This window comes from Passer montanus, unplaced genomic scaffold, assembly GCF_014805655.1.
Source record: "Passer montanus isolate IOZ18808 unplaced genomic scaffold, ASM1480565v1 scaffold6, whole genome shotgun sequence".
NCBI classification, from domain to species: Eukaryota; Metazoa; Chordata; class Aves; order Passeriformes; family Passeridae; genus Passer; species Passer montanus.
In genome coordinates this window covers 16,803,535-16,947,713 of record NW_024371037.1, presented here as the reverse complement: position 1 = coordinate 16,947,713, position 144,179 = coordinate 16,803,535, and the positions used below count along the sequence as shown (strand labels likewise).

Below are 144,179 nucleotides of genomic sequence, written 5' to 3'. Positions count from 1 at the left end.
AGCTCTGTCACTGCAAGGTCATGGAAAGGGCACGTCAGTCTCCAAACCCAATTAGGGCCTTATTCGGCACCTTTTCAATCACAGGGGAAAATACCACTGAGCAGGGTGCCTCCCAGGCCAGGCTTTTGTACCCAGTCTCCTCAGTGATACAGCCAACAAATGTGTCCCTTTTTGTCACTTGAGCCGTCAGAAATACACTTTGCTGTTGTGAAACAGCTAAGCAGTTAGTGCAGAAAGGTAAAGAGCCCAGTATGGGCTTATAAGCTCACCATAGTTGAATTTGGACCAGTGCCTTGTACGTGTATGTCTGTGTCCCTCCCTTTACTCATATCTAGAGCTGTCTCATTCTTCAAATCAAATCATTTGACTCATATGAACAGCTGTAACTTGCAAGTTGAATAAAGTCCAACTGCTGAAAACATTAATGAAAAACATAAAACTCTCTTTTACCGCATATCAACAGTATTGCTTTAATTCCTCCCCCTCTGATGATTTTTTTGTGTGTGTGTGCTAGGTTGTGCTTTTCATCCCAGGTGGCTGCCAATTCTGGTGAAAATAAGTTGAGCTATGAAAGGTTGACCCACTCGCCTCTGAATTGCTTTTTATATGATGTGAATCCCTCAGGGCCCAATTCTACCCACAGAAGTGAGAATGACAGCTTTCAAAATATATATGAAGTATGTAGTGTGCACAAAGAAAAGGTGAACCCCAGACTGGTCTGAGTGGTCTTTAAAATATGGATTTCCTGTGAAATGGTGATTAAAGAGGAAGCAAAGAATAATTAGAAAATTACCCTGATGTACTAGCAGTTATGCCAATGTGTGGTTTTATATTAGCTCTTTCAGACAAGCAAAAGATCAGAAAATCCCTTATGACTCACTTAAACTAGTGTGTAAAATTTGGTTTAGAGTCTAATCAGGTCCTTTCATCAGTCTAGACTAGATTGTCAGAGTACATACTCTGTACTAAACCCACAGACCCCTTAAGCAGAGGCCTACTCAAGTGAATCAAATAACATATTAAAAAGTTATATAAAATGTTCACTGTCTGAGTAAATTAATCTCATTCAAAGCTGAATACCTTAGGAATTGCAAAAATAAAAGCAGAATTGTTGCAGAAGAGAGGTGTTAGCGTTCTTAATTCATATTTAAACGACTGTTTCAGAAATGCAAAAGAAAAAAATTCAGCAAACTTTTATTATTTTTGATTGGATTGGCATTTTTGTAAGTCTGTAGTCAGATTTCCTAAAGGAGGAAAAATAATCTGTCAAAAATTATGCACAAATGTTTTTGGAAATTAAAGAGTTGCAACTTCTATGTCTGTCCCAAGTACACAATATCGGTTTTAATTAAGGACGAGTGGGAACATTCAGTATGTAGGCTGCACTCTTGCCACCTCTAATTTCTACACAGAATTATTTTTAAGGAAGTGCTATGAAGTCCAAGAGCAGTAGATTTGTTACTTTTCAAAGCAAAGCCATTTTGCCTTCATTGCCAGAGCTTCTTCACACATCTGCCAATGTCGTACCATCCTGAACCTGTCTGCTCTTTCCCACATGAATCTCAGGAATGTGAGATTTTACTCATAGGTAATGCTCCTGCTTTCTGCATACTAGCAGTAGTAGATGACAATTTGGAGGCAATTTTAGTCAAATGACCAATCCACAAGACTTGGAAATCTGTCTAGCACCACTAATCTTGGAAATTCAGGTTTGTACCTGAGTTGATTTTCTCAAGATGCCTGGGTTTTGAATTTAGAAATTTAAGTTTTCAGTCTTTTTGTGTCTGCTGTATTTGTTGGTTGCATTCCAGTGGCATCAGAACACCTGGCATAGAGGCAATGACAGTAAATCAATCAAAAGGTCAAGGGAGGTAAGATAGCTCATACATAGGACATCAGTGGGGTGAAAATATTGCAGAAGTGGGACCATTTAAAACATAGAGAAACTGGAATCCAAATGGCAAATACTTCTTCTAGCTACACCAAATTCTGTCTAAATTCAACATGAGTGCTGTTATCCAAACACTGAATTAATCTACTGATGGCTGAGAAACAGTTCCACAGCAGGCATTAAAGTCTTTGGGATGATACATAGTTTATCGAAAGTGCCAGGCATTGCTCTACTTACAGAGCTGCCTAAATAATGGAAAGATAAAGGAACATAGTTCTGTGAGTGAATACATGAATGCAGAATGTAGTAGAAACATTGGGTAAATCCTTCCCTCCTGTGACTTGTCTTCCAGCCAGTGGCATTACACCAGGGAAAGATTGGACCATATTTTGTGTGCAGCATATCAGATTGTTAAGAGGCAACAGGCAGGTGTTTGAGAAAATTTTCTCTCTGTGGTTTGCAGAACTGTATATCAAATCTCCTGACTAATCTACAGTCATACCATTACCTACCATCTTTCAGCACGTAACTAGGTAAATTTGTGTTAAATAGGATTAGAAATGTTCTGACATGACATATGACCAATTAATGATTGGAAAGTGCTTGGATGAGTCATTTGAAGCCAGTAGTTTAGACAGTGTCAGCCACAACTGGTATTAAAACCTGCAAAGAATTGTTCAACAATCAGTGATTCTGCAGCATCTCCTCTGGGTGTCTGCATTTCACTTAATAAAGATACCCTGTAGACATCAATTGAAATAACTCTTGCCTTTGTTGCTTGGATGTTTTTGTGAGCTCTAAAATGAACTCAGCTTATACAAGTATACTTTGTTACCCAGCCTAAAGGATGCAGGGCAGGAATTATCCTGTTCTGCTGACAACCTGAGTAGAAAAGAAATGGCTTTATTTGACTGTAATTCTGAATAGAATAAGTGTGTGGCTGTACCCTGTGGTTTTTCTGGGGGTTTTTTACTTTCTTTTTTTTTCTGTGCTGATGATGTTTTATTACTTTTACAGAGCCATAATAATCCGAAATGGCGAAGTCATTCCAATGTCTTCAGAATTCACTCCAGAAACTGAACGCCAGCGACTTCAGTATCTGGTAAGAGACCGGAGGACCAAATCAGGTGCTGCTGATGCCAAGCATTGCCCAATAATATCAAAGGCACAAAGAAATGTTCCTGAGTTACTGTGGCTCAGTGAACGATGATGTGTCCACTGAGCACCAGTGACTGATCACGTATGTCTTTAAGCCATCAGCAAATGTGGAGAAAATCCTAGTGGTGCAAATCTCAGTGAAAGGGGTATTACCTCTTTGGCAAAGGCCATCGATTAGCATGGCTGTGCTTGTGTACATTGTTCAGCTGCAGACCCTTCAGCAGCACACTGGCATTGCATTTTGAGAGCTCAGAGACAGAGTTAATGAGCCACAGATGTATTTCAATCCATCCCAGTGCCTGCTGTGTGACAGTATAAAATACCGCAGACTGCTCTTTGTATGTGAGTGATATTGCAGAGTTCGATTAATTTACTCTAACAGTATGGCAGTAGTGTCTCCATCAGGAGAAAGATAGCCAACTTAGAGGTGATCTCAGTGAACATCAGTAGCTGGAGGATAGGATGGGTGATCCAAGATTAGTTTTATTTACTGTAGCAGCACCCATAAAGCTGGGATAGGGTGACTAGCTGGGGATACATGGGATGCTTTATAGACCAAGCTGTGTTGGCTGATAAGCTGCTTGAGAAATATAAGTCAAAATGTATGGTGTTATTTTTCATACAAACCATCATGTTACTTTTTAAGGTTTTCTTCAATGGACAGATCAGTTTGTTGAAGTCAATTAGTTGTTTGTCAGAATGTCATTCCTAACATGGCTGAGAGATTTCCTTTGTGCTTCTTCTGTTTCTTTTAGAAATTTAAGCTTCAGCCAAGGCAGGGTCATTCTCAGTCTTGCCTGACTCAGGGTGGACAGGCCAAGGTTAGTGATGTTCCCAGGTCTTAAGGTGTTTTCTATTTTCAGCCTAGTTTTTCACTGTGGTTTAAAACTAGACAAAATGATAGTGTTTGAAAGGTGATGGTGGAAGGTTTTAAAGAAAAACTTGTGTTTCCTCAATTGTCACATTTAATTTTTTTCCGACAGATTCATTGGCTTGAAGCTGAAAATTTCAGAGGAAATACTGCTTTGGGACTATTCATATTCATAGAACCAAATGGAAAAGAGGCCTAATAAATATTTACAGTTCTGTTACATTTAAAATCATTTGTTTGCCTCTAAAATAAAAGGTATCTTTAGCATCTAGGGAGTCTGCTACTTCTGTAGGAAATATGAGATAAAAAACATTGCCTACAAGGGTTTTTGTTTTCCCTTTTGATGTCCTTTCTGGCTTAAATTTGAAACCTGTAGCTGATCTGAAAAGCATTTCTGCTGTTTCCTGTGGAAAATTCCTTTACCTTTGTTTGTATATTTTAATTCTGTATGTAACAAATATGCCAGGTCTATGGGTATCATGTTCAAAGAGAATACATGCAAGACAGCAAGAGCGTGAAACAAAATTACAGATCATTTCAAACACAACATTTCTTAAGTAAGATTTTTACTCTTGTGTTTAAAAAAAAAGAAAAATAAAAAGATTACTCCAAACTTCTTTCAAGGTTGGCGTAAGCATTACACTCCAAAGTTTGCATCTGTCTTGCTAATTATGTCCCAAATAATTCCTCTTATTCACTTGTCTGTCCCCGGCTTCTGCTATTAGTCTGTTATTCTGTTATTCTGCCATGAACATCTCTCATTTCTTGTTCTGTCTGAAAGTTATTTACTTTGAGTCTATTTTCTTATTTGCAGTTAAAGCTGAGTTTCTTTGTTTCAAGTATGTTGTGCTGCTCTTCCTGCACAATAGGAAGAAAATCCCTTAATCACTTTAGCATTAATATTTTACTTGGTAAATGCAGAGATACTGTTCACTATGAGGAAGTTACTGTAAGGAAAAGGAGGATATGGATTTACAGCCTGCAGGCTGTTCCCTGTGCAGCAGACATGGTTGGTGCAGTCAGGATGAAGAAGCTTCTCTCTGCCTAAATTTAGTTCCTTCAGTAACACAGGATGTTTTTTTACACCCTCTTTTCTGAGCCTTAACTTCTGTGTGGAAAGAAATCCATGGGATAATGAGTTGTGCAGGTCATGTGAGTATCTTGTATGAAGTCCTCCAATCTAGTCTTAGACAAAACTGTGCTTCAGCTAATACTGATTGAGTAACTGAGAGGGGAGGGAAGCAAATGTTTTCCCTGTCCTGGCAAGTTTATTACCATGCATCCAAGAATGGCCTTGGCAGTAGGCCTCTGGCATGGACACCTGAAAAGAACAAGTTCACTATCCATTTGTTCTGACTTTGAAGCAGCTCTGAGCCTGGTCATCACTCCATAGGAGGGCAGTGGTGGGGCAGCATCCAGCTGCAGACTTAAGACAGAAATGGCAGAGATAGACTTCTCTGTCAGGCAGCTTTGTGAGAGTACTGCAGAAGGTAATCAATCGTTCAGTCAGAGAGCACTTCTTAAGATGTAAAGTGTGAAAGCTTTGCACCAGTATTCCCTTGATCCCTCAGTTTCTGTAGAGGTTCAGTGCACCATGTTGCTTCCCCTCCACTGGTGGGCATTCAAAAACCTCCTTTTCTTCTGAATTTGTGTCTTTTTTGTTTTTAGAACTGTAGCAGGAGAGCTCCACACATCGCTTGGGAAAAGTCCTGACTTCCCGTATCAGTGTATCTTCAAGGGAAAAAAATCCAGTATTTACTGGGAGCTGCTCTGGTACATTCAGCAGTTGTGCAGGCAGTGATAGCCAGAAGAATTTTTTCTTTGATCTTCTGAGGAGACTATTAATTTCAGTCATTATAGTCTAAATTGCAACAGTAAATAGGTTAGATTTTGTTACTTATTCCCTTGGAAAATGTGTTTAAAATGAATGGTGAATTGAGTGTACTGCAGATGTTTGTATTTCTGTTAGTTACTGAAGTTGCATATTCAAGATGTCATGTGAGGTCAATGTGGTGTTTGTAGCATCTTCATGTGTGCAGCCAAACAGCCCTTCTAAAGTTCACCAGAAATGGTGCACCACTGCTACCAGTGCAGGTGTCACTGCTCATAGAGACTGGGCGGCCACCAGTGACAGTGACCATGGTGCTCTTTGTGTTTGCCACCATTCAAGCAAAGGTTCATGAGCCCAGACAGTCATGGGCTCAAAGGGCATCTATTCTTATTGTGTTGCTCAGGTGAGGATAAGAGTGACACTAATACTCAGCTGCTGAACGATGCCTGCAGAACCTGAGCCTGAAGAGGAAATGAACCTAGATCTCCTAAATGTCCAGTCAGCACTTCAATTACAAGTCAGTCAAGATATAATTCTCTTACAGTTTTTGGCTTCCTGTATCACCCAGCATAGGATTACTTCAGCCATCTGACACTGATGGTCCCGTGGAAGGGGTCCTGGCCTTTCACAAGATGAGAGACCAATCAAGAGATGGATTTGTCTTCTAGTCTTCTCCTTCCTTTTACCACCACATCCTCTCATTTTTATTTCTCTTTGCTTTAAATGTGTCCCTATGATAATGGCTGAGTCATTTGCAAAACTCCTGAGTGCGTTGGGCTGTGCATGCTGTTGTGAGCAATACTCCCATATAGTAAAATATTCTTTTGGAGGAAAGGGCACAATATAATAAAAGTATAAAGTTGTAAGATAATAGCTAGTGTAGGGGAAAGCAGCAAATCTGAAAATAGCACAGAATGCAGTGAAACCACTAGTGCCAGAGACTTTTCAGTGCAGTACCTACTGAAGGAACTGAGAAACGCAGTGTCAGGTCTTACTGAGTTGCAGATAAGATACATGCAGTGTTTCCTGCCGCCTAATTAACTGGCATGCTAGTGTGTAAGTCTAGGTTTGTCTTAATTTCATGTTTGCTTTTCTAATCACCAGGAAACACAGCAGGAAGTAAATGCTCTTTTGAAACAACCATGACTAATATTTCTTTGACTGAACTTCATTTTAAACAACTTAATTTTGAATGCAATACATCCAGCCACAAAATACCATAAAATGGCAGAGTACCAAAAACACAGAATGCAGACTGTGCAATTTATGCCAAAAAGCTCTAACAGCTTCTGAAAGAGAAAATATGACAAATGCTCCAGTTCCATAAAACAGAATAACAATGTTGTCTGAAAATACCTCATAAGGTTATAGGAAGTGTTTGATAGCCACACTATTTGTTAAATTTCAGGTTTCCTGAGTGGTGTTTCTGATCTGAGGTTCTTGCAAATTGATACTAAACAAATTTAAATATGGAAAATACATTGCATCAGAGCAGGTGAAATTCTGGTAGTTAGTTCACATATATTTTTTTGTTGTTTGATCACTTGAGGGGATTTCATGGTTCTGGTTGTATATCTGTTTTAAAGATCTGTAGATTTTTAAAGTGTTGCTTTTTGTTTATTTTCTTGTTCTGCTGTCCAGCATGGTTTTATTGAGGTGGGGAGAAGAGTCCTGCCTTGTACATGGAGAACAGTTCTCAACAACCCCAACTGGAAATTGCAGCTGAGTTTTGTAGCAGAACATTCTTCTCTCCTAACAGTTTAAAAATGGTAAAAAATATGTAAAATTAAAAAAGAATAAAGCAAAGCACAACAAAAATCCCCATTTCTTCATATAAGAATTCAGATCGCAGACATCAGAAGCTTCCAAATTGCTCTTTTCCCTCTGTTTCGCTGATGCCAAAAATATTAGAATCAAGTTAAGATCCCTGGATTGTAAATCAAGCATTGAGGCTTGGCTGCAGAAGAGAAGTCTTATTTGAACATTAGCAGTCCACTGGTAACTGTGCCAGCTTTATTAATCTTATTTCAGTTATAAACTCAGACTTTCCATCTGAGTACATCGTTATGCAATGCAGTCTCTCCTGGTTGCTTTACCTTTTCATTAAAGAAAATTCTTGTTTTTAAGTGAAAAAAGCTAAAAGTCTGTAATGTTTTTCTTCTGGACCTCTTATTCAGGCTAGTAATCTCACAATCTGAAGGTTAGATAACTTCATTTTGATATCAGGTGTGATTTTTTTTTAAGTATGACCTTGTTTTGTAGGCAGGTGACAGTATTTAGCTGGTAGTGGTTTGTAATGTTTTAATCAAGATAGGCTGTACATTTTTAAAAGTAAACTGAATTTCACTTTCAATGCAGATTGAATTTATTGTTTACAATATCACAGACCAGAAGAAATTTTAAAAATACCAAAAACAATCCAGCTCTTTTTTAACATACAAAGAGCAAATATCGTTCATATTATGTGATACATCAAACTATTAGGAATTTTCCACCTTTTTTGCAACTGGAATGAAAATAAATAAAATTTAAAGCTTACATATACTTTTAAATGAAGAAGTTCATTTTTCATACTTCCAGAGAACTGGAAGTATGAAAAGCCTCATGTGGACTAATACTGCTGAACCTCTCAAACGTCACAAGTGCTTCTCAACCATTTCTGTAATGAGAGGGATCCAATTAGAGGGCCCTTGACAACAATGTTTGGGTGGAGAAGGGGACCTTGGCTGACTGTAGACTGAAGGAAAAAAACTGTAATTCCCTTAACTGTACACAGAGAGAATTTGATGGAGTTCCTCTTCCAGGAAGGGATCATGATGTCAAGATCACTTGTGTGCTTGAAAGCTACCTCTTGAAAACAGAATCCAATCTTGTTGGCTATACACAGCACCCTTCCTCAGCCCTGTTCCAACCAAGCTTGAGGTATTTTCTGGAAGGATGGTGGGAGCAGGGACAAGCTGATAGAAAGTTAGCGTTGTGATGTGCTGAGGCTGATAGAGCTCCTATTAAATTGAGTGGGAGCAGGCTCAACTCTTAAATGCAGGAAATATTTTATTGTGAACTATCTGCATGACAGATGCCAGGTAGATCAATAAGGGCTTCCAGTGCTTCCTGCTGCTTACCTTTGATGAGCACTAGATTTATGACATATACACAAACTAAACCCCAGCTCATTTCATCTCTCTTGATGGCAGCTGCTGCTGAAGATAAGACAGGCTTTATTGCCTTAACTGGCTGGATAACGAAAAAGAGTTATCTGCAAAAAGGTTAAGAAAGGCAACTTTTTTTCAGTTCTCTAGCCAATTTGACTGTGTCTTTCATAAGACACTGCACTTTCATAAGACACGCAAAGCTGCACTCACAATGCAGCTTTGCGGAGGAAGAGAGAAAGGCTTGTCTGAGTACTAAAGAAAAAGGAGTGAGATTTATTTCAAAAAGAAGAAATAGAGTATGATTAGGATTAACCTATCGTGTCAAGTGATCTGTGTATAAATTCAATCCAAAAATTTATGCGGTGGACAAAGAGCCTCATGATGCTCCAACTCTGGTCAGCTTTGGAGAGCATGAGTCAAAGGCACAACTCTGGCAAAGAGGCCTCCCAGCATCTGCACAGCAGCGCAACACAAAGGACATGAGCAGCATTTGAGCATTAAAACCATCAAAGGCCTTGGTTGCAGTTGTGACACAAAACTGCTGCTGCTTTTCTTAAAGTCTGTTTTGGATAAAGGATGTAGTTTTTCAAAAACAAGAAAATAAATTGCTTTGTAGCTTGTGTTTATTTGCAATGTCATGTGATGGGGTGCATTTTTCTCGAGGTGGTGACAATTAAAATGTGGTAGCAATGTTAGGTTTTCTGTGTTGTTGGCATAGCTGAACTAGGAGTAAGAAAGAGCTTCACTGCACAATCACCCCTTCAAGTCTCTCCATGGCTTTGTATTTGATCATTCCTTTCTCTCTTGCTGACTTACAAAAGGGCATGTGTTCTGTTTTACAAAGCTCTGCAGACTCCTTCAGGGTCAATGGATGAAGTGTAGTTTTGAGATCCCAAATCTTGAGGAGCAGGGAGCAAAAATAAAGGATTTTGAGGGCAAGAGGACTTCTAAGGCTGCATAAGGCTGCTGCTGGATATCAGGCAGGGGCAGAAATGTTGTATCTGCATTGTTTGCTGAAATGGAGCACATCATTGTCCTTATTTAAAAAGAAAGGTGGGTGGAATTTGTGTGGGAAGGGACCAGGAAGGGATGGTAATACTAGCTCATTAAAAATAGATGATGTCTTGTTTTATGTGGTATCTGTGGTTTGATTTCTGCCCACAGGCTTACATGCAGCCTCACTTGCTGGGAAATGAATTCACACATCTAGAGTTTCCACGGAGGGTGCAGCGCAAGGAAGTTGGAAAGAGGATGCTGTACCGTGACTTCAACATGACTGGCTGGTAAGAATGTGTCCTTCTCAGCGTGGGGTCAGCCTTCTGCCCCAGCCAGTGCCTGCTTCGTACCTCTCTTTGATTAGTGTAAACTGCATCAAGCATGGAGGTCCACTCCTGCATACTAAAATAAAAAGCATTTCCTTCTTTCAGGTGTATCTTTCTTCTAGAAGATAATGTTTTAAATAAGTGGACCTCCCTCCAGAGAGTTCATTGTAGTGTGGGAGCACTCAAAGGGGAGAAAGCATATAAAGGCAAAGATGTACCAGGGGATCTTTCTGAAAGCAAAACAATTTTCATATCTTGGACGTAGTTTTTTATAAATTTTGGATCAGTGAGTCAGACATTTGTCTTTTAAACCAAGGCATTGGACCATCACGCCTTCACATGCTGAGGAAAGCTTGCAGAAGAGAGGAGCTGCCTCCCCTACTCCACTGCAGCTGGCCCTTGGTTTGGATATCCCTTGAGGAATTGTTTCAGACATGGGCCTATCTGAACACAACCAACCTAAAATGAAAAGGTTTGAATGAACAGCATGGACTTAAAGAAGTGCAGACAGAAAGAATGATGTGGGGTTTTTTTGTTTCTGGCTAAATGTCTTCATTGTTTTTTGTTGGTTCGAGAGGCTCCTTAGAGAAGCCCTCACAAGTTTGCTGTTGTGAGTTCTGTGCATGACCTATAAAGGTAAAAGCCCAATATAGGCAAATGGTCTTCATTTCCATGACATTTGTGTTGTAATGTCTGTAGTAAATGTCCTTTCAGGAAGAAAAAGGACAGAGGGGTTAAAAAGAAAGCCTGTTTTAGGTTTGGAAGCCTGGATGCTCACATACAAGTACAGCTCTGCATAACTTTTGCTTTGTTCCATGCTTTATGGACCATAAATATAATTATGTTTTAATGGCAGAATAATGATCTAAGTTTAATATAATCTGAAGTGTTTGTGCAGAACATGTAAATCTGAGAATAACCATCATTGTCTGTCATCTTGAACAGCTGCTAGTAGAATATGCAGTTTCACCCTGAGAATGATGACTTCATATTTTAAAAAGGCTACAGGCATGAGCAAAAGAATAGGAACAGAATGAGAACACTGGATCAACTGAGGACTTAGACAGCAAAACATTTGGAAGCTCATGAGACACTCTCCCAATTTCTGCAGAAGGAGGGGTTTTTTTGTTAAGCTCCCAGATGTCTCTGGAGGCACCAATAAAGAATGGTTTAATGTGGACTTCCAAAAGCTCTTTTTCAAGATGTGACATGCCAGTTGGGAGGAAAAACATGAGGGAGAACTATGATTCAGAAATATCATAAGCCAGGAACTTCCTGAGAAGAGGGCAAGAACAGATTTCTGTCATCATGGCTGGAAAGCAAAGAGGTTTCTTCAGTTTCGTGGGAGTTGTTTTGCATTTCCCTGGTTGGTTAGTGGTCTGGAAAGGAAATGAGGTTGGAGTGGTTGAAGTTGCAGCATTGGCAGGTGACACCACAGCTCTTTTCCTATTAAACAAGAATGACCATGAGGTACTGCAAAGAATTAAGTGATTAACGCAAATGACCATCACAGTCATCAAATTTGGTATTGATAAATACAAAGTAAAGCATGACGAGGAAAAAAATAACTATTTATGCACACTAGAGGTTCCAAATCGAAAAGTCAGAAAACTCAGTGGAAGATTTTGCTTACTACAGTATTTTTTCCAGTCCAAATCACCAGCAGAATGTTGAGATTCGTACAGCAATAGACAGTTGAAAGGTTAAGTGAAGAGATAATTCTGTATATTTCTACCTCACTTGTGAATGTATGCATAGCACTTTACCTTATCCAAAATGGTTATTATATGGTTAATACTGTTTGGCATTAAAAAAAGGATCAGAAATTCTAAATGTAGAATAATGAGTAAGGTAGAAGAGCTTTGGTAAATCAAACTGGCAGATTTGATCCAATGTGTTGCTTTTCAGTACTGGTTTGTGAACTCTCTTCACTCTAGCATATAGCAGGGAGGAGAAGAAAGTTTATAGCAGGGAGGAGAAGACTCCTCCCTGCTATATGCTAGAGTGAAGAGAGTTCACAAACTAAGAGCTAAGAAAAATCTTCCATTTGATTTTTCTGAATTTCCTGAAATCTAGGACACATGTTGATCCAGTTAGAAATTCTAATATGGTCAATGCAAAAATTGTCACCAGTTCAGTACAAATATGCTTAGCTGTAGGCAGTTATTCTGGAATAAATGCTTGAACTGCAACTTGAATATTCAAGTCTGAATTCACTACAGTATTGTCCCAGAAAAAGGTGGCTTGTGCCAAGCAGAAGCATGTGGAGACTGTGGTGAGGCTACCTCTGCCTGCTGTTCCTTTTGACTACTGTATGGAAGTGAAAAATGGGGCCTACATTTTTGTCCTAATAAAAGAATTGGAATCTTTCAGCTGCTCCATATTGCACAACTAGTGCATCAATTACCTCTTTGTTTGGTTGCCTCAGGACAATAAAACGATGAGGAAATTGCTCTATTGCCATACATTTGTGTAAAACAGAGCCTTTCTAAATAAGGATCCATTTCTTTTTACAAGGTTTTGCCCAAGGTGTTTGTTATCTGTTGGATTGTGTGCAGTGATCCCCTAGGCAGAGGAGAAGCAATCAGTTTCTGTTTGTCTGAAAGTATGGGTCAATTTTAATGGTTGTGATTATGGACAAAACATTAGATTTCCAGTTTGGTGGGCCCTCAGAGGTGACAGTTTGAGGTGGCAGAGGTTTCTTAGTGTCTGTTTTCCACGACAACAATTTTGCTTCTATTTTCTTCCCTTTCTTATTCCTGAATTCAACTGATGCATCAGGACACAGTGGCCGAGGACGTTTTGTTTTGTCTGTTTTGCATTTGTTTCTAAGGACACTATCTATCATGGAGAATAAATTAGCATATATATTCATTTTCTAGAAAATGTCAGATGGTGTTTTGGCCAGCCAGAGCTTGATACACTAAAATGCTTCTGAACTTTTATCACATACAATGCAGATGATCAATTGTCTGAATAGTTTTTTGGTCACTAACCTCACTGTGTGTTGACATTTGCACATACATGTAGAGAGGTGCAAGTGATTATAGGAAGAAACAGCACCTCTCTTACACTTAATCCTTTGATGAGATAATGTAGAACACTCTCTGCTTTGATGTTTCCTCAGGAAACTAAACTGTTTTGTTTTACAATTCAGTATATTTTTTGTGTTTTCTATTAGAAGCTGTATGACTTTTTTTTCTTCATTTTTAAACTCCTCCTTTGCTCCAGAGCTTTTCAGATTCTCAACAATGGCTTGGCTTGCCCAGCTTGTTTGGATTACAAAAGATTATTGTCTTTGGGTCTGTTATAATGTATTTGGCCCTTTATTTTTTCTTTTTCTTTTTTTTTTTTTTTTTTCATGTGAAGTTTCCACACTGGCTTTGTCTCCACAGCCCACTGTGGTAGCACAGCTGCCAAGTTTCCCCACAGCATTAGGACAACCACTGATCCAGCAATGTGTACTGCATCACTAGCCCAGGCTGCCTGTAACTGCTTTGAGACCAGCCTTTCCCTTCTTGCTCCAGCTCACCTACCCTTTCTCCTTTCTTTGCAGTGGCAATTGCAATGAGAAATTATGCTGTACTAAATATACATAAAATAAATCCCACACTGCTGGGAGCTGACCATGTGCTGCCCTTCCTGCACCCTTGCCCCATGTGCGTTGTGGTTGAACAACAATTGCAAAATGTGTAGTGTAGCTGGCAAGGCATCTTAAGAGCAGTGTGTCCTGCTGAACAAGCTTTCGAGCTGTCTCGAGCCATAATTTGCTGGCAGATATCTGTGTTACTGACAGTCTTTCACATCTGGGTCTCTGGGCTGGGGTTTTCAGGCCCATGCCTTGCAGAGGTTAGACTTGTATTGGAGAGAGGTGTCCTGGTGGCTTTCACAAGTCTTGGCAACAGAAGCATCAAGAAAGACTCAGAGGCCATGTAAGCAGAGACTGGTCAGTGCTAAAAAGTGGGGTGAGTATCCTGAACTGGAAATAGTGGGGGGAAAACAGCAGGCCTGTTTAAAGGACTGCACAGAATTAGTACTCTTTGTCTCTGGCTTTTATTTAAAGCTAAGACACAGTTGGTCAGATTTCCTTCACATGCACATCCAGTGTGAGCAATTTTGAGGTATTTTGCTTTGACTATATCCTAGAACCTTCCGAAACTTGGATTTCTGACTGACTGTGTCCTTCACTGTGGCTCCTTCCAGAGTTCCCCTCCCAGCCTTCTGTGGGGCTGGAAGACCCATACAGCACTGTGCTTAACTAAAGGCATCCAGAAGGCACTACCAGTTGGCATCAGTTTTGGCAGTTTCAAAATTGATTTCTTGCTCCTCCTTGGAACAAAAACAGTGGCTTTACTGCTGCCCACATTGGAGTTCTTTAAAGACTTGTATCCAGACACGACTTCAGCTTTTTGACTTGATTTTAGCACGGCAAAAGAGACCTAGATAACAAGTACCGGTTTTGACCTATTTGTTGGTTGCTTCCTTTGCCCTCCAGGAGAGGCAGAGCTGAGCAGCAAAGCTGAGCTGCACCCCATCAGAAATGGTGAGGCAGTGTAGTGCCCACCACAACCATGGGCTGAAGCCCAAGGCAGCAGGGAGCAGGGGAATTGGGCACAGTCTCTGAGCGTGCTGTCTTTGCTGCAGCAGTGGAGCTCTTGCCAGCTCCGTGTCCATGTGTCTGGTGAGGGGGTGCTGTGGCACATGGGGTCAGCGCCCGAGGCTCAGACCGTGCTGGGGAATCGCCTGCCCGCATGATTTATTCCAAAGCAGGGAGGCTGGTGCCCTGAGGCAAGCACTAAGCAAAACCCATTTTATTCTAGAGTCAATATTGTCCACTGCCTGGAAAGCTGCCAGCCTGCTCTGCGCTCGCCCTTTTCTTTCCAACAGGGAATGTCTTTCAGCCTCTAAGCATCTGATTTAAAAAGCAACTTCACTTTTCAAGCCGTTTTATTTTGTTTGGGATGGATGCCTTTCACTTTCATTGTGCAGCCCGCCTTGCTGTCTGCGGTTCAGACTCCAGCTCACAAAAACCAGGCTCTCATTAATCACTTATTGGGGATCCAGAATACCCCGGTGAGAGCCAATGTACATGTTTTGCTTGGTAATGTGTGAGCTGATTTGAACAAATATTGCCAATGTGGCCGATATCTTACTCTTTATTGCTGCGCTCAATGTCCTTTGACAGCACATTCAGGTAGCCTGCCCAAGGAGTGCCTGAGCAGATTGAGAAATGCCACAAAAATGCTTTATAGAGCTGGCACCTGTGCTGCACTCTCCTTTAATATAAATTGATTTATTGAATCAAGCACAGAAGCCCTGCTACAGAAACCTCAGGCTATAGTCTCTAGAGAACCACCTAATAAAACAGCCCCAACTGACACTCCTCATTAGCTTTTCCACTGATCCCAAGGCAGTATTTAAAGTGACAGTGTCCCTCTTTTTGGCCTGAATTTATCTGCTGGCTAATGCCTGTGGGTCTAATTAGCTTAACATTATTAGTCTTATTCAGATAAGCTGCATTTCCTAACAGCTTGATTCCAACTTGTAAGAAGTAATTGGAAGTCTGCAGACCCTGTGCTCTAACCTGCTTGATTGCGCCTTTTAGCCAAAATCATGTAATTTACAAAAAGTCATCCTTTCCCCCATTTTTTTTAATTGAGCTTTTTTGTCTAGTGTAACATTCTACGTTTCTTCTGCTGAAAACCTGGCTGTATTGTTGTGTTTGAGACCTCAGCCATATCCTTTGTACAATCACCAGGGAGAGATCAAATTTTAATTTCATAATTACTTCACGAGAAAGCAACCTTTTTCCCAGTCATGCCTGGTATTAATTTCCTTCCAGCAACTTACATTTTCATAATTTAATGATTATGGGGCACCTTTGCAGCACTGGGCCATTCTGGAGGGAAGAGAGAGGATATAATTTTTGCAGCAGAAACCATCATCCACACTCACCTGCCTAGCTTTCTGTGTCTGTGCTTTTGTTTCTCGCTGCAAGGTGGTGGGGGGCGGGAAGGGACGTGTCTCGTTGGTGCACACAGCTAGAGCAGCTTGCTGGGCTGTGCCGGGGTGTCTGGGGCACAGCTCTGCCATGATGAATGGCTGTTTGCAATGTGCATGTTATGCATCTTTTCAGGATTTGCAGCCCTGACTGCAGAAGCAGCAGGAGGTGAGAGCTGACCTGCTGTGTACAGTACTGTCTCTTGACGGTGATGAATGGCTCTTTCCCCCAAGTGTGCACATACCACAGGAGCTGAGCCAGAGTCCTTGGGGCAGGAGAAAGCATAAACAGGAAAGTAATACTGCTGCAACAAAAGAGAAAGCTTAAGTCTGGAGTAAAGCTCTGTGTAAATGGCCTCTCTGGGGCCAAATGAGAGTGATAAGAATGAGGCTGCAAGAGCATCTCCTTCTGAAGCTGTGCATCTAGGACCTGTCCCTGCATGGCTGTGCATCTCCACTTGGGCTTTGCCTTGGTGTGGAATCAGGTGCTGCATATGCAAGGACAAACAAAAGTATCCCAGTCTGTTTTGTCAGAAGGAAACTAAAGTGGAATGACATAATCTTCAATCTGAAAATCCAAGCAAAAACACCCCTTCTTCTTGATAAGGTGAAGTCTCTTTCCACACTCATGCTTTCTCTGGCTTCCCCATCTGCACAAATTTGACATAACCTCAGCTGGGTCCATAGAAGTTCTCTTTCCCTTGTTACCAAAGATTGATTTATGGCTCTGCTTTTGGCTCAGAGGAAGCCCCTTGCTCCTTGGAGGAGTTTCCAGCACTGCTGTGGAACGGCAAGATCTCTGCTTGCTGTGTCTCACTGCCTCCTCCATCCTGCACTGCAGAGATCTTTCCCAGAAGAATTTACTTTGTGATTCTTCCTCAGCCTCACCCTCCTTTGCTTCCAGAGGATCCCAGCTAGCAAGTGTGGAGCAGGCGCTGTGAGTTCAACATGCAGCCTTTCTCCCATCTGCATCACAGCAACATTTTAACAAGAAAATACGGCAAAATACCAACTTACAAATAGTTTTTCTGTCCATCACAGTGCACTCAGTCCATAGAGTGTTAGCAGACCACTTCCCTTACCCCTCTGTCTCCACAATAAATTGCTGACAAACCTTCCCATTTGTCTTTTAAGAGTAGAAAAAATGAAATAAATTTTAGTAAGTGCTCAAGGCAGCAAATTCACTGGGGGCAAAAAATAAAGGCTTGGCCTGCTGGGGCTGTTGCAGAAGGTGAGCCTGCTTGATGTGCAGCTGCAGTATCTGCACACAGGTTTTGTTGGTCAGTAGCAAAAGCTCAACAGTTCACAAGTAGTGAATGAAAGTAATTGCAATACTCTTGTTCTGTCCCTCCCAGCCTCTCCTTTTAAATACCTTAATTACATTTTTCCCCTGATTTATCTTTTTTTGGGCAAGGATCTCTCTAAACGCTTGAGATGCTTGACAATCCTGTCCCTGACTTTTTTCCTACCATTTTCTTGTAATGCTCCAATGGAGGTGAATGGACTAAAAAGTCAGCCGCATTCCAGGAAGTGCAAACTTTCTGGTGCTTGAGTCTTTAAACTGGGCTGCCCAAATTGGATAGTTTTGCTTAGGAATTACTTCCACAGGAATATGTGGTGCTGGTGCTCTCCAAAGTGCGGACTCCGTCTTAGGACTGTACACAGCAGTGAACGCTCCCTTGAGGTCCAAGGCTCATGTATTAGTCTGATTTGACCAAGCCAGAGATCACAGATGTGTAAAAGTCATGCTGAGAGACATTATTTTTTTTTTCATTTGTAGATTGGTAGACAGACCTGGGATTTGCAAAATGAAGCATTATACACTTTCAGGTTCATAAGAAGGTGTTTCTGAATTTTCTGTGAATGAGTGTTTTAAAACTTGTAGGTTTTCCTCTTTACTTGAAAGAAGGCCTGTGAGGGTATCTTGGTTAAGGTAGATCTTCCCCTACAAACTGTTTTGTGGCCCATGTGCATGTGCATCAGTCTTTGATTTGGCTTTGCCATCATCTTTTCTCTTACCAGACATTGCTATAGTTTGTGTGTCTTAATCATCTTTGTTTATTGTAATTTTGTTTCATTAAACTATGTGTCAGATGAGCAATAGGGGAAAAATACTGAGACACTGAACATTAGAGCTAACCTATCTAGAAGGTACTTAGTATCAGACAGTGCTGTCTGGACTTAGAGATCCTGACTCTGCAGAAGCACAAGTGTAAGGACATTTTTTAAGATTATGGCTGAGTTGAGACATAAATGGTACAATTTTCAGTGCCTCTGTGCCTAACCTGCCCTGCACATCTTTTCTTCTTGATAGTAAGCATGCACTTACACTGGTTTGATGCCTGTAGTTTAACAGACAGTTCAGATTAACAGTTCCTTTTGGACTGGTGGTTTAAGCTCTGTTGCCCAAAGGGTGAGCTTCATTCCCCTGATTACTTATGTGGGAGGGGAAAAGAAAGAAAGAGTTTCTATCAAGTTTTGTGATGCTTAAAGATTAAAACATGTTTTTCTGTTTGTATGACTAAAGAAAGTTGAGCTTGAGAAGTAGGTTGTTTGGATAGCTGGGGTAGTTCTGTTGTGAGTTGGGTTATTTTGGGTGAGCAGGAGAGTTGGGGCAGCTGAAGGGGGGTATGGATGGCCCTAGGTTTGGTGGTTTTTAGAGTAGTAGCAAATCAGTGCTAGAAATACACAAAATCTGCAAACCTGTCTTGGAGATGCCTTTAGCCTTGTACTCAGTGTGAGCTAGGACTTTCATAAAGCAGTAGTACGTTCTCTTGGTTGCTTGCCACAAGGAGGTATATTCTATGCTTCAAGCTAAAGCCCTTTGGTGACGATTTTCTTTGCTCTTCCTTAGGTTTAAGTATCAGTTTACTATTAGGTGTCACAAGCAGAGATGTGAAACACAAACAAACTTTCTAAAGCCAAGTGCCATGAAAAAGCAGAGCACAGAGTCTGGATTCCCCTGTCATGCACAGAACTGAACTTTCCAGGTCAGGGTGGGTTGTGATTTCAACACCATCTGTTGTGCCTGGGGATGCCAATGCAATAGTTTTTGTGACCAGTAACCTTACACAGTTTGCCATGAAAGAAAATGGGATGTGGATTTTGGTTTTAGTCAACAACTTCTACTCTTACATGAATTTGTATGTGCTTTCAGAAGGCCAATTTTAAGAACAACTTATATGGCAGGAGAACTCATAATGCATGTAAGACGTTATCTAGGATCTTGGCTCTGAAATTTGTGTATGGGAGCTTACTGATTTTTCAAGTTCTGACACAGAAATATGCAGGTAACTTTGATGATCTTTTATTTCAAGAGTGTAAAAGCACTAATGACCCCAGCACTCTAAGGAGTGTCTGTAGATTGTGTTGTGCATTTAGTAGCTCCTGGTTATTTTTTCACCGTGCATTTAGAGCAGATTCCAGTTAGCATATGAGTAACATCATGTCAGTCCTAGTTCTTTTGTTCTGACATCTCTTTTGGCTCCTGGTGCGATTTGGCCCGGTTTTCCAAAATGTTGATCCTGAGTCCAAATGTAACTTTGTGGGTGGTACATATGTCAAGGCCTAGTTCAGTATTTTTGGACAGCAGTAGCATTTCATAATTCTTTTGAAATGAAAAGAAGAAACAAAGTTAACTGAAAAAAATGCAGCTAGATCTAGCTGGGCACGAGCTTGCCTTTCCTACTCCCCACTGCTCCCCCTGTTTTTCCATTTGGAAAAATAGAGGCTTACGTGGCAGAAGCACTTAACAAGCTCTAGGCTCATTCAGAGCTGGAAGCAGTAGCATTGCCTTGTCTTTATAACCTTTCTTGTCATGCCCTGGTAGCCACCAAAACCTCCTGGGATGTGGATAAGGAAGACAGAGAGTGGGAGAGGGGAGGGTTGCAACACTGTGTTGTTAAACAAGTGAGCCGGGCTGAATTACACAGAGGGCTGAATAAGGCCATGCTGGCACTAAAAGAGCCAAACCACCCCCTCAGGTTCTCTGTATGTCTGTGTTTGATATACCTACTGCCATATGATATCTTTATATACATTATGCAACAGTATAAATGCAACTGTATTACATAAAATCAAGATAAATAGTCCAGAAGGTTGTAGCCTATGTGAAATAAACCCACATGCAAAATACAGGAGGTTTCAGGGGGCATAAATGAAAATGAGCTTCATATCTTCTTTCTGCCTCCCCAGCGCAGTTGCTGTGTTTTTAGCTGAAAAGCTGTGCTTCATGCTTCTTGCAGCTTACCACACACTAGTGTATTATTTTCCCTGTTTCTCTGGTAATGCAGGATATAGGTACTTTTCTAGAGTGTCCTGGGTTGCTTTTTAGTGTGCCTGTGCTACCTCCACTGCTGTGGTTGCAGTTCTGAGCATTGTTTTTCAAGTGATGGTAATTTTTCAGGCAATAGCAACATCAACAGAAAAAGCACATTTGAGATGAGTTTGACACCCAGGTTCTAAGCCCGAGAGGTGACAGGCTATTAGTAACCACAAAATAAATCACAGTAGCTCCCTGAGCCTCCCTCACTTAGTTGCACAGTTTCAGGAGGTCACAGGCTAGCCAGCTGCTCTGCCTAATCTGCTGATGGAACATGTTAGCTGCAATGTCCTTACACCGAGGTGTCACAGTTGAAGGCCTGAGGGACAGTGGTTTTTTAATGGTTCCCTAAAGAAGCTGCACTCAGCAGTGGGGAGCATTCTTTTGAAGGACACTGGCCTAAATGGTACTTCTTTCCCTTTTTCCTAAAGCACATTAGTGTGAGGTGTTTTGTAGGAGAATATAAGGAGAAAGAGGAGAGAGGGGGAAAAAGCCTTGGTCCCTGTTTTAAGTTTTTGTTAACTTACAGGACAGTGTAAAGTGAGGGATTTGGTCTTAAATAATATAGATAATATAGTCTGTGTGTGAAGAATGGGCTTGTTTTTTCTTTTAAAAGGGGGCTGCAAGTAGTTAAGCCACATCATCCTTGTCTTGTTTGCTGTTTTAACAAATATGTACAACAATGTGAACATCCAGTAGGAATGGTTGTCTTCTCAGGCTTGTGGCTTGATTAGTCATTTGACAAATGCCCACAATGGACTCAGCTGATACCCATTGTCTTGGTGGCAGAGGACAACTGGCTCTATGCAAGGCATAGTTCAAACTCCTCAAGGATGTTTTCCCAGGGCTTCCAGTACTGTAGGTCCAGTTGGAAACTTCTAAACATGTTCATGAGTAGTCAGAAATAATAAATTGTTTGCTCTACATTCAAACCAGGATATTCAAGTTAGTGAGTGAGGCAGAGATATTTGGTGGGAATAAAGGAAAGAACAAGAGCAAAATCCATGACTGACTCCTCCTTCCCAACTAAATGCTATTCCAGGTTTTAAACATCAGGGAAGTATTATCATGTTGGCTACATGTAGTAATTTGTGCCTCTTTGTTTTGTTTAAGAGCTAATTTATTTGCCCTCCCAGTGCAAAATGCCATTTGAATGCCTTCACTGTATTGTGTCTTAGAGAGATGGCCAAATATTATGGTTATATATTCTAAGATATTCTTGACTACATGAAAGCACCCACTGCATTTTGCAAGCCTCACCTAGTTTCATTGTGGGATTTTATATATAGTAATATTTTTAATATATGAGGGGAGCCCTCCACTACTGTATCTTCTATGCATTTTGGTTGCTTTTTTCTTTTTTCTTGGTCCTTCCTCACCTCCAGAGCCCTAATATGTGATTGCTGGGAAATGTAAAGGTGGGGCTTAAATGTCAATGCAATTCTCAGTAAGTCTGAGTCTTGCCTGGGTGATGCAGCATATACAGCACCATTTATTGATCCCAGGCCTGTGCCGTATTTTGGTGAAGCAGGGGGCAGTTTGATTACAATATAGGATTTCACCCTTAATTTTTAATTTCCTGCTGGTTTACATGACAGCTTTAACATTGCATAAACCCGATCCCATGGAGCTCAGGCAGTTGTCCTGGAGAGCTGCACAGCAGGGGCTGGCAGGGATCTGCCCAGCACCTTCCCTCCCACTCTGGTTTGTGCTCTTGGGGTGCTTTTGGTGTCACCCTGAGGGCTTTGGCCATGGATAGGCCAGGAGGGAAGCACAACATGCAGGGAAAGGCTGAGGAGGGATGACTTTGTGGTATGAAGGGAAGCATGCCCCCCTGGGGCAATGCACCTTAGCCAAAAAGGTACCAGCACCTGAGCTCAAGCATGTATCATGCAAACCACAGGACTCTACAGCTTATGAGAATGTTATCTTCTGTTGCTTTTTTTTTATTTCTCACTGGAAAAATTGCTAACCTTCTCACCTCATCAGTGTCAACAGCTGGATGTGTAAAAGGTAGAGTACACAGGCATGCAGTAAACAGAATCAGAGCATGAGCATTTACTTCTCTTGTCTCTTGTCCATGGGAAAGCTGCTGTGAAATGTGAAACCTCTGACAACCTTGACTGTTGCAGTCAAGGTCAAATGAGCACTAAATATCCTAAGACTTCAGCATGTGAAGCTTGTCTCAGTTTCTGTGGTCCTGGAGGGTGAGAACAGGATCAGACAGCTGTTTCACACCATGTGTACATGTTCTGTCATTGCTCACGTTTCACATTAACAGTGTCAATCTAGGCATTGTTTAGTTTCTTGAGTTTGGAGTTGTTTTGTTTGGGTTTTTGATTTGGTTGGATTTGGGGTTTTTTATGACGCTGTATTATGGTATAGCTGGTACCATATCCGACAGTATCTTACCTGATTAGGATGTTTTGTTCCAGTTCACCTCTTTCTTTGCTGTCAATAGGAGAAGCCTGGCATGTTGGATATTTTCCCATCTTCACTTTTTCTTTTGGTGAAATGGATAACTATTTAAAGAAAACCTTCCTGCAGAAAAAGAAATTTACATCTTGGTTCAAAGGCAGAGTCGCTAGGAAAAATAATGATTTTTTTTTCTCCCCCCATTTTTGAAATCACAGGTGCTTGTTTCAGGGCACTGGGTCACTAATTGAGTACAAGCTTCATAAATGTTGTTTGTCCTCCCCCCACAGGGCATACAAAACCATTGAGGAAGATGACTTGAAGTTTCCCCTTATATATGGAGAAGGCAAGAAGGTGGGCACATTTGCTTTCCTCAGACCAAAGGAAGAAGGAATTCTGTGCTGTTTACCATTCAGTTTAGCCCATGGCAGTCCAGTGTTTTCCACTCAGTATCTCTTTATTTTATCGTTTTGACAACTTGAAAGAATATCTTAGTTCTGTCATAAATCAGTCTCATGTCTGGGGGGTGGTGGGGAGAGCGCAACATAGTAATAAGCATTTTACATCAGTCATTTGTTGTTTAGTTTGCTTTTGTTTTTCTTTCATCATAAATAGGCTACAATGAGACTCGTAAGTAATTGACTTTAAATGTTTCTGTTTCATTGTAAAATATAACTAGAACAAAGCAGGAGGATATTTAATAGTGCTCTGAGATGCAAAACTCCAATTTAGGAAGAGGAGGGATCAGGGCATGATTTGTAAAGTATAACACTTTGACACTAGCTGAAGAAGATAAGGTTATGGGAACTCACTGTAGAATTTTTCTGATGTGTGAAGGCTGATAGTTGAAAGGGAGAAACACATTCTGTTTGTTATGCTTTGTTTTCAGCTCTGTGATTAAGAACAGTGAAATCGTTAGTGTTGGTCCCAGCAAGCTTAGCTGAATGCAGCAATAGGATCAATATAAGGATGCAGTGGTGTCAGTTTGCTGATATTGGTATGCTTTCTGTGTTTCTAAACAGTGCTCTGCTGCTGCATTAGGTTATTATCTCAATGCAAAAACAGACACTCTTCAAAATTAGTCCATGTTTTGAAGATCCAGACCTGCATCTTATCTCTGAATTTCATCAGGTTTATAATTATTTGCAAAATGTTTAATGCACATCTTTTTCATTTACTTTCTTATGGCCCTGTGGAGCCAGGAGTCACTGATGCAAAATGATTCTGAGTCAGTTGCTCACCATTAGTGATGCTGAGCTCCCTTGTTCAGAAGCTGGTATGGCTAAGCTTGAGTTTGGGGGAAGTGATCAGCAGAGCACAGAGAGCAAGGTTTCCTGGGAGGCTGAATGCCTGGTCAGGTTTTGGAGCAGCTTTAATGAAGGAGAGCCCAGAACCTCTTGGGACACCACTCATGTTGCAGAGGGGAAGGAAGTGGTAGATGTGAAGGAACTGCAGACCTGCTGTAGACTGACTCTCCCTAGAAGAGAGCACTGTGGTCAGTGCTTCTGTCACGTGTGTGTGTGTTCAGCAATTTAGGGTAGCCTTTGGTACTTTTCCCTGGTAAAGGGAATATACAACATTATGTCAATAGGAAGATACCATGGATTTGTTATGTGAGTAGTTGAGCTCCTTGTCCTCTTTGTAAAACCTATACTAACAGAATAATTCCCTGAAGGAATGCTGTCATAGACTGGTGTGGACAGTGAGGTGACTGGGTTGGGTTTCTATAGCCCCAGTACCTTAGAGATAGTGAGTGGGATGTGGATGAAAACAAAGTTTGGAATAAGGAGACATGGAGATGGCATGAGTGTGAAAAGCTTTGACATTGATTGGCTATGTTAAATCTGGTGTTTCTGGGAGAGAAAAGGGAATTCATCCCTAACTGTAACAGTTACAGAGTAAGAATATTGTCTCATTCCTTATTCACACAGTCCATGTAACAAGATTTTATCCCACTGCTTTTCTTTATTTCCAGGCTCGGGTTATGGCAACAATTGGAGTGACCCGAGGACTGGGAGACCATGACCTGAAAGTGCACGACTCCAATATATACATCAAACCTTTCCTGTCCTCATCTCCTGAGGTAAAACAGCCAAGGTTCAACTATCTGATTTGTGAGAGGGAAATAAATTTACTTAGTCTGTTTATTTGTTCTTCTCAAATCATCCATTTTGATTGTGACCCAGTCCAAGTAACATGCTGTCCTTTCCGAAGGTGCAGCATGATAGTAACATCCACATAGTAGGAACTAAGTTCATAGTAGATTCTATGTTCCCAGCTGTGTGCTGATTGCTTCACATCCCTGCAGAGCACTGATGATTCCTTCTCACTCCCTGTGCTATGGTTATCCCATAGCCTTGCCATTCAGTGTGACAGATGCACATCTCTCCTTCTACCTTCATGTGCTCCAGCTCCCGTAAAGGCTTAGATCATGCTGCCTTCACAGAAGATGTAAATCTGTGTACTGCAGAAGGGGTGTCTTCCACAGCAGTGTAGTATCCTGCTTTACAAAGAGAATGCCAGATCAACTCTTAAGCAGGAAAATTCCAAGAGTCATAGGAAGGGTACTTTATGCTTCCATCTGTCTGTCCCTTAACCTTCAGTTCTTTTGATAGTTTTTTGTAAGCACCAAGTAATGACAGTGTGCATTCCCAAATGATATTGTTATGAGGAGACTATATGGTATTTGGGTTAGGGGTAGTTTTAAATGCCTCCTTCATTTTGAATGGCCTCATCACAAGCAGTTCCACCCAGTTTTTGACCACTGGGAACCTTGCAGTGAAGGATATCAAGCCTTCCAAAGCTATTTAAATGTATTTATTAACGAGGAACATGCAAGCCTTGCTATTTTTTCTCCCATTGTAACTGCATTCCTCCTGTTCCTACATCAAGGAACAGATGTCACACATTTTTCATAAAATATTAAGCAAGGGCAAACCATCTGATGACAGCACAAAAAAAGGCAGCTTTGCTTCCATGGCCCAAATGCTGAAAACTGTCCATTGTCAACTGGATTGCCAAAGTTTTAACCATACCCAGTATTTGACCTTGAATTTTTTGCTTGCTATAGCAGTATGAGAGAATGAAATCATACAAATAACATCATACTGTTAGGAAGGAACCAAATTAAGTAAACCTTGCTTATAACATCTCTAAGGCAAATTTGTCATGAATGTTTCAGGCTGCTCAAAGTATCAAAAAAATCAGGTATCAACAAAAGTATCAACAAAAGCAGGTTCAATATTAAAATGAAAGGATGACAAAGTTTGTTGGCAGGGTTCACTCTACTACTTACTGGATTGTTGGAGTGCACAGAGAAAAGATTGGTCTGAAATCTAAAATCAATCAATCTAAAACTAAAGTTAGCCAAAAATTATCTATGTGGAAACTGAGGACAAAAAAGCTTAAGGGTAAGGAAGAAGGGTAAGGGAAAGGTTAAGGATAAAAAGGAATAAGGGAGACCCTCCTGTTGAGTCACAAGGTTCAGAGTAGACCCCCTTGTCAAACTTTTCTCCGGACTTGATCACCAGTTTAGGCATAAAGGTTTTAACAACACTTAATCAATAGCTGAATTTAAACAATTTAACAGAAGATTCTATAGAATTTACTGTAAGCACAACAGTAACTGACTTACAGGCTTAACTTACAAATGTAACATATTTAAAAATCTAACAGAGCAACATTCCTAGTACCTTTGCTATAGCATATTCACACTCAGATACACAGACCTAAAAGAGTATGTACATAGCCTGTGGTCCAGGAGAGCTCAAAGGGCCTCACTTGGACCCACTGTTGATATGGTTGCAAGAAAGTTGGCTTTAGCCATAGTAATTTTCCATTCTTGCTGCAATTTGGGTGGTAACTTTCTCTGAAAGTTTGATAACTTTGTTATAATGTTGTTCCATTTGGGTTGTTATTCAGGTAAGAATAATTTGGGTTGTTATTCAGGAAGAATAAGTTTCCAAGGCTGTTTGAAAAAAAACAGGAGCTCTTTAGACAGCCCAAGCTCCTGGGAGCAGACAGTGTTTCTGATAAGCTTGAGAGAAGCTCAGCCCAGGTGCTGTTCATCAAGGCCAAGGCCTGACAGCATTTCTGAGATCATAGACTGGCCTGAGGAGGAGCAGGGAGGAAGGATGCACCACCCCACAACTAAAGATGATCTGGCTTGCTCCACAGAGTGGCGGTGTAGTCCCCTCTCACCTCTGTGCCTATAAACAGAGATATAAAATTCATATGCACTTATTATATATAAATTATATAGTAAAATTCTAATTATAAAATTAAAAAAAAATTAAAGTGCTGAGAGAACCCAGCCCTGAAGAAAAGAGAGAGATCTACAGACAGCCCCTTCTTCGTGTTTCCTTGCTATCAATCGTGCACTTTCCCCCTTTGAATGTGTAGTGTCCCTCACTTGAGACCTGCTCCTGTTCTCCTCAGCCAGGCAGGCAGGAGCTCTGCCCTCATCACTGTAGTGGATTTAATGCCATAAAAATGATGCAATTCTACCTATTTATTTTTCTTTCTGGCTTGCTGAGATCCAGTGTTTCTGGGGTACATAATGGCTGCAGCAAGCATCCCAGCAATATCATCTCTGCCAATTGCTGCCGCAGTGTTTGTGTGTGTTTATAAACCAAAGCTTCTCATGGGCTTTTCTGATTTGTGGGGAATGTGTCTGTACATGTTCAAAGTCTGGAATGTGGCATCCAGTTCGTATGCTAGCCACGTTTCAGGATCTCTTAACTGCTTTGCAAAAGGGAAGCAAAATTGGCTTTGTTTCCACATCCTCTTCACAGCTAAATTCAGCAGAAATGTATGAGGGCAGAAGGAGGAAAGACAGAGCACCAGCCACCTTAATTTAGAGATATTGGCAAAAAAACCCCTGAGTATTATTAGGAAGTAGCATATGCTCCAACTTGCTTTCTATTGCACCTCCTCCTCTTAATCATCTCTTGCCTCTCTTCCCAGAGAGAGCCCCAGTGCTTCAACTCCTCATGTTTTCCCCTACATTGTTATGTCCCTACATGGGCAGCGCACCTTGCTCAGAAACCAGCATTAAGAAACAAAGTCTTTATTCTGCCATCTGGGAGGCTTGGCACTTGGAAGCAAACGCAGTGGTGTCAGGCAGCAGTCATATTTGGTCCCTGTGCAGCACTGGATTTTGAATTGTTTATATAGAGGTAGGGAAGCGCAGTGTGTGGTTTCCAGACCTGGAAAAGGGAGGCACAGGAAATTAAGGCACAGAGTGAGTCGTGACAGAGGGAAGATCCAAGTCCTCTGGCTTCTGTCTCTGTGCCGTAATTGCAGTGTTCTTTCTCGAGTAAGGGGCAGTCTGGTGAGTTTTCTGAACATTTTATTTCCAGTGTGACAAAGTGCTGGTATGCCTATCCACCAAAATTTAGCTCAAGGAAAGGTAAACATCCCTGAGACTACATCCAGAAATAGGCATATAATAGTAATTTAAGGGTGGTGTGAAATGATACTTTGACAGAGTGCCAGGCTATGGGAGGAAAAGTCATGCAGCCAAGACTGACAAATGTAATCAGTATTCACTGGCTCAGCTGTTATGAGACCAGATTTGGAGGACTTCTGCAGGTTGGTGAGCTCTAGAGATTTGAACCTTTTATAATGAACTGGAGTAGCACAAAGCAGGCAATCCATGGCTGAGGCTCTCTGGCATGGAATTAAATATTTATTTTTCATAATGGAACAGTTAATTTAAAAGCTTTCAGCAGGAAATTCTGCTTTTCAAAACTTAGAGCGACCTTGTTGCAGATGAAAAGCAGAATTTAATCCTGAAATTTTTTTAATTTTCAGCAGCTCAGCTATTTGGTGGGGAAAGATGTGGCTCTGATGGCAGCATTTGGTCCTTGCCAGCAAGGAACCCAAAGCCAGCCACCAGAGCAAACTATAAGAAGGTAATGAAGAAGAATTTTTGTTATTCCATTGTTTGTAAAATCTTTCTGATGACTCCACAAATATGTCCAAGGAGACCATTTTAGATTCATATCTGCCTTCTGGAGAAATCCTCAGGAATTACACCATCCAAAGGAACAAGTAAGGCAAATACATAGAGAAGCACAGTATGATCAAAGGAAGTCAAAGTGGCTTCAGGAAGCAATGTCACAGTTAAGTGGCTTCAGGTCCTTGAGGTTATGTCGACAAGAGAATTAAAAATAATAATAATAATAATAATAATAAATACAGTTGATGCTCTTGGCATGAGCACTTTAATTCCTCAGAACATTTGGGAAACTGTTGTGCATCACAGCTTATTAATATAAAAGATATGAAGCTACAGACAAAGTGGAAAGTTGGCACAGTCAACTGGAAATTGGCTAAGGGGCAGGAAACAAAGGGTGGCAGTAAAAAGCTAAAAGGAGATTAATTGGTGAATGCTGCAGGGAGCATTGTTCGGACCCACTTTTTATTATTTACATATAAATTACATGGAGAGTGGTATTGAAAGATCTCATCATTTGCCAGGAAAGCTGCGCTGGATAGCACAGTGCATAAAAGGGACGATACAATTAAGAAAGGGCTTAATTTATTGAAGTAGCTGGGTTGATCAATAGTGCAGGCGAGTGAATGCAGGCTGTTGTTTAGCTGGAATTCCCCGGAGGCTGGCTGCTGAGGAGCACCTCAGGTGGCTGCAGGCTCGCATGTCACTCTGTTGTGAGCGGTTTTCCAGCCGCAGGGACGCGCATTGGCTGCCTCTTAAAAACAGACCTGGCCAACGAGGCAAGCGCCTTCGCTGGGCTGCCGTGGTCCTTTGCAGCAGCCAAAGGCAAGGCTTTGTCTGGTGGGTAGATCTGTTTGAAGTGTAAATAAAAACCAGCCCAACTGTTTGTTCATTGCTTGCCCAGAGCAGTTTTGTCAGTGCTCTTGACTGCATGTAGATAATACATAATATGAGAAACAAATACCTGGATTGAAGAAGGACATTATTTGACAAACTACATATTGCATGTTCAGAAAGATGTGTGTGACTATGGGCTCTAGTGGTGTGTATCCACTGTTACCTGTCAGCAGATCTGTAAGTACTAGTCAGGTTAAGTAATATTATCCTCTCTGTAGGATATAAGGGTAACCCAGTGCTTATTGCTGTAGCTTCATGGCTGGCTGTGCTGCTGAGGTTCTTTTCCTTGTTCCTGATAGTTTTTTACATTTTCTGATTGCTAATGTCAAGTTCAGCTTGTTAACAGGTCAGCTACTTTACGTCAATAAAACATCAGCAGATGATGTATGGTGACCAAACTTGGCTCCTTCCAGGGCTGCCCTGATACTCCAGAGAGATTAATTTAAAGAGTGAGAAACTCACTCTTCACACAGAAGGGGTGGTAGGCTGGAGGGAGTTGCTGAGAGGTCTCTCAGGACATCATGGGATGCCAAAGACACAAATTCTGTGGGGCACTTTCAGGAGTGATGTCTGGCTGCAGAAGCAGCAATTCACAAGGAAAAGACTGAAGATTCAAGATGGCATTGTCAGAAAATTTGTCAAGGGTGCTGCACCAGTTAAGGAAACATCTGTGCTGCCAGTCATTGTCCAGCCAGCTCACCTGAAGGAGCAGGGTTCTGCAATGCTGCTTTATAGCGTGAGCAGCTTTGCACAAACTTGTGTCACAGACAGAACTTTCCTTAAACCTCACTCTCTACTTCCCTGAAATACAGCTACAGGAAGGAGGCAGTCATTGGGAATGTTTACTCTGGAATCTAAAAAAACAAAATAGTCAATTTCATTGCAATCATTGAACCGCTTTTGTTCACTTAAGATTTAAAGGGCTGTGGGTTCCTTGCTGTTGCAGGCACTTAGGTAATTCCCTCAATATCTCCTCATACTTCAGAACTGTGGCATATCATACTCTCACCTTTTTTTGTACAGTGTGGAGTGTGCTGTGGGTGCTGCACACTGTGGGATGTGTGTGGAGTGGGTGTTCAGTGAGCCCTGCTGGGCTGAGCTTCCCTTCCCCATGCCATGGTTCTGCCCAGCCTGGGTGCCTCCAGGAGCTCTGCTGTCACACTGCTCCCAGCCAGCTGAAGGCACAGGGGCTACTGCAAGAGAGCCTCATTGACCCAAGAAAGAACTGGAACAAAGGTGCTGGCAGAAGAATGAAGGGTTAGGAGCTGGTTGCTTTCTGCACCTGGACTAGGCAGTCTGTGAACATAACCTGACTCTGCAATAGACTGGACAGCTCTAACTCTTTTTTGTCAGCAATATATTAGGGGCACCTACAGCTGTATTTAAGATATCCAAGGCAAGACACAAAGAAAAGACTTAAGGTAACTGGAAGGCAGACAAAACTGCATTTCATTGAACATTTACTTGCATGCCAAACTGGTCCTTACATGCAACAATTTTACGTCAGTTGCCCCAAGCTTTTCTCCTGTAACCTCGACACACTCTTTTCCTTAGCCTGGGGACTAGCCTGACACCTCCCTGTCCTCTGTGTCTCTTCTGACATCTAGTTTCCTCTCAACATATGCCTTTTTGCTGGAGGTGTCCAGTTCACAAAGCTTGTCCTTTTAGGAACTACCATACCTTCTTCCTAGATTACACAGTAAATCAGTGAATGCATCTTTTTCCTGTTCCCCTAAAACAAAACATATTCTTGGTAAAATTATCTCTTCTTGATATTGCTCATGGACTGGCTCCAGGTAGCTTTGAAAAGTTGCTCATCCATCCCAGTGCCACTCCTCAGTCAGACAAAATGGTTGATTTCAGGAGGATTCCAATCAGTGATGTATGGTTTTGCTTTCCTGACTTCTTCCCCACCTAAGCTGCAAAAATGGCTTCTGTGATGTAATGTGTCTTTTGCCTCGGTTGGGATGTCCTTTTCCCAGCACAGATGTTGGAAGCTTGGTTAGCCCTACCAGGGGCTTGGTGCTGGGTGCATCCCTGAGCATTAACTGTGATGCTTTCTCAAGTATTTGCTGGTCCCCAAGAGATCTGACCAGAACATGTGCTGTATATTGATGGTTGTGTTGGCCAACTCAGCCTCCACACCCCAATGATTTCTGAGTTGCAACTGTGGGCTGTTAAGGCTGAAATAAATTCTGGGAGACAGGAACTATGACAGCTACTGATTTCTGTACAATAAGCTTGAGAGGAGAGCTGTGCTGCGTATAGGGGTCTTTTCTGTATTCCCACTCAAGTCTGAATAAGCAGATATGCTCTAATGAAGAGAGTATCTTGCCTTGAATTTAATCCTCTCCAAAGTCCTTATTCAGCTGCTACCTTAGATAATGAAGTGAAGGTTACACTTTACAAATGACCTTCTTGTGCTTTTGAGTGAAAGGCGAACTGGTAAGGATTAGCAGACAGATCTAGGTGATTTTTAATTTTTTTTTTCCTCTGGTACTGGTTGAAGTCCCATAAAAGTGTAATTACATTAAAAGGTCCAGGCATTTTGTATGCATTGCCTGCTTCATGGCTCCTAAGGGGAGAGTGCACCATGAGGGAGAATAAAACAGCTCATATTTTCTTGTTATGCCCAGTGCTTATCCTGACTAACTGCTGTTACTGGAGTCCAGGACTGGAGCAGGGTGCGTGATGAGGTGCACTCTTTCTGAATTTCAGTATAGGTGATCCCTCCCTCCTGTCTGCCCTGTCGTGGTTGTTACAGTTCTTTCAAACTGTGGTTGTTGCTGTGGTAATTAAAGTGCTCTGTGGGTGCTTCCTAATGGCTCCCCATCACAACCTGGGAATTGCATGCATTTCTCAGCTGGAGTACAGCATGAGCTGGAAGGGGAGTTACACCAAGCTAAAGGCTTGTTTTGAAACACTTTCTATGGCCTTTGCTTTCGTTCTGGCTCAGCTGATGGCCCCGCAGTAACCCCCACTGTGACTGCCTCCACCACTGTCAGCCTCTCTGGGAAGAGGTGGTGGAAGTTGTTTTAAAAGGCAGGCTGTGAAGAGGTGCCAGCAGTGATCAGCCTGACTAGGGCTGCAGACAGACAAATTGAAGTCAGCGGGTATTTTAATAGTGCAAATGAGCTTCACTTTTGTGCAGATCCTGAATTGGTCTGTAGCTACTGAAATCCTTACAGATACATGTGACTGAGCAGTTTTTCTGCATTTCATGGAACCACTCACTTGCTCAGGCAAAGCTCGAGTGCAGCAGCTGCCTCAGGTTTAGAAAAGTGAATGCAATGCTGGCTGTCAGACAGGCATTTCCAAACATGCAATCTGGCAGACTTAAATGGATCAGGACAAATAGTGAAAACAATTATTTGTGAATATTTTATTAGAAAATATCAAAAATTCATCAAATAAATTATTCAGCTTCCATATGACTAGTCCTGCCAATGATAGGGAGGAGCCTCGTGCACTGAAGCCAGGCTGCCGGGTGGGGGAGGCTTCAAGTGCTTCTGGCATCAGGCAGCGCAGCGCCTTAGAGCCTGGTTTTGGAACACTTGCATCCATCCAGCCTGGGGTCAGCACCTGAGCCACGCTGAGCTGCAGCAGGAAGGGCTGCTGTGTGGAGGGCTGAATTGGAGACAGGCTCCACCAGTGCCATGGGAGGTTATGTCCCTGGCTGACCCCGATAAACTCACAGCCAAACTCATCAGTGTTTCACAAACAGGTCTGACAATCCTCCTTCATGAATGTGCCTTGGGTTTTTTTCTTTTAGGTGCGAGTCTATGACCTCCTGCAGTACGAGCATGGGCCAGATGATGTCCTGATCCTAGCTACTGATGGACTCTGGGATGTGCTATTAAATGAAGAAGTGGCAGAAGCTGTCACTAACTTTCTACCGAACTGTGACCCTGATGATCCCCACAGGTTTGTGCTTATCCCAAATTTTCTAGCTTCTCCATAGAGGAGCACTTTCTGGTAATGTATTTTTGTAGAAAGTATGACATGAATAACATTTGGGAGATATGCAACACTTACAAGAAGACATTTTTATTGGTTAGATGGAGCTTCTGCAGCAAATGTTAGCAGTTAGAGCAGGGGCTCTATTATAACTCAGAAATGCCTGCCTTCAAAGGAGTAGGTGTGGGATTGCAGTATCATGGCATGGGATCCATTTTGTTTGCTTTGTGAAGAAGTCCTGTGGAAACTGTAGGAGGCTGGGGTCTTGGAAGAGCATGGCAACAAGTCTCTCGTCCGGACAATCCCTTAACACTAAAGATTGTTTCTCATCCTCAACATCTCCCTCTCTCCCTCACTGTGTTTGTATATAAATACTGCACACTGTGGTTCCCACTCATTCCTAGTCATGGTCTGACCTTTAAACCTACCTTCCATAGAGGATGCTCAGTGCTACCAGCTGCAGGACAGGTGTGGTGACAGAACAGGTGGAAAGTCTGACTTGTATTTCAATTAATTAGATCCTGCTTCATTTCATCATTTTAGTCTACCTCATTTTAATCTACCTCATTTTTCTATCTTTATCACATCTTAAATTATCAGTTTCTGTCCTTAAAACATACCGTCGTGCAAACAAACAAGTTCCCAAGCAACCATCTAGAGGCTTTCTGCCTTGAGTGAGTCCATAGGTTTGTCTGCTAACTGAGTTCAGTATCACTATGAATTAAAACATTATGCCAGAGATCAGAAGTCTCTTGCTTGTAAATGGGACTGTGAAAGTGGAAAGAGCTTTATTTCTTCTTAGAGACTGTTCAGGAAGGGAAGTGTGTGTTGCTAGTGAATTTAGGGCCATCTACCACTTTGTTCTGCCCTCACCCTTGGCTGAGAGCAGGGAAGAGAGATTTTATACATCCCCCGTTGGCCTGTGGAAAGTGGAGTTTCAGAAATAGCTGAGACCCATCTCAAAATGCTTGCTGTTTCTCATATTTCTAAGTGGTCATCTTCCCAGGGTCAGCCCTGTTCATCAACAAACAAGAAGACTGGGTATGGACACCTTGGCAGAGACTTGGGTTTTAAAGGGAGAACACCTTCAAAATAACAGCAGTATTTTTTGCCGTGACACTTAAAAATATGGAATGCAAAAAGAGGTTTTGCTGCAGGAGAATGGATGATTGATGATTATCATGAAGCTGCAACTACAATATTTAGACTTTCCCCATCTCCTTATGTCAAAGGTGAGGTGTGGTATGAATGACAGCCCCCGGGCCATCTCTGCTTCAGCAAGACATGCAGCTATGTCTGCCTTCTCTCTGGGAAGAGATCAGACAGGATCAGCTAAGGGCATTTCCAGGGCATCTGGCAGTGTGCTATGCAGGCGTGCCATTAATTTAAGGTAGGAGGAGATGACCTATCCAGTCAACTTTCAGTTATTCCCTGACACCCTTCAGAAATGCTGCGGTGCTTTTGTTCTCATTCCTGCTCCCTTGAGATTCTTGCAAAGGCACCTGGTAACATGCAGTACCTCTGTCCTGCTCTGTCTCCATTCTCATCTGGTATCTGGAAAAGGTTGGCCCTGCCTTCCATCCTCACCAGTCCCATCTGTTGAGAATATAGTCAGGGTGTGTTGTGTCTCTCTTGTTCCTTTTGGTCCTTACTTTTTAATTTAAGCTGATGGTGATGGCCATCATGATTGCTGCAGTGGGAAGCAGGATTCTTCAACCTTTTTGACTTGTTAAGTGAGTTATTTCATCCATTATAGAACACTCAGAGGCAATGAGAGACACTAAGGGAAAATTTTATTTTCTTTGTTTTGATTTAGATTTTCTTCTACTGGTTCAGTAATTGTGGGGGATTAGTCACTGTTTGTGCCAGTGTGAGTACCACACATTCCAGAGCTAAGCCTGCTGTTTATAACTTAGAACAAACACATTTATTGGTGTTTGGCCTACTGGTCTTTGAATGGACATCTGAATTGTAAATAAATTTGTTATTTTAAGCAACTTTGTGCCAGGTCGTTTAGAAGCTTACAGATAGTGATGGCAAGACATTTCTCATGGCAACATGCAAAAGGTAATTAGAGCAGTCCCTCATATAGTTTACAATGATATTTATGAAAATTACCTTTGTAGAATTGCTCTTGCTGCTTGGTTGTAAAGAATATTTAAAGGTTTTAAAGTACCATGTGAGAGGTTCTATGTAATTATTTCACAGTGGTCTAAATGAGGTATAACTAATGAATTTACTGTAGCATTCCAGCTCAAGCTGTGGACCTGCATTCATTCCTCTCACTAGTCAGTGACAGAAAAATCTTCTTTTGCTGTATTACAAACATTGTGTTTAAAGGAAATGTTATCCCAGAAAATGTCAGGTTCTGTGATGGGTGCGTTGACATAATCTGTAGTGAGGTGATCAGCCAAAAATGTAATATTTCTAGGGATGCAGAAAACTTGTCAGAATGTAAGAGACTTGCACCCTGGGTTTGGCAATGCTATGGTCTTCAGGAGAACCAACCTGTGGAGCAGCCTCTGGATCCACCTGACCCAATAGCCTACTTATTTCCTGACAGCAGCATATTAGAAAAGAGGAGAGAAAAAAAAGCCTAGAGAGGATTTTAGAGCTGCAGAGTACTTAGCTGTTACATAATTAGCTCCTTGCGGGACCAATATCCCTCCCATTTGAATTAGAAGTCACTTTATAGCCTGATGGGTAAGAGCTTACAGCCCTCAGCAATGCTTTTGGGACTCTCTCCTCGTGGTACTTACTGTGAGTATTTGTTGCCCACATAAAAAACATTTCTGAATTCTGTCAGACATAGCATGTGCCTGGACGTCTCCAAGTGCAGGGAGAGCAAAGTCCTCAGGTCTCTCTTCATTCAGCCATGCAGACGCAGCCTTGGGGGATTTGGGCACACATTTGTTTAGAGAACAGTTCCTGCGTGAGGGCTGGGATGGAGTGAAGAGGCTGGGAAGGAGCAGGATTTCTTAGCCAGCTCATTTCTTTTGGGTCTTGTGGCAGATGAGCATTACGGGGCTCCTGGTGAAGGACAGGTGGCAGTGCCGCTGCTGCTGTCCGTACGTCAGCTTTCTGAAGAGGTATGAAGATGGAGAACTGTGACTCTTTGCCAGCTTCCTTCAGCTGCATGTATGCACATTTACCCCTGACCTTGGGAATCTTTTATTTCTCATCCTTCCTTTTGTCATTTCTTGTCTCCTCATTTTCTCTCTCACACTCACTAGAGATTTATGAGGATGCTGAGGAGCTCCTCCACCTCTGCTGGGTGTGAGGAGATAAGAAGCTGCTCAGACAGCAGCACGATTCCCCCACTGTCACCATTTCTCCTTCAGTACTTTCACTGATCAATACTGAAAGCTTTGGCATAAGAAAAAAAAGCCCTCCATATATTTATTCTTAAAACACAAAAGTTGCATTACAGCAAGACTATTCATTAGGAGGAAGTGGATACTTTAAAACTACTTCAGCAGTTCTCTAATGCTGTCTCGACAGCTGAATCCCAATTTCATAGCACTGGAGAATAAAACATTCGGTAATGGACTGCTGCTGCTATTCATCTCCAGGTACAAGAGGCTCACCCTATCTCTTCTAGTGCCAAGTTGAACAGCTTTGCTTCAATTCAGCTCTACACAGGAGAGGAATACTTTACTTCACTACTGCCTTCACCTGTTCCTTTTTCTTTGCTTCATTGTGCTGGTTTTTCTTGAGTATTTCACAGTTTGTCTACAAGAGAATTTCTTGTTTATTAAAATTCCTTTTTTTTTAATCTTCCCCTCTCCAAACATTCAGCAGCAAACGCCAAATACAATAAAAAGCAATACTCATTCCTTTGTACTCCTTAGATGTGGAGAGTCCTTGTTAATTAGAAAAAGCAGGAAGGCAAAGTTTTCTTACAGAATGATGGGTGTTTCTTTCTTAAATTCTGACAATAGCTGAGAAATCTTTGGGAAGTATGTTCTTGCCAAAATTCACTCAACATTAGACACGCTGTGAATAAATATTTCAGTTTCTTGCTTGCCACGTGGAGTCCTTTTGTTCCTTAGCCCTGCATCTGATTTGAAAACTGAGGAGTGCAAGTATGTATGTTTGGGTTTTTTTCCCTTAGGAAACACAATTTCATGTTGCATTAGGACAGTAAGGGCAGTGCTTCTTGTTACATCCTGATGTTCTAGCTCAAGGCTGTGGCACAGACTGATCTCAGAACACGCATGTGTGTATGCAAGCATGTGTCTTAGATTTCATGTCTTTGGGCCCTTCTTTCACTGCTAAAGTAAATCATTTGTCAAAACTAGTGAGGCCTGGAAATGTTATCCCTCAGTACCATTAGGACCAGTGGGTGCATTGCAGCTGTACAACATTACTTGAATTTGGCATCAAACCTTTTGAGTAGTCAAGCGTTGGTTCATTTGCATTGAAGAAATCTTTCTAGTTGAGCAAATATATCTACTCTTGATTCAAAGGAGTCCTCTGAGTTCAAGGCATCAAAACTCTAGGCACAAAACAAAACTGGGTTTTTTTTCTTCTTTTATCCCCAGAGACTGAGTAAGGGCTCTTTGATAGAAATTACAACTTAATAAGGAATTCTGCGGTGAAAAGTTCTAAGGTTAGAAGAGCCCTGGGTAACTGATAAACCTAAATACACACACAGTGCTTCTGATCAACAGAGATATTGTTCTTTCCCTTTCTACAGATGAGATCTGGGCAGATAATTTCTGGTCAAGGATCCTCCCTAGAAAAGAGGGTATTGAAATGCAAGCCCTTCTTGTCCTTTCTGGTTTTGGAAACACAGAGGTGTGCTTTAGTTCTGGAAGCCTGTGTGTGTGGCTTCATAGAGCCCTGCATCATCCTGAGGGTCGATACTTACACTTTTAATAAAAACCATGCAGACTGGTGGTTTGTTTTTTTTCTTGTCACGCTTTAAACTATTCAGTTAATTTTAATTGCCAAATCCCAGAAAAGCTTGCCTCCACTCAATCAAATTCAAAACCCCTTGGCCAGGTGTTGGGCTGATGAAGTAAAACACATGACAGTAGATGTTCACCCATAATGAGATTTCTTTCTTAGAGGAAACTTCTAAGTGAGTACACAGATGTGTTGATGTAGTAATACCAGGTAAAGCAGTAAGGGAGAACATGACAGAGCACTGTCTATGCACCTTTTGGACTCTGACACCCTTCTGCCCCCAAAGAGCATGTGGTAGTTTTTGAGGACAAAAAAAATAACTCCCATAAATCCAATGCCACTCAGCCCAGCACAGGCTGGAAGTTTTGAAGCAATGTGAAACTTGGTATTTCACTAAATTAAGCACTTGACCACTAACATTCATGCAGTTTTCATTGAACTCATAAATGTGAAAGAACTGTGGGACTCTGTTAATCTGATCATATTAACTGTAAGTTTCCTTTTCCAGTTTCAGAATAAAAGAGATTTAAAAGTCATTCCTATGGTCAACAAAACAGACAAGTTTGGATTTTATTTTTATTCTCTATTACTTGATGTCAAATTGCTTTCTTTGTTATAGCTCATTTCTGAAATAGTTGAGCCATGTTTACTTTCAGGTGTGTCAGTGAACAAGTGTGTAGTTTTCAACAAGTAGTGTTATTTGGGGTTGTCAGTTTGGCAGACTACAATTAGAAAGCCAATTTGTTAAGGCAAGTGTGTTTAATATTTTTCTGATTGGTGAAGCCAGGCACTTAGAACAGCCAGTGACTTTTGATCAAGTGGTGCCTGTCAAATAGCTTTACATTCTTATTCAGGAACTGTCACTGAACTGGAAGGAGTTGCTGTTTGCATATGCCATGGTTTTTGTTCCTCCTGCCTGCTTCTAAAACACTGGGAAGCATGTCTTGGTAGGTCACAACATTAAATCTGGCAGGCAGCAGGCTGTGCAAACCGGCTTTGCTCCTGGAGATGACCCTCCCTGGCTGTACTGTCCTTTCCCACAGGTACACGCTGGCGGCGCAGGACCTGGTGATGCGAGCCAGGGGAGTGCTGAAGGACCGGGGCTGGCGGATATCCAACGACAGGCTGGGCTCCGGAGACGACATCTCTGTCTACGTCATCCCTTTGATCCACGGGAACAAACAGTCCTGAAAGGAGCACCAAGACTGGTTATAGGACGGGGATCTTTTTGGGAAGGGCCTGTAAGAGACAATAGGTTTTTGGTGGTCTGACCAGGACATTTCCAGTTGATGTAATCTAGTCATAACTAATGCTGGAGGGGTATTTTTCTGCCCAAAAGGTAGGTTTCTGCACATATACTGTATATGATAAAAGTAACCCTTAAGATTCCAATTTCCCTACAGAAAGGTTTTGGTGCTTAACAGGAATGGGATTTAAATGCTGCTAGCATATTATGAATTCTGTCATCCCTCTAGGTGGGGTGGGGAATTAATTTTTTTTTCTCAGTTTACCATGTAGCTTGGAAGAGCCATTTCAGTTGTGAAAGTAGAAGTGGGTATCAGAAGCCAAGGAGGCTCCTGAAATCTACCCCCAAATATTCAGAAGTGGGCTTGGGTCACATCTCATTTAAGAATGTAGATATACATATATGAGACTCAAGAGTTTTCTTTCAGAAAGTTGTATTCATGACTTATCTATGAACAACTTCAAACTTGTGTAATCCTTTGAGCCCCCATTTTCCTCTCCTGTCTCTTCTTCAGTAGACTATGCCTCCTGTATTTTAGTAGGAAAACTGAAATTGGTTTCAGTGTAACTATGCCTGTTTACTGCAGCTAAAAACAGTCACCTGCAAAGTTTTCCAGGAGAAATAGGTCACAGTTCTGTATGGCAGAATTTATTCTGGAGTGAGGAGTTACTCGTCAAGATTTCTTGTTGTGTGTATACCATGATTATTCAGAGCATGCAAACTCAGCTTTATGTGATGTTTACCTGGAGGCTGTGGTTTCTTTGGGATCAGAGATTTACATTCATTGAATGGTTCTGCCTGCTTTATCCTGTTGAAAGGATCCCTGACCATAAAATTTTTCATCAGTTGAGATTTAGTGAATTTGTTTGGGCTCCTGAGTGTGTTTTCAGTTGGACTTCTACTTGAAGTAGTGGTATTGGTCTCATTCGCAATTTGGATACACAGATAGTGATCTATTTCAAAGGTGTTTCAGTTCTTCCTGCCTCATTTATTATTCAGCCTGTTTGACTGCAGTGATCAGAAGGGGACAGCTTAAAACTTTCTGTCCTCTTGGCATTGAAAATTGTACTCAAGGATCATGAGATGACTGTGATAGATACAAGCCCTTGGCTTGCTTCAGCTCTTTTCTTAGCAGTGATAATTTAAATAAAGAAAATCTGTGTAAAACATTTTTGACGTGAAAGCAGTAGTCCAGGAGAGAAACAAGTGAGCAGGTCTGCATGTAACCTGGCTGCCTAGTCCACACAGGCAGCTCTCTTACTTCATTGGCAGGAATTTAAGGGAAATCACAATCAGAAAGTTCTAGCATACAGGCAGGTATATTGGCTAGGGAGCCAGCTTCCACCTGATTTGTGCCCAGACCACATTGGTGTGGAGTTGTTCATCTGGTTTGTACTTCTTTGATAAGAAAAACAACAGGGAGCTGACATCACTGCAGGGCACTGACTAGGGAGCTCACAAACGTTGTGTCCTTTCCAAAAGAGAAAGAGATGCTGTGCCCTTTGCAGGTTTTCTCCTGAACAGGCGTGGCCCAGAGCTTGCCAGCTCTATAATTTATCACGTGCTGTGTAAACACAGCACAGCCCAAGTGCAGCCTAGTCCACACAGGCAGCTCTCTTACTTCATTGGCAGGAATTTAAGGGAAATCACAATCAGAAAGTTCTAGCATACAGGCAGGTATATTGGCTAGGGAGCCAGCTTCCACCTGATTTGTGCCCAGACCACATTGGTGTGGAGTTGTTCATCTGGTTTGTACTTCTTCGATAAGAAAAACAACAGGGAGCTGACATCACTGCAGGGCACTGACTAGGGAGCTCACAAACGTTGTGTCCTTTCCAAAAGAGAAAGAGATGCTGTGCCCTTTGCAGGTTTTCTCCTGAACAGGCGTGGTCCAGAGCTTGCAGCTCTGTAATTTATGACGTGCTGTGTAAACACAGCACAGCCTGAGTGTGGGGCAGCTGCCCAGGTGCTGCATTTGACTGCATCTGGACTGAATCCACAGTTTGGTGGATTTAAACTACTCTTGCTCCAAATCTCTAGACCCAGAAGAGTTTCAGGGTGAAAGCAGGCAATGTGGAGAGTGGAACAGCTCAAACATTGCAGCAAGCTGCGTGATTCTAGCCTGAAAACTGTTCTATGAGTTCCCCAGCACCTCATGTGATAAAGCTGTACAGAACATGGATGTTTTGCATTCTAGAGCTTCAGTATAAATCAATGGCATATCTGATTATGTGTTTTCGTGCTTTTTTTCCTGATTTTTTTCTCTTTACCTCCTTTTCTGTGTGCATCTAGGTGAAAAGAGAGGTTTGGAGTCTAGAATATTTTTCACATGACCCCTCATATGTTTTAAAGTTTAAGCAAGAGATCTTCTCTTGCACTTTTTTTTCGGCCTAATAAAGTTATAAACATGCTTTTTATGTTCTGTGTAACTCCTGTTGTCTCCTCACAAATGCAGTTGTGTAGTCCTCTAGCAATTCAGATCCTCTTTGACAAAGAAATTAGTGCTGACAAAGCAAACAGCAAATACGCTGGTGCTTGCTGGTACCAACTACAAGGCCAGGTCAAATATTTCAGTGCTCATGCACTGTTGGTCTTCATTTGGTAACATGGTGTCAACACACATACCAGTTGCTATAAAACCACTGAGATCCACCAATGTGGTGGAAATACATTTCCAGTGTGGCATTTGGCAAAATTTGAGAGTGAAATTTCAGTGGCAATGGAAAAGGCACCTTCTCATTCCAGGGTGTTTTTAAATGTACCTCTGAAGAGATGGGTTAGCAGACTGCATGTCTTGGTGAGAGCAAACTGGCAGATGACTTCTCAGAGCATGATCTGGTGGGCTGGTGAATCAACCTGCACAGTGTTTGTTGTTCATATGAGGATTGCCATCAGTCAGGAGCTTCTCTGCAGCAACTGGGCCCAGGCTGAGTTATGTTCATTGTCACCCCCTCTCCCAGAAAGGGCAGAAATAGAGTATCAACAATTAGTATCAATCAGTGATTCTGAGAACTTTAGTAAAAGGATTTTTACTCAGATGTATATGACTGATACTATCCTGTGATGCTTTTTGTTTTGCTTTTTTTGCAAAGTATCTGTTACACATTTAGGTGCTTGCCTCCCTGAAATGACTGGCACATCTCTGATCCATGCATTAGTACTGGGGCTTTCACTCCTACCTGCTTTCAGTTGGAGGTTCTTGCATACCTGAGCTGGGGTCTGGTGCTCTGCTTCAAGGCATGGTATTAATACATATGTACACCTAAGGCTCACAGAAATAGCAGGCAGAAGTAATTTATAGGGGAGGTATTATGTCAGAAGCAAGAATAATTAAAAGCACTTCCAATTCCCTTTAAAGGCTGAATTACTTTGCATTGCACAGCATTAGAAAACACTGATGGCAGGGAGGATTCCTGGTGCACAATGCCATTTTTCAGATGCAGGATGGGTACTGCCATGTTCAGACTTACAGCTGCTCTAGGGCTCAGTGAAGCTTCTAAGTTAGGAGCAGACAGCTTGTGTCCTCAAACTGGAGCAAGTTAGGCACCAAGTCCAAATTTTAGATCCTGACATGTCATCTTAGTTACTGCCTGATACCGGCAGTGCTCTGGCTTTTTGACAGTCAAGTTCCCTCAGTATCCAAAACTACTACAGCCTCAGCAGCAAGGAATCTCAGTCTGAGTTACATCTGCATTCATTTTGCTATTGCACACAGTGCTCCGCCTTGCCTGTGCATAGGCACTGCTTAGAAAGTTGGGCAAATTCTTGTCCTTCCTTGGATAATGGCAAGGAAAAGTGCCAGTAAAGGAGTTCCAGTTAGCTGCAGTGCAGCACTGTCTTGTGCTGCAGAGTCCAGTCCCATTTCTAGAAATTCAAAACCAAGAAGCTTTTACCATTCTCCCAGAAATACTGTTGTAAAAAGTAGAACAACCATTTAAGATGTTTTTCTCTTGCACTACAGCCTAAAATTTTCTTTAATTATATGAAGAAGGTGGTTAGAAATTTAATTTACACCAGATTATGTAAAACACAACCATCTTTTGGTGCATTAAGACAATAATGCTTCCTTCATGAACACAAAAGTGTATTGTCTGAGAGGGCTTCTGTGCAGTGGCCTCACACTGGAGAACTTTTTTTAATAAATTCTAAGAAATGACAGGGCTAACAGACTAAATGAAAAGTGGCCAGAATCTGCTGTTAATAATGGATTTCCAATTGCAGTTACTTCTGTGTAGAAATATGACAAGAGGTTTTGTGAGGTGCTGTCAGCTCTGTCCCTCCAGGATGTTTCTGAAGAGCTGCTCTTGATGTTTGGGCAGATTTTGGCTCTGAAATTCTGCTAAGTTTTTAAAGAACACTACATGCTTCGAGCAAATCTGCTGTGTTTCTTCCAGCCTTGGTGGTTTCCTTTTATTTTACATTTTATGTACTAATACTTTCAGCATTTTTCTATCAAACTTGAATGGCAAACTGTGTGAAACTGTTGTTCCTCTCAGACATTTTAGGTATGTAAGTAGTTTTCCTCCATGTGTCCTAGATGAAGCCCCAGTGATGTGGCTGTCATAGGGAGAGTGACTAAATGATGCTGTGACTGTGCTGCTGTATTTCTACCTGTGATGTACTTGAAGGAGGATGCCCTTCTCCACCTCCATGGTCATTTTCTTTTATTCTTTTTTTTTAATCCATTGGTGTTGATGTTCTTTCATAGGTGTCTAATTTTGATTTTTTTTTTTTATACTTGCCACATTTATCTTTCCTTCAATGGGCACTTCATCTTAATATCTTGAGATCTGTACAACTGTCTAGGGTTTATGTCCTGAAGAAAGGAGGACCTGCTGGAGGAAGATGTTTTGGACCAATGTACTTCTGCTTTGTGACTGTGAAATGTTAATCTTTTTGTAACCTAAGAACAAAAAATGTTTAGTAAAGGGATATATTTTGTGTTTTTTGAAACTTTTCAGTGCAATGAACAAAAGAGGAGGATACTGAAGAAGTGTATGTGCAAAGTTTTAAAATAAAATTTTAAATTATATATTATATAATCCATCTAGATGTATAGTCATTTTTATTCTGCCTTGGTCATGAACATTCCCTGTGTCTCTTTATGTGTATTATTAATTGTGCAATGCAGACAAGTAACACACTGCTTTACAAGGGAATTGATGACTCACTGACAAAAGGTCTGACTCTTGGGTTAGTGAAGTAAATTCCTTTGAGGTGGATTAGTGGATGGGTTGATCTGGAAGAGTTCAGCTGTAGGGTAGCTGTGAGAGCTTTGTGCTTCCATCAGATCATGATTCATCACTCAGGCTGCCAGTTGCCATGTTCTGACTCAGTGAAGAGCTATGCAAAGTGATCCAGTACCAGCTCTCTGAGGCATTGGCTGTAATTTTGGAAATGACAACATAGTTGGAGTAAGTTTTCCCTCATCCACAGTTCCTTAGGAATCACTGTCTTAAACTCTACTCTATGTTCAAGTAAGGGTGAATTCATGGATTACACTGAAGCAAGCTCTCACGGTTATTTAGTAACCAAAGGTGCTTTGGCAGGTGCTGAAGATGCAGGAACTGAGAGCGGCCTTGCCCTGTGTCAGCACAGCCATGGGCAATGCCCACCTGGGTTGCCAGCAAGAGAATGAGAGCTGGACATGTACCCACTCATTATATTTTGAAATGTTGCATTGTAGCACAAGTGGTTCTCCTGCTTCCTATTTCACCTCGTGCTTAGTAGAAGAGCACTGAAAACATCTGTTCTAGTGCTACTGTGGTTTTGAAAGTGCTGCACGTGCTCTTTGTGTTATCTACTGAGCACAGTGGAGAGTGCACAGAGAGGCAATGTGTTACTTTCTTTCACTCTTGCTTCACTACTCTTCCCTTAAGTCCTGCAGTTTATTACTGCAGTCCAACCTCAGTGTCAAGTTTAAAATTGCTGTGCAAATAAAACTCCAGCACAGCTTTGCCTGGCTTGCTGGTGTCAGCTGAATAGTAAGTGCTGGTAGCATGCAGTGACAGGGAACTCTTGCACACCAACTGAACATAAAGGACCTTATTCCACATCATCCTTTTGCATTTTCTATGCTGTAAATTCTATAAGCTTGTAGATTGAGTAAGGCTTCTTATTTTAAATTTTTTTAGGTGATTCATACAACTCTTAAAATTTGGACACCAGTTTCTGTAATTCATGTAGGCAATAAATCAGTGCTTTGCCAAATAATCCATTCATGTATCCTACTGAATGTTCCCAGTTAACTAAAGTGACATAAGGGAACAATCCCAGTAATTTATTGTATTTTGCACAGTTTCTGTAAAACCAAGGCCTGAAATTTTGTCATCTTAATGTGTCCTGGTAGAGCAATGTACTTTCACAGAAAGTTGACTTCTTTATGTTTTATACAGTGGGCTTTACTGATTCCAGAGTTTCTCTGATGCTTTCCAGGAAGGCTTATATCAATCAACATTTTTTTCACATCCTGTTCTTGTTTGGAGGAAGGATGAAGGTTTTTTTTAAAAAATCCTCCACTTTGCAAAACAAAAGATGCCATAACTTTTTGGGGATGTTAAAATACTTTCTGGGGAAATGGTGCTTTGAGGGTGAGATTGTTACAAAGGAGTTTGATGAAGGTAGACAAAATGTGTCTACAGGTAGATAAAGACACATTAATTGGAGACTTTTAATAATTTAAGAATAATTAATCATAAATTTGAAGCTGTAGCAATAGTCCATGACACTCTGTCACAAAATGTTAAGGGGAGAGGCAGGTAGCCGCAGCAGAAGAAATAATTAGATCTTTACTGTGGCTAATTTAATACTGATTGTTTAGATGTGTAGATAGACAAAGTCTCTGAACCTTCATGAATTTGAGGCCACCCAATACTAGAATTATGTTCTTTTTCTTATGTGCTTTAGTGCATAATTTCTCAGCTTCTAAAGAGTCAAAGTATCCCTCATCTTGACCACAAGCATTTATTCCCTTAAGCGACAGAAATCAATCCCTCACAGTGTTTCTCTGTCAAGAGGGCACACAGCCAGCTGTAATGGTCTGGTGTTTTCTGTGAGCTTCTCAGTCCTCCCTGGATTTACAAGACTATTGGTTGAGTGTTCTGCTTGTCTGTGGCAATTCAAGGACTTTCCCAACGGACTGGACTCCAACAGAGCATCTTCCAGCTTTATTTATGCTATGGGGTGATATTTTTCCTTCCTTTCCTCTCCTTACTGTGCCCCTCTCAGATTTAAAACATTTTGGCGTAGTTAACTGCTGTTTGAGATGAGCCACCGAGTCCCTGGCCATCCACCTCCTCCCAGAACTTGCTTCCTGCAGGTGCTGACAGCGAGAGCATCCCCAGCAATGCAGCAATGCTGGTACCTAAAGGGAAGACTCATAGAAGGGGAAATGGTTTCTTCATTATTCTAACATTGCTCATTACCTCTAAAATAAAACTTACATGCCCGTAATATTTTAATTTTCCAGTTTGAAAGGGGAAACTTTAATGGTCTTTAAGTTGGTTTTAGAAGGCTCAACTTTTTGGACCATTGCTATCCCAGTTCTTTGGCTCAGTTATTCTCCAGGAAAACTACTCCTCCTTGGCAAATTAAGGGTTGTCTGGAAAATCCAAAGGCTGTCACGCAAGCTCAGATAGAGCATTTAGCTTCTCATATGATAGTCATTTCTGTAATTGCTAAAACTTTCTGGGGACTAAGCAAAAAGACCTGAAATTTTGCTGTTTTTGCTTTAAAAGGATAAGACTTAAGAATAGGGAAAGTCTGTAAGAGATCCATGAGTAAAACTACAAGGAAAGATCCTGCTTTCCCACAAGAGTTACTGTGGAAGACAAATGACTAGGCAGTCACCTTATGAAATAGCACAAATTGTTCCTAAATAGAGACCATTTCTCTGCCCAGTATAATATTCAATAAAGCTCGAGGATGTAAAAGCAGCTGACAGCCCTACAGTCATTTCAGTCTGTTCAGAATTTAGACTGACCCTGCTCATCCAGATCTCTTCAATGTGTATTAGTTTAATTTTTAATCCTGCAGCCCTTTGTGGCAGATGTGGGCTGAGGCAGCTGTTTACAGTGCAGCATCACAGCACATTCTGGGACAGACAAGAGGAGACAGGGAGAAGCCAAAGCCAGTTGCAGTTATCCAGGATCTAGAAGCAGAGAAACCAGTTATTTAAAGAGGGAATTGCCAAGGAATGTACAAAGAGCAAGGGATTCCTGAAGCCATGAGCTGTTTAGGCCTTAATTCTGAAAAATCCTCTCGTCCCCATGTTGTGCCTGTTTGCTTTCATTCCTGGGTTGGTACCACAGCTAATTGTGCCAAATGTCTTATTTCTTAACATCCGCCAGCTTTCCCTAGAGCTTTGTCTGCCAAATGTCAACTGCATCTCATCTAGCTGAGATCAAGGTACTCCATGAACAAGCTCCTAATACAAAATTCTTATGCTGCATTTTCTGAGGATTGTGTTCACTATGCTCCCAATTAAAAAAATAAATTTACTTTTCTGGTCTTTGCGCCCCCTCTTGAAACTTGTTTTTTTGCCAGGACTCGTGCAATTGAATTTTGCATCTGGGAATTTAGAATATGTTAAAAGATCTGGAACATCATTCTTACTCCTTCTCTGCTTGAGCACCAGCATAGAAGCAGTTTAAATGAACCAGACAAGAATCAAAACACAACGTTCAAACTCAGTTTCATGTCCAGACATATAAGTATTCTGTGAATGGGAAAAATATAAAACACAATGCTGAGACGGTAAATCCTACTGTGGTTACATTTTTAAAGAAGGGTGTTTTAGGGAATGTTTGTTTAGCGCCAAAAAGAAAAAAAGAAAAAAACCTTTATTGTTATACAAAATTTCCCAGTCATTCTTTTCTGCTACTGCTCCTGCAAGGTTTCCCTGGTGCTGGCTTCATTTGAAAAGCTGGTAGACAGGGACATGGGTACTCAGTCAATTAGAAAATGGGGAAAAAACACCCAACAAACCTGGAGCTATATGCCACAGACTGAGTTCTAATAAATAAGCTTTTGTAGAATATAAAATTTGAATGTACGTAATTATATATATGTAGTTATACACATACACACATATATCTATGTATAGGAAAAATTAATAACTAAGCAGCAACTAATAAGACACCTATTTCTCCAGGCACCTCATGCTCAGTGGAAATAAAATTGAGTTTTAAAAATTGAACAACTCAATTTTGTTCGTTTTTTGGAGGATTCCACAGCTACCTTGTACTGAAAAGCTGCATCTCTCCATACCCACTGGGAATGCAGCAGTCAATGGCTGTCAGAAAACTTAGGCCAGTGAAGCACCTGCACCAGACAAACAGCAGACTCCTGGTAATTTAGTGTATTTTGTACAAATTTTGTAAAACCAACGCCTGAAATTTTGTCTTCTTAATGTATCCTGGTAGAGCGAGCCTTCCGAGTGATGAGTTGAGCCTACACCTTGTGAGGATCTGCAAGGTTAAGCAATGGCTTAACCTTGCAAACTTGAACACCTAAGGAAAGGGATAAATCCCTCAGGATATGGCCTCTTTCCTTTTCCTTTTCCTTTTTTCCTTTCCTGTTGAGCTAGGAGACGAATGCTTCTATTTGCACACCACCCAAAACAAGGCTCAAGAGCATGAACACCAACCCTTGTAAACCTCTCAGTAGAGTCACTGCTCCTCCCTCCACTCAGGAAAATGGAAAATAGAAGGACTCAACTCTCTTTCTGCTCTGCAAACAGGCAAAGAGACAAAAGTATGGTTTTTACCTGCAGTCAAGAACTAGCACAGCTTCTGCACTTCAGGTCATGGGCTGCCTCACAAATAGAGCTTGGTAGAGAGACTCAAGATTTTGGGGGTCTCCTCCTTGTTGTACTGGGCTATAGTTGGCACTTAACAATATTGCTTGTTTTCTTGCAACAGCTGAGGTGTATTGTGTTGCTTTTCACCAGTCTGGTGTTGCTCTTAAAAACAAATGTGATGAGGTTTCTGGAGAAATAGTTATTGTTTTGGGTTTTTTAAAATACATCTAGGGCCATAGCATGGTGATTGCCTGCCAGCCCCCCAGACACTCTCCCCTTGCCCTCCCCAGTAACATAACATGCTGTGTGCAATGAGCTGCTTGCTCCCAAGGAGGTGATTCATTTCCAGGAGGCATATTTGTAGGAGAAAAATGCTTTGAGGGTGTTGCTGTGGCTCTGTGTGACCTGCATTGGGGATGAAGTAGGAACCTCAACATTGCAGACATACCCAGGGTCATGTTCACAGGGGAAGCAGTGGGGAAAGGATGTGAGCAGAGCAAGAGCAGCTCTGTTGCTTCATGTGAAAATAAACTCTAATAGCAATTAAGAGAAAGGAGTAGGAAATTAATAAGGCAGTAAAGATTTTTCAAAATTGGTCACAAACCATTGGTTTATCCCTTGAAAAGCTTAGTTGACAAGGATTCTCTCATCCCTTTGTCCCCCTATCTCTTTCAATAATCATCCTTCTTCATGCAAATATAGATGGAAAGGGGGGAGCAGTGAAAGGTTAAAATGGAAGCAGGCTATCTTTCATCGACATGGTAATTTCGCTGCTTGGCTCAGTGCCAAGCGCTTACTGCAGCCACTAGCTGCCATTCCAACATGAGTGAAAGGATCTTTAATAAGAGTGTAAATAAAAGCCAGGCTGAGAAATGAGTTTTCCATCCCAGCAATCACTGGCCTAACCTCGGCTGTAAATAGTCTCTCAGAACAGCACAGATGGAGTACCAGCACCTGGGGATCAAGGCAATCTCTGCACAGTGCAATTTAAACAGCTGGGTACAATTGAAACACGAATTAGCAGGGATAGATGGAGGGATTCCATTTTGTGTGCTAGGTAAAAACAAATAATTCAGTCCTTTTTTCCCTTTTTAAAAAAAGGTGGTGTATGGGGGAAGAACTTTTGACATGATCTTGTGGGAGGTGCTCATTGCTGCAGCTGTTAGATTAATTTAACCATGAGAATTTCCCACAAGGTGCTGTAAAAACAGAGCTCTAATTTATTATCATTGATTTAACAGCTCGAAAGTGATTTATCTGACCTCAGTAAAGATAGTGAGGACACCAGAAGAATGATCGGTCATTCTGGGCTTTGTGTGGCTGTGATTGGCTTTATTAATTTAGAGCAGAAGGTCTGTTTCAATGTCTTATTGAGACAGTCAAAGGCAGTTGGCAAGTGAACCATTTTAAAGACTTTTTTTTTAAGCATTACTAATGCTGCTAAGAACTAAGGATTTATTCCACATGGAAAAGATTCTCATTAGTTAAGAAATGGTAAGGCTTCGTTTAGAACTGTGCAGAAATAGATGCCTGGTCTTGGATTTGCAAGTTGTTTTTTCTTAAGTAATTTTTTTTTCCTGTTGTTGGGAATCTAAAGCACACTGTGAAATGGAATTGTTAAGCATAACAGTAAATGAGAAATAGCTTTGCAAGAGATAAAAGAGGATGGCACAAGGGATTGCTGGCTCTTGCTCTTTTTAAGGGTAGATTTCAGAAACACCTAAATGCTTCACATATTTTACTGTTTTTATAATTCAGTCCTCTTTATGGAAGTTATAGAGCATATCTGTTGACAAGTAAATATATCTAGGTCTTATTTCAGAAGAATATGCTTTCGGTTAAAATGGGTGTAGCATCCACTACTGAAATGTCACAACTGAGTGATAGAATTTCTTCACACCAATAAGAGGAGAAAGGATGAAAGGCAAAGGGAAAGGTGACTACTCTCTCTCCAGAAATAACAACTGTTTTTAAGAGGAGCATGAAATGAAATTCAAGTGCTTTAAAAGTTTACCTGAACTAGAAAATTTGAATACAGAATAAAGTGTGTTTGCACAAGTGTGTGCACCTGCACAGAAATCACACAGCATGTGTGCGATTAGGAGCGCTAACCAGGAAAATGGGCTGGAAACTGTTCTTACCAATTTCTCTTACCACCTGGACTGACGTGTGGTGGGGTTAAATGTCACTGATTTGTATGGCTCTGCATTTCACTCACCACTGGATTATGCCCAGCTTTAAAGCCCATCTACAAAGATCTCAGTAATCGTCTTTTCAAGGTGAGACAGAAGTGCTGCAGGTTGGGATTTCATGCGTGGGGGATGAATGCTTACAGTCATTTTGCTGTCCCAGTGACATGCTATCTGACCTGAAACTAAGACAGTCCACTTAATCTCCATACAACAGGGGAAAAACAGAAAACAGTATTTCAGACCTTCAAAATATGAAACAATAAAAGTAATTTTAAGAAGTGAAAAGACTAGGACAATAGAATAAATTAGGATGTATGTAAAGCTTCCACAAAAATATCATACACGTTGTCAAGAGATTAAGAATACATGCACAAACAGCTATAAATCTCACTAAAAGGTTTGAAGGACCAATGGTACCCATACAATCAACCCTCAAATCCCATACAAATAAAACAAAGCTGAAGCCCATCTTTGAAGAATACAGAAAGTTTTATGTCAGCTCGAGCATCTTCTTCCCATCCTCCTGTGTTGCCATCAATCTTGTGTTATTATATAGCACACTATAGATACTTCAGAAGAGTTTTGTAAATTATGTGCAGTATTACTTTGCCTAAATTCAAATATACAGGGGAAAAAACTCATTCATTAATCAATGAGTAGCACACTGTTTCCTCACACTGTTTTTACCCATGACAAAAGCCTCCTAAAAAATAAAATAAACCTTCAGAGTACTGACCTGTATCTTTGTTCATCTCAAAATAATGCTATGTATTTCATCCTACTTAGATCCCATTCTGGATGGCTTCAAATTTACTTCTGGAAAATTACAAATAATAATCCTCAACAGCACAGATGTCACAAATACTTTGGAAAAATGACTGCTTCTTACCAAATGGTTTGTCTTTTTTCTTCCTATCCCTTAATTTACCATGGACTTATTCTAACCCTTGACATGATGGCACACAAATGTAAATGAATGTTACAGGTTAGTTTAAAAGCACAAACACTTTTCATCACAAGAACAACAACCTAAAAGACATTCTTTTTTAGGGTCTAGAGTCCATATGATAGCCTGGAGTACTGCTCATCTCAGACTTCTCTTGTTTAATATTCTTAGGGAATGCTTAATTCGCATCTCAGGATTGAAACTATGATGTGACTTGTTTACTGCTGAAGCACTAGCAGTACAGGACTAGAATCTAGAATATACAGATTCACTTGGGTTGTTGGTTTTTCTGGTAAGGAAAAAAATTTCAGTTGCCACATTCAAAAAATATTTTTGCTTAATGAGAGACAGACAATGTGAGAGGACAGACCCTTTGAAAAAAATGCTAATAACTGGTGAGCCCTAAACGGTGCTCTTTTACACATAGTCCTCCTTTATTTTTTTGAACATTTAAGAACTGTTTTCATGAAAAGGTGTCTTTAATTACTGCAAGAGCAATCTGCAGACAAATGTGCGCAAGTGCCAATGTGTTTACTATTAAGACACAGAAAGAGACATTCCCTTCCTTTGATGCTACTTGACCTCCCCAGCTCTGGATCAACCGACTCCCACTCCTGCTTATGATCCCAACAACAGACCAGAAGCAGACTTCTCTTGGAAAACTCTAGAAGGAAATCACTGACTGCCCAAGGCTGTGATTAAAGCCGCTCTTGTATAGTTGCATACAAAACACAACAAAAAGTGGTGCTGCAAGTCTCTTGCAAGTACCCACAGGTTAAGAAAGGAACGGCTTGGGGGTTTGCTGGGCTCAGATTATGTAGCATGACCAGGAAAAGCCTGGCTCTGCCTAAGGAGTGCACAGCATAAACAGAACAGATCTCAAGGGCACCTCTCTGCAATCCTCCAGTCAAAACCCCGCACACCTTACAGCTAAGAATTCTGCCCCCAGAAAAGCGTAACCTACACGTGAGAATGAGCACCATGAGCTGAAAGCACTGCACTGCATGCGGTGACGTGTGGGGACCACAGGCGTGAGGAGGCGTTTGGAGCGAGGCAGCAGCGCTCGGTGACTCCTCCACTGTGGCACACGGGCCTGCCCTGAGTGCCAGCGCTGCAGGGACACGTGCACAGGCAAATGCCACCGGGGACACCAGCCACCACCACACCAGGCAAAGCACCAGCAGCAGAAGAGCCACAGAAACCCAAAAACATCTGCCTGGGACAGCAGGCTGGGCTTACGCTGCTCTGCGTACCAAGGACTAGAGCTAACTCTGGCAGCTGAAGTGAACACTGTGCTCAAATTCACTTCCATGCTAAGAAAATTGCTGGAAATAAGCTCATGAATTAGGACAGCGGTGGGGTGGGGGGTTGTTTGTTTACCTTTGCAGAAGCTTTAACATTACTTGAGATCTCCTGGAGAAAGGATCAGGCCCAGAAACTTCCATCCTGATTTGGAATTCAAAGAAAAAAGCTAGTAATTATCAGTCAGGTGTACAGCATATTGCTTATAAATGCAGAGGTAAGAGAAAACTTCCAAGCAGAGATTTAAAGCTCCAGGACCATAAGGAAAATCCTTTGTAAAGCTCCATTTTCTCCCACACTGGCAACTTTGTTGCCATCCATAGACCTATGAGAGGAGGGGTGACCAGGAGTTTAGCTAGAGAGAGCACAAATCATCAGTTGCTGGTGTGCAAAAGCATGACCCTGCAGTACACAACTGGCTGGGGATTAGCAAGTGAGGGTTAGTGAGACCAAAGATGTATGATCAGCCTTGCTTGTCTTTAGGTTAAAGGCGCTGATTCCATCTCATATTCAAAGAACTATCTTTTGGATTGCAGCTATTACAGACACGTGTAAAAGTGGTACAGAATATATGCACGAGTTATGCACAAATACAGTCTTGTAGATGAGAAGAAGGAAATGGAATGTATTTGTGTAACAGAAAAATGCTGATTACTGTATTTCCTGCTTTCAGCTTCTTTCCTATGGAAAGGAACTAAATTGCCCATTATCATCAGTGGTAAATACAGCCAGAGTTATTTAACTTAAATTTCAGCCTTTAGTGGAAACATGTTTCATCTGTACTGTTACTATTGCTACCATCATTGCATTCACAGTAATTTCTTGTGGCTAGTGTTGCATCAGCTTCTGTCATCCACACTGATGGGCACAGGTAGACAAGCAGGCTTTCAATAAACTACCCAGAAAAATAAAATTTGCAAAGTCAAAACTTTAAAGTAATTACCCTATGTTCTTAAAAATTGCACTTCATAAAAGAACCGCCATGAAACAGTCTTGTTCTCAATACATTCTCTTTTCTCCTATTTCTAAAAGAGACTTTTTAAATATATCCTGTGCCACTGCTGAGAAACCCTGTGCTAGTTTTTAGCACTCTTTCTGTAGATACTTAGCTGGAGATGATCAGTAGTCTTTTAAAACTGGGACCAAGAATGATTCATGTGTGTATGCCACTAGTTTAGCAAAGTTCTAGAGTTTCCTGTGTTTTTCTTACACTGCCATTTACTCTGGAGTGGGCCTATTTCCTCATGTGGATTTTAATGTAACTGATGAGACTGAGCTCTTACAGCCTCTACTAGCAGGTTCTCTTCCTTACGAAGTTGTTTAGCTAATGACATAATTTTTTCAGAAACCTAACATTTCTAGTTTTTCTTCATGTTGGTCAACTCTGGATGAAATAGGCCAGTGAATTCAAGGTTCACAAGGAAAGATTAGCAGATATTAGCACAATCACATAAACCTTATTTTCTTAAAGTGAGGTTAAAAGTGTTCAGCCATAGCAAAGCAATTGGTAAAAAAGCAAGTGAAATTATATTATAAAGCAGAACAAGCTTCTGAGTAAGAAAGAACAACAAAGAACCGTGTGGCTATGGATTTATTTTACCCTTCTGTTCATGGGGATGACATGGGGATTCTATTAGAACCCATTCCTACAACACAATTTTCTATGTAGTCATTAATAATTGGGGGTTGGTGTAGGGAAGGTGAGATTTTTACCAGCATTATTTGAAATATAAAAGAGTAAAAGTCTGGTCACTATAGACTCATTACCATGTTTGATAAAAAAATCACAGAATTATCTAGGTTGGAAGAGACCTATAACAACACCAAGTCCAACCTTTGACAGATCACCACCCTGCCAACTAAACCATAGCACTAAGTACCATGTCCAGCCATTTCTTGAACACTTCCAGGTATGGTGACTCAGTCAGACCTGGGCACACTCTGGTTCATGTTCAGGTGCTGTTGACCAGCATCCCATGGTCCTTTTCCACTGAGCAGCTTTCCAGCCACTCTGCCCCCAGCCTGTAGCACTGCCTGGGCTCATCTTAACAAAAGAAGTCACCATAAATAAACAAAACATCAGAAGATGTGAAGTCTTCTGATAGGAAGAAGTAAACAAATTCAGAAAAGGAGGAAGGGGTTAAATTATTAAAGAACATTGAATCAGCAGATACATTTCATGTTCATTACATGGTAAGGTTATATACTGTTCCAACAAAAATAAACGCCATAAATTTTATGCAAGACAAATGAGGTCATTAGTTTATGTTTGAAACTGGTTTGATTTCAGTCACAGGCCTAGGATTCTCTCTAGTACAGTGTATTTTTGGGAAAAGCTAATGAAAATGGTCACATGGGAATGGTCAAAATAATTTTTAAAAAAAGGAAAAAAAGGTCTGTCAGGCAAAGGTGTGAAAAAGTGCCTCAATAGATGCATTCATTTTAAGAAAATTATTTTCCATGTGTATGTAAAGATCTGTCCTTTTTTCCAAACTGCTAAATCACTTGAGGGAGAATGGAAGTTTATTTTTAAATGCAGGAAGAAAAAACAGCCAAAATGGAAACTCAATAAAGTGCAGTTATTGCTGGAGAAAATTATCATACTTTCATCTTAAATTTGCACAGCTCTTAAGGACCTGCTTATTTACATACTTCTTGATAAAAAAGCATGTTCTTATGTGAAGCAGCAGTCACTATCAAGCAAAAGAGTGTAAGAACTCCAGTTTCTTTCCATCATTTGCAAATATTGACATAAATACAGTAAAAATACAGTAATTCACCCATTCTGCAGTTTGCCAAATTCAGGTTAGAGTAGATAAAAAAAATGAGGTGAGAGTGGGAGAAAATATAAATACATGTGCTGCTTTTCAAGCAGTTCCTTCTTTTCTTTTGTAGATACCACGAACAAGCATTTCTGATAACCTCTGCATGACTGTGAGATAGAGAAGATTGTTTGCTCCTTCACCTTTTTCCTGTAGCTTTTGAGAAAAGCTGAGCTTTGCAGGCTCTTACTAGAAATACAAAGGCAGCTGAACAAGTTGTATTACACAGCAACACACCTGGACTACAAACAGGAAATGATGTTCTGGGTCAGGTTCAATATCAGGTTTCAGAATAGTGCCTAACAATGCAGCAAATGTGCCAGTCTGGGGTTTAGGTGACAATACCACGGCAGGTGGCTGCAGACTCCTCATATGAGTACTTCCAGGTTTCACAGAAAAGGTTAGTCATTTTTGGCATTGCTTCAGTCTACTTCCAAACCACCAGACCCATCTCTGTAGCACTGTGTTTGAGTCCCTGTTCTCTCACTGCTTCCTCAAGTTCACTTTGGGCAGCTGAAAAAGTCTCAATCTCAATTTTTTCCTGAAAAATTCTGTAAATGGCTCCTTTCAAGTATTGAGAAAGGCTGAGATGAGCTTTAGCTGGTTATCCTGTAGCAGAACACATAGGAGTGTCCTTGGAGAGGAAGAGCAATTTCTCAGCATTAGCTTAAGAGAAAAATCTGTTGGCACAAACACAGACACTTAAAATTAAATATATCATTCCTGTAGAAAAGAAAGAGGAATTTAAGGAAATTAGCTTTTATCACAGCTTTTCTGATTTTTTTTTATTGACAAGCAGACCATAATGTAGATTGATCTAATGGCCCACATTAAGCGATGGTTTCTTGCTGCAACAACTGCTCAGATGCTTCCATAAATAGAGCACAGGACCTGTATTACTTCAAAGAAATACTGACCATACCTGCAATGGATCCGTCAATTCCCCAGTTATCTTCTATAGCCAAAGAAGACATAAGTGGAAGATCCACTGCTGAATGAAGATCCATATTTAATAATATGGAAAACAAAACCTGCTTGAATTAGGATGAGACCAAAGAAAAGGGAAGTGTTTGAGAAGACTAACATTCCTGAAGCAGAGAACTTGAGTTTGTTTGAGGGGCGTTCTTTGCACCTGTACTTGAATAAGCACCCCAAAAGAAGCAATGTCTATTCACAACCAGAGCCAATGATGACAGGAAAGGAAGAGAAGCTCCAGCGAAAGCAAAGAAAGTATTGTGTTACAGCCACACCAAGACACTAAAATAATTGTAACCTGCTTGCCAACGCAGTCCCACTGACAACCTTTGTCTCATAGCATAGAAATTCTCCACTTATAAGCAGCACTTTTAAATTGTAACACCAGCAAGTATTTACTAGGTATTTGCCACTGATTGCTAAAGACCCCTCCCCCAAGAAAACAACCAAAAAAGCCCAAATAACAACAAAACAAACCAACCAAACTAAAAAAAAATCATCAACATGAAGTTTCCTCCTACAGTCAAATCAGCAGCGCAGACTGTGACTTGTGGAGATTTTCTGATTAGCCCTTTTCCTTTCAGGTGACAGCATAACACTTCCTAAGTTTGTTCACACTCCACATATAACCTCCCACTCCTCAAATCCCCCAGGAGGAAAAGAGAAAGGAAATCACTGACTTTGAATATTCAATTAATGGGCATAGGCATTCTGCAGATTTTTATACTACAGGAAGAGGAGAAGAACCATTACTGTAGTCATTGTCTATTTTGGACACAATGGAGCTGAGCACTTTAAGTACAGTAAGGATGGCAGGATTGCCATCTCCTAAAAAAGAGAAGTCTGGGGCCCAGACTGCCAAGGTAGAAGGAGCTGGCTGTTTTAAAGACCAGACTTTGAAACCATTAAGAAGCTTATCCATGGAGTCTGATGCTGCAGACAGTCCCAGGTAAGGTTTTGGCCTAACAGTACCACTGTTGCCCCTTGGTCCATACAACAGCCATATAACTTTCTCAAATGTCAAACATCAAACATGGGTCAGTGTGTGTTGATTAAAGACACAGTAGTTAAGATCTATAGCATGCTTCAATTCCACCACTTTTCCCAGTTAGCTGTGCAAAGGTTTAATCACTCTATAATTCAAACTGTAGAAATTAATGGGATAAGAAACAGCTGCATCTTCTGTGACTCCATATCATTATTAAAAGCTGCCCACAGTCTTTGGCATATGTAAGTGCTATATTACCTTCCATCCTGTTATTTGACGTTCTGACTACATGCATTGCATGTATCTTGACAGTTTTCCCCAAACACTTAATTTTTTGAATTCTCTCCAATAGACCCATTTTCTTTCTGAATTAGGATGATCAGTTTATCAATATACAATAATCAAGTGTTGCATACCGGGAAGATCACTTTGTTCAGCTTAATAGCTTTCTTTCTGTACACTGATGCTGTGTTATGTAAGTCCACTTCAAGAGGACTATGCCAGCCTCTTTCCTAAATCTTTGCTTAAAGAGATACACACCCCATGGTGACTACCTTGGTCCTTGTATAGTGCCAAAATCAGTGCAAAGGAGTTAACAAAATGCTGCCTTGCCTTGTATGAAATGTCAAAGTACTCATGTACTCAGCACTTTCATCCTGCTTACTTCCATTGCAGACAACCATACTAGAAACATGCAAGCACTTCATAAATAATGTGGGGGAGGCAGTACTAGTCCTACCCAGTTAAAGTATTTGAAGGGTAACCCAAATCTTCAGTTGTATCCCTTTCCCATTATGTTAGATATACAAAATATAGAACAGAAATAACACTCCTGTTTCCACAGTCTTGACAAACCAAAATGTTGGTAATAGTGTTCATGGTATTTTTAGGGATGGGAAACCAAATTAAAATAGCTTTGAGATTCATAGCATGAAGCCAAAAGGGATGTATAAACAGAACAAGAGACAGAGAAAAGAAAAAAATCCAGAATACTAAACAAGAAAGAAAGTGCCATTTGATCTTACAAGGTTCTCCCATACCAGCTACTACTAATGAAAAGGTGTCATCTTTCAGTCACTTAAAGCTCTACCAAAACTTATTGTAACATCAGACACTGCTTTGTACCTCATCACAAGGTTGCAGAAGGCAAATTTTTGGCTAATTAAATTAAACTTGATTAGCATAAAGGAAAAAGATCAGAAGACTAGAAAAGAAAGAGGGAGAAACAAATGCACAAGGTACCTCATCACAAGGTTGCAGAAGGCAAATTTTTGGCTAATTAAATTAAACTTGATTAGCATAAAGGAAAAAAATCAGAAGACTAGAAGAGGGAGAAACAAATGCACAAAGGGGCAAAATGAGTGACATCTTTGGTATTTTGAATAATGGCTGGGACTAGCTCAGTCAGTAAAGATGGTAAAATCACCTCAGTCCTTATTACCTTGTCTTAGTCTGAGAACATTGGGATTTCAAATATCATAAATGGACCCCTGAAGTGTGGTGACCCACACTGGTGTTGACTTTGAAGGTAAAAACTGCACATCTTTTTACCCAATCAATGAATTCCAAAGGAGATGAAGAGAGGGGAAACCCTCCTCTTCTACCTTTTAGGCTTAGTTTGAAAACACTGGGTCCACTGCAATAATTTTCCTGTCAAACACTCCTATTATCCATCAGATATAATCTCAATATGTTCTTTAAACCTGTAGGAATTTTTGACTGAATTAATTCTATTTTTATCTTTTTCCTGACGTTTACAAATAATTTTATATAACAGACTGAGAGTTGCCATCTGTTACCTTAAACTACTTTTAGGTCTCTACACAACACATCCTGCAGATGTAGCCTACTTTTTTTGCTAGTGTATGGTACTTCATGGTTGACAGTGTTAAATATGTTGGACTGTGACTAAAGAAACAATTGGGATTGCTTTGTAATAGTAAATGCTCCACATGTACTGTCCTATCACTCTGTCATCTGCAGCTGTCACTATGGATGGTATTTTGCCTTCCTGAGCATTGGTAACTGGAATGAACAATACTGGCATCCCTACACAGAACTGCACATTTTAGCCTTGAGCAGGCTGTGCCAGACTGAGAGTGCCAGAGTAGACGGGCACTGGGAAGCAGCCCTGGGCACAGCTCAGCTCCAGCCACTCAGCCCCTGCTGGCTGCTGTTGATGGGTCGTGCTGCCTGCCACTTGTCAGTAGGAGGCTGCAGGGGGTACCACAAAGACCTCAGAATTACCATAAAGGATTTTATGGGCAAATGCCAAGTCCATCCTTGGCATGAGCTGACCACAGCCATCTGGGCAGCACTACACGTGATCATCACGACCAGCTGAGCCACCTGCATTAAGGCTTTCTGACACCAAAGGTCCTAATGGCACCTGAACTGTTGACACACCACCTCCAGATTCAGCTTCAGCTAGCTGCAGCTATGTGCTGGCTGCTGGAGGTTGTCAGGAGCCATAAGATATCCTAAGAACTCAGCCATCATGCTGCTACAACAGCAGGGCCATAGGTAGTACAAGACTGGGAAAGGGAGGGCAGAACTTATTGCATAAATATTTAAGCACCTGGTCCCACTAGACTTGGCACTGATAATTTTGTGCTTTGATTAGCATCACTACTATTTATCTACTTTCTTTAAATTCTGCACTTGTGTTATTAGACCATTTTTACTTTTCAACTGTTAAAAAGGATTGGTAAACTTAAGCACTTGATTCCTCTGCCACCCTTCCCTATTTTCTTTTCTATTCTAGCCTATAACCATGTACTAATGCAGCACATGCAGCAGCTGGGTACAGGATGCATGACAGATCATGTATGACAACAGGGACTAACATGATGAGAAAGCAATCTTTCAGGTGCTGGAAAGAAGAAAGACATTCATGAGGCTGGGGAGCAGTGGAAAAGTCAGTCACAAGAGAGAGAAGAAAACTGAGGTACCTGGAAAATAATGGGCTCTTAGGTGGAAGACAGGCACACCTCTAAACACTTAATGTGTATATCACTCCTAGCTCTCACTTGATATCACTTCAGACCTACCTTCCTCTAGGCATTCTAGCCAAAACAACATGACATTACACAAGAGTAACCTACTGCATCCTTGCTGACAAAAGCATTTCTTGAGTCCATATATAGGTTTTCCAGCATGAAAGGCCACCATGACACTGACAGCACCAGCAATGGGCCTAGCTCAAATGATTACTATTTCACCACCACACTGTATCTGACAAATTTCAGCACAACTGAAATCACTGTGTAAATCAGATAGGATTACATGACACAGAGCACCACAAGACAAATCTGGACTGTGACAATGCATGTGTGCATCCTGATAACACTTACAATTATCACCTTGGGAAAGAAGACCTCAGACAGCACAGATACTACATATTCAGTACAGCCCACTGTCTGTGTAGATACTGGCTCCTAAAGAAGTAAGCAGGTGGGTAAGTGGAGGTAAGGAAGTGATTTATTTTCTACTTAGCCTGAGAACTGTGGAGAAGCATCATGCAGTAGTTTTTTGCATCATCATCCCAGTAGCAGATTCAGACACCAGATTTACCCGTTCTGAAGTAATTGTCCACTCCACCAGCTGACCAGAACTGGATGCAGCAAGGCTCATAGGATCATAGGATATCCTGAGATGGAAGGAGCCTATTAGGATCACTGAGCCCAATTCCTAGGCCTGCACAGGACATCCCAAGAATCACACCATGTTCCTGAGAGCCTTGTCCGAATGCTTCTTGAACTCTGTCAGGCTGGTGCTGTGAGCACTGCCCTGGGGAGCCTGTTCCTGGGCCTGATCACCCTTTGGGTGAAGAACCTTTTACTGATACCCAACCTAAACCTCCACACAATGTACAAAACCACAATGCATGTCAGGTATCATTTTTCTGGACAAGACTGATACAGCTTTCAGTTACACCTTACTAAGGAAAAAAGGTACCACTTCATATTTCAAATACTGAAATGTAATTCACTATCATGAGCAAAGCTTGCAGTAATTAAAACTTAGTATTTTTAGGTTTATTTTAATCTTGCAGAAGCTTCATTCTGGAAACTAAATTGGACCAACCTCCCCTTTAAGAGCATGGTGCAGAAACTCTGGGGGTGAGCAAGAAAAGTTTCTAGACTGAAAAGTTTTTAGACTGAAAACGAAGCTTCAGCCTGAAACACAACACCTCAGCAAAAACCACACACACAAACCACACAGATTTTTACTGGATAAACTAGAAACCAGATTTTTTAAAAAAAAAGTAGATTTCAAAGCAGCTGAAAATCTGTTGCCTTTTTTTTTTTTTACTTGCCTTCACACCTCCTATTTTTCCTTGCAGGTGGCACACAACAGATGCTCTTGCCTTTCTGGTCAAAAGCCTTGGCACCACAGTAATGTTCTTTCTAGGATCATACACCTCAGGTAATATGAGGTCACTGGGATATCACTTGGAGAGTTCTTCCTAATATGGTACTTCAAAAGTTAACAGCAAAACTATCCCCTCTTCTCTTCCAGTATACACAAACCTCCACAGAGAAGACAGGATAAATAGGACCTTGTCTCATTCAATGCCAATTTCATTTTCATACCAATTCCTTCTTCTCATTTTTGTGGGACAAGGCTGGTTAATTTTAAGACAAAATCCTCTTTTCTTGCAAAGCATGAAATGGATGGCAAAGAATCCTCCAGAATGGGATGAGGCATACTCCAAATCCTCCTCGTGATATAGCCAAATTCCAAAGGAGGAATTTGGCTATACCACACTAATTTAATAAGAAGTTTAAAACTATTTTCAGTGAAGTCAGAAGTACATAATTTTCTTTTAAAACGTCAACCTTCTTACACTGGCTGAAAAGAGTCGAAGTTACTGTGGAGAGGATAGAAAATAGGGATAAAGTGATCAGGATAACCAGGGACCTGATAACCAGGTGTCATGGATGCTATTTTCTTAGCTGGCCTAGAATAAGAGACTTAGAGCATTTATGAAAGAACGTGCAAGACTAGATTTCTTTGCCATGTGTGTACTGACACACTGGCATCATTAAGTTCTGGATGTAGTTAATCTCATGCATCAACACAGTTCTTAGTTGTAGCCATTGCAAACCTTCACCAAAAGCCTAGATCAGGCAGGCAAACTTCAAATGTTATCACCTGAGAAAATACAGGCAGTTTTGCTTGAGTCTTTGCACAGACAAGCAGGCTAGACAAACTAGTAAAGCAAGAGCAAGAATTTTAGGTACAAAGGAAACAGAATAACAGCAGAAATACCAAAACTTGGTAAGAGAAACTAAGCCCAGGTAAAGTCTCAGGCAAGGGAAAGAAAGAGAAGGTCACTTTCAGTCTTCTGGCTTGCTTCTCACAATAAACATGGCAGCTTCCACTGTGGTGTAGCACTTTCCATGTCCATGGAATCACTCCTGCCCCTTTCCATTAAATGCAAGCCTTTCATTTCAGGGATTCCAATAGATCCCCAGTGCAGATAACTTTTGCTGTTATGTTTCTCCTCCATGCCATCTTCAGTGGCAGGACATGTGCTCATTTTGGACAGAAGTTCACAAAGCGTATACACGAATGCAGCTAAGAAGCTAAAAGACTGTTCTCAGATGAAAAGGTTGACTACTTTCTTAAAAATAAATGTATACATTTGTAAAAAATGACCCAAAACGTATTAGAAGACTAATATTCAAGACATTCTAGAGAAATGTAATGCTTATGTAAAACCAGTTTCCCAAACATTCACACTTCTTTTGAGTGACACTTCCATTTCTGCTACAGAATCTCTCTAGAGGCATATACCATGTGTGGATATATGTGTATATATATGTGTGTGTATATATGTGTGTATATATATATATATGTATGTATGTGTGTATATATAACAGATATAAAACCTCCTCCAGAAGCAATGTTCTAGAAGTAATTTCTCTGATTTCACTAGTAACAGGCACAGGATAGTGGAAGATGCACATAAACTATTTAAACACAAAGAATGTGGTCCTTTCATTTGTAATTACTAGAGTAAACATTTCCTTATGTTAATTTAGTACTCATTCTTATGGAGAAGTATAAAATTAAAAGCCACACATAATTTATCTAATGCACTGAAGCATTTAAAGTAAGTGCTTATGTATTTAGAGGTGTAATTCTCTAGAATTCTCTAGAAAGTGGCATTTCCTCTTACTGTCTCAAGCTGCATTTATCTAATGCACTGAAGCATTTTAAGTAAGTGCTTATGTATTTAGAGGTGTAATTCTCTTAGAATTCTCTAGAAACCGGCATTTCCTCTTACTGTCTCAAGCTGCTGCCCAGTGTAAAGCAGGAGGTCTCAGTCATTATTATGGGCATGGTCCAGGACCTAACAAAGTAAAAGGCCCAAGCCAGCCCGCAGTGAAGACAAGTTCTCAAATATCAATTTTGCCAGCATAGGAACACAGCACTCTCCTTGGTGACACAGAGGGCAACTGCACCCTGCAGGGAAGCAACTATCTTGGATCTAAGACTTCAGGTTGATGCATGCCAGTATCTTTAGAAGCAGAATTGACAGACAGTAGCTGGAGGGGTGAGCAGCTGGTGACTGCTCTTCACAAAATAGGTAAAACAATAGCACAAAAAGACATCAAACAAGGGAATAAGAGCATCTGAAGCTTAATCGACTATGCCATGAATCTCTGCATTTTTATTATTCCATGAGTCAAAAGAAGTGCTCAGAAAAGCTACAGACAAACATTTCTTGCAGTACTTTCTTACCCAGCACAGCAAACAATACACAATAGGGACACTATAAACTAAACAACTTTGCAGAGAAATTCCATCAACTCAGCTATGTGCCTATTTTAATGTTTCTATTAAAAAAAAAATCACAGAAAAAGTCTGACTGAGTGAAATCTCTGAAGAATAAAGGGGAAAAAGTCTCAGAAAGAGATGATGCCATGACAATAACATACCAGCAGTACTGCTTTTTAATTGACATGATGAAATGTTTCTCTCCAAACTAATTCATCAAACCACAATAAAGAATTACTAAATTTACAAGATGTGAGCTACTCCTACCATTTCGGGTTTTCACAGTATTGTCAGAGCCTTGACTTTTACAACATCTCTAAGGTAAGGCTCTCCATTCCACCAAGAATTAATCTTTTGCCTCAAAGCTTTATGTTGCAACCTTCATCATACAAGTACAGTAGGGAAGGCAGATGGTTAAACAGTGGCTGAGACTAGGACAAAACTAAGGATGAAATCTGACTGGATTAACTTCTGTATTTTGAATGCTACATGGAGTAGTGTTCTGAACCAAGAAATGTATGGACAGCCCTAAAGCAAAGCTAAGCATCTTGTATGCAGCTCCCCAAAGAAACAACTCACATGTACTTACCTAAAACCTACTGAGTAATACAAAACCAAGACCCATGTGGCCATGGGGACAAACCCCCTCATGCATTAGAGAGCATCTCAGTAGCCCACTGCATGCATTATTTCAGTAGCACTGTCTCATTTTAGTAGAGGTTCTTAGCATTGTCCTGAAGCCATCCACAGTACAAAACACTACTGTTCAGGTGGCAAGTGAAGCTTAAGGGATATACTTTACACAAGAGATAAAACAACTAAGTGCTTAATGGAAATATGGTCAAGCATATTTTCTCTCATTGATTCTTTCCCTCAAACCCAAAAAGCTACAACAGGAGCCAAGATCCATCCTACCCAAGTTGCCTGAGCATAAGGCAAAGCAACAGGGAGGACAATTTCACACAACCCACCTACAGGCACTTAGATTAGCTGAAGCACCTTCACCTCCTTTACAATCAACATACAGAGACAAGCTCTGTGAAAGGCTAATTCGGATCAAATAACACTAAGGCACTTGCCAGCATGGTTTGTATCGGGAATATTTCCCAGCCTTTTCCACTGAGGAGAAAGGGACTGGTGGATTAGCCACTTAAAATAAGATGCCTAAAGGTAGATGGTGAAAATACCAACCTAACTTCCCGATCAAACAAGCTCTACTTAGTATGTGCTGTTTGTTAGGATGTGAAAAGCAGCTACAGCATCCTTTTGACCCTTCAACTAAATTAGGAAAAAAAACCCAAGGGTGTTTTAGATTTGGAAACAGTCAACAGCTAGGACTGCTACTGTACTTCAGAGAAAAGCTACTAGTAACAACACTTAATGTGTTGGTTTATTAGTGAGCATGAGAACACCTAGCTTTTGAAAAGTTAGTTCATGACAAAGATTGAATTACCAGAATAATGCAGTGCACAGGCTCAAAATGAAGTATCATCAGATGAAACTTCTTCTCTATGTTCTGCAAGACACTTCACATTCAGCAGAGGTGCAAGAGCAACCTTTGCATGTCTTCTAAACACATAATGAGTTCAAACAATTCAAAAACAGAGGCTGAGTTAAATATCTGCAAGTTTCTTCTCAATATTATAAATACATTAGAACTATGAACCAGCAGTACTAAGGCATCGAGTTAATTTCAAGTGTTTAGCTACAGCTTTAATTTTCACTATAAAGTTAACAGACTCATAGTCAGGTCTGACAAAAATTCTGACTGAAAAATTAATTAGTTTTTACAAACACGAGACAGTTATGCACATTTATTGTGAAGGTTTTAATATATTACAAGTTTAAGCCATTGTAATAAGCGATCAACACACTAAAATTTTATCAAAAAGATACCCTTAGCCATCACTATACATATACCAGCAATTTTAATTCATTCACAACAGCAAATTCACGACTTTGCTTTTCACAGTAACTTAAAATACACAGGAAATATATCTCAGGAGTTCACCTAAAATTGTGAGCACCAAGCAGTACAATTGGTCAACTACACTTTAAACAGATTCTCTCATCTATATAAAGTGGTAATTACATATTTTTGCTTTTAAGAGAAATAATCAAGATTTTTTACCATTCAGACAAAAGCACTTAATAGCACACATACAAGTTTTGCATATTCCAAACACACAAAATACAAGTCTGTCACTGATATCAATCTTCACAAAACAGAAAATCCACCTCTTTCAAGGACGCCAGGTGAATAGTAAGATTTAAGCATGAGAAGAAATGCAGGCACTTGCTCTTCAGCCCAAATTCAGGTACCCTCCGAACAGCACGAAACTAGTGATTTTTCATCCAGCCCTGCGAAAGAAGGAGCATCCCACTGATGGGGTCGAACCCCACTACTTGTCTCGGTGGCCAAGGGTAGATTCCTCCTGCAGAACTAGGAGAAGGAATCGTTGCCACCTCAGCAGCATGCAATCCCGGGAATACAAAGGGGATTCCCATTGTCATTGTCTTCATCTGCAGCTGATCATCACCAGCACTAGCAAGGCAGTAGCTTGCGCAGTTATCTCCACAGCGGGCAATGTCACAACCCGACCAACAGCACAAACTACTACCTCAGCCAGGGCCCTGGTGCTCCCGACCCCTTCTGAAGGGGCAAACAAGCAGGCAGACAACACAGCAGCGACAAATGAAATTAGAGGCAAAAACAGAAGAAAGATAAACGGGTTCGGAGGTCTTTGATGATTCTGTCTCCTTTATCTGCTGCAGACATCAACCAGACTCCTCTCGCCCGACTGTGAAAAGCAAAGGGAAACCCCGCCCAGCTCCCTCCCCAGATTTGCCCTTTTCCTTGCATGACCTGAAACCGACGGGAAGAGCTTCATTTATCAGATACATTACAGACCCCAGCTGGTACAGTAAAGATCACGTTTAATTTCAAACAGCCACAGTTCCGCAAGCCTGTAACAGATGGGGCGGGGAGGGGAAGCAGGGAGGGAAGGAAGAAAGGCGAGGAGCCGGGGGGCAGAAGGGGGGGAAAGAAATACACCTGTAGCGGTGGGGCGCTCCGAGCCGGCCCCGCTCGCCCGAGGACCGCCGTGCCGCCGGCCGGAGCGAACGGGCCGCAGAGGGACCCCCGCCCCGGCCGCCCCAGCGGGCAGCCCCCGTCGCCTCTGCCGGCGGGAAGGAGGAAGCCGACCCCTCTGGCGAGCGCGCCGGAGGGCCGGGGAGGGGAAAGCGCTCGCCTTGCCGAGGCCGCAGACAAAGGAGGCGCCGTGCGGGCGCCGCGGCTCCGTCCGCCCGTCCGTCCCTCGCCGCCGCCGCCCGTGTGTCCGGCCGAGCCATAGAGACCGCGCGGCGCGGGGGGAGCGCGGGGCGATCCGCGCCACGTGACCGGGCATGTCACTCACCCGGCCGCCGCCATCTTGCGGAGGGAGGGGGAGCGCTGCCCCCGACGAGAGCCCAAGATGGCGCGGGCGGCGCGGGGAGCTGCTCGCAGAGGGCGCTGCGCTGCCCCGGGCCCCGGGCACGGCCGGATCGCCCGCTCCGAACGGGGCCCACGGAAGGGGCGGGCGGGAGCGCTCCGGGAGCGGCGCGGCCCCGGCACGGGCAGACGTGCCAGCGGGCTGCCACCGCACGGGCCGCTCCGGGGCGGGGATTCTCAGCTCCTCGGCCGAGAGGCGCAGCGGGCTCGGGCTGTCACCGTACACGCAGCGCCTTCCTCGGCTCTGGACTTTTAATTTGGAAGCTCTTTTCTTTCTAAATGTAAACAGACTCCATGACGATTATTCCACAGAAACTGACCTCAAAGAAACCCACTGTGAACCTCATTACAGATTCATGAAAGTTACAAATACTAACATTCTTACTGTTCTTCACCAGCAACACATCTATGAACAAAAAACAGCTACTGGCACACCAGAGGGATTAGCCTGCAAGAGTTCAAAAATTAAAATGTGTTATTGTGTTTACAAAAACTATTAACATCAGTGGTGCAGAATATGGAAATAGGAATGTGGACAATAGTATTGAAGTTTCTGATGCAAAAATCTATCCACAACATGGGCTAAGAAGGAAATGCAATGCCTTTTATGACAACTTGCAACAAATTTGCAGTTAAGAAAGCCGCACTGGAAAGGAGCCAAAACACTGCACCTCAGAGACAAAGATAAACTACATTATGATTAGGTTGTTCCCCCTTTTTGACGTTGCTACACACATGAAGCATCAGGCACAATCACATCACTGCTCACTTGTTTAAAACACATTTAAACCAGTGACATTCAGCTGGAGAAAACACGCTAAGAGATCGTGCATGATGAGGTGATCCTGAATTCGTGTGGGTTCGATAGCACATGGCACATTAAAGAACTTCCTACAGCTGAGAAAACAGAAGCATCCAGTAACTCAGCATCCTTTACTTCTGGTTCTGAAAGGGACTGTTTCATCTCCTGCCTGCTTTCTCTCAATTCCTGTTTTCCTCTGTAAATCCCTGTTTCTCACAGAAACAGTGAGACTGAACCGTTGTATTTTTTGAGGTCAGCTAAGGAGAGGCAAAGCATTACAAATATGGATGCACTAAGGAAATGTATGCTCCGTTCCTACTCAGTTAAGTTGGTGTACACATAAAAACTCAGTTTTGAAAAAGAAACACAATTTAAAATTGCGACATTTAAGTGTTTATTAAAAAGAAAAAGCAAAAGCTAGATATTTTCATACTATTTTTCCTATTAAATAATCAGATTTATTTTAAAGTATACTGCAAAATATATTAGCAGTGGAAAAAAATCCTGCAAACTTAGAATATTAAAGTTTTTATTTAATTCTGGGTTAATTTTTACCTTTTTTCTTTAACGTGATCCCTTCTATTCTAAGGCCACCTCAACTATAATGTCAAGCATTTTTTACACAAGACTATTAGTATTTCACATCTCAGTGACTTATTTTCCTGAACTAAGGTATCTTTTATATTTGTTAATTAACAGACTGCAATTCATCTTAATATCATGAGAATATTTAGAAAGTTTCTTAGAAAAGGAATTAGCAATTTCTATTTGAAGAGAATCAGCACTCCTGGGTGAAAGTGAAATGTAAATTCATACCACATTATTTGGATAAATGCATGGTAAGAAGGGGAGATAACTGTAGAATATTGTTTCTTTTTGGAGTTTAGTAATAATTTAAATATTTACCATGTCTAAACAGAAATGGTTTTAGATTTGTAATTGGATATCAGTACAAACTACTGGCAGATACTTGGCATACATCACAAGTTATTACATGGCAAATCAGAAGACCTACACATTTTTTGACTTGCACTTATCTAAAAAGTAGAAGTCCAAGATCCATTACAGTAGATCATGGAAAGCAATGAAAAATTACCTCCTAGGTTAGGAAATATGCAAGGCTGCAGCTGGATACAGGCACCAATCTGCAAGCTTTCAATCCCTAATGTTTGTTGGAACCACCCACCTTGCTGCTCCGTGCCATAATGCAAAGCTCTGAAAGATTTTGCGGATGGGAGCCCTAGTTACTTTCTGTAATTCAAGTTTTGTTTACCAAGAGTGTAAATGTGCAGAGACTTTCAAAGAACTCATGTTTATGCCAAGTATGTTCTCATTTTCCTAAGAGATGAGAAGTTCAAATGCCAAAAATAAGAATTCAGGCACCCAAGTGGATGGTATCAGAAGTAACCGTAACCTTGCTGATCCGAAACACTTGTGAAAAAAGCAGCAGTTAAATGTAATATATAAAACAATCAGAAAAAAAATCTGATGAGTGTACAAAAGTGTAGCAGTAATGGACATGGTTAGTTGTTTACTGAGTTTATGAAGACAGTAACATCATGTACTCATCCAAATTGGGAAACCAACGGAAAACCAATATGGATCAGTAGCAGGGAGAATTTCAGGCTCAAAAAGAGCTCAGCTTTGTACACTAACTGCAGATCTCTAAACTCTTCATGTAATTATTTAGACTAATGCCATGACTACAAGGAAGTCACAGCATGTTGTCCCTTGCAGACACAGGGTACAACAGATACAACAGGGTACAACAGATTTGAACATTATCTTCACCCAGGGAAAAAACAGACAAGCCTTAGAGCAAGCCCTTACAAAGGCTATGTAAAAACCCAGAAGGCAAACAAACAAACAAACGCCACAAAGAAGATGCTATTAGGGGAACTCAGAAAAACTAGCACCATCAACACATTGCAACAGCAAAGTCAACTGCTTTTACTGTGGCTCTCTCATCTTCTCCATTTTGAGATGCCTAAAGTAAACTGAAAAAACACCATGAAACACCAGATGCCTAAGCCTAAGGAAGTTGTCCTATGCTCTGGTAGCAAGAACTGTCACTTCCACATAGCAACTCAGATGACCTTTTAGGACAGAATGACTCTACTGCCAGGCCTGCCTATTTTGTCTTCCCTGACTGCAAATGAAAGCCAGGTTAGTTAATCTTGTGATAGACCTCAAAATTTTAGTTACCTAAATCTCAGAAGAGAAATCTAACTTGTGCATCTCAAAGCAGACATTCCATACTGCCTCTCCTAAGTTTATTACAGGAGGAATGGTTTCTGTCAAAAAAACCTTCTATTTAATAATGACTTAAATAAACAAGAAACTACATGTTAAGCCTGATTCTGCACCTAGCCATTATTTAAATGTTTGTTTGCAACGATAGTCCCACTAAATCTGGGACTTTAACTTTTCAAAGTCCCACTAACTTTTTAAAACTAGGGAATTCATTTTACATAGCTAAGATTATATCACTTGTAAATGGTTACATTTTATTTGAAAACACCTGAGTATACTTTTTGATAATTTAACACTTCATTACTTCGACAAGAGCTCTGTTTAGATTCAAAGTACAATATGAAAAATGGCATTCAAAATAATTCTTAGATTGATCCCTTTTAAAAAAGTATTTAATATATCCATGAAATACATTTTGTTAACAAAGAGTACAGAACTAATTGTTTCTGGTTTCCACTGCCTTCAGCTTTTAGAGAGAGCAGATTTTACTTTCACAGGTCTATCCTGTGTGTGGAAGAGGAAAATAAAGGCAGAAATTTTTTCAATTCCTAACCCATTTCCAAGTTTGACCTAGTTGTTTGAATTGAATTGGTTAAAATTATATTAAACTGCAAGAAAGAGCTACTACTATCAGACTGAAATTTAGTTCTTTAAAAATTTGCCTCCCACTCTATAAAGAAGGATGGGCTCGTGCTACCCCATGAGTTCAGTGCATTCTCTTTGAGACTATGGCTGCAAAACTGCTTAAAATTTTAACAGTATAGTGCATGCAGCTTTAACATTATTAATTTTGTATTTTGAGATAAAATATTTAATTGAAATAAGTCTGTTCTAAGATAAATGTTTATCTTTCCTCATTTGTTCTGTGGCAGTACTTTGTGTAGACTCTGGAGCTCATTTTAGTGGTAAGGTAGTACCATATAATGCTTCGCCAAGCCCAGAGGCATGAACAGATGTTCAGTAAGTAGATCTGCAAGTAATAGTTGTGATGTACTCCAGAAACCAGTTCTTTGTACATGTACATCAGCACTATGCACTTAATATTCCTGTCCCTTCCCATGTTTTCTCATGACAGGTTGATCAAAACCAGGCTGCTCGCTGTGCTCTCTCTGAATTGGTGGCAATCCAGCTTTAGCTGCCATTTTTCTATGGAGCCTCTCAGCCCCACCCCTCCTGACCTGGCAGTGGTCTTTGATGTGATGTGGGACAGACATGTGAGTCTTCTGGCATGGAAGCCAGAAGCCACGTAAGCAATTCCTTGGCCACTTTAATTGTTCTAAGTAAGAAATAGTTAACATTAAAAACATCACACTGAGTGGTATCAGGCTTCAAGTTTCCAGCCACCAGAGCCTCATGAACTTCTGCAGTCTTTAAGCAGCTTCAGCTTCGGAGATGCCACTGGGCACTCGTGTCAAGTCTAAGGTAGATATTTTGTGCACAGAGAACAGCAGGAATGACTCCAGTTTGAAGATCAGAGTCTTCAGTAACAGAACTGTGAAGGTGCCAGATACGTGACTTCCAAGGGCTTTCCTTATTTAATTGTTGATAATCTCTTCTGAAAACAAAACAAAGGGGCCAATGCCTTCGAGTATGTTTCAACATCACAGTATTTTTGATTGAAGAAAAATATGGTAGCTGTGCTTATTTCCATAAGGAATATATTTTAGGTGAAAAGAGAACTACACTGCTGATAAATGAAATTATTTATGAAGTAAGTTCTTAAGGAAGGCATCTGGATCACCAGTGGAAATAAATGTGTTAACATGGAGAAAAAAAGCTTATCAAACTGGTCATAAAAATAAGCTTATCTGAAAGTTCCTCTAAACATAGATAATAAAGTAAATTCAAGCAATGAATAGTCTCATCTCTTGCTAGTGAAATCCTGTAGTTAGCACAGTAAACACACAGGTCCTTTTTATCAGTTGTTTCATAATCAAGGCATACATTCTTAAATAAGGAGCTTAGAAAAAGAAGGATCAGCTTTTACCATGTTACTCTGACAGACACAAGGACACCACAAAGATCATCTTAAAAATGCTGAGGTTACTCAGATTAGTTCTTTAAATACCAGGAATAAATTCTTCAGGCCCAGTCAATTTGACAACATGTTACCATTTTCTCTCCTGTTTCCCTTTTTCTAGGCAAGCTTCTGCAACATCTTTGTTACTCGTATCAATTGCACAAGCAATAGACTGGCAGTAGATTTCTGATGTTTTTGATTAGCCATCACCGTAACAAACCAAAAAATTCAACATATAAATTGCATACAGAAAATGAGTAGCTAGCTGCAAATGTAAGGTGAACAGCTTGTGAAGAGACAAAGAACTGAGCTGTACAGAAACAGACGAGTAGAAAATGTGCTTTCCACCTCCCTCCCCCCAAGAACACTCATATCTTGAGCTTCTAAATGAATTTCTGCAAAATACACTGATGACTGGTACTTGTGTTTGCCATTGTCAGGAAAAGACAGGCATTAGCTTCAATAAAAGCATCTTGCCTGAAGAGTTCAAGGGCAGCAATGAGAAGATTTGCGCTTTGGCAAGAAGAAAACTCAACCTGGGTTAAAGAACTCCGTCTGCAGAGTACAATGATAAACTACTGAAGTTTCACAGACATATTCTTATTTACTTGTGTAAACAACTAACAGTGACCATGTGTTTCATGTGGTTTAACATCCACTAACGTTCCACAGTTCACCAATAAAGCAGGTGGAGAAGCAGGCTCATTTACGAGGGAACAGAAGAGATGTCCAGTTAGATAACCATCTCTGATGAGAAGCAAATAACTACTGTAGGTTGCTTCTGGGAATAAGACTTTCTGTAAGAACTTCCCAGCTTGAGAAATCTGTTCTTTTTTCATAATCAGTTACTATGCAATCTTAAATCCTCATGTACATTAAAGCAGTGGTAATAGCACTGAGACGTACAAGTTTTCCCAAGTAATCCAAAGTCTTAATATGAACATGCTAATAATCTAGTAATTTTCTCTTTGGATTCCCATCCATGTCTTTTTTTAAAGTTGTGAACAAGAAGGAAAAAGGTGAAGATTGTGGTTACATTTAATAAGCAATTAATTCTTATCTTCTAACTTCCAGCTGACACATTTCTGTACAGCCAGCTGTAGCACTTTTCTAGCTGACTTCAGCAACACACTGCAGACCCCATCCTGAAAATGTCCATGACTAAGCAACCCTAAAGACTTGAAAAGAACTTGGACACGGGTCTACTCAACAGGTAATGTTAAATGAATTCAATTTCTTCTGGAACAAGATTTACCTTGCTAGAAACATGTAAAAATGTGAAATTTAAATATTCAAAAATGCTGCTTGCCTCAAAGAAACCCTAAGAATGCTTAGCAAAAAGTACAAATAGAAAAAAGAAATTGATATTTCAAGTTGGAAGAAATATTTGAGTGTTGGACAAGAAGGCACAGTAAAGGGAATAATTTTTGTTCACAGACAAAATTAGTCAATGAAAACATTTTCTAAGCTAAGGAGCTTTGTTTTTAGTTTTCAAACTATTTATACAAAATACAAAAAAGCAGTAATACGGGCAACCTCAGATTGCATGTCCAAAATATGCCTCAAATAGCACAGATATTATTCATTTTGTAATTAAGAGGAAAGGATGGTAAGTTAGCTGATTGGTAGTTTATTTCAAAATTTTTTGAAGATTAATATTCATGGGTGTAAAGTAGTCTAATGTGTAGAGTCAAGAAAGACTCATGCATTCCTCTCTGAATTACAGATAAAGATGAAGATTTGCCTCAATGGACAAATGCATCTGTATTATCACTGAAAAATCCATTCAAAACCAATTAGAAACAAATTCACCAATAGCTTGGACTGCACACCTATATATTCTAAAACAAATTAATTCCCTTCTTTCCTGTCCTACAGTTTGTTTCTTTAATGACCTCAACTTATCTTCCACTAATTAGAAGAGAAGTTGTCAGGTTTTCACTTTCAGAGTATGGATTATGTTGCTACTTTTCTGTAAGATCCAGTTCTTCAGTATACTGGAACTGTTCCTCCAGAGAAAGTATTTTGACATAAATTCTATTAACAAGAAACATTTATTTCCTTAATGTAAACTGTGTATTCTCTTAAAACTATTCAGGTTTGACAATTAAGTCCCATGCAACTTTGGTCACAGAAATGTGCAAGGTCTTGAAGCCTCTTTAATATTTACCATACTTTGAAACAGCAAGCTTTTAAAAAGGACCATAAACTGGAGACTTGAGGGAGCAAGCTGTCCAAAGAACTGTCTGGAGAACATTATCAATGCAGGTTAACCCTGACAAATTCATCACATCTTCAGCTTGAAGATTCTACAGCTTTTACACCTATTCACATGTATCAATCAGTGTTCCTTGAGCGAGGAAAGTGCAAAGCAAACAGATGTAATACCATTTCTTATGCATGACAATTTTTTAATATCTACAAAAGACTTGAAGAAACAAAACTCTCAAGGTAAGCTCTGAAATCCATAGAAAGGCACCTGTCTTTTTTTTTCCCCCACATTTGGCCTTTGTGCTTTCACATCACAGATTAAAACTTGAATACAGGTGAAACATTATTGAAATCAAAGTTCATTAAATAAGAGTTTAAATGCCAGATCACAAACTTTAAAAACAATAATATTAAAAGTGGTTTGCTTCAATTGCGTCTTATGTTAAAATGAAACAAATTCACATTTATTTAATGACAAATTTTACTGCATTTCTAACTGAGTACCTATCTTCAAAAATACACTTCTCATGGTTTTTATCAGACACAATTTATGATTAAAAGATTAGAACAATTTGTTTGGGTTGAAAAGACGTTAAAAAACAAAATGCTTAAAATTATTGAACAAAATATCACAGCCAAGTATTTTAGATATTTGAACTTGCCTTTTCTGGGTCATGATTCAAAGACTGATACTTGCCAAAAAGGTAAAAAAAGGCTAACAACCCTCAAATATGTTTGTTTTATTTTTAGAGCAAGGCTGCAACTGCAAAAATGGATAGAGTTAAGTAGAACAAAAATCTTTAAACAAATTTATTATGAAGTGAGGTATGGTAGTGTTGAAGTGCTACAGTGGATTTGTGCATATTCAAACTTATTTCAGATCAGCCACTCTGAAGTTTGAGATCAGCAGACTGTGACTGCTTGCTTCAATCATTTGTTATATGACCCTTTGCAGATGTCCAATGGCCACAAAGAAGATACATTCAATTAAGCAAAAACTAACATGATCAGATATGAATGAGCATATCTGGCAATTTAGAAGGCAAAATGTAAGTAAAAATGCAAGCATACAACTTATTCATAATAAATACATTTTCAAGCATTTGACATTATCAATATTTTTAAAAGAATTTAAATAATAAATGCAACTATTTTATACATAACTGTACCATTTATTATACACACAAGTATATCAGTTCCCTTTGTTTACAAAGGCTGGTTACAGATATATGGAATGTTACAGTACCATCTTGCATAAAATTTTAGTACAATTCGTACTTCAAAAAAGGGTGCAAAACACCAGCCTAATAAATCTGACTGAATTGAAGTATTTTTAATTACATCATTAACACATACACAACAAGCTGTACATAAGCCCACTTTTCAATCACCACTTCAAGATACTGTAGCAAGTACATTAGATTATAAATGATTCCAACTAGTCAATTAAGTTTATTAAAGGTTTGCACTGCTACTCACTCTGGAACCTTTGAGATAAAGCCTGTATTCATGACTTACTGAGTTCTTGTTAGTACAGTTAAGAGGCAGTCAGCACTGGTTGCCAAAGTACTAGTCACAAGAGATTTCCTCAGAGAAACTTCACCCAGGAGCAAACATTTTTGGATATTCCCTTCAAGAATAAAAAAGAAGTTTTATGGGGTCAAGACTCTCCATTCTGTACCTTGGCTGCTGGTGGATGCATGAAGTCCTTAAAGGGAACCAGTGCCTCCTTCAAAGCAGAGCACACTTCCGAGGATGAGCAGGTGATACATTCTACTAAAGTCGGGTACAAGGCAATAACTTGTGCCCATGTGCTAGAATCAACTGCAGGGAAGAAAAGAACACACTGAATCACTTACCACTGTCCAAATACTGGCAACAGATTTTTTTTTTCCAGTACCTCTAAGTAATGGCAGATTCACAGTGTGCCTAAGCATAGGTACTTAATGCTATACTATGGCATCCACACAGGGCACTCGGATACAGGCCAGGATTTCTGCAGGAGAACCATTTGTTTTTTCAGCTGCAGCCAGAGGCCATATGGGATAATATCCTTAAAGGAGTGCTACACACCTGTGTTTCTACATATGAATCATTCACTGTGTCTTTGGGATGAAGAACTGACAAATTTAAGATAATACTTCAATCTGTAATACATGTGTTTTCTGCCTGCTTTTCTTAGCTATTGACAGAAAACGGAACTGGATACACATTTCACTTTTGGAAAATTGTCAGCAATGAGACTTTCTATTGACTTCAGATCATTTCAGATTACAAGAGCTGTAGAAAGTAAAGGTAAAAACTGGACAAAGACAAAAAATATCCATGGTAAAGTTTTGTTCGTCCAACAAGTAAAATTGAACATTGTAGCATGATTCTTATTATAATGTCACTTCCTTGGTTATTTCTGTTTTAGCTCTGCTTTCAAAAGAGAACAAACCCCTGGCTTCAGACATTAATAATTATCTTAAATAAATACAATTATTAAAAGGTAGAAGTGGGAATGAAATTATTCTGCAATTTAGTAATTCTCTTTCTAAGAAAGTGTGTGAGAGGTTTGGCAAGCACTGCTGCATAGGGACCAGGGGAAGAATGTCTCTCATTGCAGGAAGAGGGACGCGGGGAACAGTCCTGCTAAGTCAGCTTCTCTGCTTCTCTAAGAGGAAGACCCACCAGAGTAGCACTTCAGTTAGCTTCAGGGTTAGCCAAAAGGCTTTATGCATCCTGGCATAGTGCCACCTGCACACTTTGGCCATGAAACCTTGGAAACCACATCACCATAACTCTGGCTGCTCAGTGATGATGCAAACACTGCCTCTTTCCAGAAACCCACTTCCTGTGTTTTTCTGCAAAGGCTGGTTTGTTTGTTTCAGGATTAAAAAGATTGGGGGTTTTTTCTGTTCCTCCTAGTATCAAAAGCAGGGAGGTAGAAGGAAATGTTGTATACACATTCACATTCACAAATGTTGTATACACATTCAGAGTCCAATACAATGGACTTAACCAAGACTCATTATTAAGTTTCCTTCCAAGAACTCTCCAAGTGTATGAGAGGTGCAGCTTACGGGAGGAACAGGATAGGTAATTATAAATGAAGTCTTTCACTTTCATTTGATTCAGCCCTTTAAATAAATCTGTCAACCATTTTCTCAGGCATCAATGACCTACGCTTAGTCCAGGGAACAGAAAATAATAGTGCAGGAAGAGAGGGAAAGCAAGACCATGAGTGTAAGTATCTATCAGCCTGTCCATTCATTTAACTTGTACACCCCTTTAACTGCAGTGCAGTGAACATGATCCATAGCAACCTAAAAAGGTATTATGAGAAGGAAAAAAGGATCTAGCCAGGCTTCATATTTTTAAGAATTCCATTAATATTTTGTGGAATGGGGTTTTTTCTTTGTTTTCAGATGACACTAAGCTTTATCTAATAGAGGACACCATAAATTGAAGTTTTCTCTTTTATTAAAAATATCGTAGGTCCTTATACTTTTAGTCATGCTGGAAAAACTTTGTGGGGTTTCTTGCCATCTACCTGTCACCTACATATACAAAGAATTACAGAGTACTGATTCTAACAGAGTACACTTTTCTTTCAGATTTCTGTGAACACTACTAAAAAAATAATAAATACATCTTTGGGGCAGATATAATATTACCTTGTTTGGAATGATATTATTTAACAATAACTTACCATTTTCTGGTTGAGTCTTTTTAAGTGAATCTATGAGAGTACTGACAGCTTTTAAAACAAATATGATTTCTGTTACTTGCTGCCTACAAATGAAAAAATGCAAACAGTCAACTACTCATTTTTGTTTCAAGAATGTAAGTTTTATAGAAAAAGTTTCCCACTATCATTGCTGTTGTCTCATGTAGGACAGCTTTAACTTCGATACTGGAAACAGTAGCACCATACAAATCTCAATCTGAAAACACTCATAGTGAAGTATATGATAAGGCTAACAAAGATAATCAGTTTCCACGTTCATGATCAAAACCTTCAGAAGTGAAGTGAATTTCAAGTAAGTTTCTATTTTAAAGAATTTCTTAGTTTCTGATCGAATTTTTCCATTTTAAGAACAATTTCTTGAGTAATGATTCACAACATTGCTGTTTGGATGTTTTATTTTTGAGGAGATTCTACTCACCTCTCAATTTAGAAACTATACATAGCTCTAATGGGAATAAAAGGAAATCAGATTTCAGAAATATAATGCTAGAGATATCAGAAATATTGTTTCAGTAACTTAAAACCATTTTAACAGCACAGAATATCACCATTGTTACTTAGAGGTTTTTTTAAAAAAAATTGGGTACTAGCATTTTCTTCCAGCATAAACATTTCCCTGTCTTTTACATTTCATTCTCTCCTAACCCCCTCATTTCTTTCATGACTAAGTGATATTTTGAATGCAAACTTCTTCTCATAAAGTCCTGGTAATACCTTTATTTTCTAAAGGCAATGCACATACCGTGGAAGAGGACATTTGCCACTCAATCGCTCATCTTCTATGTAGCGATGCAATACATCCTGTGACCTTTTCAAGAGCACAGAAAGTGCCATTCTGGAGATGTAGCCTTCTTGAGGAGTTGTGACTTTATTACTGAATGAAAACTGGAGCAGTGTTTCAAAACACACCTTAGAAAACTCTTCTCTCATTCGAATATCTATTTCGGCTTCTGTCAAAGTAAAACGATGCATTTCAATTGTGCAGTGTGTATGATGCTGCATTTCAATCTGCTTATTATATGCTGAGAAAAGGTTATCATTCCTCTAGTATTAAAAAATATTAACAGTGATAAGAACAAATACTAAGAATACATTCTAAGAAAAAATGACTGTGCAAAAATCACAATAGTTCCGAACATAAGAGATGAATTATGACACATTCTCACTAACATATCACATACCTGACATTAATTATAAAATACATTAAATCATCTAAAAACGGCTAACGATCCTACATCATAAATACTCATATTTGGTACTGTACCATTTAAGTATTTTCTATATAATGGCTTATGTTCATTTTTTTCATCTTTCCAAAAACCCCTACAAATGTTTTCTCTTAAAGGCAGAGAAGGTATCTGGCTAGGTACACCATGTAGTTACACTAAGGTCATTTAAGAACAGGATGTCTGTCTTACAATTGTCTGAAATTATTATTAGAACTGGCACAAAGGAAAATAAACTATGCAGAAAGTAATACAAGTTCAATATGATACTGTCCAAGCAGTAAGGAAGTAATTTTTTAAAAATTGCAAGGAAAGCTTGGCAACTTCCACAAAATATAATTTATAAAAAAAGTTGGATATCAAACAGTCTATACTGAATACGTGCCAGGGAACTCCAAGTCTCTATCATAATAAATACACTCAATATATTAATTCTTTTCTAGTAGATTTAAACACTGTAATTTTTGTCACTGAGGTACCATACCTGTAAAGGAGGATGACTGAGAATGTATTGAGCCTTTATTGAGCATAGTCATTATCTGACCAACAAATTCCTTAGGAATGAAATTAGCATATGGCAGTATCTCTGTGCTGATAAGCTGCACCACCTAAAATAAATTACATATATTTATATTGGTTTTCTAAATACTAAAACTGTAAATCTAGTATGAAGAAACATTTAACAAGAGCGTAAAGCCTAATTAGGCTTCACAAAATCTTCTATTGCTAGCATTTAAAATTTGCAGATATGTCCGAAAGTGTGGTCTTGCATGGGACATTAGACTTGAAATAAAGTCCTTTCCCCTGCCACTTCTGCCAGAGTTTCTGATCAGATTTCAAATTACATTGGAAGTATATTATTCAAGTTGAATTTATGGTTTTGAAAAGAGAAGATCTAACATCAGGAATCTCTCTCTCCCTCCACCCCAATTCAATATTCTCTCTATGACATTAACACACATACCCATCCCTCAAAATGTGGTATCTGTGAAGCAGAACAAGTGTGTTAATTATCTAAACGAGCTTAAGGCAATACACATTAACAGAAATGCTCTCTATCCTTGTCTTGATGCTCCCATTCAGGAACAAAACGGGTTTAGATCTCCATAAATTAATGCATTAGATTTGAGTTCTGCTCACTGCAGGCAGAACCACTTTCACTTTTCAACCAAGTATTTCTGTGTCCCAGGCACCCCTCTAGAAAGATGACAGGTGATGAAACCACAGATACTGCCATGTCTTCTCTGCAACTCCTTTTGCTTTGTACCCCTATCTCTGTCCTGCCACATTATTTTGCCCTGGAGCGAAAGAAGTCCCTCCTTACTTCAGATATCATCTTCTCCTAATTTTCTTTGGCCTTATGCAGTCAAACACACAGCGATCTCTGTGCTGCACAAACTACACGTAACTTCTTCATTTATGCCAAAGCTTCTCAGTATAGAGAACACATCTTAAGGGTGGCAATGTCTAAGAAAAAATTGCTTTTTGCTGACCACCCCCTCAACACAGAAGGCATTCATTTCAGATTTGTCAGCTTTCTCTGTGGTTTACAATTATCAGTGTAAATGCTCAGCAATAACATAATAAATAAGGATACATAGTAAGTTAGAGGCAGGTGTTCTGTTTTAGTCAGACTATACTCTTTTGAGGTTGAGATGACAAGAAGTAGTTTTTGGCATCCCACTTCCTATTTTTTGCATCACCCTGAAGCAGCTGAATTCTGGACCTATTAATTTCCTGTCTTGTTTTCAAAAATGAAAACAATATCACATAAAAAGTAATGAAAGGGTAACTTTTCAATAAATTATTTCAGAACAAAATGCAACTTGTGAATGTCAATAACTCGTTAATTTTAACAGTAATATTTGTTTTAGGCTCCTTACCTCAACATCAATACTCTCATTCTTCTGAAATTCTTGAATTGACAGATTATCAGGAGGTGTACTAAAAATAAACATACTGTGTTATACTTTAAATTTACAACATGTGTAAGGAGATAAGTATGGGAAATTGTATTACATTTACAGTTATTACATGCATCAAATTGGTACTATGATACGACAATGATTAATGATCACAAGATAAGGTTGGATGGGGGCTTTGAGAAACCTAGTCTTTTCACTCACTATGCCAGAAAAATACATTTGAGTTCAATGGTACATCTTGAAAAAAATTTTTTAGTTTTACATTTTGTTCTATATTAATGAAACATTTTTCATTAATGAGGTATTACTGTGTCCTTTTCCCCTTCTAACTGAAATTATGCATTTGTTCTCATTCTTAGTTAATTTTATTAAAAGAAAAATTCATTTTATAAACAATAGTTTTGAACAAATTTATAACTTTTTGGAGTTCTTCCATTAAAAATATATATGAATTTATTTTCAGATTAAATGTCTAGAAGTAATTCAACAGACCCTGTGGTGGGCAGCTCCGAGCTAAGCACAGGCTCTGTCTACCCAGGACAGGGCTGTGGGCCTGTGCCAATCCTGTCCTCATAAGGGTACTCATCTGGGCCTGCCTCCTCTGTCCCATTGCCAATTTTAATGAAAGTTTAAGAACTTTGAAGGTTTTGAAATCTCATTCAAATCTGATTAGTTTAGCTGACAGATGTTTTGTTATGTGTGACTTTCTCTTCCAGTGCTCCCGTATGTTGCTGACAAAGACAAATTTTTTCTGAGAAAGACTTTTTTTCCCCCATCTTCTGAATACTTAGCATAACACACTGAAGATCAGTCTTCACATCTACAGCTAATTTTCAGTTTTGACAATTAGGAATGTTTTATGTATGTACCAATGTTTCTGCTTGAAAAATAAATATATCTCTGCTCCTCAAAGAGACTTTATGCAGATAAAGTCTAGATCACTTTATCTGTGAAACAGACATGTGTTACATGTATGACTAGAAAAAACACAAAGAATAAAATATTAAATTATAGTATTTATTACTGGGTTGTGTATTAGGGAGTCAGGAAATTTGGAATTTTATGCTGAAAACACAGAATAAAATAAAATATTAAACAGCTGTTCAATCAGTACCTTTTCTAATACACAGAGTTGTTAAGTATGCAAAACCTTTCAACAATTATTTAAGCTATTACGATGCATAGAAGTGCAGGTCATGTTGAAATACACGGGAAGATTTCAATCTAACACTTTCTAATTTATGACTCACTTTATGAGCTGAGGTTTACTTAAAGAGGTGTTCAGGCTTTTCTGCCCAGTCATCCATACCTGACCTACCTTACTTACTACAGATTACGGTACATAGGTGTTCATGTAGTGAATTATTCCCAAGTAAATAGATTTTTGTCTATGTGGATACATCTATCTGGGGCCCAGATGCTTTGCTGTTCTGGCACAACATATCCAAACCATACTAGTGCAACCTGGTCAGGAGCCAGGAAAGATAAGAGTGTCTGCCCAGTCATCCATACCTGACCTACCTTACCTACTACAGATTATGGTACATATTTGTTCATGTAGTGAATTATTCCCAAGTAAACAGATTTTTGTCTATGTGGATACATCTATCTGGGGCCCAGATGCTTTGCTGTTCTGGCACAACATATCCAAACCGTACTGGAGGTCAGGAGCCAGGAAAGATGCAGCAAATTTCCTCAGCACAGAGCTTCCAGCCCCTGCCCACTGAACAGGGAGGGCTTCAGAGCCAAGAGCAAAGACCTAACAAGCACCCGGAGTCCTGCTGTGCACAGCACTCTGCTCAGAAGCATCTTTTGGGAAAGTATTGATTTAATTCCCTCATCTGAGCAGAGACTTCTGCTCTAATAAATTATATATATAGACACACACATATTTGGTGAATTTTATTGTATATAATGGCTTGACATGCTTCTATGAAAGCCTCTGGGAAAGAAGAACAATATGAAATAATAAACATACCAGCTTCTTACTGGAAGACAATTTTGTGTAAATTAAGTTATATGAAATGTATTAATTTTAAATGTCGTCTTGATTTATGACAAAAATCAAGATTATTGAGTCGCCTCAGCTGTAGTTTGCTCTAAAAAAATTTTTTTAAAAGCTGAAACTTCTGTCTTGGAAGGCACTAATGCTCTGACAGTAACACTTTTCTTTTTCATTTACCTGGGCTCTCCTGGCTATATTTTAAATTTCTTGTTGCACAAAGCTGCAGTGACCATTTCTGCTGTGCTTTGTACTTTTTAAACATCATTGAGTATCCCCTCTCATTTAGCCTCATAGCTGGCTTGAAATTCTGTTCCTATCCAAAAGACAGAAGTGGGACCATTCCAAGGAGGTTCACTATTTTAAATACAGCTATTCACAGAGCTTTAGTTTAAGGGTTCAAACTACAGTGGCCTCTTGGCTAATCAGTGCCAACTCAGTTTCAGTGCCAGAAGCAATGTTAAACTATCAACACATACAATTTCCAGGACCATGGTGACTAGAAGTGTTACGAGTTAAATTAGAAAAATGTTTGAAACATTGGCTAAAAATTTGAAATACCAGTGAAATAATTTTATTTTTCTACCCAATGCTCAGCCAGGTAGAAATTTGGAGAACATGCATAAGAAAAATAAGGCAATGTGCACTGGCATATTTTAATGAAAGCTAAAGGAAAAAACCGTATCAAATCCGTTATGCAGTGTTGCTAGGAAGACTGACTGCGTTAAGGCTGTTGTGAGTCTTACAGAGATGCAGATGTTTCACATTTAGAACCATCCCAGCAGTGCTAAATCAGGCTAGGAGAATAAAGGTTTGAAGAAGAGGTACAAAAGGAAGCCATTTACCCAGCTTTGCATATTGCCTGGACAGACAACAACACAGAAGATCTAGAACATTGAATAGTGGAAAGTGTGGAGTATGAAAATGTATCAAGACTGAAGGAAGAAAAGGAAGAGGGTTTTGTCACTTAACATTCCAGTTTCATTGAAACAAAGAGCTTAGGAAAAATTACAGAATGCCAGCATAAGAAAGTGGATTTTCAATTCTAACCATATTCATGTCTAACTATATACATCTAACCATTCCTGTCACAAGGGGTGACATGTTAGAGAACACTAAAAAGCCAGATAATGCAGTAATGGGGTTACTCTGTCTTGCTGTCAGCCTCTTGGAGAGTCAACTGAACTGCATTTCCCAAATTCTTTGTGCTTCAGAACTTTCTCAATCTATGCTGGCCTTAGGTAAGATTTGTACACTCCTGCACCTAACTGAAGAACCTCCCTGTCCTGCGTGACACATTTGCACATTGGAAAGCCACCAGAGATGACCTGACTCACAGCTGCAGTAAAGCCACTTGGACAGGTTCAGCAGGGTTACTAACACCAATTCAAGTTTACAAGTCACAAATCTAACTAGAACCACTCTCTTCTCAGCTGTGGCTTGGTTAATTGATTTGGTGTTATGGACAAAAATCCAAGTAGTTCCAGAATTTTAAAAAACACAACTCATTGTTAATATAAATAAACTAGGAAACACACCAAAACCAGTTCTATACCACCTAGCTGTCCTTAAATAAAGGATTAATATGGATAGTGGGAAAGTACATTCTCACTGCCTTCCCCTGCAACCTGAAGGATGACATGCATGTCAACTCAGCAATAAATTTTAGCTGTTATTTTCAAAACAGTGACTAGATTCTCTCAAATTACCCTGGAATAAGGCACCATGAGCACCACTATGACTAGTGTATGTTTTCTATAAGAATTACCAAAAACTTTAAAGAACACACTAAATTTGAAAATTCTGAATTCAATTTCCTTACAAGTGAAACAACTACAATTTTAAGAGACTAAGTAAACTGCAATTATAAACCACTAGAAGACACAATTTAGCAAATTTCAAACCAAAAAGGACAGGATGCCTTACTTGCCAAGGGTCTCATAGCATCTTGCTCAGAGTGCACAAAGATTTTAGCAAAGGAAATCAGAAGAATTACCTCAATGAGGGGAACTTCCACAGCTGTCTCTAGAGCCCTCCTTGCATCACAGCAGGAGAGATATGCTTCAGTAACAGTATGGGGAGGAGGAGGAGAACGAGGAGAATGAAGAAAAGGAGAAATGACTGCTATTACTAATTGTCCTGACTAGTGGCATGAGGAAGACGTATTGCCTTTTCAGCTTTAATGTATTTTAGGAGCACAAGGCTCAGGCTGATAGAACAGAAAGTCTATCTATCTATCCTAAAGATACCAAGGGACAAGGCTCTAACTGTATGTAGAACAGCCATACACTTGGAAGGCAAACTGCTATTTGGAAAAACATGAACATTAGGGAGGTTAAAAAAAAACCAACCCCAGACATTCTGTAGCCACACAAAATACAACTGCATAAGCAAAATTAATCTCTTCACAACAAGCCTGGAAAGTGTAATGATAGTGGCCATTAAATTATACTAACAGGTCAAATTATCTTGCTGTAGCCATGTGGTTCTACAATATACCAGCCTATTTTTAGTGCTTTAAATTAATTCAAACTTTAAAGTTTCTAAGTGAAAAAAATAAATTTCCCACACTTTTCTAAAGACACCTTTAATTACGATGAAAAAATTTTCTCTAAAACACATTTTGTATGTTAAATTATGGTATGCACTCTGGTTGCTAAAGAGGCAAAACCAGACTTAAGTCAAGACAGATATCGTAAGGCATCATAAATATTCACACAAGTACTATTTTTTTCTTCTAACTCCAGAGAGTATTTGTCCATACATGACAAATGAAAAAAGGTATTAGAATTAACATAAAGAGTAATAGTTTCTAGCAAGCAACACATTAAGATGACATTTCTACATTTGAAATAATATTCAAGTAAAGTATAAATTGCTTACTGTAAATTAAAAATATTTATTATAGGCAAACATATATGGCCAAAAAGTCATGCAGATGATAGTGGATTATTCTGAACTAAAGAGCTGGGATAATTTTGTTTCCCTGAATTTATGAACAATTAATACCAGGAAACTGTAGCAGTACTAGTCTTGTTCAGCTAAGAACATGAAAAACAGAAATGTTTAATTTGCTTTGCAAATATTTAGGAATAACTAAATTACAACAAATAGTAATCTGTATTTCCAAAGGAACTTTTAAGTGAGCATACACTCTTCCACAATTACCTGAAAAACCTTAATTTGAATTCTGTACACCCAACATTGACATAGATTACAGGGTGTTAACTGACATGGACTGCCTGTCTCTGAATGGAAGCAAGAATACTATCTGCAGCTGAAAAGAAAACCAAGCAAGATACTGCAAAGATTATTTTACGTTAAAGAAACAGTGAATTATAAAATAAAAATTTGGATGATCTAAGTGCCTTTTATGCCATCATGGATGACCTTTTCTATTTTAAGGTTGTCCTACTTAATAGAATTTTCTTTCAAGCAAATGCAAAAACAATAGGAAGGTTTTTCACCAGCTTGCCATGTAATCCTATGGATGATATTCCAAATCTATTCATTATTACACATTTCCACTAATGGATGTGTCTGATTTTTTTTTGTTTGTTTGTTTGCTTGTTTGTTTTGGGCAAGCTGGTATTTAGCCATCATTAGTAAATACAGCTGTGTTTGGCTGCTGACTTTTGTGTGTTTCAAAACTAAACACACAGCATATTAGTGTAAGGCACTGAAGAAACTTACTGTTTTCTATTAAAAAGGAAGATTTATTTGTTACTGAAAATCAGGGAATTATATTTTTCATGTTACACCTTGTTCTTTATTCTAAAACACTATTAGATATACTTAAACTACTCCTAAAAGATGCTTGCCCACAGATATTTACAGAAGATGGAAATTCCATACCACTCCTAAGCAATTATCTAAAATACCTAAACTTCCTTAGAGTAAAAGGTTCCCTTAGTGTCTAACCTAGAAAATCTTTGCTGCACTGAAACAAGTTTTTACCCATTGCCAAGGAACAAAAAAATTCTTCTCTGAAGCAAGCTTTTATTATATTCTGAAAATTTACAGTGTTCTGCTAATGTTATAGTCTTTTGTTTGAACAAATAGATCCAAAGCCAGGCTGGATGGGGATCTAAGCAACCTGGTCTAGTGGAGGGTGTCCTGTCCATGGCAGGCTGTTTGGAACTAGATGATTTTTAAGAGCCTTTCCAACTCAAACCATTCTATGATTCCGTGATTAGTCTGTCTCCAATCATTACTATTTTTCACTTCTGGACTTTCTCAGCCTGCCCATTGTAGATTGAGAATGCGTTCCATTCTTGAGAGGAACCTATCCATCTTTATAGTCATAAATATGACTATTTAGCTACACTTTTCAAAGAGTATCATAAATAAAGTGTGGTTAATTATTAAGGTGCAGTCAATTTATCTTGGGTAGGAACAAAAACAACATAACTATGGGCTCCTAAGTGAACACCAGTGTACTAAATAATTTTCAAAAATTCAAAGTAAGTGGAGTATTTCAAGATGGAACTCAGGACAAATACATATAGTTAATGCTGTTAATTAGAAAAATATCAGTGCAACTCTGTTCAAAGTGAAGAAAGGAACAAATTGTGCACATATCAGCAAATCTTTATCAAATCTAGAGTAAATGTCCTTGAGAGTCTATACAGAGCTCCCTGTCCTGTTCAGAAAGACTATGCTGTATAATGAGAGTTCAGCTGAGCTCTTTCTTGCTCTTACACGTCACCTTTTGATTGAAGCTTTTTTTACTACTTTCTAAAAGTAGAGCTTTTTGAAGTAGGCAGACTGGTTACCTCATCTCCATCGTTCATTAAAATAATTTTCATATATCAAATAGCTCTACTGACACATACAGTGAACAAATTACTTATGAATATTTTCCTTTAAAAATAAAAAAAATAAAATTGTGTTTACCTTTTTGTGAATAAAAAGTCTTCAAAAGTATTTGCTAGCTCTGGCCACATACTGTCAAATTTTCCAGAAGATGCATGCTGCCTTGCAACAGGTAGTCCAATGGAGAGAACTTTGAGAAGAGAGGACACAGCTAGCTTCCATGTGCTTTCAGAGGGACACGAGTACTTCAGACTAAGAGGTATTCTAAGTGTCTGCAAAATGAAAGTCAAAACAAAATTTATAGCTGCTCAGCTATAAATTTTGTAATTCAGTAATCTAAGATTACAGCAAGTTTCTGCACAAGATCTTGGAGGACACTGTCAGAGATGGCAATACACAATCCCTACATTTTCTGCAAGAATATGAGATGGCCTTTTACAAATGCAATTCTGAAGATGATTTAGCATATACCAGCTGGCTAAAGCACAAGTGTCTAGCCAAGTAAAAGGTTGGAAGTTAGAATTGATCCATTATCATTTACACAATGAAATCACATACTAATTTTGTTTATCTGTATTGCCACCCGCCATTTCTGCTGAGTCTGACAAATGGGCTTTCCTAACACATAAGAGACTGCAGGCAGTCTGTTATCATGAGTGTATTCTGGGGAATTCAGTCCCTATAAAGTCATCCCAAGTGCACGTACAGTAAAGAAAAAAAAAAAACAACTCATTGCATTTTAACTTTTCCTAGTAAAGTTGAACTTTAAACACTGGAACATAAACACTGGAAGAAATCTGGTCATTACTGACTGTTAAACCACAAGAAATTTGAAAGTAAGAACAGTCAGTGAAATTCTAAGATAAAGGCTACAGTACAACTGAAATGTAAAGCAGATTAAAGCACAGCAAATCTTAAGTATTTTAGAGAGAAAGTCATCTTCAGTATCTATAAAAAAGTCATTAATAAATTTTAAAACAATAGCCATATGAACTATTTAGACTTACATACATTCTTTTTAGTATTGCTAGTCAAACTTGAGAACCTGATAGTAAGTTATCTTGGAAAACCAATTATTTACTTGACATTTGAAATACATAGTGACTAAATTCAGGTACTATATGTATGCCCCCCATGCCTTTAGTGCAGTCTCTGATTTGAGGAAAGCAAAAGGAGGAAAGACTCACTCTGACTCTCACAGGGGAGTCAATTATCATTGACTCTCTATGGCAAAAAATTATGACAGCTAGAATCTAACCTTAGAGATAAACAGAACTTTTTTTTTCTGCTGCTTATATGTGTCAAATTTAATTCCAAAATCAACATGGGCTTCAGAGACATAAAAAATAGATTTAAAAGCGTTTTTATATATCCCAATATATCATATTGTTATGAACTGCAAATGTTACAAAAAGTTGTCTATCAGTTTCATCAATCCCATTAAAATGGAAGTGGAAAACAACTGCATTAACTTTGAGATACAATTATTTAATTCATAACAGATTTCAAATAATATCACCTGTTTTAAACACATTCAGGATTCTAAATTTCTATACAGGAAAATCCTGATGTCAGCCAAGTCATTGCAAACAAGCCAGGTCAGGCACATTCTTATTTTCCAGACTTCTGGAAAATATTACTTCTATTATTTACGAAATTTTTTTGCTGAAATGGAATGGTCAAAAAAAGTTAAGCATTTGACAATTTCACTTTAAAGGTATATTAGCAACATTTATGATGTATTATAAGGTATATTAGGTAATATTTCAGAGGTGCATTGACACATGAAGTCATCCAAAGCAAATCAAAAGTAACATAGCATACACCTCCAAAGTTTTTATGCCAGTCTACAGAAACTGGGCTTTGGCCTTCAATGCCATACTTCCTAAGGCACCTACATACCACACTCAGGTGCATAACACTTTCAAAGATGAACATTTTGTGGCCTAACACGTTTGTTAATTTTTATCATAACACTGAAATACTGATGCTGACATTACCCAGCTAAGAGCAGTACAAATAGACTAATAAATAGCCTTTCAGCTTCACTCATCTTTATAAAATAACAATCTGTTTACTACAGCTTGAAGCTTTCCAGGAAGTGTTTGTTGACACTAGCTGAAAACAAAATTCATGATTTTCAATATAAGCTCATTAAATTCAGAACATATGCAGGTCAAACTTTTACCTTAATAATGTTCTGAAGAACCTTCTCTGTTACCACAGCTTTGTGGCAAGCTGTCTTTTGGTACAAGTCCACCACAACTTCCAATGATCTCTCTGCAAATGGTACGTAATTCAATGCCACCCATTCCGCCTAGGAAAAGGAATTAGTAACTTACTAAATTATGCAGGAAAACATTTTAATTAAGGAGCAGAAGGTGTATGTTTTGCACTGAACTCTCAGTTTAATGCATGCAAGGTTTGCCAAGAATATGGTCCAAGCCACAAAACTGCAAATACAATATAGTCTGGCTATGAAATTGTACTCTACATTAAAGTAAAGTACATTTAAGTAGGAGAAATGTTGCAGTCTAAGCAAGACAACTACATTAGGACAATCTTTAAGGAAATTTAACTCACCGGTGCAAATAGTTGTATCTAGTGTGATTCCATTGTGTTGCAGGACAAACAGAATAAGAAGAATTAATACATACATAATGGTTACCTCTTTGATTACACTGAATCAGATGCTCATGCTTAGTGAACAGCAGTGTACACAGATAAAAATAATTACTGAACACGTTCCGTTTCTTTACAGCACGTGCAATTCAAAATCTGCAGCTTGAGGGAATTTTCTCCATTCAAAATTATCACGTCTCTGTGTTAAATTTAGTATCTCTTGTAGGACAAATTATTTTATATTAATTCATGTACAAATTCAAATACATTTGTCTGGTGTCCAAGCCAGACCTCTTCTATATGAAGGAATATGAAGTATAAAAGCAAAGAAAAATGCAAAGGGAATAAAAGAAGACAACAAAAGCATGTAAAAAAAACTTATTACGCAACATGCAGTTAAGTTTTTACAGATTGAACAAATGCATCTTGCTGGACAACCTATAGCTGAAGCTGAATTGGATTAACCAGCCAAGTGAAACGAGGAGATTTCTAGTTAATTACCTGATTATACTTTGCATTTGCAATGTGCTTTGTTTCCAACTGTCCATACTGTGGAGGCTTGCAGGAAAATTCTACAAAGGCCAGTAGCTGGTCAAAGATTGCAGGATACATTATCTGCATACCTTCTGAGCCCACACATATAGCCTTTATCAAAAGAAAATAAAGATGTTTAATATATATTTCTTGAGTTTTGGCTCTAACACCTGCATCAGTACAAGGAAACCCAACAGAAAACTCCACTATACAAGAGTCATGCTGTATGAAAGATAGTGTATAGTTGCAATAGTTTAAGGAAATTACATTTTGTTATTTTATTGAAGTAAATAAAGTTGCAAGATACCTGGGCACATATAGTTCAGTAAATACAGCTATCTCATCCAATAAAACATAACTTATCTTCACAAACTCTGCTTTGACTTATCAGTAAAATAAAGTCTTATATAAGCCTCGTATATAGATCTCAGCCACATCTTTAAGTTCTACTTCAATAACATTTACATCTCAGAAGTAAATGATAGAAGGCTTCAAAAAGTAGTTAAAAGAGTGTCTTATATAGAGGCATAGAAATAAAATAAGAATGATATGGTTTGGCATAGCTAAAACTCACAATCTTGCTTTAAAATGGAAAACATTTCAGGAACAGTGTACTTACACTACCAAAAAACCTCAAACCCCCCTATGCTACAGCAGTGAAAGACTAGGTGAGTTCTAATGAGAAATAAAAAGAACAAAGAACAAACCAAAGGGTGAAAAATGGGCTCAACATATGGAAGCCTGAAAAGAGATGCAAAGCTCCCTTCCATTCCCATGTTCTTGAGTTGCAATGATGTCCTTTGTTAGTAGAATCACATGATAAAATATATTTATTAAACTAGCCAGGGTTCAGTCTGGAAAATGTTTGGTTTTTTCATGTTATTCAAACTGCAAAGTTGTTCCACAACTTCAGAGAAAATCAGAACTAACCCAAGTCTTCCTGTATTAGCAAAGAACCTGATCCTACACGCAAACACAGAAAAATGTTTCGTTACAAAGATTGCAAATATTTACATACTCTTCTTTAATGCTTCCACTGTGTACTCCTGCTTTAATGCTTTCTGAGTGTACTCCTGAGAGTATCAATTGAATTCAAGAGAGGAAGAAGGTACTCTGGCCTAAAGCAAAACCATCTGACTCATGGCCTTTGCTTCACATCAGCACTGGCTGGCTGCCTTGCCATGTGAACTGTACGGTGTTTATACAGCCAAGAGGAGCAATCACACAACTTCACAGAACTTACTGATGTCCAAAAATACTTTAATGTTTTTAGGGACTTCAGTGCTGTTGTGTTAGGAACATAACTATAGGTGGGATAGGAGGTTTGAGGTACCATCTTATGGAAACCTGTATTTGCAAGGGCTTGTAACTGCCATGGTAACCCATTGAAAACGGGAGTGGGGAAGGGGAGATGTCTCACTTTCTCATTAGAGTTATTGCTTTTGTTATTGTTTAGAAACCTTCAGCTAAAACATCTTGGCAAGAACAAGAGTATAATAATGTGCAGTTTTCCCTCATGTTAAGAACTTTGGTAACCCCTTCTTTGAAAAGCCCTAATGCCTGCTATCTTTGAAAACTAAGATCATCTGGATAAGAAGACTAAAACCCAGAAAAACCTGAGATAAATAAATGGACTGATCAAATGGGAAAAACCAGGATTTGGGTTACACTGACCTGCTGGAGAAGGGAGAATAAAAAAGGGTCAAGCCTGACTGGAAAAGGATGAAAATGTAGACATGACTGGTTTTAAAACTTCATGTTATTTATACACCCACATACAAAACTAAGATTCAATACCAACTTCTATCCAAGCAAACTGAATTGAAATTTTAACAAATTAATTCACTCCACAGCATTTCAGAGGTGGAGTGAACTAGAGGCAGAGGTGGTTGGAACTAGATGATCTTTAAGGCTGCTTCCAACACAAGCCTTTTTATGATGCTATTCTTATACCCATGTTTTCAAAATAGATAAATGAATATTTGTTAAAACCATCAGCTAAAGGAATGGCTGCAAGGTAATTATTCTACTTTGCTTGCATATGTTTGAGATTAATCAGCTCACAATAAAAAGAGAAAAGACACTGAATTGCTGTTCATTTGGCAGCCACCATGTGTTCCATGAGCTAAATGGGGCAGGATCCTGACAGCAGCAGGGGGGGATATATGGCCACACAGTTAAGCAAAGTACTAACATGAAAGCCCAAAGGAAATGAAGTCAGGTCATGTGGATATTTTAATTCTGGCATTTCCCAAGTAAGTTTGATTTTTGGCATGGTGTTTTTTTTTAAAGTAGAGCTGAATATAAATGCATTATTTAATTCATTATCAACTCTGCTTCTTTTGAATAAATAAGTTTTGTGAATGAGCACTGAATTTTGCAAGGAGGTATTTTACAACTACAAAAAAAAAGAAGTAAGCAGTACTATTTTTTTTTTTGCTTCCAGAGAAAGAGCACCCTCATTTGTTGTTTATAGATTTACTTGCTTGAAGGTGCTCTCCGAACATGAGTTCTATTGTAAGAATTTCTTAAGCAGAGATGCAGCATTTTCCTTAAATAACTGATTAATAAGAGGCAAGAATATAGGTAATCTGCCAGAGAACCTTCTATATTTTATGCTTTGCGTAAACTATAAGTTGTCATAATCACTGTTCTTTCTAGACTGTTCATGGCAGCACCTGGACATTATATGGAACAGTTTGTGGGACTGTTCCTCCATGTACAGACCTTCAGTATCAACATCAACAGTACTTCAATATTAGATGGACATGTGAATGGCTACAAACACAGCACAACAATTAAGGCACTTCTGCAATCAAGCAGAAGCACATTTCATAAAGACTACAGTATTCCTTTCAATGCAGAGCATCCCCTTTGCAGCAGGAATGGAGACCTGATTGTGCAATTATAGATAATTTTTAAAATCATGTTTAAATAACCCCATTATAGTTCTACAGAGCAGAAGTAGCACACACTGTGGTTTACCTTTCACACACTAGAAGTTGCATTATTACCTTTTGTAAAACATCTAAAGCTGTAAGAACTGCTTCCTGTAAACTTGTCAGAACTGCTTCAGTGTAAGATGGAAGGATGAAAGGGGAAGCATCTGAACTGATTGGAACTGAAACAGCACCGTGCAAAATGACACCCAGCTTTTGGAGATCATCCATGCTGAAACCAGTTTTGATGTGTTGGTAAAGAGCTGGGAATATTTGAATTAAAGCTGTAAGAAAAGGCTGGCTGGGAATGAAAGTCAATTTATCACAAGTAATGGGAGGCCTTGTACTTTCTGATCCAATCCTATACCAGCTGTTCCAGGCTGCCCACCAGAGATTCAAATCTTCAATCTCATCTGTTATTACAGGAGGTTCAGATCCATTATATCTTCCTATTCTTTCTCCTATGGAGTCAGTTCTCATGAATGATCTGCCAAGACTAGTGGCAGTAGTTGTCCCTACCACCAATGGTACAGAAACATTGATTGCAGGTGGTGTCTCAGGCTTCTCAGAGTCTCGAACAGGAGAAACAATTTGTAGGATTTCCTGGAAGCTTTTCAGAGCAGCCAAGGAAACTTCATTATTTTTGCTAAGTGCTGCTGACTGGATGTGATCAAGAAGAACATCCCAGGCTTGGGAAAAGTCTCCTATTTAAAAAGAGGAGGGAAAAAATCAATTTGGAACTTGCTTCCTATTTCCATTCCCACCCACCCTGCCTCTCTAAAAGGCTACTCATGTACTTGTTAGTCTAATACACAGAAATTTCAAGAGATTAAGCAGCCACTTGAATGACTTTTATATCAGTTCAACCATAAGCTGAAAGAATGAATGTGACAAAGAAACACATAAATATGAAGAATGAAACAATATACCTATGTTCATGCTAAATTTGCTAGCAAAAAATCACATACCACATCCCATACCAGTAAAATATATCTTCTTCATTCAGTATAGTAAACCAGATTTATTCCTAAACATACCAGATGCCTGTTGACTTCAAGAAGGGTTAAGCCCACAGAAGGAATTAAGGGTCAAATTAATGCAATTACTCATCCAATGCATTTATAAAGAATTGATTTTAAAATGCTCTGATAATTGTACTGTGGAAAGATTTCATTTGAGGCATTTGAGTTTTTCATTAAATTTAGCCTTAACCTTCAATTTTCAATATTACTAATTACAAGATTTGAATAATTAAAGTAGTTCTAATTTTTTTTTCAGTTTTATCTCAAATTTAATATAGCCTAAATTCTACTACATTTCTGGAAATGACTGATACACTTACGAGCTGTTAATTTGTTGATACCTGTATCACAAATGACCAAAATTAAATACAACACAACTTATATCCAGTTAATATACATTAATTGCATACTATAGGATGCTGAAGATAGATTAATCTAACAAGAACTTTTCTTTATAAGCTATACATTCTCTATTCCTTCTGCGCTTTTTCCTTGTAGAAATTACCAAGCTATTGTAAAATATTACTACATGCAGCTGAACAATGTAAATGTTCAATATGCCACTGACTTTACAGGTAAGTTCTCTTTATGTTCTCAGAGTACTTTTAAATTTGACACACTGCTGACACAGAAGAGTTCCAGGCAAGTGTTGCATTCCCTTAGACAGATAAAAGGAAAAGCATGTTCTGACAAGAACAAAGAAAAGACGAAGTATTATTGTTATCAGTCTACTATAATGTAAAGCTATTTAGCACCCAGAACTGGGACTGAATTGTGACTACTGAGATTTAATCTCAAGTACTGTGATAAAGAAGAGAAACTGTAGTTACAATTTTTGGCTCTATGAAGCATCATTTAATAACTCCATAATTTTCATAGCATTTGAGGTGACATAACAAAAAACATTTCTGAGCTAAGATTAAGCTTCTTGCCCAGAACATTAACTGAAAAGAACATGCAAAAGCAAAAAGTTTATCATTGTGTCTTTAAATATCTATAAATTTTACCTAGAGGCTGCAGTAAGTATCTCCTAGTGTTAAATATCCTTGCAACTCCAGCCAGTGTTAATACCCATGTCTCAGCCCACTGTTTCTCAGCTGTATCCCTTGAATGATGAATGAGAATGTTGCCTCCTCCTGATTCAATCTTCTCTTTGTCAGCTGTCGTAGAAGATTCTCGAACCCTATCCAACAGGTGAAATAAAACCTGTAATAGCCAGAAAAAAAGAGGAAAAATGCAACTTTTCAAATAACATAGTTGCATTCATAGCAAACCAACAAAAAACAGTAATTCTTTCATTATCCTTTCCATCACTATGTCACCCTGAAAATTCCCTTGTTCTAAACAGTCTCCCCAGCAGTCAAGATTAACTGATGGCCACTTGAGAAGGGCTGGAAATAGGACACTCAAACCCACCACGAAGAGTGTCAGCACTAAGAGAACACCAAAACCAGTGGATCTCAGACATTTCATAGGTACAACAGGGAGACTCAAATATAGCTTAAACTTTCCATAAAGCACAACAAACATGATCATGACTTAGAACACAGCATTTGATAGATCCAAAACAGAATGCAAAGCAAGACCCCACCTAATACCAGATCAGCCCAGTCACATGACCCTCAAACATCTCCATTTTCACACAAAAGATAAGTCATTCCTATAGGAAGGATGCCATCTTTTTATCAAACTCCTGAGTAAAAAATAATTAGGATCTTAAAATTGTATTTTAGAAGAGGCTTTAAAGGCCAAAGAAGACGAAGTGTAAAAAAGCATTCCCAAAACCCAAGAGATTAGATTTCTGCCACCTTATATTATCTTTTAAGTCTAAAGAAATTATCTAAGTGATAGTGGTCAATGGTTAATAAAAGGTAAGTGCTCTTTACAAAACCTTCAGAGGAAGCTTACACATCATACCTTCCATATTACTGTGTGCCACGTTGAATGTTGCAGTAAAGTTCCATGAGCACCAATAGTAGAAAACAGTGTCTGCCCAGCACTCTTTCTAACTGCAGGTCGGGGATCCACACACAGCTCTCCAAGTTTGGCATACAGGCATAACCAAAGACAGTCAAATGGTGATGCAGGATGGAAAGGTCTGTTCAGCAACACCCCCTTTTCTTCTGCCTGTTTCTGCAACACTGCTTCTTCTTTGTTTAGCTCCTTTTCAATTATTTCACCTCTTTGGAAAAAATAATCTGAAATATTCCACTACAAAATAAATAAGACATATGGTGTTGTACAGTAAAAATAGGGTAATGCTTTAGTGTTCATGGAATAAATTGTCTCTTATTTTCACATAGTATTTTGCAAAGTACATCAAGATATTAATTTCCCTACACTGGTGAAATAAGATCAGCACATAAATATTGCAAGGTCCAAACATTACTCTTCTTTCTCAGCTTTTAGGTTCCCATTATGAAGAATTAATTAATCATTTTAATACATTTTTTTGTAAAAAAAATGTATTTAAAATAAGATACTGATGAACATGCTTACAATGCAATACTATTTCTTTCAGTAAGGCAGGAATCATGGAGATTAAAGGTAAGATGTGCTCTCTCAATTTACCTATGATTCCAAATGATACCATGGGAGTTCAGTTAGAACCCAAAAAGCTACGCTGTGGTTTTCATTTGTATAACTGGCTACAGATGAGTTTTCATTAAAAAAGAAAAGCAAAAATGAAAGCCAGAAGCAGCATCACTGTAGGTTAATACAAAACTCACCAGCAAACCAATTGAAGTTAAGCTAATATTTAGCTCTTGATTGTGAAGGCCAAAGCTTCCTGCAACTTCAACAACTATCTGCAGACAAGTACATGGCATTGTAGGAAGGAAGTCGGTCACAACCAGCTGAAGACACTGGAATGCAGTCCGTATTAAGGACTCTCTTAAAAAAACAAAATAAAAACAAAGCACACACACACACTCATTTCACATTTCTTCAAGAGCATGGAAATATTTTGAATACAATACCTTAGGAGATAGCATTATTAAATACAAAAAGAAAAAAATGAAATTAATGCTTTTGAGAAGAATTTCCACCACTTTAAATGGGTTTTTGAGATATAATTTTAAGTTGAAGATTAAAATTCTGATGAAGTGGCTTAGTCCATGTTAACTACCTAGTGGAGTTGGAAGTTTAGACTTTCCAGTGGTCCTCAGCAATTTTACATAGTGAAGTCCATTTCTCTGTTTTAGAGTTCTAAGGCTTGTTAGTTCAAATGTGTTAGCCAGAACATTAGAAAAAAGCCACAATGGGAAAAAAAAACCCAAAAAAAAACCAACCAAGCTTAATTTAAACATAAAAATCTTCCAAAGAGCAAGCTGTTCTGAGGAGTTTCTCGTATCAGCAGTTACAAATTACCTTAAGTATGCCAAACAGATTGCAAAATTTGTTTTTATTTCTTAGGAAAGATGCACACTAATATAATCATAGTCTTACTTGCTTCAATACTGCATTATATCAGACAAAAACTTTTCAAAATATCTACCCTTAAACAGATCCTTAATAATTACCTTGCCTTCAGAATTAGATTCTGAATACAAACATAAAAATATAGTACTGAAAGGTTTGCAAGAAGGAGTTCTCAGAAGCAGCAAGGCCATTTACAACTAAAATCTTGTTCAGTGAGAGACAAAATGAAGGAATAAAAAGGAGTGGTGGAGTGTAGGTAACACAAAATAGGGAACCTGCATTTAAATTTCACTGCAGGGTTTTTTCAGTGTTTAATGTACAACAGAAATAACTTCAAAGCTTTGTAATACAGAAACTTTGTGCGCTTCAGGATATACATCCTGGGAAAAAAGTTCAGACTATAGACATGTCAGTTACCTATTCCAGAATTAAAAATTATTTTTTTTTATTAATCCAAAATCAAAATCAGAGGTGGGACATTTCCACCGTCTTGTAACAGCCAGTATGATATAGAAATTGGAGGAATACACAAGAAACTTCACATGGACAGTAATGGTCCAATAACTAATAATGCTCTAATTTGATGAAGACTGCAGAGAAACATCCATCCTACCATGTAAGATGAAAGTATTTATCATTACTATACTGATGGAGAATAGACTCACACAATACTTTCCACCATACTCATTAGAGGAGCCTATAAAGTGAAACAGACACAAAACTGCTGCAGTTCCCCCTCCAGTACACAGTTTCAGTGGTATGTGACCTGCAAGGACTCTAAGAGAAAAGAGAAGGAGGCAGGGAATCTGAGTATAGTTCCACTACTCATTCTGAAGTACTGAGCTAATGCAAAAGTAACCTGACTTTCTAAACCTCAAATGCAAGGCTGCAAGAACAAATTCAGACCAGTTTTTCCAAATTAAGGTCCCACATTACTATGTGCTTGATGAAAGGTTTTTAAGTCCCTCGTACAAGTAGTAAGTGATACAATTCTTCAAATTGTGGAGCTGTCCTTGGTGTTACAGGTGACCACGAAAAGGTAACTACAAACAGAAGAAACTTAACCTCAGTGAGAAATCTTAAGATTGTGTAGGGCTTTATCTGTGCTTAAATAAACAGAAGCTTTCCACTGAAAAAGTCTTCAAAGACAGGCTTCCTTTTGTTTGGCAGGATTGTACTGTACAATCCAGAAGTGACCAAAGTATAGGTTTTGATTATTAAAACAGCATTTTCTGTATTTATAAAAGCCTGGAAAGCAGTTCTCCAGGAAGGCAAATGGACTTCTATCCTGGCATCCAGGATGTTCACTGATCAGAGGGAAGACACTTGTGAATAAAGTCTTGTGGTCAGTAAGTTAATATTTAAGTACAATAACAGCATCTACATCTTGTATTCACAGCTGTAACTTAGGTGAGAAATTAAGTTCTTTCTCAAGGAAAAGGAGGCCTGCTTTATTTTTTCCTACTCTACTTAATATGATGTGGTCAAACAGTGCTATGTAGTTGAAGTAGATTATTCCACATACTTTGCAGGCAGAGACCAAGATATAACATAAGATGTTAGTAACATCCTGAGATATTGGCCAATGAGATATGGGTTTGAGATTCAATGGGATCCAAAGACTGTCTCGAGAAGGAATTTGTGGTGGTTCTCATCCATCACTAACAACAGTGAAAATCAAAAGGCAGGCAGGAACACATTGCACCAAGTGTGGAAACAACAACTACCAAAGGAAGCTTAATTACAAAAAAGAGGATCCTCACAACCAAGAATGCAAAATCCTTGCGAATTTTGGTAGGTACTACTGACAGTGCAAACAATACTGGTCCAAGAGCAAAATTCTTCAAGGATTTAAAGGGGCTTTAGGTTTTATATGACCAGAAGACTAAAGCTAAAGAGAGGCAAAAGGAGAGCTGTGCCAAGGAGAACTCTACTGACACTGGAGTTATACGATGACCTATCCTGCTGCTAGTCTTGACTAGCACCTAAAAAGCAATAAATGTGGTTTGAGTGCGTGGGTATAATTCTTGGTGCTTACAGCTACAAAGGCAGATGTTCAATTCATTGCTCATTTCAAAAATCCTCATTGCAACTTCATCTCTCACTTTCCCTTGTGGGCAGAGAACAAGTTCACCTCTGCTGGCAACAGAGTCAATTGTGTAAGTCAAGGGATTCACCCACAGCCAGTAGATAATCTTCCATCCTTCTGCTACCAGCAAGCATTTAGGTAGGAAGGCTTCAAGGAAAAGAGAGAGCTATCAAAAGAAAACACACACTAGAGACTACTAGAAGATTTAAGAAGAAAAAGAAGCAATAGATAAACTGAGCAAGAGCTGATTCACACAGAAGTATTGGCAAGCACCAGAGACGTGTCCACCAAATGGTCAAGACCAAATGAAATGGCACACTGAGTACTCCTCAGTGTATACTGCATGCTGACTACAGGAGAACGTAGAGTGGAATAATATTCTGGTCTTTTTGAAGATTAATTCAGTAAAATAAAGTGTGCTTTAAGAAGAATTAAAAAGTGTATTTTTGTTGAGTAAAATTTTTCACAAGCCAAAAAGTACAATGAAACTATGACTATTGAAGTGGCTGTTAAAGTACAAAAATATAAGCAGAATTTTTTTCTACTGTTCTTATCTTACATGAGTTTAAAATTTTATTTCCACCACTTACCCCTGATCACTTTGGATTGCCCCCATGACTCCAAGCACCAATGGCCAACCAGGTCCTAAGCTGTCACCCTGACTCTGTAAAATCTGTAGCACACACTCCAACTGCTTGATCCTGATATCAGGATGACTAATGTTTGACAGCTCCTTTAGTGGGTTCAATAAAAGCAATTGCAGCCTCTAAAAGTAAACAGTAAAGGATATTAAGGATGCCAGCATTTAACTGATTCTTAAGCATTTTTATGCATGAGTGAAAACATACAGTACAAATTAAAGTTTCAATGAATTAACTCAGTAGCTCACTCATTAAATGCTCAAATTCAGTCCATAAAGGGTCTTTGCAGAAAATCTACCTTCCTGGCTCCTGTTCTCCAGATTCCTCAGGAAGCAGCTACAGACGCTACCAAAGGTGCATAAAAAGTGTCACGCAACTTTATGCTCACTCAGCAGGGCTACACTCAGTTTCCTCCTCAAGGGACCATGGAAAGAATATCCAATAAGTCTCAGTAAAAATATTAATTAGACTGTTTTATTAACAATGGATTGAACAGCTGTAATTTAGAAGGTTAGGCAACACATTTTTACCTGTCACAGCATCACATATATACTACTAAACATTCTGGAATTGTTTTGCACTCATAGGGGTGACCCATAATTTGTTCTAAGAAATGGACATAATATGCAAGCATCACTCTTAGGTATTTGAAAAATGAAAGAGGATAGTTTATTAGAATGCATGTGGTTGTTCACAATAGTCACATCTGAGTGTTACAGCTACAGACTTTATATACTCAACAGCAAAGTTGCTTTAAGAATGCAGGAGGAAAGCATCTGCTTTTACACTTTACCTGGTTTTGAGATAATGGAGGATCATGTCTGAATGTCAGTCCTGCTTTAATAAGAGAAGTTAAAGCTTCTGCTCCCCATTCTCTCATTCTGGAGTTGGGATGCTGACAGACCTGAAAACACACCAATGTTTTGTTTAAAGCCACCTTTATTTAACCAACGTATATAATACGTTAAAAACTGGTATTTTAATTATATTAGAATGTACATACATTAGTATAAGAATAATACAATAAATCTCTAAATGGTAAAATTTGGCTTCAGAGTAAAAAAAGAAATTTATCTTTTGGATAGACATACCTTCTGAATAAGGAAGCAATAGGAAGCAGTGAAAGACACAGAAGGAAACATAATGAAAATTACATATATAATTCAAGTAAATCAATTTTCCAAAATTAATAAACTAACTTCTAATTCTCATAATGAGTGATTAAAAAGCACCAAACAACCCTTCAATACATCCCTAAGACTCTCAGGTTTAACTTATCCTAAAGCTACAAAATTGGAAGTTTCACACACTGCTTAACATAATCAAGTGAGGAACATGACAGTAGTCTTCTATACTCTCAAATATAAAAAGTAACTACATATTAAAGACAAAATAAACCTCACGCTCCATTCTTTTAAAAACTTGACAAAACAATAGCGAGCATTTTTAAACTCAAGTTTCAAATGCATACCTTCATTTCTCTTTGTCTCTGAAGTCTCTAAACCTAACAACTTTTCTAATTGCTTCTACAGAATACAAAAATTAAAAACATTGTGCATATTCATTTCTTAGATAGCTAGTATGAAGTGTGCTATACCTAATGCATTACCCCTCACACTAATTTGGGAAGTGTACAGTTCCATTGACCACTCCATACTTATTCCCACCCACCCTTCCAACCACTCTGATGGTGTGAGAACCCAGAGTCAAGTCCAAGGCAGTATCATAAAGAAGGCTGATGCCTTTTATTGGTGGATCATTGTCCTATCAACCAGTAGCCAAATTGAAAAGGTGAACAGTGTAGAAGAGATAGCTTAACGTTTAAAAATGTTGACAAGAAATAGCCATTCTCCTGATTTAATTACATTTTTAAAACTTTATATAAAATAAAAAGAGAGAATTTGAAGTACTTCATGCTCTGATTCTGTCCAGATGACCAGTTCCAGAACCAGGGAACAAGCTATTCCATCAGGTTGTGTTTAATTGAATCATACCTGATGTTTCCTCCTTCCTCATTGTACCAAAACAACTTAGGTTTAAAAGGAAATAAGGCAGTACACTTTGAAAGAAAATGTATTTCCTACAAAAACCATATTTCCTACAAAACAGCGACAGCTTATCTGCACTGCATGGGTAACAGACTGCTTCCTAGATGAAAACAGTCTCAAGACGTGGATGGTGAACCTTATGGTTTTGTAGGGCAAAAAATAAACAAGAGAAAGAGATGCCTGTGCTTTGAGTCTTTAAAGCCAGAAGTATCTAATTTTTTTCTCCTAGATAAAGCAATATGTGGTTTCCATAAAAAGACATGGCCAATCCTTGATACTGGTTGAAACAATGCACTGGTGCTAAGGATGTACCTGATACATTCAGAATTATGAGGAAGAAGTCTTCTCCTTTACCCACTCTAAAACAAACCCTGTTCTTACATTTTATTCTCCTTTATACTTGTGTGGAGAATTAAAACTACAGTTACATTCGATCATCTGTTTTCTGTTTTCAATTCAAAAAGGTTAGGTTTTTTTCCTTCATAAAGTATGTTTTTTGCATTGAAGTTAAAATACTAAAAAAAATTGCAACAGGATTATGACATTTTTATACTTGAACAGTATTCTCTTAAAGAAAGCATTCAGCAGTTAGCTTAAATATTAAAAAATAAACAAACAAACAAACAACCCTTTCTTAATAAATCTCCTGGCTTCGATTCTAGGAAGATTCTGTCTCAGAATCATCCTAGATATTTGTACTGTTTGAAACAGTAAATTTGCACTACCTTAACTAGAACAAATATATGAACTATAATTATTTGATCTTTTTAAACACTGCTGTGTCAAAAACATATAAAGACTGACAGAACCATAAAGACAAAGTTACCTAGAGATATTAAAATATTGCAAAAATAAATTACAATAAATAATAAAATAATAATAAATTCACTTTTAAATCCAAACCATAATGGATTCGAGTTGTAACAATAAAGTGCCTAAACCAAATATATAATTATAATTTAGAAATTTTTTTAAATTATGCATTAAAAACATATTTCCATGAGATTTTCACTAATGCAAACTGAATTCTAGTACAAGTGATAAAAGCCATTAGTTACCTCCAGAAGATGACCGGTCAGAGGTCTCCAAAGAATCTCAATCCTGCGCATGTTAACCAGTCCCGTTTCCAGTAATTTAGCAACAGCAAAAAGTGATGGTTCCTTAACAAAATGGAATTGGAGCACATGACTGTGAGGCAGGCGCGACAAGGCGGGAGCATTTTGCTGGGGGACGATTTCTAAACCGCGGTGGCGCTCGCTCCGCAGCGCGGAGGCTGGGGCGCTGCCGCGGCAGGCGCAGTGCCGCGGAGCGGCCACACGGGGGCAGCAGGCTGACAACAAGCACAAACGCGCCCGGGCACAGCCCTCGCTGCAGCCGGCTCTGCGACATTCACCCAGCAAAACAGCCCCACGTGCAACCCTTCAAATTAAATTATAGGTGAAAAATCATATGTTCATACATGAAAAGTCATATGGTATGAATATTTCATTTCATAATACCCTAATTATTTATCTTTAATTTTCTTCATAAATTCTCTGCAGGAATATGATATATTTGATGAATGAAAAAAACTATCTGCAAATATTTGTGATAAGCTTCATTCAATTTTACTTTTTTTTTCAGTCAACATATAGTCAAAATGACTGTTGCACTGAAATCATTATCTCTTCCCATTTCTGATGATTTTTTACTCTAATTTTTAACCGATTTTAAACACAAACTTCGGTTATTAAATTAATTCTCTGCTACTGTAATAGCAAAATATTATAAAACATGTTCTCTGCCTTAATTATCTCCAGTGTAACAGATTAAGGACAAACTTTCAGAAATTCTCCTCTGGGAGAAGATTATGACTAGGAGATTATATATTCAATCTTACACAATCACAGGGTCTTCAACCTTTCTGGGATAAAGGTTGTTTATTGAAGCTGACATGATTACTAACTACGGTTTTCCCAAGTAAAATATGACTTATCGGGTTTTTAAATACCTAACTGTCAGGCTTTTTCTGAAGTACATTGTAAGAGAAAATTGAAATGAAAATGAGCATCTCGCAGAACATACTGTGCTGCTCAGCACCCCTAACCTCTGAAATTACAAGGGCTTTTAAAAGTTTCATCCACCCACAACCTTATTAATGGAAACACATGATATTCCTTAAAAAGCACAAGAATGCAGTGAGGATGTTCAGAGAATCTAGTAACTGTATGAACCATCAAAAACAAGACATTCTCTGGTTCATATTTTATTTTTTTAATCCAGAGCATCAAAGGTATTACTGGTCTTAGTATTAGAAATAGTTAGCTTAAAGAATAAATGTACAAGTCCTCTGCCTGTTTCATAAAAACATCAAAAAAAATACAAACAACTCTTTTTGTACCTTATTGTTTCCATAGGCCATATCCATGGCTTCCAGAGACAAGGAGCAAAGGGCATTTATTAAGTGATGTAAAGACACATCGTCAAGGTACCTGAAAAATAACTGCTATCAAAACACTGTCAAGTTTCATGCACACTTATTATTTTAATTACAAGATAAGGTTTCTTACTGTGAGTTTTCAAAAAGCTTTGAAATCATGCTGGATATAGATGGCAGATCAGTCATAACTGCTGTAGTCAGAACCTTGAAAAAAAGACAGAAATCTGTCTTACAGATTGTAATAGAAAATACTACATAATCATTAACTGAAAAAACAATCAGGCTTACTGTGCTTGGCCCTTCCACAGCTCTTCCAGGTTTTAATGCACCCCCAACACTAGGCTTCAGTCCCAGAATCCACACAAGATGCTGAAAAATACAAAAGGATCATTTTTCAGGCAGGGAAGAAATTAACATTGTACTCAAGCTAGCCACCAACCTTCCAGCCAAACAGAACTCAAGAGAAATGCTACTGTACTTATTCAAGACAATTCACAGTACACCATGAGAAGCTTTGAGAAGACTCAAAGCTTCTTCTATTGCTCACTGAGCAATTGAAAGCCAAATTATAGCAAAATAGCAAGGCATAAATATTTCCTGTGAGGGAAATATTACCTGAAGAGTAGCCAGGACAAGCTGCCATGATGTTCCAAGAACAGCTCCATGGAAGTGAGCTAAGTTGAGTAATGTCCTCATACACTGGATATTTTTTGATGTCAGCTACGAAAAAAACAACAACCAAACAGCCATTCAATTTTTATCATTCCACAATGACAGTGTTTCTAGCAAACTTCCAATTTTTACTGAAGTGCTTTAAAATGACATTTTGTTTGCACTACTAGAATATATTTTTTTTAGAGAACTAGTTCAGTATCTCTCCTTCGCTCAGGCTTGTCTTGGTGAAGGTGAATATGAGTACTTGAGTGCTGCATCCAGCTCTGCAGTCCCCAACACTGGAAGGACATCAATATGTTGGAGGGCCAACAAGATGTTTAGAGGGGTGCAACACCCCTCCTATGAGGAAAGGCTGGGACAATCAGGATTGTTCAGCCTGGAAAAGAGAAGGCTTAGGGATGACCTAATTGCAGCCTTCCAGTACCTAAAAGGAACTTCCAGGAAAAACAGGGCAAGACTATTTACAAGAGCATGTAGTGACAGGACAAGAGGGAATGGGTTCAAATTGAAAGAGAACAGATTACAGTATGAGGAAAGAAATCTTTACTTTGAGGCTGGTGAGTCAGTGGAACAGGTTGCCCAGGGAAGTAGTCAATGACCCATCCCGGGCTGTTTAGGGCCAGGTTAGATGGGGCTCTGAGCAAGCTGGTCTAGTGGAAGGTGTCCCTGCACATGGCAAGTGGGTTGGAATGAGATGATATTCAAGATCCTTTCCATCCCAAGCTATTCTGTGATTCTATGATTTGATCACTGTCCTCTCCTCTCAGTTTCACATTATTATCAGACATAAAAGGTTCAAGTACTCCAGCTTAATTGCAGCATCTCCACAAAATCAGTCTATCTTAAGCGAACCTTCACATATGCATAACATGGCTGAGATCTAGGTTTTTCCAAATGGAATGGATAAGAACTTCTGAGCTAGAAGTCAGAAAAAAACAAGAACAAGACTTCTTTGCAATAAGATAACTTTACTGTCCAGGGCTGTTCCAAATTAAACCCTTAGGATCATAGTTCAGCTCACCATTATTTGTAAGAATGCTGTGCATCCGTAGCCTGGTTTTGAAACCCACTGAGATGCAGGAAGAAGTAATTAAGCAAAGTAAGATCACTTACAAGTTGTACTTACCATAACTGTTCCCTGTGGCTGAAGAGCTAAGGGCTGCCCTACTGCTACAACTTGCTGGTGAGACTCACTTGAGGGACTAATCATTTGGACATTCTGTCCCTGAATGGAATATGCTGGAGGAAAATTGAAAAGAGAAGGGAAAAAAATCCTAAATTTAAAATCCACTACTAACTTCTGGCAAACAAACTCCAGAAAAAAATTTTACAGTGTTAGCTTTAACATACTCCACTTTGAGACTTTTGGTTATGTTTAGATTATAGTGTCATTGCCCTAGAGAGTTAAAGATCCAGCAATTACTCCCTGTTTCTAACTATTAGACACTGCTTGTGATACATTTATATATTTTATGTCAAGACTGAAATATTTATGCTTAAGAAACAAGCATTAGACTGTCTCAATTCAGTTTTTGATAGTAATTGTGTGTAAATGTTATCTGTGTGCTACCTGATAGCAATTGTGTGTAACTATGTGCTACCAATTCCACCATTACACTCAGAAAATGATGGTGTCATCGATGTTATATCATGATATTTTTTCAATATGGGACTCCAGGACACCAATTTTATAACTCAGTTGTAAAAAGAAGAGAGCAACGTACACAAAATAACTGATTTTCCCTGATTTGTTTTTATAGATATCTGCGTAGTTCAGTCATGTACTTCCTAACAAAATTACTAATACACTTAGCTGGTACACTGGACTGAAGTAAGGGTGCTGGTCCTTGTTCCCACAGTAAGATATTTTTGTTTTATATGAAGAGCTCTATTGTTAGATTCATCTGTATATTCTTCAGGTAGTTGCTTTTCTTAGTAAGCAGCAATTCACTTTCAAAGTTAGAAACAGAGTGCTTCCTAAACCAGCACATATTATAAATTACAACATTCTCTCAAGATGTGGAACACATCAATTCAGCTTTTTGCAGGCTATAAAGAGCAACAAACTTAGAACTTCCACTTATGCACAAGTATTACCATCACTAGACAATTGCAGATAACATCACAAATGCAGGATGTTCTAGCCAAAATTTTAGAATCCAAGTTGCCCAGAGATCGTTTCAGATTTTGAATGCCTTAATTACATATCCTAGCAGATCTTTACAATGGTAGACAGATCTCAGAATTTGAACTTTTGAACAATGTGAATCTTTCAGGAAATTTTAGGTTGATCAGAATGATAGCAAGCAAATGCTTCAAGACTAACCAGTTCTGGAAAGCAGGTGATATAAGTGTTATCTGAGATTCTAACTTACTTTAATATAGCCAAATACTACAGCTACATGTCTTTGGAATCACATCCCGAAAAAAATTTGGTTTAGATGACAATATGTAGAAACACAATTAAGAAAAATGTGTATACTTACATTTGCTGGACAGAGCTGCAGTTGTGCTGTTTAATACAGTAAGGGCATAGTGAGGAGGCAAGGATCCTTTGCAAATGGCAGTGATAAAGGCATCTCTTGATGTTACAAGACCCAGTCTTCCACAAAGTGCAGCCATGGTCAATTCTGCTTTTAGAATATTTTCAGTGGCAGCTTCATCAGTGCTGAAAGAATACACATTGTTCAGCAAGAATTAATACAGAGCACAGAAGCAGGCAGCTAACCAAAACTGAAAGCCATAAGAACATATACTTTAAACCCATTAACACTATAAATATTGAAGAACAAGCATAACCAATCAACAAAATTCTTCAGAACCACTTCCTACAAAACTGGACTTTACTTCTCAGTGACTTGATAAATGATATATGAGAAGATATTTTAAACTAATTTCAGAAAATGATGTTTGATTACAAAAGGCTCTTTGAAGGAGTCAATTAATTTACCACAGTCATTTCCTAGTTAAAAGCTTTTCCACTTTAAAGATTAGATAGTACTAACAAGTACCAAGACATTATTTAGTCTCTTACTTGCAGTAATCAGGACCTGGAATCACTTCAATATGTTGAAACATGCAAGCAAAGTAAAAAGAAATAAAGATAATTTAAACAGTTTAAATGCAACCCTTTGAAAATGCAGTTAATTGTTCTGTATTGAAATACATTAAATGTTGATGTTGGAGTTCTGGAGACTTCTGTGTCATTTACTTATTCCGTCTAAGCCACAAACCTGACTGCTCAGATGCCATGAACAGCACTTATGTTCACAACTGTCAATTTGACTAGTATCAAAAGTCAGTTCAAAATATAGCTTGGTATATCAACTGAGAAAAATCAAGAGAAATCAAAGACCAGATACCTTGCATCAAGTAGAAGGGATAGAGCAGCCAGAAGACCACACCAACAAGCATTCACCATTTCTTCCCAGACAGCTCTGCTAACTTAAAAGAAATATATAAACTTTTTTATAGCAGAAACACAGTGGTTCCCTTAATAACTTTCAATTGTATCACAAACAAAATGCTTACTACAGCATATTTTGAACTATATTTTTGTATGTATGTTTACACAGCCAGATATATGTGCATACAGAAACATGCTTACACCAGTATTATTTAAACAGCCTGAATTTAAAGTAACACTTCTGAGGTAAAAAAATCACCAGGCAATGCTTTTTCTAAATAGCATCAAAAAAACCCACCAAAATCCAACTTATCATGGTATATATAACCATTTTCAAACTTTGTCTATAAAAATAAACATTCAGAAGTGCCAAAATGCAGAACAAGAAACTCACTGAAATTTTGCAGTGAAGCAAAAATACTCTCCTGTGGTATCCATAATTCTCCATAACTTTTCTGTTTCTTTCACAACACTGGCCTAGCAAACAGGTAGCTGCCCAGCCCAGTTGCACGCCCCCCTCTCTCTCCCCTGCAGCACCACGGAGAGCTCCCCGCTCCCGGGCAAAGCCCTCTGCTTCCCCCAGGTCCTTTTGGCACGCCCGGTGCCTTGGCTCAAACTTCAGCTGTGCTGCCTTGGCTTCCTAGAGCACGACCCAAACTCACTGCTCAAACACAAGTCTTTCTGTACATACAGACCCCCCTATACAGACTCATCGTATGTTCCACAAAGACAATCCTCACTTCACAGCAGTTCTGCTTTTAAAGAAGTCCTCTATATAATGCATTCTTACTAAAAATTTCTCAATTAAAACATTCCTTTTATCTTGTTACTAGAAATATATTTTTCTTTTAATGTGGTCATTACTCCATTCCTGTCAGTTAGGTTGTTTCTTGTGACCTTAGATCTCAGTGTTCTGCTTTTGTCTTAACACTAAGTATTTTTTTAAATGGAATTGCTGTTCCATTAAAAAAAAAACAAACCAAAATCACACTTCATTGACAGTTTTTATATATAAATAAGAAACAATAAATTTAAGCAAGAAGCATGAAATTTTAAAATCTGCTTTCTGTAAAACTGTTGTATTTCATATAGTGTTTGCATTTTCAAATACCTAGTTCTTTCTCTGATTGGTCAGAAACAGATTGCAAATCCTGTTCTGAAGACTGTGCTGGTAATGAAGTTGCCTCTGTTGTGGATTGAGTGACAGTTTCTGCCTCTCCCAACTCTCCTTCGATCATGGTAGTGATGCCACGGACAAGATCCAGCAAACAGTGAAATGCCACTGACATTGCATAGCCCTCAGGAATTGTAGGTGGCTCAACTTTGTCCAGCATCTCCAAACTAAAAAATTGAAAACATGACAAGTGTGTAGCAATAACACTGTTTTTAAAAACAATAATAAAAAACAAGATTCCAAATGAATGCTGTGTACAAACAGGTGCCAAATACAATACTTCAAGACTTATTGCAACTCAAGAAAAAAACCTTTAAGTCATTAAGTAAAGAGTAAATGAATTACTAAATAAGGCAGTAACCAAGAGGGGACAAACCCTGAGTACAGATCTGCAAAAAATATTTCTAAAAATACACTAACACATATAAGCAAGCCTCATGAATAATTCTACTTGTATTATTATTTTACTTAAAGCCAGTGCAACAGAACTTATTCAAAAGAATTCAAGTATCTAGGAACAACAGAGGAAATTCATCAGGAAATCATGACAGTGTGAAGATAGTTATAACAATCTGAAGACAAGCCAGACATTCTATTATCAGTATCTTTGAGTCCATGTGACTAGAAAAGCCTGTCCATGGCTAGATATTACATGGCCAAATACTCATCACCTACATGCATAGGTAAACAAGAAGTTATGGAAGTTATTTGTACAAAGAGGATATGTCTACATGATTCACTGCTGAAAAGCATGCAATTAAAACATCTATGCTGGAACAGCAGTCCCATTGCCACTTTTTTCCCATCTTTTTCTTTAAAAGCACATAAAGAACTGCTGAGTTACAAATCCAACAGAAATTGTAGCTGACACAGTAGCATCTATACAAGTAGAGACAGTCTGTTACAAAAACTAACTGCTACCCCAACAATCATTATTTCATCATTTTTTACTCTACAAACTACTGTTTAAAAAGCTATATATTCCAGCTAACATATACCAAAGATACTTTTATACTCTAGTGTCATCACTCCTGTCTACACAAAGATTTTTCCTTCTCCCAAACATGCCACACTTCAGTTATTACCTCTAATTTCCTGAAGATAGCTGCCTCAGAGATCTGGGGGAGCAGGAACTACAGCTAAATCAAATGGTCAGCATTTCATTCTCTATATACAAGTAAGTGTGAAAATATATACAGGTCTAATTAAAATTATTAGTAGGTTTTATAGTTACAATATATTTGTGTTGTAGAGGTCACATCCTTTTACTTTTGAAGACATAAAATGCTAACTACTGAATAAATTATATGAGTAGTTATTATTACACAGCAATGGTTGTGAAAAGTCTTGAATATTTTGTCTATTCCTCTTAAAAACTTTTAGTTCCTTAAGTAAAGGGGAAGATAAGGCATAGTGGTCTGTGGAGAAACTTGTGTAAAAGTATGAGATGTGGCCATTGTTTGAAAATCTAATGGCAGCAGAAGAGAACTGGTGCTAGGATGTGACACATTACAGTAAGTCATCTCCTTACATACAGGGACTACAGACAAAAGTAAAAGACAGAAGAAAAAATCTGCTGTGAAATGCTTGGGACAACTCTGTAATCTTATACAAAAGGAAAAAAAATGCAAAAATTATGCAGAGAAAATCACAGAGTCACTTGAGGTATCCAAGGGTAAAACACAAGCAAGTTTAGAACAAAACAGGAGACTGTGATGGCAGCTGCAAGGATCTTGATCCAGTTAAGAACAGATAGCAAGAAAAATAAAAGGAAGAAAAGTGGAAGTTGTAGTAGCTGACCAAATTAAAAATTTGTATTCTCTGAGCACAGGCAGGTAAACTAAAACAACATTTATGTCCACTGATGGAGTAAGAAGTCAACACATACACATTAACTACTGAAATGATGATTTTTTTTATTTCTGCATCTCAAAGGCAGATAAAGGAGTTCCTACCCTAAAAATATTGAGATCCAGGCTATTTGCAGATTTCACTGAATTTTAGTATGCCAGAATTTTATGGTGGTACAAATAACTTCAGGTTTGGAAGCACTTGTCCCTCAATGGTCATGACTGACATGAAAAAAATTGCACCATTTAAAAAATAACATAGCCTTTTGCAGCTTTAAACTGAGAACACCATCTCCATTGTACAAATTCATAACAAAATAATTTGCCATTCTAAGGAGCATTTATAATCTAGCCATGGTATATAAGTCAATACATTGTTTGAAATGACAACCAGACCAGTATCTACCACAATATCCTGCTCAATAAAAACTGTAAATACAGTAAAGCTGGTGTGAGAAAGCTATTTTTCATTCCCATTGATGTCCTGCTTGCTTTATGCCCTTCATGTTTGCCATTACAAAATGCAGCAACAGGTTTTCCAAAATTGTTCTATACTACAGGGAGGCCTAGAAGTGAAGAGTTAATACAGGTAATATGGTAGGAAAACAAAATCCAACTGATGCTAAAACCAGGGGACATTCCAATCAGAATCCAGGGCATGCAGAAAAAAACAGCAAAAAGACCAGAACACCTCATGGCACCAACAAATAGAAAATTCCTAATAGACTTCAATACCAGTGAAATGAAAACCTCAATATTCACTAGTAAAAGAAATCCTTACATCAGCAAATTCAAAATAAAAATACTTGTTACATACATTTTCAAAAAGCTAGAGGTACTCACTATGTAGCTTTAGCACTGCCTTGTACTGTAACATTCAGGATGGGTATCCAAGTGCCTCTGTACTCAAAGGCAGGTAATACAGTCGCACCTCCACCCATTCCAAGCACTCCTGGGTTCGTTTGTGCTGAGCCAGTATTCCCTGATGCATTGCTTCCTGTTCACAAAAACAAAGTGATAAAATCAACCAATCTCATATTTGTGATCAACAAACATCCTTTTCCTTTTTCTACATTTAATTTTTGAGATGCCAGGATTAATCTGAAGACACACAGTTCAATAACAAAAATCAACAATAACATAAAAAAACTATTTCTGAGCTCCCTCTGCTGTCTAAAACATAATCTTTTGTGCAGTTCATTGATGCCAACTGCCTAATGCCCAGTCAGAATGTCATGTTTCTGTGAAAGGTGCAGCAACATTGATAAGATTCTGTCAATGAATCAAACTTACACAGTCGTGACGAAACAACGTATGTTTTAGTGAAGAGTCAGACAGATTTGAAAGTTAAGCATTATTTACACAGTTGTATCAAGAACTCAGTTGCTAGAAAGTTTAATTATGTCAATAACAAACTTCCAAGATTTCAGAAATGCAAAAACCACAAGAAAATCAAAGAGAATGGCAACATTTGAATCTGTTCCATGCTAAGGAATAATAAAATAAACCCCACCAAGGAAAAGGTGACAATGTGCCAACCAACAGCTAGGAAGGGACAAATTTTGGCTCCAACTGAGGAAGCCAAAAAAAGTAGCTAAAAGAACAAGGAATTCTGTATATATACACTTCCTTTATAGAGAAGGACATCTCTACTTAATAAGAACAGGTCCCACATTCTCTCTTTCTCTCGGAAGAGACAATGGGGAGAGAGAGCAGAGTCCCCAGGATGTAACTGCTATTTTGGTGTGCTTGCTTTTACTATGTGGAGAGTAAGCTACTAATTTAGGCAATAAACTCCTAACTTAGGCAATATGAATACACAGAAGCTTATGTGCACTCACTTTGACACAGCAACACTTAACAGACTGAAAACAAAAAATCATGCTGCTAAACACATGGTTAACTAAACACTGAGTTACACTGGTATCATTTTCTATGATCCCATTGTGCAATCAGACATATGCAACTATTTTTGTATTAATCTAACTCATTAAAGTGGGTGGTAAACATTGCCCAGTATAATAAAAGTGATACAGAACTTCAGTAGATGCAGCTTCCAACTTCTATGAAACAGGTAGCCCTTTGCAAGACTGAGGCTCAAAAATCAAGTGTATAAGGAGTGGAAATGTCCAATGCCAGGTTGGAAAGGCTTCGAGCAACCTAGTCTGTTGGAAGGTGTCCCTGCCCATGGCCAGGGGGCTGGAACTAGATCACCTTGAAGGTCTCTTCCAACACAAGCTATTCTATGATTCCAAAACACAGCTGGCTATGAGAGAACTGCTGTTATAATCAGAAGACTCGGTTCAAGAATTACATTGCATTGATCTGTTCTTTGCATGTCAAACATGGCCACAGGAAGAAAGAAGGTAGAAAAACAAATAAATGAGAAAAGTGACACGAGAAGCACCCAGAGAGAAAGAAGAAGTGAAAAGGAAAAGAGAAAACAAATTGAAATTATTATCAGAGAAAGAGCAACAGCACTAGAGGTATGACCCTACTGCAGTGCTGTTTCACTTGAGGCAAAATTTAGATTTTCAGAATGAGTATTACAGAATGGCTTCTCATAAGTGCATGTTACGTGAATATCTTCTGATATTCTTTAACATAATTAAGCTAATTAATCTTAATTAAGATAATTAAGCTAGAAATAATACTAATAGAAATGTTCTATCAGCTGCTGCATAGGACAGCTACTGAACAATAGACACTGACACTAATTTTCTCATGCTACCACTGCTAACTCCAGCACGGGATTCCAATTTCATGACTGAACACTGAAAGGTGTGAGTCTAAACCCAAACTTTTCCATGTTTATTAACTGAATAGTAGATATGACAGACAATAATTACACTTATTATCTGGCTTTATCTCTTTTAAGAAGACATATCAAAAGACACCCTTATAAAATTTTTTTATGTTGTTTGTTGGTGAGGACTGCTTCCAGAACTACAGGAAGAAGCAGAGAGCCATAATTTGGGACATAAACACCTGCAAAAGGCATTAACAGGACAATAATTTCTTCTTATTAAAACATTAATATACTGACTGCAAGAAAAGACAATCAAGTCTTTTCAACATATGTATCATTACAGCTTACAAAAAAGACAGAGATCATTTGTAAAATACACATCTTTCATGATGCCTCTTGGCTCCCTCACTCTAGATTTGTCCTTGCACATCCACAAGAATTAGTGATTGCCTCCCACAAACACGTACTTTCTTCCTACTTAAATTGTACACTGCAATAAATGACAGCCCCACACAAGGAGAGAGAAACCAGACACATTTTTAACAGTCAGAAATTAGAAATAACTCCTTTAGAATCTACCTCGGAAAAGCTGTGAAACAAGGAGCTTGGTCACTGCAGAAACAGGCATCAAGGCAGGAGCACTGCTCTGCTGACTGGGGTCTGTGCCTTTCCCACAATACAGGTAGATAAAATCTCCTGTTGTACCAGAGCTGAGAACACTAGCTCATCTTAAGCTAGCTTTTCACCAAAATAAACACAGAAGTACAGAGCTGTACCAGAGCTGAATGAAGACAGAATTCATTGCTACAAGAAAATGACAGGAAAATAAAATTATAATAAAGATTTACCAGTTTGGTTTGGTGTTGCTGATGTGTTCCCCGTGCTTGGTACAAGAAACAGAGACTGGATAAAGGACCCCAGTGCATTCACAATATCACGGAAAACTTTAGTGGAATGTTGCTTCATGTCATATGACTGACAAAAAGACCTGGAAGGTATTTTATAAAACAGAAAGTATTTGACAAGTCAGGGACTAAAAGAATATTTTAACAGCAACTTCACCTCTATACACACTCCAAACTGTAGACTAAAAGCACATTTTAACAGCAAATATTTAGGTAAACAATAATATTTAATTCTAGGTAAATGTTCCTTTGACACTGCTAGGACACAGACATACTCAAATAACTATAATTCAGCCCTTCCTGGATAATAAGCATTGCCTTCATGCATTACACAAAATAATAATTAAAAGCTTATTGCATTTGAGCTTCTATACATTTGCAATGTTTTAGGAAGCATTTTCCATTAGAGAAAAATAATTAAAATATATCTTGAAGTTTATGTAAAAGCAAAAGCCAATATATTTAATACCTTAATAGCTGAGGCTGCACACAAAGCCTGTGAATAGATTCTACTGCAACAGCTCGTAGCCACTGTGGTTTGTCTGCATCCAGAAACTTAACCAGCAATGACAGAAAGATTTCACATTCTGTTACCTAAAATATACAGTTTATAATAATTAATAAAAACAAAAAGCCTCCTGCAAAATATTTTCTCAAAAAAAACCTTCCATCTCAGGAGTCGTATCACACCAAGTTTTGTACAGAATCTAAAAAAAATCCCTGGAATGAGTATTTACTCAGAATTATACAAAAACTTAACATTTTTGACAAGCTAAAATCACATATGCAATTGTATTGAAGGAGTTAAATTCCTCAGAGACATTGCAATAAAGGTCATACATTTGCTACAGCAGACAAATGAAAAATATCTTTTTTAGAAAATACCCAAAACTCAGGACATAAGAATAGCTGAACATGTGTTTTTATCCACATTCTGTCAAGAGCTTTAGCAAGTCAAGTCAAAAGCCTCTTAGAAAGTATTAACAAGGCACAATAATCATCATTATCTGAAGTGAGGCAAACAACAGAAGATCTAAAGGTTCCCAAAACCTGAAAGGCAGTTCAAGAGAGAAAAGACAACAGCTAATCCACTATGAAATTCATACATGTCCATGTTTAACAAAACTGCACATTTAGAATACAAGTAAACATAAATAAACATAAGAGGAAAAGAGTATTTAGCCTCTTCTTCCCTCAGTAGACATCAAGAGTTCCCAAGAACTAATCAATGCTACTAGTGATCACAGCACTGGCATATACATAGAAAAACAGAATTGCATGAAGAAAATTTGAGCATATTCTTACCAGCAAGCTGTAAAACTGTTTAATCAAAACAGAAACTACTCGCAGCAAACGCATACAGATGGGAAAGTACGGTTTTTCCACTGGTGCTGGGGAAGATGAGGTGGTGGAACCTTGCCTGAATTTGATATTTGGGGAGAAGAGCTTTATAACAAGAGGGCATACCCTTTCTTTAAGAAGAAAACTGAATTCCTGATGCTGAAAAAGAAAACAGAAAAAGATATATGCAGATATTCCTTAATTGCTACCAGTAGCTCTGATTATGCATCTTATTTATATTTGTAGTTATGATTAAGCAGTCTGATATCATGCAAATTTTGTTATAAATTACAATCAGGAAAAGAAAAGGCAGAACTGCAGACACCATCATAAAGCTACCAAAAACCACGAAACTACAATGGTCAGGTTCAATGCCATGCACCCTTGTATTTTGCAGGTTGAAATAGGCTGCTAATATAGCACTTACAAATAGATAAATTTCTTTAATTTACCCATTGTCAGCTAGTAAAACACATTACTGCAGGATCATGGTGCATTTATATGAAGTAGATAGATACTATTCACAGTCTTGATTATTACTTTAAAAGTGGGGTGAGGTTAATGTTTTTGTAGAAATAACAATTCCACAAATTCAGTTACAGAGCTGTCATAAATCAGGCAAAATAGGAAAATGCATTTACGGAAGAGATATAAACAGCAAAACCAAAAGTGAAACTGAGTAAAACAGGCAGGTCTACAAAATGTATAAATGTAAATAAAATATACACATAAAATAAAGTGTTTGGGAATAGAAAAACATTCAAAAAGCACAGGGAGTTCTTCCATTAAACCCCACCCCGCCCATATGTAAAAGCTACAAGTCCTTCAGGAAAACAATATTCTTGTTAAATTAAGGAGGATTTAATAAAGTGTAAATTTTACTACCTATGTAAGTCTTCCTATTTTCTGTCCAAGAACTACTCACTTGTAAAAACACTTGTGGAAAGTCATTGAGGACCGACTCAAGAAGTTCAAGGCCAAATGTCCGTGTCATTTCTGTCATACCCACGAGCCAGTAGGGAGCATCAGCATTAACTAACTGACAAAGATCCTTAAAAGAAACACAGTAACATTGACATTCTCTGTACAGTCCCATACCAAAAAAGGTTTCCGGAGTTCATAATGAAATCTACAAACTCTCCTCTTCTGCGGGTAATTTTCTGATTTCAACATAATTTTTCTTTAAATACTTTTTTACATAAATTATAAAGCATAGAAAAGACATTTCAAATTTTGCTGGTATCCTTGCAGCATGTGTGTTCATTCCTACCATCAAAAATATCCCAAGAGCAGTGACTTTGCTAAGTCAAGAAGATTTTTATTGTGTGATGAATGCAACCCCTCCTTTTCATCACATACTTGCCTTTAATATCCAATACGAGCCACAAGAAACAGGACTGAACTACAATTGCAGCATTTTGCTCTGTATTGGAAGACATTTCAAATTTTGCTGGTATCCTTGCAGCATGTGTGTTCATTCCTACCATCAAAAATATCCCAAGATCAGTGACTTTGCTAAGTCAGGAAGATTTTTATTGGTGTGATGAATGCAACTCCTCCTTTTCGTTACATGCTTGCCTTTAATGTCCAATACCAGCCACAAGAAACAGGACTGAACTACAGTTGCAGCATTTTGCTCTGTATTGGGTCTGGCTGAGAGGGACTTAATTTTCCCCACAGCAGCCCTTACAGTGCTGAGCTTTGCATTGGTAGCTACAAAGGTGCTGAAAACACACCACAGTTTTGGCCACATTTGAATAGCAATGACGCAGCCTCAGTGCTGTCTCTCAAGAATTCCCCCCACTGCCACCAAGGGGCTGAGCAAGATCCTGGGAGGAGACACAAAAAAATGTCATCCCAAATAAACCAAAGAGATATTCCATACCTCAATTATAGAACCTAAGAAATGGGAGAGGTAGGGAGGCATTCATTATTTACAATGTTTGCCTTTGGGAGCAACCACCATGCATTCTGAAGCTCTGCTGCCCAGGAAGTGCTTGCTGATGCACTTGCTCATACACATGCAAACTTTTGCTTTTGCTTTAGTAAACTATCTTATCTCAACCTATGAATTGTTTTCCATCCTATTTTCTCTGCCCATCCAGCTGGGGCAGGGTGTGGTAGAGCAGCTTGGTGGGCACTTGAGAGACCAGCCAGGGTAAGGCCACCACAGGCTCAGAGAAATAAGAATGTTGAATTTAATGCAGACATGTATACTTAGCTCTTATTTAAGATTTTCTAAGGCCACTTGGAATCATTTTCCCATCATTTCCCTGTGATAGAGCATATCATCACCAATTAGAATAAATACCATAAGAAAGCCCAAGGCTCTGGTTAAGGACATTGTCAATATGCCAACAGCAAATTCTTGAAATTTTTTAAAGAGATGTAGAAGCACCCAACCTTAACTGAAAATACATAAATATATGCTTCCCAACTACCTGAAAAAGCATATATGCATCCTTAGCACATGGCTTCAGTGTACTGACAGATCTTCTATTACTATTCCCTTGAACTGCAGCTGGTTGGTCAACAGTATCTGTGCAAAAAAACAAAACAAAGTTTTGTGAACAAAGGAGCTGTTAAAAACCAAGTACGCATTATGTGTTCCTACAGGAATATTCTATGAGAATGGCCTGGCAATTCTTCTCCAACTTATCATGTCTATAGAAACAAACATTAGATTGACTGCCAAAGATCAATACCAAGCACTGCTTTCCAATGCTCTCTTCAAAACTATTACTGCCATATATTTCCCACTCAGTAATCTATGGTACCTGCACCATAAACGGCACTCTCACCTCAGATCCCTTTACAGTACTAACCTGAAGACCAGTTCTCACGGCTTGAAAAAAAAAATCTAGGTTTTATATATTGCTGCACTGAATTGGACTGACAAATCGGTGAAGGATTTAATCTCCTTTAGATACAAATAATTATATAAAAGACAGTTAAAATTAACGATATCTGTGACTTTTTTATAGCATCTGTAGACATTTTACTACTTCGTTATCTGAAAGATAAACATCTGATATGTGTCAAAAAAGCAGGTAAATAAAAGCAAGCTGAGTAAGCAGCCTGCCCACCTTTGTATCGTTCATCTTCAGCAACCACTCTCTCAAACACGACAGTCACCACCTGCCGCACTGTGGCTGCTGCAGTGTTATTTGTGATATTATCTTTTGTGAAGTGCAATCGAAAGCAAAGTACAATAGCCTGAAAGGAAAAAAAAAAACCAGAAAAAACATCACGTTACAACAATACATTTCGTCTTTTAGCTAAGAGTCAAGAAGGCTGATGGATTGAGGAATGTTTTCTGCTACGGTTTGCCAAAAGGTTGTCGAAAAGAAAAAAAAAATTTAATTTGAAGAACCAGAATACTTTTACCGATTACCCTACCCAAAAAACTCTTTAGTAATCCTCCCCAAAGGCAATCATAAAGTGGTATTAACTAAACACATTACAATGTGCCAATAAAAGTGCAGTCATCGTACAGAGAATACATAGTAATCATCACACATGACAACTTGTATGAATATTATGTCGAAAGAACATTAGGATTGTAAGGTTAATCACAGAAAGGTCAGTCAACTCCAAAGCTAAAATGTCATTCCCCTCCTACACTGAATCACAATACTTTCACAATCATGTTGCCTTGACTGCTATTATTCCTAAGACATGCATTTCAAAGTGTCATTGTGCTGGCAATGACCTGAATACTTTTTCCCACTGGATTTTATTACCTCTAACTCACAGTTCAATACTTACCTGTTTTATAATGAATTTTGAAAATTACTATCTGTTTATGTAGCGAAGCCTGTGTTTCTTGTTCTTCTGTCCATATACTGTGCTCTGGCACTTTCAAGAATCTCAACCACACCCCGCCATAGTATTACACGCTGTAAGCTATACAAGAGTCAAAATTTTCTTTTGCCTCTTTTTCATGTCTATGATTTGTGGACTCTGTTCTGATTGTATGGCCACATTAGCTTAAAATCTTATAACAACTTTACTGAAACACGAACATGCAATAAATGTCTGGCTGAAACAAATTTTCTACAATGTAATCTACAAGAGAAACTTACAAAGCAGAGTTTCACAATTCACAGATGATAAACAATGTTGCTTCTTCAAAGAGAAGTATCTTATAATTTAAATTATAATGGACTGGGGCCTTATTTTTTGTTTTAGTTGAAACATAATATCCAAAATGTTTCATGTTTAAAACTACAACCCCAAAGTTATTTCCAAAAGAGCAACAACTGGACGGTTTTCAAAAGAGATTTAAGGCAGGGTGGAAGGCAGCTTCTTTTAACATTTTCTCTGTTAGTGAGAGTGTACACCGTGCTATGTGCTCTGATTCCAATTCAAAACCACAACAAATTTAACAGATGAGAAGGATAGGCCTTAGTTCAGTGTTTTTATTTCAAGTTCCTCTTAAGTCAGAAATTCATTATTGCAGAGGAATTACAAAACACATAGAAAAGGAAGCTAAAAGAAATCCTGTTTTCAGAGCCTAGCCATAAAGACAACGGGGACAAAACAGAATCAAGGAAGTTCCCTCCTTGTTCATTGTTTTCATGTGCTTCATATGTGAAATTTCCCCATCTTTCCTCTTGGATATTTCAAACTGAATAGCTGATACCAACAAATTCTTACCTTGGACAGTGCTTCATCATGCACAACTGTATTAGTTGTTAAAAGCACAAGAACTGTCTGGAGCAATTTAAGTTCTTCAAGACTGTTCTCCATCAATTGCCAAAGCATATTGATAATGTTTCCGGCTGCAGCCTACAAAGAAATATTTTTTGTCACCTATTACAATAGTTATGTACTGGTATATTGTGTACGTATGTAAGAATATCACTGTCATAAAGACATATCACAACTGAATCTGCATGTTTGTCTATACCATAGGACGAAATTGAGAATATAAAGCCCATTTCATTGTCATAAGCTTCCCAAAGTACAAATTAAAGCCTGTACTTAATTTTTTACTTGGAAAAAATATGGAATATGGAAGACACAGTAAAAATATATTTACCCTCAGAATTCACTCAGAAAGAAAACAGTGTAATTTTACATTATGTAAGCACTACTGAAGGTATATTTTAACAGCATCATTTTCATCTGCTTCCTAACACACTATCGTAACATTTACTGTTGCAGAAGATGTGCATCCATTTTACCTTATTTTTTAAAAATAAAATGTAACAAAAGCACAATAATGTTATTGCACAGAATATGCTTTGTGGATGCACGACATTCATTACATGTTCAGTTCCTGCAGTGCAAGAATGTGAACTAAATGAGCTGGTTTCAATTTTCATGAATTTCCTTCCAGAGGTTACTAATATTGTCTCACCTTTTTTTCAGTAGTGTAGAAGGTTTTCTTTTAAATTACAGAAAAATAGATATAAGTAAAATATTTTGTGGACTATGTTCATTATAATATAAAGAGCCTCCTAAAACTACTCATTCACCTTCCATTTGAGGTCTGTATTTTTCAGTCTGAAATATTTCTGGTTTTGAATAAAGACCGATCTTACCTCTGAAACAACTTCATGAGACATGAGCCTCTGTATGGCTGCTAGACACAGCTGAGTGATCTTTGGTTCTTTTGTTCCACAGCCCATCAGAAAAGGCTGAACCACCTCTGAACTGTTCTCTTTCAAAGCTTTCAAAGAGAAATATGGAAGCAGTCAATGTTTAATACTTTGAAAAATACAGTGTAAAAATTGTTAATCACAACTATTAACAAAAGCAATCTCTAGTCTTGGAAATTTGGGATTTACATGTGGACCACAGGGAAAAGCCAAGTGAAGACAGACACTAGGATGACACAGTGTCAACTACCTTGGCCAAGGCTCAAATTCCAAGCACCTTCTCCCCTATACACTCAATGGCCTTTCCAAATCCAAAACATCCATTTAAGAGTCCATGTGGTTAGCAAGAAGGTGCAAGGTTCTGCAAACCCCAGAGCTTCCCCTGGCCTTGCCACAGGAAACAGGCTCAGACTGGTAGCACTGTCCTTCTGCTCTGCTTCATCTCACCACCTAATGCAAGAGCAACCCAGTCTGGCACAGAGCAACATCCCAAAGCACAGGACAGGAAGGGGAAGAGCAAACTGCCACTGACAAAACAGGAAGAGAGATTACACTGTTTGTATCCTGGCTATGATCACCTGGCTGTGAATTTTTCAAATGCTGTTTTAGTGATAAAGGGTAGCTTCTTAAAATGGACTTTTGCCAGGAGAAAACCAGTTTCCATAAACTTTTCTCTCTCTCTTTTTGTTTGGTTTTGGGGTGGTTTTTTTTGGTTTTTTGGGGGTTTTTTTGTTAAGGAGAAAAAGCTTCATAATGAATACAACATTCTACACTGGCATATAAACCAGGGGTTTTTTCTCACAAAAGTAATTAAAGAAATCTGACATAATAAAATTTTAAAATATGAAAATACAAAAACTACGAAAGGAAAGCATAGCTCTGACTGATGAGTGGTTTTCCATTTGCAGGTATGTTTGCTGATTAGTGCAAACTTCTAAGATTTTAGCTGCTCATCGCCATTTCAGATACTAAAAATTTCTTCACAGTTGAAAGTTCAATGTCTGTTCTTACATTGAATGTCATACACTGTGTTTTACTCTATGTGTAATAGAAGAAATGTATTCATGAAAAGTTTCACATGCTTTTCAGAGGACAGCAGTTGCCACAAACAAAAAATACATTCTCACAAAAAAATGCAAACATGTTCTATACTACTAAGCATCATTACAACTAATTTGGAAAAAAAAATGAAACAAGTTAAAACTACAAAAAAATACTTTAGTGAAATTTTCCAACTGAAATATTAACTGACTCAGAAGTTTCTATGAAAAGGATAGGCTATTATAAATTATGGATGCCAACTTTCTATAAGATAATAGTTCCGACAGGGTGATACCAACACACAGTCCAGTTTCGTCAGGCTCTTCAGAGCCAGTGCAGGCTCTATGTCCAGTCGGCATTTCTGAACTGCCACTAAATTCTAACCAAGGAGAAAAAAAGCAAGCAAAAAGATACTCCTTAACATGGGACTCAAGATACAGTTCTGAATGGCTAAAATGGCATGAGTTAATAAATAACAAGACAAAGAATAAACTTAGCCTTTTACAATACTTTCAATCCATTAAAAGCAACAATTTCACAACAGAATCTATACAAGTATTTTTAGTTAATGAATCTAAAAAATTAATGTTTTGTAGATCTAGGTACCTATCTGGTTTTATAGAAACCAGGCACACAGGGTGATTCTGAGGCTTTTCTGTTCAGAGGGTTTGGAGCTAAACTTTGATGACCCCTTCCAACTCAGAATATTCTGTGATCATGTGATTCTGTGGCTGTATTAGCTTCAGTGTTAAAATGCACAGTAAATTTATTATTGCCAGGTCTGCCTCCATTTTGCTACCAATTTACGGCAGAATATATTAAAAAAGAAATCTACCTTATTGAACCATAACAAATGAGAAGTTTTTGGCAAGTATAACTTACCTGTTCATTTCATCAGCAATATTATAATTCTGATTTTTTACAAGAACTCCTAAACCATACGTTTTTGCACATCTCAAAGACACATGGAAATAATTTCTCAAATATATCTCCTGTGATTTAAGGCTTTCTCCTCCTCTGGAATTTCTCAAATTCTTATAAATAAATAATAAAGTATGTACACACTGCCAAGAATGAAGACTTGGAAACCGTTCAAGTTAACTTTTCAAACAGAAAGAAAGAAGTTAGATCAATAACCTCAAAGTTCTGGCAGGTTAAACGTATCCCACCAAAAATAACAAAGATTTTAAGATTTTATTAAAGATTTTAACCCTGTATCTATTTTCCTAAAAATTATAATCCTACACAATGAAACGCTTCAAGAAAGCACCAGATCGGCTTATTCAAAACAATCTGATACATTTATTCTTATCTATGTTAGTGAAATGACAGTTTATCTCAAAATATTAAAAAAATGACATCCTGATCAAAATATTTCTTTGTACTACTAGGATGCTTCACAGAGGTTCCTAAATCATCTAGCAGTCAAAAAGTATCCACTAGATTTCACACGTACATTGTAGCATTTTGCAGCTTTATTATTACAAAGTGACATATATAATTTTTCTTCAGAAGATTTTAAATATTAAATAGACAATCTCTTGACACTACCTTATGTATAATATTAGCTTATAATTGATACCTCAAAAAATACAAGAGTTCATAAAGAATTGAGTCTGTTTAATGACATTATGCTTTAACTGTGGAATGTTATGATAACATGCAGGCAAAGTACATTTTTTCCCAGTACAAAACTGTGGAACAGAGGGAGAAAAAGTTATTACTTTATTAGCAAAGATTAATGAATCAAAATAACTTTTAGGACCTGCTGGTTTCCCAAATCTCTTAACAACAAATCTATGCATGTTTTTTGAATTAAATAAATACTAAGTACATTCCAGTTTAAATTTTCCAAGAGAAAATGATTTTAAAAATTTTTCCGACTACGAGAAAGTGTTCCCTCCAAAAGATGAAAGCAAAGACTGCCCATCCATGACTAAATTTAATGATCTCTCCTATTTCTTTCCTTTGAAAACTAAAAGCCAGAGAACTTTGCAGGATTAGAAACTAGCTTTCTAAAATACAAACTTCTTTATGCGGTAATATGTTGACAGCTTCTGAAATGGCTAACTACTGCTTTCCCTTTTTCATTTGTGTATTTTGACATAGCTGACATTACCTGGCATACTTTTCCCACTTATGTCAGCATGCATGACAGCAGTAAAAACAAAGAAAATAAACAAATAAAAAAGAGGCATTAAAGTGAAATACTGAGGAGTGGGTCTGTTAATTTAAATAATCCTAGAAAATGCCTCCTTAACAATATCTCAAAAGAAGATATGGTTTTGTATGTATTTCATTGGACTTTCCAAACAATCTAGCATTTCAAGGATTTTGACAAAATCTGGGGTAGACTTTCAAGTATTGATGCAGGGACATTCAAATCCGGCAAAGGGCTTTACCAGCAGCTAGCAAGAAGCCAACTTTATAAAAAGCTGAAGACAGTCAGGAGATATTGTTTTAAGCACTTACAAACCTGCAGCTCACAAGATATGTCCCGTCCCTCAAGGCATTGGAACATCTTAAATTGAATGACCTTGTCTCAGATAAAGATGGATTTTTGCCTGCCAGTTACAAGTCCCCAAAGGCTGGACTAATACATAGATGTGGATCACACTGCAGAACTCCACACAAAGCATTCAACCACAACAGCTAAAACACTGAGAATGTAGGGCCTAAGTATTTCATGTTTCTAAGAGGATGATTACTTTTGTAGAGCACAAACTGAAAACAGAGGCCTTCCTCAGCATCTTAATAGCACTAACAAGAAACAAGTAGTGTTAAAGAATTTCTATGCTACTGGATGTTTTTGCTAGGTGCCCAAAAGCAAAGCAACAATACAGCACACACTAAAATACAGGAAGCATTATTAGACATATCCGAGACATCTTTTTAACATTTTGATCTGTAACTCAGCTTTATTCTTCTTATCGCACAGCAAATAATTACCTGCCAAAATATCTGTGTTTCGTGCAGCTATTGTTTTCACTTTTATTATTCCTGATTCAGCAGCCTGGAAGAAAAGAAAACAAGTAGTTTAGATGCTATATCATACACCAATATCTGCAAAGAAATAAAAAATATTTTAAGGTAAATAAAAAAGTATAGTCTCCGATAAATGTGTTTGCAGTGGTTTCTGCCAGCAGAGCAAATGCAGAAGTGAAATTTTTGTAGTTGCTGGAATTCCTTTCTAGAATTCCACAGGAAGGGTTATTTTCAGAATTTTTAGAAATCATTATTCTCATTGTATTACTTCACAGTCTTATGAATAAATAAAAAAAAAAATCACTAGTAAGCATAAACACTGTTACTGTAGTTCCAAACTACAAGTATAAAAACGAAACCCATCTTCCGCCTGGATTTTGGCTCCCAAATGTCCTACACAAATGCCCCCAGGGTAATGGTGCAAAGGCGACTTTCTAACAATACTTTCTGTTCTTCCCAGCATGTCATACAGAGCACAGCACCAGTTCCTCCCCTTTCCCCACAAGTAAGACTTGGCAGAGCAGCAGCACCATCCTCTCCATCGCCAGGACTGCAGGCCCACGGCTGCCCAGCCCAGCCCAGCCAGGGCATCATGCACAGCCCCAAGGGAACAGCAACTCCCTCTCCAATGCCCACAAACACTTCCCTGCAGAAATCACTCACGTCATGCTCTCTAAAGGAAATCAAGCCAAACTAGAAATGTAACACTGAAGCTTTGCAATTCAAGAATATGACTTCTGAATGCTTTGTGTAGAAAACACGAAAGATGTATTATACATTGTGCCTTTCTGTTTTTTTAATTTCATAAATACACTATAAGCCTCAGGAAATCATTAAATAAATCAAAATAAATGCAACAAGTTTTCCCAAATGACTGGATGTAAATTGCTGGAAAATACTGTTCTGCAAATTTGAAAGCACACTTCCCCTTTTATTTCAGCTTTGTATTTCTGTGTGCTTTCTACACTAAGCATTTCTGTTTTTCCTCTGATACTACTATTTAAAGATGCGTGCTGCCACCACATAAAACAGATTAGAGAAGCAATAAAATTGTGTCATCAGAAATATGAAAATGATAGTACATGAATTTTTACCACGTGTTAATACTCCCTCTCCATCAGAACATTATTCCAACAAGGTTTCACAGCAAGTCAGGTTACGGTGACTGTAAAAACTCATGATTAAATATTTAAATTAAGAGTTGACATACATATTTCTCAAAACAGCTGAATGAGAAATGCAAAGCTGAGGGTTTTTTGTTTGGTTGTTTTTTAAAAAAAACTTATTTCCCAAAACAATATAGGAAGACTAAATTCTGCCTTAAAATCCTGGAGATTTATTTAAATTTTTCTGAACACAGTTTTCTACTTTAAAAATAAAGTCAATAATATTCACAGTGCCTGATTAACAATACAACATGCTCAAATGAACACAAAGCAACATGAACATATATATTTTGCGTAACTTAAATAAGGTGTGCCAAATGCAGTTATTTATTTTAATTATAATAACTTAATGTGTTGAAGTTCTTGTCACAACACTTTGTTCCGATTAATTAATATAAAGGATTTGTCACAGTCCAACTTTAATCATCTTTAAATGAAAACTAATCACAATTACTAATGGCAATTGATTTCTGTCTTGCCAGGAGTGACAAACTCATTCTGATTCAAAGAAATATTAAGCCTGCTCATATTAGTGGCATTCACAAACACCATGCACTTCGCACAAACATTTTCTAACACAATGCCTCTCAGTTGTTTCCATGCTGGCTTTATATAAAATTATATACATTTAAAAAAAAAAAGGCAAAACAAAACAACTGCTGAATGTAAGCATTCTTCTCCATGAGATACAGAAATCTGTATGATCATCTGCATTATGCTATGGTTTCTATTCCAAATCCCAGTTAAAAATGTTTAGAGTTAAAAACTAATTACACCACATGCACCCTACCAAAGAAAAATACTCTATTGTATATGTAAAAGAGACAACATATTAACACTATAAAAAAATACCTCAGTTGATCACAAATAGCCAACAGAAAACATGACAACTATAAACAGTTCTAATCTGTATACATGAATGTAAAAGTGTGCTGGAATAGCATCAGTTTAAGTGGCAAATTAAAAGATATATTCATAGCTTTTAGGTTTACAAATTACATCAATTCCTATAGCAGTTTACAGGACACTGTCACATGAGAACAGGATCTGATAAAGCACTAATCAAGGAGAGAGACAGCATTACAGTGTGTGTATTTCTGGGTACCAATATGATAATTTACTTTCACATAAATATAAGACACAATGTTTTTAAATCAATCACCAATTTTAGATGCAACATTACCAGCTTCCATTAGCACCACAACTCATAGCAGTCTAACCAGCAAGTCAGTTCTCTCTTTATTTTGAAAAGAAGAAAATACATGTAATTCCTGAAACATAACAAAGCTTAAATGTATTTAAAACCTTCAGCCAATTAGATTTCCAATTTTGCTGCTTTAATAACTGTGAAATGAACTGATACAAAATGTCTTAAATGCACACCTGCCATTATTGAGTTTTGGTTCATGTTTCTCCTGAAGCTACTGCAGTATCCAGTCTGGAAAGGTGAAATACTGACAAAGAAGAGAAACTGACTCTCGGTGATAGCACATATTCAAGTCAACCTCTTCCAGTACTTTGATCTGGTTTTAATCAAACAGTCAATAATCCCACAGCAAAATTCAACAAGACCCTCTAGGCTCAAACACCTGCCCCATCACCTTTCTGCTTCTATAGAAATTACCAACTAGTTGCTTGATTACGTGGAAATCACCTTTCACAGAAATCAAAGTAAGGCAAACAGACAATCTATGTACCAAAAAAAGAAAAAAAAAGAAAAAAAATTTAAAACATCAGGACAGTGTGGTCTCAAGTAGACTGAAAAGAACTCTGTGCATAACATCTATCTCCTGGCCTCAAAGTTCCTCTCTGAATGTATAATCTGATAACAACATTCACAGCTGTCTTTAAGACAGAAGTTCTCTGCATATGAGAGACCATGATGTGGAGATGCATAGAGACTTCTAAACACAGCTTCAGAAGTTTCTCAGATCCAAAACTCTTCCCCTCCTAACTGACTTCGCAGTCTTCAATTGAAACAGGGAAGAATTTCAGCCTTCCTGTCATTAGATATGCTGTGAGTATCTTCCTGTTTTTGGAAATTTTTACTTTGTTTAGGATCTAAAGCATTTATCAGAAACAGAGGCAGGTAATACCTGCTCAGGCAATAAGGAAGGAACCTGAACATCCTCAAGCAGAACCAACATTTACCAACATCCAGGTAACATTCATGAGCTAAATTTTTCCACATTGTAGTCTGTGTACATATATTTAAAGATCTGTAATTCATAAATCACATATATAAAGGTATTAGGATAACTGGGATATTAAATTATACATTAATTCAACATGACATCCACACCATGAGTGGTAAGTGGATCTAGAAAGCACCAGTTCTTCTAATCTGTCTTCTGGGTCATTGTGGAAGCTCTTAAATCCAGCTGCATCTACATTAGGTAGATCTTTAGGTAATCTACATTATCTAAAGATATCACTAGAGCTAACTCCATGATCATCATAACATTACCCAGCAGCTCAAGAACAGGACTTGTCTTGGCAGTAAAAGAATAATGGCATGGCATGTGCTTGAACACTTAACCCTCTTGGACCTTTATTGCAATGCATACAGACAGGCAAGTAAGGGACCAGAGGGGTCAGCTGGGACGTGATCTGACAGTACATCAGGTGCTCTGCAGTAAGCTCTGTGGATTTGTCATTACTCTGGAGTAAACATGAAAGTGTTACCCTTCTTTTACTGAAAAATAATAACATAGTTAACAATGTTTCCTAAGGAAAAGATGACACAAAATTTGAATGTAAAGTAAGAAAAAGCAATTCTTGTCTCTGCCATAGCAATCGTTTCTTTAAAAGTTCCAAACCTGGATTTTAAAAAAAGTTTTTAAAAAGGATAACATGCTGATCTTCAAAGGAAATTTGTAGCTAACAATTAGGAGCAGAAGTCAACACCTTTTCGACTTTATTAACCAAGAAAATATATATTCCCATACATATATTTAATGCAACAACCAAGCATGTGCTGATTTCTACTAAGGATGATCTAACATTAAGAATCTTTTTGTATGAATGTGATAGCATTGTTACCAAAAGTAAATAAAATCAAGAATTTTCACTGCTAGTGCTTCTGAATGACCATTTGTGTTTTCGTTGTACACTAGAGCAAATTGGTATCCCCAGAGACACTAAAATTGTTGTAATGTTTGCAGTCCTTACCACGCAAGTTATTGATTTCTCTACTCTCAAAAGAAAAGCATTCAGGATGATTTGTATTGGTATTTATATTATTTACAAACCTTTTATTAAGACCGGATGAGAGTAATATGTTACCTATAGTCATTTCCTTATCTATTACATGAAATAAACAGAGTAATTTTTTTCTATCCACAATTGTCTGCCTTTCCAACTGGAACACTAACCCTATATCCAACAGTTTAGATAAGAGGTCCTCCTGTCTAAAGCAGAATTTCACTTCATTGTTATTCTGGCTTGCTGTGCAAAAGCACATTCTGGACCATTACTGTACTGCTAAACTATTATTTGAAAAGAACATACAAAAAACTCCTCACTAAATCAGTCTCATGAAAGCACTCAAGTGTACCACATTTGTGTGAAAAAGCACTGTACTTGGCTCCTGTATTTTTATCTTCCTCCCCCTGAGTACAATCCCTACTCTGACCCTTCTCTTTTATATATACTTATTTTACATGTAATTTAAACAGGCAAAATGCCAGTCTTGATCTGACATTGCTGTACACTCACACGGGTTTACTACATTGAACAATTTATCATTTTTTACAAAATTATCATAAATTAGAAAAAAAAAAGCTTTAACAGATTTTATCATACACTTTCTTCTCCAGCTGAAGATTTAAGATATTGCAGTTTATGTTTTTTGTTTACCAAAAACACACAACCTTGTTCATTTCCAGCTTTAGTGCAACTATATTGGTTGCTCTCATATTCAGAGTGCTCTTTCACACGTGGCAGGAATGACTACTCCTCTGGCCCATTAATCTTCTGAAATTGTCAGTTTGCAGTACCAGTAGCCAATTCAGAATCCTGAAGGCTAACCATCACTAATGCCAGGAGAATTGCCAGTTATATGAAGTGCTTCAGAGCTGCTGCCTCTGGAGCTGCCTCACTTGACGTGTACGTAACGATATTCAAATACAAATACTTACTACCACAAGCTTTCATTTGACAGTCAAAATACTACACCTCAGCTGGAAAGAGCATCACATATAAATTAACAGATCAAATCACAAGGCATAACATAAAACAACTCATTACTGAACAGCACTAATGCTGACAGAAAGGCAAAAAGCTAACACCTGAAAGAGAAGAAACACAAGCCATTTAGCAACTAATTTTTAAGTTCTTCTGCTCTCTTCAACAGAGAGAAAAAGGATGTACCTCATATGTTTTATTGTATTCTATATAAATTATACAGATACCTAAATAGTAGGTATAATACGTTATACACAATATCTCTCAGGAAAATTTTTAAGTTCTTCTGCTCTCTTCAACAGAGAGAAAAAGGATGTACCTCATACACAATATCTCTCAGGATAAGGATGTCTCTCAGGATATCCTTACACTACATAGGTATCTAATGTATATAATACATTATATACATGTATATATCTAATGTATATAATACATTAGATACCTATGTGTCATAAGGATATTCTGAGAGCCAGTGTCTAGCATTAAGAGATTTCTGAGTGATCTGTTCAAGTACCACACAACTGATTTTAAACCATTGGAACACTTGCACTTCAAATTTTGACACAACAATTTTCATCTACATTAAAAATAAAACAACACCCTGTTTCAGAGCTTTAGGAGACATCTCATACACTTCAGCTTGTCGATCACAACAGATGGGACCAGGCAACTTTTGAAGATTTGCCACAAGTACTATATTCAGTCAGCAATGTCCATTTGCCAGACACAATTTCTCTCTGGTAAAGAGAAACAACAGTTCACAGTTTAGGCACTAGCTGAGAACTGGAGTCACCAAGGATTTCCAACTTCTGCTACAAGTTTCCTGTATAATATTCAAGAAGCCATGGGAGGCAGATGGAAATTAAATCAGAGATTAAAATACACAAATTTAAATATTTAGACTCCCATTACAACAGAGACTGTCTCTCCTGAATGCCCCTTAATTCTTAAAGCCTCTCCTTAAGCTAACTCAGCTGACCCACTCTCGGGGGCTCAATGCAGAGTCTAAGCTTAGGCCTCTGTATCCAAGACAACTACACGCAGACACCAGAAGACCCACACTCTTCTGGACTGGAGGCTGGAAGCCAAGAGAGAAACATTACTGTATCTCAAGTGGCAATGTAGAACACCTAGCGTGTAGGTGTTCTGCACAATCAATGAAGCACAGACACCCAACATCAGGCAACTTAGAAAGCAGAAAGACAGACCAATATAGTGAAACTTTTAGTAATTTTCTTCTTTCATTAAATTGCAAGGTATGATGAAGAAACTTGACCTGTGTGCCTTAGGTGAATCACTTCAGAACACTTGACATTTCTTCTCACAGACTAAAATGATCACATGAAACTTACGACTTACAATGGAGCATGAAGCTTAGAACACATCTGAACACGTTTTCCCCTAGAAATGTAAGAATTTACTTTTTAAAACATAATTTTGAAAAAATACTACTGTATAAATGTCTATATTAAATAAAAACCACTGCAAAATTCATGGACTCCAAACATGAAGCTAGCAGACACAGCAAATGGTACAGATCAGAAATTTTTTATAAAACAAACTAAAAGGGGCATTACGAATAACTGGTTACCAGCTCAGCAATGGGCTGGCAACTCAAGAATGCTACAGAGTAATCTCCAGTCACATGCCCAAAACACATGCTTCAGTGCAAGCTGCCTAAGTATGACAACATACATTTTACAGAGCATTGTTTCTCTATTTCAAAAGAACATTTAAAATATTAGGTAAGTGAATATCCATTAAAAAACAAACAAACAAACAAAACCCATCCAGTTTTCATCTTTTTAATGTAGAGAAGATCTGTAAATAAACTAACCTGGAAAGTTCAGTGTAGGTTGAATTCCTGGTGGGCTATAGTGTCAGAATTACTTAAACCATTTTATTCAAAAAATAAAGCAGGAAACCCAAAAACTTGGTTACTCCTACAGAAAATGGTCTATGTCTTCTTTCCTAGGTTCATTTGGTTCATCCTTTTACCACTAAAGTAGCACGAATGCAGAACACTCAGAGACTATTCAGTGCAAGAAGTACATCCAGTGACTCAGATGCTCATATCACAAGACAGCTCAGCATGTAATTTCTTTCTTAGCCTTCTGCAATATGTCTACTGCACTATGTTCAACAAAATTTCTGAAATATTATTACCATTACAGAAGAAACAATTAACAAATATTCACACGTTTTAACTGTTCCTTCCAGTTGCATTAGGAGTCCTAACGATCACTGTGACATTATATCTGATCTGTATCTTTTTAATGAGTGCTTACCTTTTGCAATACATCCTCATGTTCAGTTTCACACAGCTATGCAATGACATCAGAGGTTCTCTATAAAGGACAAGCTTCCCAATTACATTAGCTTTAAAATGTGATTGGCATATCATTCCTAAACAAGAATGATTTAACCCAGGGGACTGAACTGTCAGTATGTCAGTCAATGCAAACAAGACTGGACTCCAAAGGAAGAAAGGCAGAGTAATGCTCCTCTTCACACAACACAACACACAGCCTCTCAGTAAGGGCAAATCCTATCTCTTTTCTAGTCCACACCACATCTACTGTAACTAAATAATTTAAAGTTTGCTTTGTCCACAAGTCGCTCAAATCCTACCTTTTTAGCTTTTACCCTATGAGCTTTGTAAGGCCTGCAAGAAGAGTTACTTATAAAATAAGAAAAAATAAGATTGCAAAATTGGATTCTAGTCTTCTTCCTATATACAACAGATTATAATACAGTTTCAAAAAGATGCCTATATGCCAAAGGTGCACAACTCAATAAGTAGCTAAGTAAAAGCAATGCTGCTCCTTCACACAAGGATTGGGTAAAGAAACAGCACGGTGAGGCTACCAAAAGCTTTCTTCCAAGAGACTCAAGAGAGCACTTCTACTGACCAAAATATTCAAAGCTAATTCTGTGATGCTCTTCCAGTAGAGGCAAATGAAACACCACTTCTTTTCCAGCCCTGTTACAGCAACAAACACCTAAAACATACAGGCACCTGCAGCCTATTACACAACTGCCAAGATAAGGGCATGCCCTGGCCCAGGCCAAGCTGATCCTGCCAAGTGATGTAGTCCCTGTCTGCCCCAATACTGCCAGCCCTCTGCCTTCCCCTCTCCTTTCCAGCACAGATGTGCCTGAAACTGCATAGGGAGCTGGATAAGAAGTTGTTTTGGGTTTTGTTTTTGTGGTATTTTTTAAAACTTACTTTGCTTTTACTGCTATTTAAAAGTCAAGAAAAAACCTGAGACAACACAGGAACTACAAGCCTACAAGAAAGCTGTGACTGCTTGACTGGATCTGTGTAAACAACAGGGATTTACATACAACTAGAATTCAGACTGCAAGAAACTTTTGGGTATACTTATTTCTCGTTTTAACTCCTTTATTTCTGCTAATTATACCTATTTTCCCCTTGTATTTCTAAGTTTTTTAATGCAGTGGACTTATCTAATCAAATCAGATGCAGTTTACTGAGTACTATTTTCATTCTGTAATAAGAAACAGCAGGTAACCTATTTAGGACACTAAACCATTTTCAATTCTGTGGTAAGAGAAAATTCTTACTCCAGTTCAGTAAGGAACACCACCAGCTTTCCACAAATGCAGCACACAATACCAAAACTCCAGTCACTAGCAGGTCAAAACAGTTTATAAAGCTCTGTGTGTGCAGTACACAATTCAGTGCAGCGTAAGCAGCATTGCAATGCTCTCTACTATGGAGCAAATCTCAGACCCCACTGTGTTAAAAATTACATGTTAATGATCAAGTAGTATTGTTTTCTAGGAGAAACACCAGATTATTTGAGATAAGATCAACAGGACTGATGTCTGTACCAAAGACTGCTTCATCCTCTGTAATTTCAAGCTTCAAAGACAGTGTTTTATTTACACTTCCCTGAGAGCTTCTATCCTGTCCATGGCTGGCATCTACTTTTCTAATTGTGCAACAGAAATACATCATGAAAATACAAACACATTTTTCAACAATGTCATTATTTGCATGTCTGCCAGTATAAACAGGTTTGGCATATCAGAGACATAATCACCATATCCCTTCTTGGTCATAGTGTATAGCATTAATGCCTTGTACACTTCTGTAGTGAGTGCTGATCTGAGGAAGTATCAAACATAAAAAAAACCATCTAACAACAAAGAGAAATGGACTTCAAGTGTAATAGTAACTAGTATTCTCCACACCCTTAAGAAAAATAAGTCTGTTATGTTATTTAAACCCCAAACATTGTCAGCAATACAATTTCAGGTTCTTTCTGCAGCTCCTATTTTTAAAGCGTTAAATGGCATAACCTAGCAAAATCCTACTTGGATATTATTTGTTAACAGAGCACAGAAAACATACGGATACTTTGGAGCCAACATCCTGTTATTTCTCAGTTAAAAGCTCTAACTAAGGGGAAGGAAGTTGGCCATATTTGTGTCCTAAGTTTAACAGCAGGAGTAACTCACTGATTTCAACGTTTCTTAACAGATTATTGAAGTCAGCAAAAACCTCAGACTCTACAGCTGTAAGTTACTGGACTTACAACTACACGATTTTTCACATAAACGTGACCTACTAAGAAAATGCAGAGAAACAGAAAACATGAAATTAAAGTCCTCAAAACATCAAAGAGTTCAAGTTCCATTTTCAATAAGGTTTCATTAAGAACTCACTTCTACTTCCTAACTGAGGATAAGACCTAGATCCCGTGGCTGGTTGTCCCCTTCTCTTCTGCATCCAAACCCCACCTTCCCCCTCCTCCTCCATAAGAACTCCACTAAACACACTAAGCTGCGTCATATACATGCCTGTTCAAAGAATCATTTAATACTGTTTTGATGTCTCTGAACCTAAGAGATACTGTATGATTTTGTAATAACATATGCCTTAGAAAGGTGTTTAAAGAGTGAAAACTAAAACGCTTTTAATAAAAAAGGCTTTATTTTTCTGATCATACAACTGGTCTAAATCCTTACAGTACCGGTTAGAGAATTTACTCACGTTAATCATCCGAGCAACAAGCAGAACTGAGAAGTACATTACAACTTTTATCACAGCAAACCCATCAGCTAAATTCACTTTGCAGAATTTTAATACTATTAATACAAAAACAAAACAACAAAAACCAGAAAAGACGATTCATTTTAGAAGTGGCTGAAGATACCAACTGTGAGCAAAATCTTTGACTATGTAAAACCCAAGAAAGATGACGAGAAGCAGTTTACCTTTATAAAGCACCTATCAAATGTAACAATTATGACATACATCTCATAACTATTACTTTAGGACTAGGAGTTTTTCAATAGTTTTATCCCAGTATGGTAAGCTCATTAAGTAACATGAAAGCATACACATCAACTGCAATACAAACTCATAAATTACAATGCACGTGGGAGAGTTTAGTTACACTGCAAGTTAAAAAGTGAGCTCGTAAGTTGTATGAATTTGTTTTTTAAAGCCAGTATTTAAACATGGTTTAAAAAACTGGTGCTGTTTCAAGTCAGTAAGAAGAATATGCCATTCCTCTGATCATTCTAGCCAAATCTAATCATGATCGGACCAAAAGCATGCAATTAAAACATTTCTTTCAGCAGCTGAAATTTGACAAAAAAAAGGACATCCATTCTCTTTAAAACTAGAGCAAAATAAGGGCTTCCAGAAGGGAGGAAGTAAGATCGTTTCCTGCAACTGCATCATACATCCTACTGTAAGACTTCTTTCACCTCAGACTCTTTATAAGGACACACAGCTCCTAGCAGAAAGCCCCACCTCCTTATAAACATCTTCCAGTACTATTCCAAACCTATCCAAATCCCAAACTGTGAAGAAGTTTGTTAAGTGCTTTTAATTAAGAAAGCTATACAAACTGCTGTCAATTTAAAGCGAACAACACAAAGGTTGAGCTTACACAAGAATATGATAAACGTGCTGAACAAGTATGAAGTACATGCAGTAGTTACTATAATATTCAGCCATGGCCAACTTAATGAAGCATTACTAAAAATACTAGCTGAGGAATGACACTGCCCAGCTCCTTTGTAGATCTCAAGGAAAATAAATATTAACACAGTGGGGAAACTTGTTCAGAGACTAAACAAGAGTCACACAGTAATACACAGAAGAGAGTGCAAGCAGCACTCCCATCTCCCTCCAAACACACAGAAAGTTCTGTTCTACTGACTGCAGCTTTTTCTTATTTACATGTGACCACACACAATTCGTCAGGACTGATCACAACTTTCTCTTGTTTTTCTGTAACCACACAAAATTTCACAAACACATCAGCATTCCTCCGCAAACTAAAATAGTACACAACATGCTCTGCTACAGTGTGTCACTTCATGTCTTTCAAAACAAACACAGTCATTAGCTTCAATTCAGCTGTTAAAGTCTGTATTACTTTGTACAACATTAAACATGCTATCACTTAATTGGAACTTAAATCACATAACACATGCCATGCCTTTCTTATATGCTTCTGGGTCTGCATCTTAATGTGACTTGATTGTTTAATATTTTTCCTCCCGCTTTTTCATAGAAAACTTTTTTTTAAATGCAAGCAGCAAACTGCTGACAGGGAAAAAGTTAAACTGACTGTATAAAAACAACGGAAAAAACACATGGTTAAAAAGCATATTTTAAGTTAGCAAGAAAAATTCGGATTCCTCTTCAATTAAAATAATCCTGCTCACTGAGATTACTGAGGTCTCAGGCTGCACAGCATAAACTCAGGTTTCAAAACCAAAATACACAGTCCTACTGTAATGAGTATATTAAAGGGCTTCTTAAGACGGGAGAAAAAAAAAAGTAACCCAAACTTCTGAGTCTCCCAAGCTTCGTCGGTTGTGCCCACACCTTTGGAAAGCCACACAACCCCAAAACGACGCGGCAGCGATGACGAGCGACCGTCACAGCTCACACCGGCAGCCACGGTGTGCAATGGCGAGGAATAAAGCACGCCGGGCCGGGCAGCACAGTGTGAGAGAGGGGCAGGCACAGACCGAGGGGAGACCTGCGGGCCCCGGCTCCCCCCGCAGCCGCAGGGCCGGCGGGGCTGAGCACGGCCCTCCTCGGCCGCAGCCGGCCCGGCGGGCTCCCCGCTCGCTCGGGGCGGCCAAGCCCGAGCGCCGAGCTCACCTCCGGCGAGTTTCGCTCGCTCGGTGGTGCCGAGACAGCCAAGCCGAAGTTTGTGTTTTCCCCCCAGGGCGCCGAGGGCGCAGCGGGGCCGCCTCCGCTTCGCCCGTCAACAGACGGTCCGTCCGCCAGCCCCGCGCCCGAGGGGCACAGCCCGGCCCACGGCCCCCGCCTCGGCAGCGCACCGAAAACAACAGCCACAGAACACGCGACAGGCACGGCTGGGCACAGCCACATCTGGGCACAGCCACGGCTGGGCACAGCCCGCGGCCGTGGAGGTCGGAGCTCACCGGGAACGGCACCGGGCTGGGTACCGGAGCAGGGGCACGCCGACAGCTCCGCTCCGGCCCGGCCCCGGGCCATAGAGGCCCCTCCGGAACGGCGTCCGCCGCCCGGCTCAGTCCAGCACGGCCCGGCTTCGGCTCAGCGCCACTCACCTCCTTGACGGGGGGGAATTTTTTCCGGCACTCCAGGCTCAGGCCCCGCAGGTCCCCCTGCATGTTTTCCAGCAGCTTCTTCACGGCTTCGGGGCTGCTGGTCCCGGCCATGGCGCCGCCGGGCCGGCCCCAGGCCGGGCGCTGTTCCGAGCGGGCAGGGGCAGTGCCTGTCGCTCCGCGGCCCCGGCCGACACGTCTGCACCCACACCGGAACCCTCCGGCCCCGGCCGCGTCCCCTCCCCGCACCGCGTCCCCCCCGCTCCCACAATCCCGGGCGCCGGCAGCTTCCGCACACACGGCCGGGGGCGGGGAGAGCGGCGGCCGCCGGCAGGGAGGGACGGAGGGAGGGAGGCGGCACCCGGACCCGTCCTGCCGGGCCGCAGAGCGGGGCTCTTCCTCCAGGGTTCTGTCCCTGCAGTGTCTCTGGGTCGGCGTGAAGGGGCAGGAGAGGCGCTGGGACCTGGGCCGAGGCGGGGAGCGCTGCCGTGAGGAGGGGACAAACTGCGGCGTTCGGGAAGGGTCGCTGAGGAAGGAGGTGGCGAAGCCCTTTGGGCTTCAGCAGCCGCCAGCCCCGCCGAGCGGCTGCAGGGCTGGAGGGGTCGCTCCCTCTGGCCAAGTCTGGCTCTCAGGAGCGTTTGATTTAAAAAAAGCAAAAAGCGAGGTATACTGTTTTTCTTTTGAATCCTGAAGTTCTTGCTTTCTTTCCAATGCGAGTGAGTGTACCCTGAAACACATTGCCCGGAGAGTTTGCGGAGTCTCTCTCTGGAGCTTCAAGAACCCTCTGGACAACTCTAGGCAATGTGCTCTGGGGTGACCCTGCTTGAGCACGGAAATTGGACGAGATGACCCAGAGTGGTCCTTTCCAGCCTTTCCTGTTATTCTGTGGTTCTTCTGCAGGAGAGAAGCTTTGTGGCTTACTCGGCCCGTGTGTATTCTCCGTGGTTTCCTCTAAGCAAAGCGAGGGTGAACCCTTCATTGAGAAGCTTTAAAATAAATACAGACAAGGAAGAAACAAGGGTATGTGGAATGTTTGGGTCCCAGGTATCTTCCATGTAACCATCAGTGTCCCTCAGAATTCCATACCAACAATTTTTAACCCATTTCTAAAGCTGGCTCCTGAACACGCTCTTCAGTATCTGTTACTTGTAGTAATGCAGGGGAGCTTAGGCCTGATGGTTGCCTGGGAGCTTCCTTCATCATTCACCGTAACAATTAATATTTCACAAAGATTTTGGTCTCTGCAATAATAATTTTTCCATATTCTTCGTACTGCAAATGCTGTACTGTGCTGGCTGCCTACATGTTATGCAGCATGGTTCTATTCTCCATCTATAAACTTGGGGAGTTGGGAAATATCTGTGAGTTTTGACATGGTGTAGTTTTCCAACCTGGGAGTCTTGAAAGAAAAATTATGAAGAATCCAAATGAAGGATAAATTTTAACTACCAAACAATTTTAAAAATTAAGTAACAGCTTTTCTTCAGACTTAATTATGAAGAATCCAAATGAAGGATAAATTTTAACTACCAAACAATTTAAAAAACATTA

The 144,179-nt window shown here is 38.9% G+C and overlaps 2 protein-coding genes across 5 annotated transcripts in view; one reads left to right on the top strand and one right to left on the bottom strand.

Annotated features, from left to right (window-relative positions):
- The window catches only part of PPM1H (protein phosphatase, Mg2+/Mn2+ dependent 1H), a 128,894-nt gene extending 87,794 nt beyond the window's left edge, over positions 1 to 41,100 (top strand). Inside the window, exons 5-10 of the mRNA XM_039726678.1 lie at positions 2,909 to 2,993; positions 10,068 to 10,186; positions 23,252 to 23,315; positions 24,937 to 25,044; positions 33,590 to 33,741; positions 39,729 to 41,100. Of these exons, the coding sequence (XP_039582612.1) occupies positions 2,909 to 2,993; positions 10,068 to 10,186; positions 23,252 to 23,315; positions 24,937 to 25,044; positions 33,590 to 33,741; positions 39,729 to 39,876 (676 nt within the window). The 3' untranslated portion in view covers positions 39,877 to 41,100. The remainder of the gene's footprint in view (positions 1 to 2,908; positions 2,994 to 10,067; positions 10,187 to 23,251; positions 23,316 to 24,936; positions 25,045 to 33,589; positions 33,742 to 39,728) is intronic.
- A 35,599-nt stretch (positions 41,101 to 76,699) lies between these two features.
- On the bottom strand, positions 76,700 to 142,825 carry MON2 (MON2 homolog, regulator of endosome-to-Golgi trafficking). 4 transcript variants are annotated; one of them, XM_039726771.1, is made up of 36 exons: positions 142,632 to 142,825; positions 129,652 to 129,715; positions 125,605 to 125,732; positions 124,715 to 124,846; positions 123,142 to 123,271; positions 122,497 to 122,594; positions 120,981 to 121,106; positions 120,020 to 120,214; positions 119,184 to 119,308; positions 118,658 to 118,797; positions 115,904 to 116,057; positions 113,148 to 113,377; positions 111,993 to 112,074; positions 111,117 to 111,298; positions 109,757 to 109,869; positions 108,571 to 108,675; positions 108,244 to 108,324; positions 108,086 to 108,159; positions 107,917 to 108,007; positions 106,595 to 106,696; positions 104,580 to 104,582; positions 104,282 to 104,392; positions 103,438 to 103,613; positions 100,068 to 100,230; positions 99,256 to 99,549; positions 98,346 to 98,544; positions 96,392 to 97,020; positions 93,345 to 93,488; positions 92,805 to 92,822; positions 92,410 to 92,538; positions 90,303 to 90,493; positions 83,363 to 83,423; positions 81,964 to 82,087; positions 80,996 to 81,203; positions 80,215 to 80,297; positions 76,700 to 78,344 (listed from the first exon to the last, which is right to left on the bottom strand). In XM_039726771.1, the coding sequence occupies exons 1-36, from the start codon at positions 142,740 to 142,742 to the stop codon at positions 78,181 to 78,183; spliced, it is 5,160 nt and encodes a 1,719-aa protein (XP_039582705.1). In that variant the 5' UTR covers positions 142,743 to 142,825; the 3' UTR covers positions 76,700 to 78,180. The 4 variants fall into 4 exon arrangements, with proteins under 4 accessions (XP_039582705.1, XP_039582707.1, XP_039582706.1 ...); XM_039726773.1 differs by lacking the exon at positions 92,805 to 92,822; XM_039726772.1 differs by lacking the exon at positions 104,580 to 104,582 and having other exon boundaries at positions 77,307 to 78,344.
- Positions 142,826 to 144,179: the final 1,354 nt, after the last annotated feature.

What these genes read in the sequence shown, in the direction of transcription:
- MON2 (XM_039726771.1), bottom strand. Translation starts at nt 142,742, where the DNA reads ATGGCCGGGACCAGCAGCCCCGAAGCCGTGAAGAAGCTGCTGGAAAAC. An exon ending in ATGATGAAGCACTGTCCAAG is followed by an intron (nt 123,272 to 124,714) that starts GTAAGAATTTGT and finishes TTTTCCTTTCAG; the next exon opens with GCTATTGTACTTTGCTTTCG. An exon ending in CTTTAGATGTTTTACAAAAG is followed by an intron (nt 93,489 to 96,391) that starts GTAATAATGCAA and finishes CTTTTGATAAAG; the next exon opens with GCTATATGTGTGGGCTCAGA.